A 144,179-nucleotide genomic window follows, 5' to 3' on the forward strand; every position below is an offset into this window, starting at 1 on the left:
TAGAGGATATAATATTATATGAAATAAACTTCAACAGGATATTCCTAAAGTTAAGGAAATTTATGAAAACATTAGCTTACTGAATATATAGTTGCCATACTAATTTGTGTTTTAAAAAATAGGCATTTCAAAAATACAATATAATTTGACTATCTTGAAGGTCCCTAAGTTTTCAGGACTTTGGAATTGTCCTTTTCTTTAATATCCTGATGAAATTCATTCAAATCTCCAACTTGCTTAACTACAGATGTGAATGTTCCTTTTCACATTCCCTGGTCTTAATTTACTTAGAATCCCAGAGAATAATTTCATATTCCACTGGTCAATGTTGCATGTCACTACCCATTTATTGCTTTCACTAGCTACTTTCTTTGTTGCTGGCCAATTTGGAATTCAAAGACTAATGGTGTCCCATGAAAGGACACTGCTACTGTCCTGTAAACCTCAGAAAAGGAAACAGCTACATTCATATTGAGCTCAATATTATAATTTTGTAATTTTCCCAACAAAGTTTGATCCAGGCTCCAATAATTAATAAAACAATTGAAAATTTAGGTATATAATTGCCCTTGATATCCACAGGAGATTATTTCCAGGACCCCCTGCAGATATCAAAGCCCACAGATGCTCAAGTTCATTTCATAAAATGGGTAGTATGTGCACATAACCTAGATACATCTTACCATATGCTGTAATCAATCCTAGATTACTTATACTATCTAATATGGTTAATGTTATAAAAATAGTTGTCATACAGTGTTGTTTAGGGAACAACAAGGACAAAATAAAAAGACAATATGTGTTCAATAGAGAAAGGTTTTTGCCAAATATTTTTGACCTGCAATTGGTTGAATCTGTAGATCCCACGCCTGCAAATACAGAGGACCAACTGTAAATAAAGGAATCTCAAAAAAGAAAAAAAAAATAAAGGTCTAATGTTATTAGTGTTCCTAATGATCATTTGCCATGCCTTTTTGTGAGAAGTTCTCTACTTGTCACCTCTCTTCCTTTCCATTGAACCCTTAAGTGGAGTACCAGACCTCTGCAAATCATGGTCTTTTACTCTGTCTCTTCCTGTCCCACTCTGACCCTTGTCATCTGTCCCTATCATCCAGCATCCAGAAGAAGCAAGGAGTTGGCCTAATAATCTCTCAGAATCCCCTGATTAGTCAAAGAACACTGTCTTTTTCCTGGTTAAACAGAGTAATTTTTGTCTTCTTTATGTAAATCCTTTCATCAGGCTTTCTCTGAATGTTTTACCCTTTCCTAAGCAATGATCCTATTAAGGTGATTTTCCCAAGAGGAGAGTCTCCACTTAAATCTGAATCTTACTTTCCCCATCCACCTCCCAAGACAGCATTCATAAATAGTTGTGCATTTTAAAATGGTATCTTACTGCTGTACATGAATTAAATTCCTGCAAACTATGAAAAGTGCTACTGAGACTCAATCGTTTAAGATGTGTTAATTTTTGACAAAGTACAAAGAAAGGAAAGGAGACAGGGACAGAGGAAGACAGAGAGGAAAGTAGTTCTAGAACTGGAAATAAAAAGGAAATAGCAAAGAAGGGGCATGAAGTTTGCAAAATACAACTGGGACTTTGATATCCTACATGCCATTAGGAAATTTCAGGAGTGTGTGTGCGTGTGTGTGTGTGTGTGTGTGTGTGGTTATTTTCACTGTGGTTTTGATATACCAGCTGTGCTGAATTCAGCAGAGTATAATATATCACAATAAAACCACATTTTATGTCCTTAACAACTGTAATTTTAAAGAAATGTAAGAAATGCTCATGGAGATCTACTTCTATATCTGTCCAATCATTCACTTTTTATAATGATAAGTTTATGTGTCTATCCCTTTCACTGGACTGGACTTCCTGGAATGTAATCCTATCAACTGTGATGGAATAAAAAAGTAAAAGATTCTTCTGAATTTTCATACAGTAAAATAACAAAGTACAGCAAACTTTCATCTTCTTTTCTAGGTTAGAAGCAGAGCAAAGGCCAGAACAAAGAATCTCCAACCTGATATTCTCCAGGTGCTTGGCCCAGCTCCCTCACATTAGTGTGTAACTCCAAGGCCATTTCGCCAGCTTAACCCTATATCATTCTGTTGCCAGTCGACAAGGAGGATCAGGTCCAAAGTGCCAGAACAGAAGCAAAGCAAGTCTACCTGTGTGTGTCCTAATTATCCAGTCAGTAAACCTAGAAAAAAAGTGAGCACAAAAATGGCAGTTTTGTATTTCAATGAGCTTGGTGTAAAAGGAATAGACCTTCTTTATGACTGAGTCTCCCTCTCCTCTTCCAACTCCATCTTTTGTCCCAACTGTCTAAATGTTTGCCAGTTAGGAAGAGATGGGATAAATCTTCATGGCAGCTGTGTTCTTGTCACAATTGCAAGGATCCTCCCCCATGAACCACACCTGTGACCATTAGCAGCAGAAATTCCCATAAGAGATGGGTACCTGAGGGTTTGGGGTGTTCAGATGAAGAAATTAGGAACTTACATTTGCTTTCAATAAAACAGCACTTCAGTAAAGGATTCCTTTTATTTGACAGAACCAGACATAAATACAAACATGATTAAAAGATTTATTTGGAGGAAAGTTTCTTCTTCGTGTTGCTATGTCACATTTATAATCATGTAAATCACAGATTCCTAGAACTCAAATCACAAATCCTAAAACTCAGAGAGAATAAGTGATTGGTCCAAGGCCACATAAATGCTTAGTGTCAGGACTAACAATCAGACCTCCTGATTCCCAAGTGAGAAATCTTTTATGTGTAACAGCAATCTTCCAAATGTGGCTATATGTTCTAAATGATTAGAAAGACTTAAAATTTCCTTCACCAGTGCTCTTTTTTAAAAAAATAAAAAAATAAATAAATATAAATATATATATATATTTATATTTACTTTTTAAGTTTTAGGTGCACACAATACCTTTATTTGTTTTTATGTGATACTGAGGATCGAACCCAGTGCCTCCCTCACACATGCTAGGGAAGCACTCTACCCCTAAGCCACAACCCCAGCCTGTCCAACAGTGCTCTTTTAAAGTGCAAGCTCCTCTGTCTCACCGAGCCAGAATTCAGTTTGTTAGATCAAGAGTAGAATCTGGAAATCTATTGCTGCTGGGCTCCCACAGGAATTCAGATGCACTTGAACTACACTCAGAGATTCGAATGCAAGCATACCACACCATCTGGTTGCTGACAAGAACACCAAATTTTCCTCACAGTATTTATACACACTTTCATTCTTTCCTTGCTTAACTTCTCACATTTCTCCTTCTACGAACAGGCTCAAGTTTAAGACTAATTTGTCCACAAGAGGAAAGCATGTTTGAACCCTCAGGTGCATTATAAATGTAATGCAGTATATTGTAAGGACGGTGGCATAGAATAGATGGTTCCTCACATGAGGTGATGCTAAATCTTTTAAAGAGCTGCTTGATGTATGCCTGAATATAAGCTCGTTGAAAAATTTAAACAGTGCAGAAGAAGATGGATTAAAACATGAGACAGGTCCCTGACTCACTCTTCCTTAGAGTTGCTCACTGCTAACTGTTGGGTTCATCATCTTCAGATTTTCAATAAAATAACAAACAGAGATGTGAGTGTTGCTGTGTGTGTGATTTTCGTCCTTTGTTTTTGAAAAGTTCTGCTCACTAAAGGATTGGGGCATTCTTCCCCCATCATGCAGGTGACAGAGGATGCTGTTACCAGCATAGAAGCAATCAAATTTAAATCAAGACACCTCAGGCTGTGTAATTACCGCATCCTCTTCTGACCTTTTTAGAAATGCCGACTTCCTGGACCTCATTCACCTCCTTATTTTGGTCAATAAGTGATGTTCTGCAGTCACATTAAAAAAAAGAAGAAGAAGAGGAAGAAGCATGTGTGAGGATGCTGAAGGAAGAGGGAAAGACTGACAGTCACATCGTGCAAACTCGTGAACTCTATTACAGGGTCCTTGCTCTAACACAAGGTGCTTAATTAACTCTCATTGTCTTGCACGTGGCATGACTGAGAAGCTGATCCCCGAGAAGCTGGGGCTGAGGGTACCGTGGGGGATGCTGTGAAGCACTCACGTAAAGGAGCAGCACTCAGTCTGCTGTCTCACCATAGAAGCCCTGCATTCCAGCTTTCATCCTCAGCACCCCATCAAAATGGCTCTTGTGCTGGTCATCCCAGACTCCTAATGGCTGAACCGCATCTTCTTGACCTTGACAACATTTGTTAAGTTGGCCATTTCTTTCTTCTACAAAGATTCCTCATCTTTCCCCCCTTTTCTGTAGTGAGGAACTATTTATTTTGTTTTTACCAATTTCTCTTTAATATTCTTATCCTGGATGCTTTTTTGCTGGCCCTATATTCTCCATCAATTCAGATGGAGCTGAATAAAATTCCAGTCTCAGAAATGACACCCAAATCTGCTTCTACAGCCCTATAGGACATTGAGCCCAAGGTCCACCTTCTGCATAGCCTCTGGCAACTCAAACGGGGTATGTCTAACACCACACCTGCGCTCTCCATCCCATGCATCACTGGTACCAGTTAAGTATCAACGTTAGTTCCCTGCATTAGAAACTGTTGTCATTCCTCATGTCTTTCTTCCTCCTATTCCGTACATCAACCAATTGTCAATGTCTATGAAGTTCATGCTGGAAATATTCACCTATTCTGTGGCCTCTTCTGTTCCCATTACTATTACCATCTCATCCTCTCCACTGGGACCAAAGTAATGACCCTTTAGCCCCTATCTCTATAAGAAATCTCTTTGCTCCTTCAATTCCAAATATCCTTCACCAAAAAATGCTTATACTTCTCAAACATTTGATGCATTATATCACCCCTGATGAATAACCTTAATTATCCATAACTTCTAGTTTAGAAATTTAAAATCATTGATATTTTCCAATTCTGCCCTACAGTATATTTCTGACCTCATTTCTTGTCACAAATAAGAAATTCCACAAGACACAGGGATCTTGCTCTGCTCTGTTTTTGACTGCTCAATTTCCTCAGCCTTGGAGTTTCCTCTGCTGTTGATTCCTTTAGAGTGTAAGACAAATGCTTTCTCCTGTCCATCCATGCCTGGCCACAGCTCTCTACAGCCTCCTCAAAGGCAGGACTTCCTCTTTCTGTGTTCCACTGTGCAGCTACCCCTGTCAGGACACTTCCTCTTTCATTCACACATTCCTTAAGCCATCACGTTAGCAAGCACCCATGACAACATATTGTAACAACACACATCAATTCTGAACCCTGCTCACCCTAGTAGACCTACTAAGCTGGGAACTCTGCTTGGGCCTCCAACTTGTAGTGTATAATGCCCAGTACACCAAAAGTTCTCAACAATCATTTGATGTTAAATTAATGAAAATTATAATTCCAATTAACAGTATACCAGTGTCAAAATTATCTTTATTTCTCTTCTTATTAAATTCATTGCTAAAAGTCACAGTTTTGAACCCCATTACCAACTTTGAATTCTATCTTATTGATTTCATTAGTTTGTTCTTGTATTTGTTTAAGTATTCAATAACGATTAAATACCTACTGTGTGCCAGATATGGCTCTAGGTGTTAGGGACAGGAAAGTGAAACAGGACAAATAAAAACCTTAACCTCCTATTTATATTCCAGTGGTAAAAACAGACACAATAGACAAATAGATCAGGGTTAAGGGTTCTGAACAAGAAATAAAATGGGCAGTAAGGTTGGGCAGAGTATCTTAAAATTAATAGTTTATTTAAAAAAATATACCCTTATAAAAAGGAGACTAAGTCTTGATCCAGGCATTAGTGAGTGTTAGGGAATAAAATAAAGCAAAATCAGGGATAAAAATATTGGGAGTATGGTTGATGATGGTAGTTACAGTAGTTTCCATGTAGAGCAGCTAAAAAAATAGTTTAGGTAGCATAATTCTTTTTTATACTAGAGACATCTTCCAACAGAATCCAGGGAAAATAGGGTGCCCAATCTACCAAACGTCTTCTTAGAAACGAATATACAGGGAGAGTAAATTGTATGTACTGGTTTAGAATCCAGAGTGGCCTGCATCTCTCTACTACGTGCTCTGGATTCCTAAGGAATATGAATGGAAAGGAATGTTATGGGCCAGGGGATTCAGTTATTGATTCACATTTCTCTTGGGAAAGCCTCAGAACTTTATAAGAAAAAAAAAAAACTTTAAAGCTCTGGGCTCTTGTGGGAAACTGTTGAGAAGAGGCCCAAGTAAATCATCAGGGACAGGCGGAGGCCTGGACACTCCAATTAGGCTGAGGAAGCTTGGCAGCATGCAAAAGCAGTAGGCCAGGGCCAAGGGTTCTGGAAATGGACAGTAAGCTTGGGCAGGATGCCTTTAAATTAATGATTTTAATTTTTATTTATTTATATCCTTTTACAACAAACAAGAGACACAGAACCCAATTATAAACTGTTCTAATTCTATGAATTCCAATGTTTTTGCATAATAATTTTGTAATAAACACATTAAATTGCATCAATAATTTTTTATAGTGTTAAGATTGAAATGCATCTTTAGTAACCTCTATTTCCAGAATTAGAGACATACTGAGATTTAGTTACAGCAAACAAAAATCATTTGAGAGGAAAGAGGATATTTTAATAAAGAACTTTTTGTTTCATTCTGTAATAAAATCTGGGGTCATTAAATGTCAAACGTAATTATTTTATTGTCTTCCTGCAGGGCTTCCCTGGGCTTCTCTTACCTAGTAAATAATTGACAGAAATTATTAATAGAAGTACCACTTTTTAAATTACTCAGTCTGTATCCAAAGGCCAGACTTACAAAGGAGTTGGCATCCTAAGAACAGCTATTTTGGAAGAATTTATTAACTGATGAAAACTATAATCATCATGCCATTCTGAAATTCTTTTCACTACTATTGAGGACACAAATTTCTTTTGGAAATAAGATGATATAAAATAAGAGGCATATATTATATACAGATTTAAACACTGACCTCCTATATACTCGACTGTGAACTAAAGAATATTCATGTAATAGAGTATTTGTGAATGATGTCACTTGGAATTGAAAGGTCTCTTCATGTAACACAGAATATTTATAAGAGAGAGGATGGGTGGAGGGAGAGAGGGAAAGAGAGATTGAGATTTGTGCAGATTATTCCATTCCTGAAGCTAATTAGAAGCAGGCAATTGACTACCCATGCTTGAAGAAGTGCTATCTGTGACTACCTTTAGCTATACCTGTCAAGCTGTGGGTTTCAGAATACATGCTGATCAAAGAAAGGAGCCAAGCCCCTGCTAATGGACCAGAACCCCAGATTTACTCAGGAGAAAGATGACATATAATGCTTCTTAAACCCCCTTGCTTACACGCTGACACATATTCTAACTTGCCTCTGTCTCTGACTTATCTCCACAGAGATTAGTTCAAGATTTTAACAGAAGGGACAGATAGAGGCCAGGGGTCAAATGATTTTCAGTAATATCCTGGGTTTCTTCCATCTTTCCTTCCTACCTTTCTCTCTCTCTCTCTCTCTCTCTCTCTCTTAATTATTTGTTTTTGAACAGAAGACAATGGACTTGCACATGCTAGACAAGTACTCTGCCACTGAACTACAGCTCCAGCCTTGCTGCCTTTTTCTTGCTGAGTCCCCATGTCCCCCGCATTCTTTGCCTGGATTCAGACAACTTCTCCCTCACTCTCTTTTCTAAATCCCTAATACGCAGTCCATTGTCCCTGCCTATATGAAGCTCTGTGAGTATACTAGCTGCAGGCTAAGGCTGGCTCATTCTGGCCCACAAGAATGGTTTCAAAAATGTTGTGAGTTTTTTCTTTTTTTCTTTTTTTTTTTTTTTTCACTTGGGTAGCTTGAAATTGGTCCTGGTAGAAGTACTCACACCAGGGAAACTGGCAACATTACAAATCAAGGTTTTTCTTCTCTCATCCTGCTACTCCCCAACTTCCCCCCCTCACCAAGACAGCAATTGTTAAATACTACCAGTGCATCAGTGCTCTCTAACCCACTTCCTGGCTCAACTTGGAGAATTCACATGCTGATAATTTCTCGTTTCCACAAATACGTGCACATACCTCAGAATCCCTTATCTGGAAGGTTTTGGTCCTGCGCTTTTTAACTTGCCTTTTCCTGCAGCTGTCCACATCTTAACATGGGAGTATCCTTTGCTAAAACAAGCTCCATGGTGTTACACTTAGCTTTCATGTCTAGAGTAGATCTGGGTTTAGAGTATTTGTGCACCTTTGAGTCTACCAAGTGGATTGTACATTCCACAGCTCTTTAACGACCTCATTTCATTTTTAACAAATCCCTGTTCTTCCTTGGCATCCCTAGTAGAGAAAACATGCTATCTGCTTAATAAAGTTTTCTTATAGCAGTGTAGGTGACCATTTCAGGAGAAAAATTCTTTGGAATAAACACACACACACACACACAATTTACCTATTTAAAAAATTTTAAAAAGACTCAATCAAGGGACTCACCTTGGGCCTGAGTTATATCCGTTGTGGAAATTTAGTTCCATGTGTGCACATTTTTTGAGCTAGTGGGGTGATCTGCTAGAAGCTTCTTCACAAGAAATCCTACAGAGCCTACTGGGAGACACTGGCTCTCAGGGAAGAGAAAACTAGGCACTATGGGCTTCCCTTGTACCAAACCTGCTTTACTTTAAATGAAGGTTATCCCAGATGAATTCAGACAAGGCGTGAGGCAGAGTCTAGGAATTAGAGAAGAATGTCTGAGCATATCAATTTCATAAATTTAAAGTTTTCAAGTTTTCTGGAAAAAGAATTATATATATATCTCTGTTTCAATGATTTCACACAAGATTTTGTGCTATTGCTCTCATCAAATAGTTCAGTTTGCAGGTAACTGTACATCATTATGTAGTTGTTCCTATCCTTCATACTGTCATTACAATAACCAGTTTCAATTTGTTTCCTTAATCCCACATTCCAGGAGGGGCACGAGAAGCAATAAAAACGGAGACAGTTTTGATTGTAGAAGACTTTACTAGTGAGATGCTAGGATTCGTTACAGAGGAACCTACTATGATCTGAACATTTCTGTCTCCCAAAATTCATATGTTGAAAACCTGATCATTTTGTGGTGGTATCAGGAGGTGGAGCCCTTGGGAGGTGATTAGGTCATGAGAGCAGAGGATTAGTTCCCTGTGAAGAGAACCTCAGAGAGCTTCCTTGCCCCTTCCATTATACAAGGAAGTGGCTGGAAGTCACCACCTATGAACCAGAAAGAAGGCCCTTGCCTGACATCAGGTCTGCCATTATCTTGATCGGGTACTTTCCAGCCTCCAGAACCGTGAGAAATAAAATTTTAATGTATATAAGCTACCTAGTCTATGACAGTTTTTTTTTTATAGTAACCCAAACAGACAAAGACAGAACCCAAGACAATCAAATTTCTTTAAAAAAAAAATTTAGACATTATCAAGTAGGACCAAAGTAGTAGAGCTTCCCTTTTATATTTGTTCTCTCCACTCCTCCCATTTCCTCTCATCTATAGATATGTTCTAACAATTGAAGGATTTATAACAAAACACCACTCAACCTTAACACTGAAAGCACCATAGAGGCCCATGTATGGCAGGAGGCAGCCGAGTTTAGTGAGAGAGCATGGTATCCACAAAGAGAAAAATTGTGTTAGCTCTTTATCATTGTGACTAAAATACCTGAAAAGAACAACTTAGTGAAAGTTTATTTTGGCTCACGGTTTTAGAGATTTAGTCACGGTGGCCCTAGTCCATTGCTTTGGGCACAAGGTAAGGCAGAGAACATCATGGTGGAAGGGCATGGAAGAATGCTACTTACCTCATGGTGATAGAGAAGGGGGAAGGGCCCACAGTGCAGATGAACCCTTCAGGGCATGCACCCAATGACCTACCTCCTTCAGCCATGCCCCACCTGCCTTTTGTTACCATCCAGTCAATCCATTCAAAGTAGAATAGATTGATTCAGTTGTAGCTCTCACAATCCAACCTTTTACCTTTGAGTATTTTTGTATCAACAGAGCTTTTGGGGACACTTCATGTCCCAACCATAACATCAAGGTATCACAGTGATGTGATAAGTCATCAGAAGAACCAGTCCTATTTTCTGATTAACATTAAAGGAGAAGCAGCTGATACAAGAAGCAATAGTGCTCAGCACAGGTGGCAATGTCTAATAAACACCAGAGTTACTGGTAAAGGGACCTAGAACTAAAGAGCCAAGAAAAAGTAAATGCTCTTAATAATCGATGAATAAAGCTGGTACACATGTGAGATTCCTCCTGAGTTTCCACAGAATTCTAGAAAGGAATTCGTAGCTTTTTAAATTCTTTGTCTATAAGAAGGTGTGGAGAGAGGAACAAAATGTAGAATATCGGTGGAAAATAAACTAGAAGAAATTAATTATTATTTTTAACTTTTCAGAGTTAAAAAGTTGCAAGTCTGATTTAAAAAAAAACAGCTAAAAATTATCCAAGCAAATATTTATTAATTTTAGAGATATTTTTCACTAGCAGGGCTCAGAATTTGTTAATATGGTACTGATCTTTCCTTTCGTAGATTCTATAGGCTGTAAGGAATGCCAAATGTGAAAAGTAAAACTCTGCTTATAAAAATTTTTGCAGATATGAGTAAAATATTGAGCATATTAAATTATTTGCAAATATCCTTAAGTCCAAAAAAATCCACAAATTACCTAACAGGCAAGAACAATAATGTTGCACCATAAAAATATTATGTCTGATAATAATAAGAAGAGCAAAGAGACAGTATTGAAGGTTACATTCCAGTGTCTGTTCTGGCAGTGGGTGAAACCCATACACTATTTTTAAAAGTTTAATACATGGCTTTATTTTACATTAGTCATCATTTTTAGTGACAGCAAGTGGAATTATTACCATAGAACCCCATACAAAACCCAGTGCATTCCTTTATGATCATAAGTGCTGTGGTGGTTATTTTTATATGTCCAGATTAAACATGATCTCCAGGTGTGTTTCTGCATGGTCCTCTAGGTGGAGTTAGTATTTGAATCAGTGCTCTCAGTAAGACAGTCTGTGCTCTCCAGTGTGAGCAAATGTCATCCAATCCATTGATTAGTATTGCATTAGTCAGGGTTCCCTAGAGGAACAGAAATAACAGGAGGTATGATTATAAAAAAAAGGGATTTATAAGATTGGCTTACACAACCAGAAGCTAATAGTCCACAATGGCTGTCTGAAGGCCAGAAAGCCGGAGAAACCAGTAGCTGTGCAGTCCTGGACTGAAGCCTCAGAACAAGAGGCATCAAGGATGCTACCTACTCTGAGATCAAAGGCTTCTGAAAACTCTCTGGAGAATCACTAGCAGAGTCAGCTTTGGAAGAGTGAAGGAGTGAGAGTCTGATGTCCTCAAGAGATAGCAGCAGCTGGGGCTGGGGATGTGGCTCAAGCGGTAGCGCGCTTGCCTGGCATGCGTGCGGCCCAGGTTCGATCCTCAGCACCACATACAGACAAAGATGTTGTGTCCGCCAAATACTAACAAATAAAAATATTAAAATTCTCTCTATCTCTCCCTCTCTTTCATTCTCTCTCACTCTTTCTTTAAAAAAAAAAAAGGAGATAGCAGCAGCAATCAAAAACCCATTCAAGAATGGAGCTTGCATCTGCTGCTCCTTCCTTGTTCTTTCAACTTTTATTCCATCTAAGACTCTAACCTACTGGTCAGTGCTTCCAAGAGGGTGTCCACTTCAGCTTGCTGTCCCACATGCTGATCATTCCTAGGCACACCCTCACTGACACATCCAGAAGCCCCTTAATCTTCATCATTTCTTAATCCAATCAAGTTGACAATTCAGGTTAATCATTACAAGTTTGAAGAGAAGAAAAAACAAAAGGAGGATTCTTTCCTTCCTTTCTGCCTACTTGAGCGGAGTCATCAGTCTTCTTCTGCCCTTAGACTGGAATTTACACCACCAGATCCCTTGGCTCTCAATCCTTTCAACTTGGAAGAGAATTACATCATAGGCTTTTTTGAACCTTAAGCTTACAGATAAGAGATCATAGGACTTGGGCTGGGGATGTGGCTCAAGCGGTAGCGCGCTCGTCTGGCATGCGTGCGGCCCAGGTTCTATCCTCAGCACCACATACAAACAAAGATATTGTGTCCACTGAGAACTAAAAAATAAATATTAAAAAAAAGAGATCATAAGACTTAGCCTCTATAATCACCGGAGCCAATTTCTCATAATATATATGTATGTATGTATTTACGTATGTATGTATGTATCTATCTGTCATCTATACATGTATCTTTCTTTCTGTCTCCTGATGGTCCAGTTTCTCTGGGGAATCCTGATTAATAAATGAATGCTCCCAGCTGAGATATAGAGAATAGTTAAGTAAATTACTGTACATAAGTAACTTAAGCACAGAAGAATATTAAGCATTGATTGAGCCAGAGAAGCAAGACTTTTGAGTGATAGGCCTCTAAGAAGATATTTTAGAACATACCAAGTGACAATTTAGGATTGATTCTTCATAATTCATTATTATACATCTATGATCTTGATCATCTCTGATCCACTCCAAGTAGTTTCAAAATAAACCTAAACTAACTACAAATAATTCCTCACTTTAAACTGCATGTGGATAAGGCAGAGAATGCTCCAAGTAATGATGCTCCATCCAATTCGTGACAAAGGAAAAGAACTGCATTGTTAGAAGGAAGTCATCCTTGGTCTTGCATTCCATACTGAGTAGTTTCCTAGTTTTGTGCATATTAACCCTTTACTATTTTTCACAATCATCCTCACTGTTTCAGTGTTGCCAAGTTTATGTCTTCATTATTTCTTATCTGAAACTAGTAAAAGATATTTCTACCTCCTGATGCTCTTTCCTTCAATTTCTCTTATGCTCTGTTATCAGAATTATTTTCCTGAAATGCAGATCTTATAATGACATAAATATACTTAACACCTTTGATGATTCCATATAGTTTGCCAACTCAGGTCTAACCTCATCAGAACAATGTTTGGATTCTAACAGAATTCCAATTTGCCTTTTTGACTCCGATCCAGGTACCAGCCTTCACACAGTAACATTCAAACTGGCCTAACTAGTCAAATTGTTCTACAGAGATCTGGCATTTTTAGCCATCTTTGTTTTTGTACACACAGTTCCCTTCATTTGGAATGTTCTTTCTTCACATCGTATCCTTCCATTCAAATTCTGTCTTCCCTTCAAAGTTATCTCAAACTTTTACCTTCAAACTCAATGGTCTTCCTTCAATACAAGTGATTTGTAGGATTGCAGTACATATCCAAAGAAGTGACTACTTGCTTTGGGTTTTTTTTTCTAAGTAACTTTCTGAAGGAATTTAATAATTTCTGTTATAGCTACTTGCATTTTAATACCTTTACCTGACTTCAATTTTTCTGATTCTTACTTATTATTGCACCATCTATAACTTACATCATAGTGTTGGGTCAAATGTGAATCTGAATCTGAGTCAGGCATAGTGGTATATGCCTGTAATCCTAGCAACTCAGCTGATTGAAGCAGAAGGATTGCAAGTTTGAGGTCACTCTCAGCAATTTAGCAAGACCTTTTATCAAAATAAAAAATAAAAAAGTTTGGGGTTATAGTTCAGTGTAAGCAGTTCAATTCCCAGTACCACCAAAATAAAAATTTTAAAAAATGTTTGAATCTGAGTTACTGGCAGTGAATCAGATTAGAAAAACCACAATCTTTAGCAAGAGAGAAAACTGAATAATTCTGTAGTGGTAACAATATTGTGTATCTACCTGGAATTTAAAATATTATTATGATCAAATTGCATATTATTACATATCATAAGAACAGATTCATATTTGTTATCCAAATATTTTTATCCTTAAACTAATGTAAAATCAGTGTAAAAATTATTTAAATATATGATTATAAAATTTGAAATGGTTATATGAGGATATACCGTAGAGGCATAAATATTCTGCTTAGAATTTAATAAAATGCTTCACAGATTATCATATACATTATGTGTGTGTATATATATAATACATACACACATGTATGCACACACACACACACATGTATATAAATTTTGGTACCAAGGATTGAACCCAGGGGTGCTTAACCACTGAGCCACATCCCCATTCCTTTTAATGTATTTATTTATTTTGAAATTTTTATACTGGATCTCACTAAGTTGCTGAGACTGGCTTTGAACTTTCAATTCTCCTGCCTCAGCCTCTTGATCTGCTGGGAGCCAGACATTTTTTTGAAGTCTTAAAAATTTCTTTGCAATATCTTATGCATAGTTTTTGTTGTTTTAAAAGGTTTTTATGTGATTTTCAAAAATGTTTTGAAGCAAAATGAGTATCAATTCATGTGGATACTCATAAACCCTCCAGCCTAATCAAGATGATTAACATTTAGTGCACTGAAATTTTCTCATATGCTTTTTAATTATGCATTGTCAAAGTATAATTGCATACATTTATGGGGAACAACATGCTGTTGTGACTTATAAACACAATATGGAATATTAAATTAAGCAGATTAGCACACCTTTCACCTCAAATATTTCACCTTTTTTGTTGCTTTTTGGTGAACATTTCAAAATGTACTCTTAACAATTTTAAAATGCACAATACTCTATTATTAACTACACTCATCATGCGTATACTTTTGTCTATGTTCACAGACAACCAGTGATCTGGTTTTTTAATATTATAGATTAATTAATATATGCTACAATGGACTTATATATTGCATACTCTTTTCACTCCATATAATTATTTTTAGATTGATCCATATTTTTTATTACTAGCTGGTGTCTGTTGATTATTGAGTAGAATTACATTGTATAATATATACAATGACTTATCCATCTACCTGTTAAAAAATTTGGGTTGTTTTCATTATTTGGCTATGATAAATAAAAAGGCTGTTGACATTTGTGTATAAGCTTTGTATAAATATCTACCTTCATTTCTCTTGGGAAAATACTGACAAATGGAATGTTGGACTCATATAGAAATTAGGTTTATCTTTCAAAAACTTTTTGATGGAACTATATAAATTATAAGGATTTTTACAATTGTATCTAATATATCTTTGTGAAAAAAAATTAGGGCTACACAACCATACACAAAATAATATAAAACTTATTTGGAATCCAAAACTGCAAAATCTGAGGATTATTCACTCTTTTGAAGTATTAATATCTTTTTCTCATTAATGATGAATTATGAAGTTAGCAAATTTCTACTTTGTTTGAAATATTCATGTATTAAAGAATTGCATAATAGGAAATTATGCCAAAACTTCCTTGACCATAGAAATCATATCAGATTTTTGTTGAAAATGAATGAAAGAATGAATGAATGAGGCACCTCAGTCCCTCCTCAACCTACAGATTTAAGATGTCTACTGGAAGGAATTTAAGAACCTATAACAAGTATCTTGGGAAGTTTTGTGGTCACACTGTTTGAAAAATATAATTTGATATAACCACTGCTTTTTATTAATAAATGAGGAAATTGGTCTAGGAGCAAAATACAGATGGTTAATAACAGAAAGGCTGAGATTATAAATAATCCTTTCACTGTACAGTGTTATGTTGGTTTAAGCTACAGTTTAGGACAATAGATAGAAAAATTTAAGATTGACAATACATCAGCTCCAGAATTTAAACAGGTGGCTATTCTTTACAGAATAACAAATAGATAAATAGACACATTACATGAGAATATCGATATTTCTTTCATAAGCCATTTTCAAGACATTAAAATTTTGAACCATGTATAGCAAAAAGATCAAACATGTTTATAGTATATAACTAAACATAGTCAACTAATCAAAATAAAAATAACCATAAAAATACTTTTCATTCTCCAGGTATATCTTTAAAATCCTGCAATACAATAGTGTAATAAGACTATAGGATAAGGTTAATTATTATAACTTTATTATACATGTTTTAGTTCTCAAATGGTTATACTGATTCCCACACCAATTACCTAGTATGAATAAACTAAGAAATACATCATATGAAACATCTTTTATTTTCCTCAATTAGTTTACTCCTTGTTCAAATTATTTCTATCTACTAAAATCAGCTACCATTCTTAGATTTTTTTCATACTGATTCTACTAGCCCAGCTTCATAACTCTGATCTAGTTCCATGATCTTTTCTGTCCTCTTTTTCAGAATAACTAAGTCTACTTCTACTCTAAAATATTTAGAAGAAAAAAAAAGGCAAACAAACAATAAGCCTCACCTAAATAGTTGCAGGGCTTACTGAGAAGCAGTGAGAGACCAGGTTATTCAAGAGAAAATTGCATTTGCAGATCAAGATCTCTGGGAAGTCCCATAGCAAAACACAAAGGTGAGGCCATGATCTTGCCTGCTTTTAATATTTAAAATAAATAAAGAAAGTAAATGAGTTAAGAATTTAGCCTTTAAAAATAAAGATAATATGTGATTAAGGTAAGTAAAAAGGAATAGAAAATAAACAAAATAAATGTTTGATAATTTTAAAATAAAAAATTAAGATTAAGTTACTTAATTGAGAAAGGATAAAACAGGCAAACTTTCAGAAAATAAAAGCACAGATAAAATTGAGAAAGGGGCAAAATAACAGTAATTACACATATATATATGTATATGGAATACTGAAATTTTATAAGCAGTAAGATGGATGAAATTGAAGGACATTGTGTTAATAGGAGTTAACGTGCATAGTTTTATTTATTTACTTATTAAGACATAATAACCTATAAAGTTACCACATAGCCTATATCAATTAAAACAGTTGTAAAGTGTGTGGAAACACCCAAATGCTCATTAGCTTATGAATGAGTGAATGAAGAAATTGTTGTATATCCATATGATAGATACTACTGTCACAGTTGGTTTGGGCTATTATAATTACTTACCATCAGCTAGGTGGCTTAGGAACTATAGGAATTTATTTCTAACAGTTCCAGACACAAGAGTTCTAAAATCAGGATCACACATCATGGTCAGGTGTCCATGAGAATCCTCTGCCTGGTTGCAGACTGTCTTCTTGGTACATGCTCACATGGTGAAAAGAAAGTTCATAACTGTCTACTCTTATTTACTTACCTCCTAATACCATCATATTGGGGGTTAGAATTTTAATATATGAATTTTGAGGGGGGTATGAACACTCACTACATTGCAACTACTTGAAAATTAAATTTTTTTTTAATTCATGAAACAAACTAATCTTGAAACATGTAGAATTAAAGAAATGAGATGCAAAGACTATAGAATATAAATCAGTTTACAAAAATTCTAGATAAGGTAAAGTTATAATGATAGAAAACTGATCATTATTTGACAGGGATGCATAGGGACACAGAAAATTTGGGGGGGGCAAAGAAAAAGTTTTAGGTCAGAATTGTGGTGGTGGCTAACTTACACATTTTAAAAAATTCATTACACCATACACTTCAAGTTGGTTAAATTTTTGTATTTAAATTATGCTTTAGTAAATTTGAGTGGGTCTGTGTATGTAAGTATAAGAAAAAATGTTAGGAAAAGTAGGAAAATTGAGCAGGAACACAATTTAGGGGAAAGTTTAAACATACCACTTTCATACTCAATAGATTTCACAAATTTATTTACTTATTACATGGATACATGTTGTACATCTACTGTGTACCCCTCTGGGTACTAAAGATATGTCACAGGACAAGCAAAATTCCTGAGCTTTACATGTTATCAACAGAAAAACATGTACAGTCACATATCACTTAGTGACAAGGATACGTTCTGAGAGATGCATCATGAGGTGGTTTATCATTATGAAAACATTACAGAGAATGCTTAACTAAGGCAGCTCTAGCAGCACTAGGCAACAGGGGACCATTATTGTATATGTGGCCCATTATTGTCAGAAACATTGCTACGTGGCGTATTACTGTAAATCACTAATGCATACAGTTAAATTAATAATAGTAAGATGTTGAAGAAAAGTGAGAAGGTACAGGAATATAAAGAGGAGTTTTCAATTCTTTAGGATAAATACACAGAAGTGAGATGTTTAAGTCATATTATATGACTTAAACATCTCACTAGTGTTTGCTCAAACAACTGGGTCCTATAGCATAGCCAACTTGATACAGAAGGTTAAGCATCACGTTAGACCCTTAGGAAATTAAACTAAAATCATATTGAGATACTGTTTGTTATGGTTTGGATCTTAAATGGTTCTCTAAAGGACATGTGTTGAAGGCTTGGTCTCCAGATAATGGCTCCATTGGGAAGTGGTAGAAACTTTAGGACAGAGGGCCCAGTTGGAAGAAGTAAGTTATTGGGTTGTGCCTTTGAAGGGTGGTGTATCTTGTCCTTACCTCCCCCGTCTCTTTTTCCTCTCTTAGTACTCCCTGACCTCCATGAGATGAGCAGCTTTCATGTGCCATACATTTCCTGCCTCACTACAGGCCCAAAAGCTACCAGGTCAAGTGAACATGGACTGAAATCTCTATAACTTTTAAGTTATTCATCTTTTCTCCTTTTAAGTTGTTTATCTTGTTTTTGTTTTGTTTTGTTTTGTTTTGTTTTGTCACAGTAATGAAAAGCTGACTAACATACTTTTTATAATGGCTAAAAGAAAAATAAAATACCAACCATAAGGTAAAGTAAAGATGTAGAGCAACAGAAACTCCCATAAATTGCTGGTCAAAATGCACAGCTCTTAATAACTCATGTATAGGGGCAGGGCTTGTAGCTAAGTGGTGGAGCACTTGCCTAGCACATGTGAGACACTGTGTTTGAACCTCAGCACTACATAAAAAATTTAGGGGAAATCACATAAAAAAATAAATAAAATAAAAGTATTGTGTCAAACACACACACATACACACACACACACACACAACTCACATAAAGAAAAAGAATTCACAAAGGAAGATATAACAAATTTTAATTAAATATTTATTTAATTAAATAAATATGAAAACATAGCATATTAAAATATATGGGATATAGTGAAAACATCACTTAGGAAAAAATTTGTACCATCAAATGTTCACATTAAAAAAGAAGAACTACCTCAAATTAATTTCTTAAATTTCTACCTTAAGAAACAATTTAAGAAAACTAGCCCTAAAACAAACAAAAAGAAGTTAATAATGCAGAGTAGAAACTAAGAGAAAATAAAGTCAAAAGCTGGATTCATTGAAATGATCAATAACATTGATTAACTATTAGCCAGAGTCACCAAGAAGAAAAGAGAAGACAACAAATTACTAACATCAGAAATGAGGAAGTAATATCTCTACAGATCCTGTAACTATCCATACAGTACTGAGAGACTATTGGGTGGAAAGCTTATTCCATGAATTCTACCATTTAGGTGAAATGGGAAAATTTCTTAAAAAACACAAACTCTCAAACCTTATTCAAAAAAAAAAAAACCCTACATAACCTGAATTGTCCTATATCGACCAAGAAGCTGAATTTACAGTTAAAACACTTTCCCAGAAAGAAAATTCTAGAAGCAGAGAGTAGACAGATTCTATCATACATTTAAAGAAAACCACCATTTGCCATTTATAGATGGTTTATATAGTCAAGAGTTCAGGAGCAGTTCCATTGGGTGATTCTGGTTGATAGTCTCTACATGGTTGCAGGTGACTGAGGCTGGGATCACCTTATTGCCTTCTCTTTTCATATATCTGGACTTTGGCCTAGAAAAGCAAACAACTAAAAGCTAGGCCAACTGAGGTTCCTTGAGAATCTCTCTCTGCATCACTTCTCCATGTAGTCTCTACAGTATTGTGGCAACATGCTAGCCAGAGTGCCAACATGGTTGCTCAGGATTCCAGAATGAAGAGCGGATGGCAGGGGCAAAATTCAGGTGGCATTCTATGACCTCTTCTACTTAGAAGTACCATAGGATTAGTTGTGCTGCATTCTATACATTGAGTCATTTACAAAGACTCCTCAAGTTTTAAAGGGGTATGTGCAAGAGGAGGGAGACATAGATTTCACCACTTGTCAGGGAAGTTCTGAGGGTCTGCAGGACTGGAAATATTCTTGCAGCCATTTTTGGAAAATACAATCCACAGCAGTAGGGCTCTTGCTGAATATAACTGAGATGGCAATTTTAACTCACGGTTCTGCTGCAATTAAGTTAATCTATTTAAATGGATCTAAAAATCCATATTGAATGTATAAATGAAATGGTAGATTAATTTAGAAGGGAAACTTAGTCATGTACACTTTAAAAAAGAAAACATTTAGGGTTGGGGTTATAGCTCAGTGGTAGATGCTTGCTTAGCACGTGTGAGGCGCTGGGTTCGATCCTCAGTACCATGTAAAGATAAATAAATAAAATAAAGATATTGTGTCCATTCTACAAATGAGGCTATTGGTGAGGGGGTCTTATCCAATCTGACTAGTGTCCTTATAAGATGAGGAAATCTGAGAACATAGAGACGCCAGAGGTGTGTATGCACAGTGTGACAAGGCAGCAAGAGGACAAGTGAAGAAGAGAGGGTTTCAAAAGAACTGGCAGCAATTTGATCTTGAATTGTCAGCCTCCAAAACTGTGAGAAAATTAATTTATTTTGTGTAAGTCATCCAGTCTGTGGTATTTGTTATGGCAGCCTTAGCAAACTAATACAGTCACTCAGGCTACTATTTACGTAGATGAGCGAAAGTATATATTTCTAATATCTTCTAATTATTGTATTAAGAATTTTCTATACCAAAGGCTAAGTGAAGTCTGTTCTTTTTAGAGTCTTATTTTCCTGAGTCTTCTACCTACATTTGTGCCCCTCATGGGCTCATGCCTAAAATCTCTGGCCTTGTGTGTATGAGATACTTTTATGAAATATAGTTCTAAGTTTAAGTAATATTTCTTATTACATAAGTGTCCTTGGAAAAGCACAAGTATGATCTAAGAATAGATGTTTTATTATGAAGTCTACCTGAAGTTTAAATATCATTTTGGTTATAATTAATCTTAAAGAAAAAATAAATAAACAGAACAAGGCTATGGTGTCAGTGATAGAGCATGTGAGATTGAGTTAGTAGCCATGAAGATCTTTCACACTCATGATTGTGGATGCATTGCCCTTTCTGCCCAATGTCAATGCTACTGTCACATAATCAATATTTAGATGTAAAGTGGTAGGAGAAACAATAGTAAACATTTTATTTCAATTAAAGAAGGTAAAGTATATTTATACAATGTTTTTGTAAAAATCTGAAAATATTTGTGTTTGGATATTTGTAAATGCATGCTGACTTTGGTTGGTATGTCGATTAAGCAAATTGATCAAACCATTTATTATTAACTGTGTGACCGTGGGTAAATTCCTTAATCTAAGCCACTGTTCCCTCATCTATAAACTAAGCTAATAAAATACTAACTTCAAAGGACTTGAAGGAAGCGATTAAATAAGAAAACGTGTGTAAAACTGTTAGCAGAGTAACACAAGCTCAATAAAAGTTAGCAACTATAAGCAGTTTTTACCATAAAGCTCATACGTTGGATCCCTCACAGAGAGACTGTGGTTACCTCAGGACCATGTCATATCTGGCAGTGTAGGCTCTGAGTGAGTTCTCTGGTCTGAATCGAGTTATACTGAACTAAATTGATTAATCGAGTTATACTGAACTTTGCTCAATGCTGCATTTTTCATCACTTTTTAAAAATATTTTAATATCACCAACAAAATATTTATAAACAGATATTGAAGTATTTAACCAGGGAAAAATTAATATATTAATGAATCAAAGTCCACTCAAGCTTATTCTTATATGGTAAACACAATGTTTTGTTTTGTTTCATTTGAATTTTATTTTTACATCTAATAACATGTATTTAAAACTTTAGTGCTTTTTTATTCTAATTTGTTATGTATGACAGCAGAATGCATTACAATTCATATTACACATATAGAACACAATTTTTCATATCTCTGGTTGTGCACAAAGTATATTCACACAATTCATATCTTCATACATGTACTTGGGGTAATGATGTCCATCTCATTTCACTGTCTTTTCTACCCTCTTGCTCCCTCCCTTCCCTTTCCACCCCTGTCCTGTCTAGAGTTTGCCTAATCTTCCCATGCTCCCCCCAACCCCATTATGAATCAGCATCCTTTATCAGAGAAAACATTCGCCATTTGGGTTTTGAGGATTGGCTAACTTCACTTAGCACTGTATTCTCTAACTCCATCTATTTATCTTCAAATGCCATGATTTTATTCTCTTTTGATGATGAATAATATCCCATTGTGTATGTGTGTGTGTATATATATATATATATATATATATATATATATATATATATATATCACATTTTCTTTATCTATTCATCAAATGAAGGGCATCTAGGTTGGTTCCACAGTTTAGCTGTATGCTGTTTTTAAGTCTATTGGGTATAGACTGAGGAGTGAAACTCAAATGTTTTTTAACAACATGTTATCGGTAATCATTTTCTCTTCTAAATAGACATCTTTCAAAGAAAATTTAATATTTTTTAAAATTCCAGTTTACTTTGTTGACCAAAATATTTATTGTTTTTCCTTAGTTATCTAGAGTATATTCATTTTATTGTGATCTTTTACTTCTGAGAATAGCAGAATAATTTGCTAATTTTCAGCTCCAAAGATCTGAAATCAACTCAAAGCTCAAAGCTGATAGTGGTACAAATACTTTCAATTTAGCACAACGGTGTTCTCTCTGTTCTTCTCCAAATGTTACAGAAAATTCATCTTTTTTTAACATTTAAAAACCTGAAACAATAAGCCAAGGATATCAGCCCATCATAAATTCATAATAGGAAAGCCCATTTTGATTGTTTCTTGTTCCTCCAGGTTCATCCAAAGGATCGATATAAAGAGATGCCACAATCATAGAACAGCAAGAATGTTGTGTAATGGGGACAAAATTTAGGGATTCAAAATCTCCACTGCTTAAAATCGTTTTTGATAAATACCCTAAGTTTTTCTAGATCTCAGCTTCTTTTATCTGGAAAATGGGACGTATGAGATACATAATGTATGTTTGTCCTTCCTGATGAGGGTATGATTATGCTTTGTAAAAATGAAAACAATCAAATATGGGATATTAGTGCTACATGTTATGTCTACTGTGGCATATGTTTTTCTCGATAAAAATAACTGTTATCAAATACTATCAATAAATCCTACAAGGATTTAATAATGTAATTCTAATATTTACTGCATGCCTATTATGTACCATTTATTGCCTAACTGAAAAAAAAATCTAGAGATCTTAAATACATTACAGCTTAATCTTTAAAATGCCACTACTTACTGGGTGCAGTGGCACCCTTGTGTAATCTGAGTGACTTGGGAAGCTGAGACAGAGAATTACAAGATCAAGGCCTGCCTGGGCAACTTAAGGAGAACATGTCTGAAAACTTAAAAAAAAAAAAAAAAAAAAAGTTTCTGAAAAAGGGACTGGAGTTGTAGCCCAGTGGTCAAGAGCCCCTGGGTTTAACCCCAGTACCACAAATAAAATGGAATAAAATGCCACTATTAGATAGAGATTATTAACCTCATTGAGAGAACAGAATTACTAACAGCATCAATCCTATATGTTTTGTCCCTATGGGCAGTAAAAAGTTTTCAGGCTACAGCCAGGAAATTTTATTATTTCCAGTTTATAGATGGTGCTTCTGAGGCTTAGACCTTGAGTTGCCCAAAGTCAGAGGGCTAGTAGCAGACAAAGGCAGACAATAACACTGCCCTGAGAAAGTTACTTGGAGTTCCATTCAACCTATGGAGAAACCCAGACTCAAGAAGGTTAAAGATGCTCTTCTAAAGGTCCCAAGCAGGAAGTGGTGGTAGCCAGGATTTAAACCCAGGTCTGCTGAATGCAAAGCTGATGTTCTTTCTACTACAACTGTATAAAAGAATCTAGGTTAGATAAGTGAGCCGCACCTCCTCCTTTCGTTTAATAAACAGTTGTAAAATAAATCATTTTGTGTTTTACAACTTCCTGGTTCACTCCCCCACTCTCCACCCCCACACACCTAGCTAAGAAGCCCTTTCTCTGTTCTTCTATCTAATCCAACTGGTCTCCAAAAGTCAAACCTGTTCTATTTTGTTTCCACAGGGGAAGGCATGTGTAGCATTACTTTCTTTTTCTTTTCTTTTTACCAGCTCTCCTTAGGTTGCTGAGTTCAAGGATTATCTTCCTTAACAATGCTAGATCTTTGATGTATTAGATTTAGGAGGACATCTTTGGCATAAGGATGAACTGACAAAAACTCTTTAGTGTGAAGTTCAAATAGAAAAACTTTGTGCCACTGCAAATAATCAAGTTTTTAGCCAATACTCTTTGTTCACAGTGTCCCAGGGTGCAGGCTGTTCTATAGTGAACCTTCTCCCTAGGAATCCTTCCTTCTTCAAATACTGTCTTTGGGTTCACTGTAGGTGCTTTCATATCTTATTTCTGTTCAATGCAAACTTTTTACTTTCTCTTTTTCTAGTGAGCACCCTTGGAAACCAGATGAAGGCAGCTTCTCACTTTGCACTGATAGTTGATCAAGATAAACCGACAAACACAAAGGTTACAGAGATGATATTGTACAACCTATACTAAGGTCGGTAACCAGAAACCCAATAACAGGGATTAAGGGGAAAAACAGCTCAGATAATTTTCCGCTTCCAGTGTTTGCCCCAAAAAAGCTCAGTGCTAGCCTAACTATTTCCTTTGCTCTACATAAAAGAACCTTGTTCTGCTTTAGGAGCCCTTCATTGTCATGAAATCAGCCATTTGAATCAAAGTCCTTAAGGACATTTTCCACGCTGAGCATACTGCTTTGAAAGGTGTCTAATTATCCTGTAGCCCTGGGAGCTACCCAGCATGCTCTAGCACTTGACAAGTTGCTTTTTTACCTTTCAACCACATGAGAAAACCCTGCAATGTAAATACTGTAGTATCAGAGATACTTTACTCATTTCTCAGCCCATGAATGTGTCTATTGAACTGCAAAGAATTATTAAAGGATACAGTGAAACATCATGATTTAAAAGGGTGGGCTTTTAGAGTCACTGAAACATAGGTCAAATCCCAAATTGACCAAGCCTAGCTTTGTGACATGAGCCATCATTTACTAACCTATGGCTCGGTTTCCTCATCTGTAAAATAAGGTAACTGTACCCACCTCACAGATGGATTTGACTATCCTACTTTTCTTTCTCTAAATAATGACCACACTACACACAAATGACTTACCACAACCAAACACAGAATAGCAGGAGCGTTGTAAGTATTAATGTATAGAATATAGTAGATATTAAATAATATACATAAGCTACTTAGCACTTGGTCAGCAAAACAATTATGAAATGACCTCAAGCCCATTTTGTATGCACATCTCTTAGGCTCTTCATGGTTATGTGGCCCTGGATCACATGGAAAGTAAATTACACATCAAGTTTTGCCACATACATAGACATTACTAATAATACACTGACATGTATACACAAATCAGGCCATAGAAAGTATTCTTTAAAGCTTAAGTTCCACTCTTGATATGATGAGATGCTACCATTAACTTTTTGCATGAAATATTCACTCACAACACATCATTAGAAACCTGCCTGAATCAATAGCTGGAACCTGTCTGTTTAGTACTGAAGTCCCTAGTATTATTTCCAGTGTTAAAATATTTGGGCCTCCTTCAATTCTTATACCATTCTCATGTTTATGTTTCCAAAATAATATTAGCTAATCCATATATTCCGAAGAGCTTTAATTTTACCAATGAGACTTCTCTTCTTATGTTGATGAAGATCAATAAGCCAGTATCTTCACCACCAAAAAAAAAAAACACCCTATTTTCCTGTATAGTATGCTCTTTATGAATAAGAACAAACATTCTTATTGCTAATGTAGTTCCAACATTCATGTATAAGCTAGATATGGGTGATATAGATTTTAATATCATAAGTGCTTCCATTAGTACCCTCTAGGGCATGAAACTTCTAGTTAAAGACACTTGCTGTCTACCTTTAGACTGAAATTCTTAAATGCTTACAACACTTGGGAAATAGCCTCATTCAAATAGCACAAGCAGAATTCCACTGCATATATTAAGGGAAACAAAAGGTATGATAATAGCTTTAATCAATCTAATATAAGCATGAATTCTTTATAATTAAAAAAAAACCCTACATATTTAAAAAGCCAATGGTTGTGACAGTGTTACAGTATGACAACTGTCTCACCTTGGGTGTAGTTCTGAGATGGTATTTGAGATGACCATGGGGGCCTCCATAATACGGAGTGAACAGCCTAGGATGGAAACAGAATAAAGAAAAGAAAGATGAGTAAGGGTGAGGGGTGTGTAGGGCTCATGACAACAATCTCAGAGGTTGACTAGCCACTCAAAGTTTGGATCTCTAAATTCCAAAAGCCCTCAAGGCTTCTGGAGAATAGGTTGAAAACTGGTCAAGATCCCCATAACCTCTAAAGATGGGGTCACTGCAAACAGACAGTTTCTAGCTGAGAGAAAACACAAACAATGAGGAACATTGTTAACAAATGTCTTTTATCCAAACCTGATAAGTGGTCTGATGACGCTGAAGGGAGACATGAAAAATCTGCTACTTGTATAAGCAAGTTGCACATCCACTACAAAAAATAAATAAATAAATAAATAAATAAAGTATCTGCAGTGACTATTTCAACTGCAGAACCCACAATAATAAAACTTATCTATTTCCTATCTGCCTCAATGACAGGCCTATTCCATACCCCCCCCCATCATTCCTGTTTATAATCTTTATAGGAAGAGATAACAAGGGGAGTTGTATTACATGTTGTGATAGAACTTTCCAAAATACTACATTTTTCTATACTCATGCACTCTTTATTAACTTTGCCATTTCAAGAGTCGTACAGAACAAATGTGTCTAATGGGAAAAAATAAGCCATGCTCTAGAAACTTCTCATTTAAATGATTCATTAGGGGACACACATTTCAAAAGCAGAATATAAAAAAGAACATTACCACAGTTGGAGCCACAAATCTCCCTTAAAAGCAAATAACTGAAAGGGATAACATCATCGCCAAAAACACTGACCTAAATTAATTTATCTAATACACATAAAATTTATGAGACATATATGAAAGTCGTAATCTAAAATTATGCAAAAATGTGCATCATATGATATGTTTTAAATGGTTATGGAGAAGAGGGGCATGTGGTAAAATATATAAAAGTTTTAGTACTATGAAGTATTTAAGCATCTAAAATACATGTATTCAAACCTCTTCCATTCTGAGAATACAGAATATGGAAAAGTAAATTCCCAGCATATAGATATTATTGAGAAAAATCAATTTCACCTTTTCCTCTTCTCTAGAAATTCTTCTCTGAATTGTCTTAAAATCATTGTTGCATTAAGAATAAATCACTTGTAGCTGAGTGTGGTGGTACACCTTTTTTTCTCAGCTACTTGTGAGACTGATCACTTAAACAGAAGAGGTTAAGCACCACACTGGGCAATGTAGGAAGACCCCATCTCAAACAAGAAAACAAAAATTCTCTTTACCTCCTTCAGAATTAATATATATTTTTACTTTTTGATCTTGCTGCTTTTGCAGTACTGCTTCTGGACTATCTGGAACATTTTTCATAAGTTAAGTGTGGAAATAGGGATTCGATCCCACATACTACTATCAACCCGGGACCTCAATATTTTAATCAGCAGATTGGTTGTGTAACCACATTTTAACCCAAATTCTCTTTCAGTTTTAAAACTCATGTTCATAAAATGTTAAAATTTCTGAAATATCTGAGGATTAGGGAAAGACAAATGAAAATGCTTATATAAGTTAAATAAAATGATCATTTCTTTTATCCAAAAATAAATTTTAAGTAAAAAATAGTTATATTAATTAATTAATCAATTAATTAATTTGATTTTTGGAGTACTAGGAATTGAACCCAGGACCTCACACTCTGCGCAATATTCCCAGCACCATTTTACTTTATTTTGAGACAGAGTATTCATAGATTGCTTGAGCAGACCTCAAGTTTGCTATACTCCTGCTTCAACCTCCCAAGTAGCTAGGATTATAGGCATGCATCTCTATGCCCAGCTTACCTTAAACTTTAATAATAAAAATTAAATGAAAGCATAGCTAACTTTTATCAAGTCCTGGCTGCATATTGTTGTTCTCATCAGATTTCCAGGACTCATTTTATTTAACTCAGTACATTTTGAGCAACATCCTTCTCTCCTTCACTGAAAGGAGGCTTGTGTTTTACAAATTAATTTTCCCATTAACAGTAAACCTAATTAAGGTTGTAAGGAATGAGCAACTACTCTGCTTCAAAGAGGAAGTGATATTTGAAACGGGCTTTCAATAATGAAAAGGAGATTTCAGGCAGAAAATAGAAGAAAAACTATTCCATGCTAAAGGAACAATGTAAGCACAGGAACAAAGGTATCAAAGAGGAAATGTTGAGATGTCCAATACAGGCATTTGGAAGGAGGTGGATAGTAAAATGGATGAGCTTGGTAGCTATAAATATTGTGGCAAAATTACAAGGATTCTTAGATTCTATTCCCTAGGTTCCAAGATTAAAAATATATTTATAGGCAGTGAAGTGGTATGATGAAATTTTTCTGTGTGCAACTCTAATTTGGCAGCAAGTTTGAAGTGAACCAAAAGACAAGAAGACCACTTGTCTGAGAATAGTTAAGGTGATATTCATAAAACTCTGAAGTAGGACAGTGATAACAGGAATGAATGACATGCTTTGAAAGAAATTATTAAACATGTTAAAAATAATGTTTTGGAGGGAATTAGTTATTAACAAATTATTAATAAATTTCTTGGAGGACATAATGTGTTTTAGAGAAAATGTTAATTTTAGAGAAAGTCACTAGCATGATCTGGAGGTATTCAAAAATTTGCCAAGCAAATGGATTTATGAATAAATAACAGGAATTATTTCTGCAAAGTTGAATTAGTAGTTTTGAAATGTACCAGAAAATTCTCCAAGATACACTGGGCTGGGAGCTGACCAGGCTGAGTGGCTCTGAGCTCCTGCCACTCCTACCATCCACAGCAGGTTGTCCTTGCACTTCCACTTGTTGGACATCCATGAGTTTCACCAGAACAAATTCATGGACAAGCTGGAAAGAACAGCAGGAGAGCGTTTGAGAAATTCACAGAAAATAGCAAGGCAGTGTTACTTGTGTGGCATGAGGAGGCCTTAGCTATAAGAGGCTCCATTATAAGAGTTCTTACAGCAAGAAAGACTGTTAAAAAAAAAAAAAAAGACTTATGTTACTTGAGAAGAATTTTGGATGGCGAGGAAGGTAAAGAAGGGGGTTGATAATGAATCTTCTTCCTACAAGCTCCCAATTAAGTATTTCAACACACAAATCCACTGAGATGTATTAAATTTTAGAGGTAAGGGAGAAATCATCGTTTCCTAAATGCTTTGCAGGATATGAAAGCCTGAAGATCCTGCCTTTATCTACCAAATAATGCAGAACTGACATTTGAGGGTCCACAAAGTGGCTGACCAGTGCTGGTCAGGTGTACTCACGTTGCTACCTGTTTAAAATGGTGGAGGGATGATTTGACCAGGTACAGATCCAGTGGCTACCGCAAAAAAGGTGAGTTTTGTTGTTGTTTTGTTTTTAAAGTTGGAAAAGCCAAGAGAGTTTGTACATACATCCTGCCTTTCCAAAGAAGGCGGCAGATGCAGACTCTCTTGAGTTCATTGCTAAGTGCTTGCTGCATCATTGAAGCTCTTGGCTTATTAATATCTACATTGTGGTGTGTTTCCTGTATGTGAAAATGTGGTGAAGAGTGGAATGGTAATAAATGAGAGTTCTACTGCTCAGGAAACTCGCTGTGGAAGGGGTGGACATACGACCTTCTCTAGCCATCCTTGGAGAGCGAGGATGGAAATCTAAGGCCTCTTGCCCCAGCAGTATGGAGAGCCTTGGCTACCTTGCTTCTGGGTGTTTTGGAGAGGCGTTTTGCCAAGTATCTATTTATTGTTTCTTATTCCTTTGATTTGTATGTAATTTGGAGCTTCATTATTTTAATGTAGTGCCAAACATTTAATAATTTTTTGAAAAGATGCATCATGTTTATTTCCCCTCACATTTCTACTAGAATATTTAAGTGTCACAGTGAATTCTCATTGGCCTACCAGGAATGACTTTCCTATCCTTTAACCAATCAGTGGATTGAATAGATCTGCTTCTAAATCGGCCCCAACAGGGAGCTGAGAGGAGTCAGAAAACACTTGGTGAATGACGGGCCCTACCGAAAGATACAGCATATAGTAATTCTCAAAATGAAAACAGGGATGCTCATAATGAAAGAAGAGTGATAGGAATTCTTTTAGGCAGAGAAAAATAATCTTAACCATTGTCCATTTGTCTGGGTTAGATATTGTTTGTTCTACTTACCAGTTGAAAGATGTTGAGCAAAACACTTTACTTTGTTGATCTTCAGTTTCCCTATTTATAGAGTATAAAAGTGATCTCCCTCACAATATTGTTGTGTGAAGTTAGTGACATAGTATAAACTAGGGGCTTATCCCAATTCCTGGCAAAGCTGTAGCATCAACAACTAATCAGACCAATATTTAAGAGACTCATTGTTTTCTGCAAAGCGTTCTAGCTATTGAAGATAAAATAATGAGCAAAGACAGACATAATCAATGACTTTAACCAAATAACCACTCAACTAAATATAAAACTGCACTGTTTTGTATAAGAGAGGGAATGCATGCTTGAGTTTCTGATGAGTTGACCAAAGCCTCCCTGAGGAAGAAAATATAGGGCATATTGATGGAGTTGAGCTCTAAATGATGAGCAGATGTTTACTAGGCAAAGTGATTCAAGGAAAGGCAGAAGGAAATGCTCTGTGATGGAAGGAAGTTATGAAAAACATAGAGAAAAGTCTTCTCCTCTGCACAAGGAGCTTAGAAGGAGTTGAATTTGAAGTTGCAGGGAGGGCCAAATCCAAGAAGCTCTAAAGCTTAGTCAAGGTGCTGACTTCTTACCCCAAGAACAATAACAAGCCATAATGGAGTTATCAGCAGAGAAAGTGACATAATTAAAGAGTGATTCTTATCTTTTTTAAAAAAATCTTCCTTAGTCATCCAAAATCAGAAGTGGATGCCATCCTTCTAATCTATTTTGGTGACACAATACCAGTTTCAGTTTAGGGTGACATTATTTCAAAAGAAGGATAATGAAAACAATTTATGTCTAAAAGAGGAATGCTGCAAGTGGTGAATGAAACAAGATGTTTCACATGCACAAAGCAAGACCTAGGAAGATGTATTTACTAAATCAGTCATGCTTCTTACAACAACAAAAACAATAAAGCTCAAAAAGAATTTTAAAGTTTTCCAACAACTAATCAAAAAAAGCATGAATGACTAACCAGCGCAAAAAGTATGCAAGTAAAGACTGGATTATCATGAGAAGACTTTCTGCACAAGGTTTTAAATGCTAAACTCCCTGACCTGTATAATAGGACTATACTGCTTCCGTGAGAAAACATCCCCATGCCTTCTGTCTCCTGGGGACATAGCCCTGCCTCATGTTAACTTTTAAGTAGCTCCCTGGTCCTCTTCGGCTAAGGAACTGAATGCTAGCTTGTGTCTTCTCTCAAAAGCAAGCTTTAAAGTCTGTTTTTTTCTGACCCACTTTTAACCTCTGGATGAATTTATCTACAATCTTTGATTTGCATACCAGCTCTTTTTAATCCCTTTGATATCTTCTTTAAATTCCTTTGACTTAATTTCAAATAACCTGATTATGCAACAAAACTGTAAAGCGGCAGTACAAAGGAAACAAAATATCAGAGTTGCTATGGGGTGAGTATGTCCCTTGGAATTCATGGCTGGAAACTTGGTATTCAGTCCAGCTGTGCTGAAGGGGTACTTTTGCAGGGTGATTGGGTCATGAGTGCTTTGCAATCAAGACTGGATGAATCCTATGGGATATCATGGGAGTGACTGTGTTATCAAAGTGAACTCTCTGGCATGCTGTTATTGAACCATGTGATACCTTCCACTATGTTATGATGTAGCAAGAAGGCCCTGATGTAGCAAGAAGGCCCTCACTGGATGCCAAGCAAATGACAGGGCCATTCTCTTAGCTCTAGCTAAGAAATGATGACTTAAATAAACGTCTGTTCTTCATAAATTAACTCAGTGTGTGTTGTTTTGTTCTAGAAAAAGAAAAGGGGCTAAGACAAGAATTATGGAAGGGGAAAGTAGCAATGGTATTAATATGGCTAGAGCTTCGGAGTGGTATAGATGGGAAGAGAAACAGGTAAATGAGAGGTAAAAGAAGGGAAGGAGAAAGGAGAGTAAGTGCATTGTGTAAGATGAATGGAACATGCCAATAAAAAGAAATTGAACTGAATTTCCAATAGATCCACTGTCTGGTTTCTTTACCTAGCCCAATTATTAGGTCATTCTTTCCTATTGGTCTCATAAAATTAGTATGATTTATGCTTCCTAAACTTCATTAAGTGTCATCATGATTTTTGTCATATTCATTTTCCTTTACTACTATTTATTATTTACTTAATGTCACACATTAAATTCAGTTTAAATTGAAACTTTTTTTTTCTAAGAGGAATAAGGATATGTTGGTATGGTACAAAGCTTCAGATGAATAAGTTCTGGAGACTTATTGTACAGCATGTTAACTATAGTTAATATTAATGGAAAGTATACTTGAAAACTTCTTTTAAAAGTAGATTCTAAGTGTTCTCATTCCCACAAATAAGTATACCAAGTGATAAATGTTAATCATCATTATTTAAAATTTCCCAATGTACAATCAGACATTACACTGCACATGGCAAAAATATGTATTTTTATTTGTCAATTATATCTTAATAAAACAGGGGAAAATAAAATACTTGATTTCAAAAAAACCCCAGCTTAATAAAGAAACAAATATTTGCTAAACTTCAATTATTAAAATTAAGCAACCATTTTAAATTTGATATATAATGTATTTATACTATTTTTTTTTTTGTAGCAGTTATTGAACCCAGGGGCACTTAACCACTGAGCCACACCCCCAGCCCCTTTTGTATTTTATTTAGATTCAGAGTCTCATTGAGTAGAAACTTCCCTAAACTGCTGAGGCTGGCCTGGAACTTGAATCCTCTGGCCTCAGCCTCCTGCCGAGATTATAGGGCTATACCATCATGCTGGCCTAATTTTTGATAAAGGACACACACACACACACACACACACACACACACACACACACACACAAATTTAAGCTATTACCAACTTTGAATCATGTTTTATATGTTATCTAAATATATTTTAAAATAGACATTTTAATATATATCAACTTTATACACAAACAAGTTCATCTGTGTACCACCTAAAGTCATCTAGGGAACATTTATAGTTATGGATGTTTCACTGCTAAATCTTTGAGGCAAAGTCTTCTGGCCTGCAGTAGATCTGAAGCAGAACCAACCTTCCCAAAACCATTTCCCTTTTCATGAGACATAACAGGGTAAGTTTCAGGAACACAGCTTCTTTGTACCTGGTAGATAGGCAGCTGTTTGGAAGACTCTTAAAGCAAAATGATACAGAAGGCTGGTTATTTAAAATTAGGATTATCAGGGAAAAATCATTCAGTAAAATGATTTTCTAATATAATATTTGTTGTCTTCCATCTTCTTTCCACCCCTTTTCAAAATGGTTTATAGTGCCTTTCTGATTGAAAATAAAAGCAATTATTTAATGCTTTCAACTTTTGTGGTTCTTTTCTCAAAAATTTGTTTTTGTTGCTATGGAGGAGGAAACTCTTCTAGCTGGGTGTGCCCACAGGGTGAAGCAATTGAGGAGGGATGCAGTGATGTACTGAACTCATATCTGTTTCTGTTCTCCCTGAACTTGTTTGTTGTTAAGTACAGTAGACTAATAGTCCCCCAAAGAGATCTATGTCATTATCCCCAGAAGCTGTGAATGCCATGTTACATGGCAGTTCCATGACAAGGGATAATTAGGCCATAGATAGGATTAAGTTTGGTAAACAATTGACCTTAAAATGGGGAGATTATCCTGGATTATCCAGGTAGGTTCAATGTAATCACAAGGGTCCTTAGAAGTGTAATAGGGAACAGGAGAGAGAGAGAGAGAGAGAGAGAGAGAGAGAGAGAGAGAGAGAGAGAGAGAGAGAGAGAGAGGGGGAGGAGGTGAGAATTGTTTGAAGTGAGGAGTCAATGTAGCATTGCTGGCAGTTTTGAGCTGAGGAATGTGGACAAACTCTAGAAACTCCAAAAGGCAGGGAAACTCTCTCATAGTCTCCAGAAAGGAATGCAATCCTGCCAACAGCTTGATTTTAGCCCAAAGAGACCATTTTGGACTTTTGACCTCCAACTCTAAGATGAATTTGTGAGCTTTAAGCCATTTCATTTATGGTGTTTTTTTTTTTTTTTTTTTTTTACAGCAGCAAAAGAAAACTAATATGGTGAACTTCAAACTTTATCTAGATTTTCCTCTCACTACAGATTTGGCATATTTATTTTTAACAAAGGCAAGTGAACTAATTAAGGCAAATTTGGAATCTTACAGTCTTAAGAAAATAACTAATTCCCGAATTCATATATAATGCTTGCTCCAAAAGACTATTGAGGTTAATATCTAACATTTTCATTATCAAGCTAACAAAATGCTTTTTAATGTTCTTCAGTTTTAAGAATAAATATTGAAGCCTTTTGGATATTCAAACAGATATCTGCTCAAAGTATTTTTAGAAGGCAGTACAGCCAAGGCTCTAGATTTATTTTTATTTTTTTGTGTGTGTCCTGGGATTGAAAGGGCTCGAGATTTAAATTAGCACTCTGCCATTTACTAGGTTGTTTAGGAAAATCATCTGGCCGTGTTTCACCATCCGTAAAATGGAAATTTAAAATAAAGGATCAATCTATACAATCGGTTTGTGGGAAAGATTTAATGAGAGAATTTATGTTAAAGTTCTTAGCCTGGTACACAGGAAATCGGGGCATCGCATACTGATGTTAGCTATTACTATTACTGTTGCATTATCTTTCTGAATCCAAAAACTTCTCTAACAAAAAGCAGAGCTTTCAAAACCTGTGTTGTGTTAACGATCTGCACGTTTAATAATCTACCGTTTTTCTTTCAATTTTGGTTTCTAAAGACACTACAGTAAATCATTCTGAAAATAGCATCTCTCTTAGCAATACTTAACCCTGCATGAATAATTCCTTTAATATTAAATATTCATTCACTAAAGTAATTGTTTTTTAAAAAAAATCAAGGGGGTAAGACATTGGCATAACTACGGATCCTAATTAAACTTTTTTTTTTTAATTTCCCTAAGGCGAGGTGTGGTGAAGCGAACTCCTCTCGCGCACTGCTTTCAGCGTCCTCTCGCGTTCTGCCTCCAAGTAAAAGACCAAGCTCCCAGCTCTCTCCAACCGCGAGGAATTTCGTCTGTCCTCAGGCGGTGCCAGGTGAGTCCCGGCGAAGCCCGGAGGCCAAGCTGGGACTCGCAGCGCCCTGCATACGGCTGAGCGCGGCGGCCGCAGGTTGCTAAGCTTCTCCCAAAGCGCCCCCACACCCTCGTGGCAGCTCGCTGGTGCGCGCCTAGGCCCCTAGGCTGGGTACGCGCTTGGCCTAACCCGTCCAACTTCTGGGGCATTCACCGCACTCTGGCCGCCCTCCCGGGTCTCCGCCTTGCCCTTGCCCGCGTCTCTCCTCCCCGGGGCTCCGGAAGGGAAGGAGGCGTGTCCAGAGCAGGCGGGAGGGATCTATATAAAAGCGCTGGCGGCGCGGTGGCCCGGGCTTCACTCGCCGTCTCGCGCTGGGACCGGGAGCGCTGCGGGAAGCACGGGCTGTAGAGAGGGCGCTGCGCTCGGGCTGCCCAATGCTTGGACTATCTGCCGCCGCTGCTCGTGCAATATGCTGGAGCCCCAGAACAGCTAAACGGAGTCGCCACATCGCTGCCTGGGCTGGATCGCAGCGCTGCCTTTCCTTATGAAGAAGACACAAGTGAGTAGGGCATGCCCGGGAGCTCACTGGCTTTCCAAGAAAATCGTGCCCCAAAGCCCCGAGGAGGCCGGCACTCCTTGGGACCGGTAACCGGTATATGCAGGGTTGCGCCTGCCGGGAGAGCCTAGAGGGTGCGGGGGAGACTGGTGTGGTGTGCAAGCCAGAGCCACCCAGCCTGGAGGATCGGAGAGGAGTGGGAGTGATGAGAGGGAGTCGGTGTCAAGTTTGGAGCCGCGGCAGTTAAGTTTGCAGCTGTCAGTCGGAAACTGCATCCGATGGAAGGGTCGGTTCTTTGGCCTGGGAGTTTCAGTTATCACGGGAAAGCATGTCTTTGCACGGGAGCCGTTTTCCCGTGGATTCCGGGAGATTATGAAACAGCTCTCCACGTGCCGTCCTTGCTCGCTGGAACCCAGATTTATTTGTGCAGTCCTAGGTGGGCGCGGGTCGAGCCGCGGACGCGGGTGCAGCGGCGGGAATGAACCCAACACAGAGCACCAAAGTGGCCGCGCTCCCCGGGGCGGGGAACCTGCCCGGCCGCGTGCGGAAACTTGGCTTCATGTGGCGTTTGCCTAGTTTGCAGCTCTGGGTGGGCCCTCCAGAGAGCTAGAGATGAAGTAACGCCTCCACAGTGCATGCACCTTCTTCCATTACAAAAGAGAAAAAGTTCTTCTTTTTTTTAAATGGGCACATCTAATGATAGTTATTGAGATAATATCCAGTGTTGCTAAATTGTGCTTTGTACATGAAACACTGTGGGTAAAAGCACTGCCCGGAGGTACAATTAGAGACCTCCCCGCCCGCCTTGAAACAAATATCTGCCTGGACGTCTAGAAAGGGACGCCACTGTACCCCCACCCACAGTTCTTTGAACCACTGACGGTTCCTACCTTTTCTTACTTCTTCCTTTCAGAATTGTTCTAGTATTTGCGGAGGGTTGGGTAAGGCTGCCCTTTCACCCCCCAGAGGTTCTATAGGAGATTGCATTTTTGAAATGTGTGGAGGGATGGAAGTGGTGGGGGAAAAGGGAAATTGAGGATTTATGCAAATCGGTAGTTTAGAATGAAGGCGACAGTGTGTTGAAAATGCTTGATTAAACAACCCGCTTAACATCATGCTTTAAATAGATGCCTCGTCTTGGAGATGTACACATAAGGACGGAAGTAGCAAGAATAAAGCCCCTTCCACCTGTGTGGAAAAGGGCAGGACGGAGAGACAGTGCCTGGTGAAAAAGAAGTAGTCACCAGAACATTCTCCCAGAGTCTCTAAAATGAGGAAGAGAAGTGGAGTGCCTATCTCCTCTTTTGCAAGCTGGTTGTTTTAGGCTTTGCACTGGACACCACACCTGGAATCACCATAGTGTGCTGTTGAAATGCAAATATTAAGGATTCTTGCAACAAGAAAAGTTTTATTGTAATCTCTTGATGTATCCGTGTTTTCTGCTTTGTAGAATAATAAGCAAGGGTGGGGAACCTATTGTTTTTGTTGCTTTTTATAGTAGCATCTGCTGGCATGAATGGTGATGGTGAGATGTGGGTGGAGAAGCAGCTAGCTTCTAGTTCAGGAAGAGCCAAACCTTCCTATTTAAACAAGAAAACAGGAGACAGATCAGGTTAATGTCCAACACTCCAAAGACAGGCGATGCACTATCAAGTCACTTTGAGAGTTCCAAGGATGGATGATCCTTGCACCCTTGCTTTGCAAAACAAATGTGAGCTCTGTAATCTCCTTTCTCGCTTTGATTAAATGGCTGTGTCAATAGGATTACATGGAATAATTCCATTGAAAACTAGAAAGAGGTCAGTCTAGCCTGAACACTGTGCCTGTGGCCTCAGTGACTCAGTGCTGCCGACCAGAGACATTTGAGACAGCTAAGTATTTTAGAAATGTGACCTGTTCAGACCAAGTTAAAGTGCAGGCCCTTTGGGGGGGACTTGCTGATGTTAAAGGGCTTGCAGGCAAAAGAGGGCAGTGCTCTTGTTGAATGAAGGCATTCATTGCCTAGGATCTTATGACCTTCAAGGTTTCCTTTAAGGATACTTTTAACAATTCTACATTTCTGTCACTGAAAAAGGGGTCCCTGGAGATAGTGCAGAATCAATAAAATAATCCATGGCATTAAAGGAGGGGATTAGATCCAGCTTCATGTCAAATTTTCTAACCCAAAAGTTAGAAGTTTTCAGTGTAGCTCTGCGTAGATGAAGAATAACATAAGGAAATTGGACACTAACATTAATCTAATGTTATCTTTGTATCTATTAGTATACAGTTGTTTAAATAGTCACTTATAAACATGGCAGAGTTCCAGTATAGGCCAACTGGTTCTACACTCTCTCATTAACCACAAATGAAAAGATAATTTAGTATTATTTTTTACATATGTTAATTTGAATTACACAGTTCTCCAAGAATCATGGGGACACCAGGCATTTTGGCCTTTCAGTCAAGCTAAATAAGTGTGAAAATTCCATCAACAACCACTTGGGGTTTGATGAATGATTCTTTCATTTACCTAGCACCTGTGATATGCTTCATATTTGGAAAATAATTATAAGGCAATAATCATGTGTAATAGTGACAATAAATTTAATTATAAGTCTGAAGAAATGTAGTGTTTTTTCATTTTTCAGATTTTTGTTTGCTTGGTTTTTTATCCATGCTGTGTGATTTTTACAGTTCCCAAAGGAAACTGTGACTCTGGCTAAGAAAGAGCATCTCTTTCAATATATAACCATTTTCTTAAACATTTTAGTCTGATATATTAAATAACAATTGGGAAGCCATATTTCACAGCACCAGTGAAAATCTGGTTAAAAGTGCTGTCAGTTTAATGTGCTTAGTGCCACGTTTATTGATGTTACACTTGCATTTTAGTTTCTTTACAGGTTTTGAGAGTTGTCATGACTGCTGTCAGTTTCAGTAATACTGAGATAGGAAAAAATTGTCTTGCAAATGGTGTAGAAAAAGCCGTTTTAGATACACTAAAGCTCTCAGGGAAGAGGCAAATATAATGTTAGCGTTCACTAGAAAAAAAATATCCTTTTCTTTATTTTTTCCCTTTTTTTTTCTATATGAAGTTTGCCATGTGAGTAACAATGCAAGTTTACTTTATAGAAAAAAAAATTTGTGAAAAGAGCATTTTTACATCTTGTCCTTATGATCACTCGACTTGGAATGTGTGCTTTGAATAATCCTAATTTATGTAGTTTTTAATTGACACATTCTGCCAAGAGTTTAAAACTCAAGTGCTAAGTCTATTACATTTAACATAAAACAGGGAAAATAACCATATGGAAATCTGAAGTTTTGTGCCAAACCAATTAAAATTGCTAAATTTTATTTAACTGCTGATTTGAAGATAGCAAATTGAGAGTCAGATTTGTTCTTTAATGATAGGTGATACAACTTGTACCACACCTTTAATAACATTAAAAAAAATTCCCTGCCCAGGTATCTATGAGTTTTGGAGGTTTCTTGCAAGGGGTGGGAATCCCACTACATGTGCCCCTGGTTTTTCCCTGTCTGGGAGCACCTATAATGTTGTGGGAGCTTTGTAGGCTTCAGCCTCTGAGGACTTAGATTCCAATTCCTGTTTTACCACTAGAAACAGATGACCTTAGGCAAATGAAATGGTTAAGCTTCTTGGGATTTCCGTTTTGTAATCTGTCTGATTATAAAATAGTTATAAAGATTCTTCTCAGATGGTAGCTGTACAGACTGAAGGAGATTGCATAGATGTCTGTATCCCAGCACCGTGGCTGACTGTAGTTCCAGTCTGAAGTTGTTGTTTCTGAGAAGAGAATTGCCTGCCTGCTAACTTTTATAGGCCAGAGGAAAAACTGGTCATTGCAAGTAGATGATGTTTAACCAACAAAGCAGAGACCCAAGTTTGCCGAAGTAAGGATCCTTCAATTCAGTGTCTCCCATTGTAGGCTGTTATCTAACTGTGGACTGTAATTAACACATGACAAACCAGGAATGTGTGAAAACGAAGGTGATATATGGACATGAGTCATGTGAAGTTCTTAGGTTTTTCTTTAAAAGTAAATATGAATGAGAGAATCATAACACAACATAGAAACAGAAATGGAAATACTGTCTCTGATTCAGTTCCTTATTGTCAATACTCTTGCTTTCTGAATTTTCCTTGTGTGATTTGGACGGTTTATTTTATTTTAGACTAAAGAACTTAGTCAGCTTCCTACCCCTGGTCTTGCACTTGATCTGCTGAGTGAGGCCATGCATTCATTTCTGCAGGGTGTCTTTGTAGTCCTTACCAGGCAACATGCAGTGACATTTTTTTTTTTTCTCATTATCCAAGTTTGGGACTCTTCCCGCCCCCCAACCCCCTTTTCTCCATTACCTTAAAGTAAATTAGGGTAAGGCATTTGGATATAAATCTCTGAGCAGGGATCTTTTATCTTTCTTTTCTAGTACATGAATCATGAGCAGCTGCGGGAACTCTGTTTTTGGTCTTAGTCACCTGTGTAGTCAGAACAATTTATAAAACAAATTGAGAGAACACCAAGATACTTTTATAATATATGCTGCTTTCAGAGCTGTTTTGTATAGACTTTGTTTCATGGAAACCATTGACTGTAGTCTTACTGATTTATGGATGCAGCAAAATGTTTTTTGCCTTTTCACTTAATTATGGGCACACTAAAACTATTTACAGGGCTGGTAATTTGAGAGAATTATCATTATCCTATCCCTATCTATTTCTGTCTATCCAGAAAAAAAAAAGAAGGGGTGGGGGTGATTTTCTTATAATTAGGCCTCATGGTTCTTTTTTTAAAATCACAATGTGTGTCATCTACAGGAAAGCTGTTCTTTATGTAGCTCTCTTTGTCCTTTGCTACATTTTACTGTTTTTTCTAGGCTGCCATATTGGCTTGGGTATTAGGAGACTGTTCTTTTATTAACCTGAATAGTGAGTTGTATGACTTTGACAAATCATTTGAACCTCTCCAAATCTGTTCACCCAATTGAAAAATGAGAAAGTAGGACTAGGTGATTTCTAAGTGCCTTCCAGTTCTAAAATTCTCTATTTCTAAAATACTAATAAAATAAAAATTTGAACCAGATGTCATTTAAGCTTCCTTTAATTCTGAGGTTTATGTAGCCATTGCTTCAATATAAAATAAATGATAGCCATTGTTTTAATATAAAATAAATGATAGCCATTGTTTTAGGATTATAAACCATCCCATAGGAAGAAATTAAGGAGATTTAAATTTAGGCTGTTCTACTTTTAGCCATTTCACCTGCTACTTGACATTTCTCTGTAACAAGAGCAGCGTTTATACTTTCCTATTTTAGCAAAACCCATGGTTGAAGAGGACCTTTGGTTTCTCTCTTCTAGTCTTTTTAAGTTCTATGAGTGAGGAAGAATCCTGAGACAAAATCAGCCCAAGGAGATAAATTAACAAGGTAATACTTTCCTGTATTTGCCTGTCTTTTCTGCCCCTGAAGTCTCCAATGTCTGTGTGCATGGAGTTGGAATGGAGAGAACAAACCAAGGAGGAATCTGATGACATAATAGAAAAACTTTAGTTGGGAGAATTAGAGGAAATGGCTCTGCATTTGGCTTTGCCTTCAGGTTTGTGACCTTGGGCAAATCACCAGTCCTAGTATCTCTGAATTATATCCAGAAGTTAATCCTGAGAGGATGGTGAAGATGAGACACTGCAGCTGGGGACACAGAGAGGGAAAGAGGAGGGGACCTTGGGAGAGGGTTCCTGTGAATGATTCTTTGCCAAGTCCCCAGTTGCTTTGGCTTTTGCTAGAGTCCAGTACCATCCTGGAACTTCTCTTACCCACGTCCATCCTTTCCTTAGCTGAGAGCAAGTCCAGTATCCACAGCAGCTTTTTCTTAGAATCAGAAGCCATAGCTGTCCTTTTCTTTTTGTTGACATGCGAATATTCAAAGAGACCAGCTGGATCTTCCTCCAGCCAAGAGATCACAGGGTTCTTCTGAAAATAGGGTTGTGACTGTGAGGGTGATGCTCTGCTTTGAGCCTGGTGAAGTCTAGTGAAGTACTGGTTAAAACTAAGTTCAGCTTTAGGCAATCCTCCCATCAATTAAGCAAACATACAAACAACAACAACAGAAGAAAAACACGTTATCTGAATGCAGGAATTCAGCACTTGACTGTTCATCTGTAGCTGTTAGCCTTGACCTTAGGGCCCTTGAGGGCAGATTAGAGCATGGTCATAATGGGAGGGGGCAATTGGGTTGCCCTTTCTGTATTCCCAGTACACCGGCAGCAGATCAAAAGCCCCCTAGTTGTCTTGCAAAGAATGTCTTTGCTCTTTAGGGTGACCACACAAAAGGGTGTGAAAAGATGACAGCAAACCCATCCATCCAATGCCTGCTTTAGGGCCTCAGTCACCTTTGCAGAAAAGGCAATTCCACTGCATAATTGTTTCCCTGTGCAAACCCCTAGGGATGTGTTGCATTTGTCTTGTATACACATTATTGTGTTTTCTTCCAGGGGCTGAAGTTCATCCTGGGAACAAAAGCCCCGTGGGTGCTTAGAACTTTTGTCTCTTTTTCACCTTGACATAAAATCCCTGAAGCAAATGACCTTGCCATTTCTGGGTCTTCCCTAAACTCCACGGCTGAATTGCATCTCGTTAATTACCGGCTCCTTTCCTCTAAAGGTGTATGTTCCAGGGGTCATGACTATTGTTGCCTCTAATAATCACCACGGAATAGTGGTTGACTATTGTGAAGAAACCTCTTGGGACTCTGCTGAGCTAGCGCACTGCTGTGTCCTGGGGGTTCCTTTTTCTAGACTGCCTTAGAGCTACAGAGAGAGTGTGCTTTGTTATAAAGGGCTTTCAGGGCTCCTGGGATGTATTGTCCGAGTGGATGTACTGCCTGTTAAAATTCATATTCCGGGCAGAACATTAGATGGAAGAGCTGGGGGAAGGGAGCATAGAGATGTTTCCATATAAAATAGTTTATAACACGTTCTAGAAAACCTGAGGATTACAAAACAAACCTCAGTCGTCACACGTAGAGCCATTATTTATGCTTCATTGTGAATCCACAATTTAACACTTCCAAAATAGTAAGCACGTTAGGTCTTTCCATTTTTGATGATAACCACCTAAGACGCCAGTGGTTGCTTTGGCCTGGGTCTCTGGTGGTTTTAGAAAGCTTCTGTATTTGCTGGGCCCTACCCAGAGATCTTTGGTGTGTTCTCTTAGACAGAAGAATGACCCTAACACATAAGTCATTCTGCTATTTATTTGTTGGAAAGATAAATTATCACCATACAGGGGAATGGATGCTACTTTCTGCTTCCAGGTGTTCCACACTGAGAACTGAAATGCAGGGATGATAAAGGGGTTAGGGAACAATCAATGAGGTAATTGGCAGGGATGATAAAGGGGTTAGGGAATAATTAAAGAGGTAATTAGCATAGTGTTTTAAATATTTGGATGAAATTAATTCTATGAGAATAGGACAGAACTACAAAACAGGGTATACATAATTATTCCCTTGTTTTTATAACAAATTATGTTGTCTTTTTTTTAATTTTAAGATTTTTAAGTCCTGCTCAAGAAAAGTGTTTTTCAAACTTTAGTACACTTTGTTTATAATGAATGCACCAAAGCCATAGTACTCTGTGCCTTATTAATATTTAGAAAACAGTGGAACTCTTTTCTATTTGAATGTTGAGTCTTTCTTTCTTTCTTTTACATCTTTTATTAAATTTGGTTGTTTTTATTTCATGTACATTTATATTTCACTGTAGACATAATAGCAAGTTTTTTTTAATCTAATGCTCACAATGAGAACTTGTTATAAGACCCTTGCAGTTTTATATTTATTTACTTCTTACAATTTTAAACAGTTAGATAGACTTTTTAAATCCAAAGCTGACTTGACCATTTGTTGTTTACACTTCTGTACAAATGTCACATGTAATTGATTCAGCTTGAAGGAATGAATTTACTATTATACAGATGAAGTGTTTGACATTTGAATAGGTAGTTATTTAAAATAGTTTCAACCATTGTTTTATCAAATTAAACCATCCTGACAGTAGAGCATGCCAGAATGGCACTTGGTAGAAAACACTTCCAAGGTTAATTAATTCATTGAACTTCTCTCCTGGGAGGTAGGTATTATTATTTTTTAAGACTCCCATTTCACAGATGAGGAAACCAAGATAAAGACTTGTTGCCCCTGCCAACTCTAGGTATTTGTCACAAAGATTGTCACCCAAGAGATTGGGCTGGTGCAGTGTGTATCGACCTGGCTTATTCAGTACTTCAGAGATCTGGCTGCAAGAACATTAAACCAAAACCAAATGCAATTCAGATAGTCACAACAGCTGCCTGTATTAGAATCTGGATAACAAAAATTTCACAATTGCTATTGCTTAGTGGAGTAACTCATCCTAGATGCTCAGTAAATATGCATGGAATGTTATGGAACAAATGTATGCTTGATTCACGTCATTAGCTGCTGATCCATTTTTTTCCCCCACAATATTATCTATACAGATGAGTTCAGTTGATTAGACAGGCTACTTTTTTCACCATATACAGCTTTCATTTTCATTTATTACTAAGTGAAACTAAAGATGATGTGGGTGAAGAGAAAGTATTAGAGTTACAAATGAATAACAGTACAGGTTCTGCCACTTACAAGCTCTATGTGACCTCAGTAAGCTTTTCTTACTGACCTTCATTTTCCTAATCTTTAAAATGGGCACAGAAATACCTAGTGACAGTGCTGGTGTTGATTAGATGAGATACGCTAATATCACAGCAACTGGCACTTGATAGATAATTATTTCCTCCTCTGCCAGAATAGCAAATCACAGAACATTTTAGTAGCACTCATATGCTATAAGAAGTCAATTCACTGTTAGTAATTCCTGGCTTTGGCTATAAGGCTTACATGCACAGATGAATTAAAATTATCCTTAGAGACTAATACATCATTTATCTTCTTTAACTTTCCTAAACAATCTTAGTAGATTAAAAAATGTTGCCCCCAAATTGATTTCCTTTATCTTTCTCCCCTTTCTGTGAAAGGGATCAATTACACAAACTGGGCCCCAAAGCAAGTTAGAAGTAAGAGAGCAGCTTACAGCTTATTGAATAAGAAAACAATAAGACTAGTTATCAAGTGAGTATCCATTGATTATATACCATGAAAGAGGAGGAGCTATACTACAAACTGTGCAGCTTTATCTTATTTGATTCTAGCAAAAATGTGATAAAGTACATACTATAATGACATGATACCTCCTTTTTTTCTTCCCCCCTCTTTTTCTTAAACAAATAGGGGAACTAAAGTTCAGAGACATTAGGAAAATTTGCCCAAGATTAAAAGAAAAAGAGCAAACAAGGAGCAGATCTTGGGTTTGAAGCCTGGTCTGTTGAATTCCAAAGCCTAGATTCCTCTTAATCATTGCCGTTCAGGGCATCCCTATTCAACTTGTGCTATTTTGGGGGATCTGAACCATCCCCTGAAGACCCACATATTGAGGGGGCTTGGTCCCCAACCTGTGGTGTCATTGGGAGATGGTGAAACCTTGAGGAAGTGGAGGTTAGTGGAAAGAAGTTGGGTCACTAGGTGTGGGCTTTCAAATGGAGATACTGGGACCCTGGCCTCTGCTTTTTTCTTTTGGCTTCCTGGCTTCTATGAGGTGAAAAAGTGTTCTCTATCACACTCTTGCCATGATGCACTGCGCCACTGCAGGCCCAAACTGATGGGGCCAAGTGACCCCAGACTGCAACCTCTGAAACCACGTGCTAAAAATAACCCTTAGTTTCCTATAAAATGATTGTCTCAGGATTTTTGTCACAGTATTGGAAAACTGAGTAAGATTAAAATTAAAATTACTTTTTTTAAAAAAATTTGTATTTAGAGGTGATCATGGGTTTTGCTCATATACCAGGGAAACCTGAAAGCAAGCCAAGCTTAGGCTTCCAGTTGAGTGACAGGTTGCTTCAGATCCTTAACACTTCAGTGTTGCCAGAAGCATAAGTGGTTGTGGAAGAGCATCACTCTAGCAAGTCAGGAAGCCTGACCTGCATCAGCAGCCCCTCCCACTTCAGTCTCCTGAGCCTTCAAATGGAAACTTCATTCCAGATGCATCTGACTGTTGTGAACTGTAAAAATGCCGTTTTTCTAGATGGAAATAAGAGTTACTGCCAGAACCCTTGGTATCTTTCAAATAAAGTGGTCCTTGGTTGGCAGAGGGCCAATTTTAATTTTTATTTAAATTTTAATTTTAATATTTTTTGCAGTGTTGGGGATTGGACCCTAGGTCTCGCACTTGCTAAGAAATCACTCTGCTACTGAGCTGCATCTCCAGTCCTAAAATATTTAAAAATTGTATTTCAAAATAATTTCATGTAAAAAGAAAGATGCATTAGAAATTACTTTTATCATTTTTTTTGGACCTTATTTGTATGCTGTTGTTTAGAAAACTATTTAATATTGTCTTTGATTATGTCTGGGATTTAACGTCTCCCAGTCATTTGTGTTGCAGTCTTTCCTTTGTAATTCCACATCACTGCAACTGAATTCATAATACGAAATTATCTTCTGCATTAAAATTAAGATTTTTTTAAACAAATGACTATTGGAGCACCCATAGCAAAAGCATTCCCTTGGAAATGACCCATCAGCATTTTAGGGAAAGGTGAACAGAAGCTTACTGGACTTGGTGCTGCAGACTGATCCTCTTCTTTGGATGGCTAAGCAGGCAAACATCTGAGCCTCAGTTTCCCCATCCACCAAACAGTGAAGAATTGTACATTTCTTATAGGTGGTTTCTCCTATAAGGTTGCTAAATGAAGTGATCCACAAAAAGCATTTAGTCCAGTGCCTGACACAAAGGAAGGACTAAATAAATATTTTAGGTTGTTACTAATATGGCAAAAACTGGAATATAATGCTCATCCGTAGTGAGTACTGCTTTCTTAAGGGAAATGACAATAAATGCCGAGTCATCACTGCCACAGTGAAAGGGAAAGTTGGAGCAATTTATCCAAATAATGTAGAGCTCTGATTAATTTTAGTCTAGAGTAATTTAATTGTTTTTATTTCTTTAGTAGAAATTGGACAAAAAAAAAAAAGAAGCCTAAAATATTTAGCATTATAATCTCAAGAGAGTTTACCTAGAGCAAAGTTACTTCTTTCTGCCCTGTGTCCAAGGTCACAGAGTTAATCCATGGTGGTGCTGGCTCATGAACTAGAAATTCTGGGTCTGAAGACTGCATTCCTAAGCTCAGTGCAATAACCGGAATTGGGGAGACAGGACATAAATTCTTCCCTTTTTGATACAGTGTGTGATTCCCTACATTTTTCCATCTGGGAGCATCCAAAGAAATATAGTCAGTTGTCAGGAAGAAGGAAAAGAGCATTGCTTTCATGTCAAAAGCACTTAGGCTGAGGGTGGAGCTCAGTTTAGGACACTTGCCTAGCATATGTAAGGCCCTGGGTTCAGTCTCCAGTACTGGGGGAAACACACACACACACACACACACACACACACACACACACACACACACACAAACACACACACCCCTAGGTTTTACCTCTGACTCCTGAGTCTAGTTTGCAGTGGGATCTTAGGCAATTTATTTAACTTTGCTTAACCTTTTCTTAACCTTCTATAAAATGGAGAAGTAATCCTTTGCAGGTTTTCTCTTTCCATCCTTTGTTCTTTTTAAACCCTTCTTTCCTTTTTTTTTTACCCTAGAAATGATATGTTGTGTGTTTAATGTGACAGACACAGAATTGTGTTATCATATGAAGTATTTTTCAGATTTAATTCATATTTTCCTATCATACCATTAACTACTAAATTATATCTGTGCAAAGTATTTGACTCATTGTCCTCATGTAGAGTAGAAGGAACATGCATGTTGCAGTAAGATAGAATGAGGCTTAAATCCCAATACTGGCTTAATTCCTAGTGTTGTTCACTAAGATCATAGTTATGTTATTTACTTTCTTTCTTTCTCTAGGCCTTAATATCTTAATTTTGATCAGGGCAATAGGGGTGATAGTACATAGTTTGGAGAATACAAAGATTAAAATGAGATAATATAGCAAAATTTCCTGACCCAGAAGTGATGCTCAATAAGTGGTATCTCTAAATCCTTAGGGAAAGGTTTATGCCAGCAAACAGATCAGTATGCATTAGCCTGTGGACTCTGTGTCAGTTTATTCCATTTGTAGGATGCTATAAGAATTTAAAACATATTGTCATTAAGAACCAAAGCAAGATATGGGCAGTTATAGGAAATGGGATTGTGTAACTGTGAACTGAGATCCATGAAGGATCTGGACCTGTGTAACTAAGGATGCTTATACAAATCTTGGCTACCTCCTAAGTCCTAAGAGTCAAGAGAGGCAGCAAATAACAGTGCAGACCCAAAGACTGTCCTATTCTGTTCAGAAGCCTAGGGTCATATTATTCTAAACCTACAGTGATGAGAAATTTAAACTTTCCAAATACCCGAAAACTTGACATTAATTAATGTCTTCTAGTATGAACCTCAAACTACTTTTAATAGTATGATTGTTAATAGCTATGGAGACTCAGATATGGAGGCACCTCTTGTATGGTTTTGAGTCATTTAATTCTTATCCTTGGATTTTCTCTTTTGTAAAATAAGGTTTATAATAGAGTCTAATTCCTAAGGTAGTTCTGAGGATTAAATGAGCGAATGCATGAAAAGGGCTAGCACCAAGACAGATACCAGAAAACCTGGGAAAAGGTTAGTTGCTTTCAAGTAAAATGAATTTTGCATTCAAAGGTTGTGGTTTTATTACTTTTTAAACATTTATTTAATAGGTGTAGAATTAACAATTTGGAAAAGTTTCCATTATGAATTTGGGTACTATTTTCTTTTCAGTGATTTTTTTTTAAGTTTTTTTTTTTTTTTTTTTTTTTGCTAGGAATGGAACCAAGCATGCTAAGCACATGCTCTACCATTGAGCCACCCCCTTGTCAGTAATTTTGTTTAGAGTTTAAGAGCTTAATTGTCCAGGTTAATCTTCCAGTAAGTTTTGTATCAGTCAAGACAGACGCGAGTTACTTTTATCAGTGCATTTCTTCAGGTAAATAAGCATTCTGTTCTTTGACGGAACATTAAACTGTTATATTCCTTTGATGGAGTGCTGACTTGTTCAAGGCACTTCAGAAAAAGAGAAAACAGCTCCCATTTTCTAATATTCTATAATCCAAAGTTGTTTCTAAAGGATTCTTGTCTAAATCTGATTTTTTATTTTTATTTTTTGGTACTGAGGATTGCACCTAAGGGCACTCAACCCATTGAGTCACATTCCCACCTCTATTTTATTTGGAGACAGGGTCTCACTAAGTTGCTAAGTGCCTCGCTAAGTTGCTGAGACAAAGTGAACTCGTGATCCTCCTGCCTCAGCCTCCTGAGCCGCTGGGATTACAGGTGTGCACCACTGCACCTGGCTTCTTGCTAAATCTTTGCATATGGATACCTCAGTGATTAATTTACCAAACTGGAAATGTATGAAGTAAATTTGAGTTCAGTTCAGAGGAGGATCTAACAAAAAAACTTAACCAAGACAAAACTGATGTAGAATCTTTTAGGTATGGAAAAAGAAAAAAAAAAAAAAAGCAAACGTCTATTCTTTTAAGGTCCAAAGGAGGAGAAAGAGGGCGGAAGCATTGACGTGTATTATGTTTGCACATTGCTTAGGAGCAGAGTTAGATTTCAAAAGAGTTTAGTTTTGTAGCTTTTCCTGAAGATTTGTTTGGTCCTAGTATTTGAGGGATAAAGCAGGAAAATCAGAACAAGTACTTGGTGACGGCGCAAGAGATCCATGTTCTAAATTCAGGTATCTTGTGTTGGTCTATGGTTTTATGCCTGTGAGGATGTCCAATTCATCTCCTTCTCTACGACTTTAAAGATTTCCTACTAGTGCACACAATGCAGAATGAAGGGAAGTCAGACCATGCCACTAGGCTGGCTCACATTCTCCACTAACTGTATTACCTGTAGGATAAAGTCCAAATTCTCAGCATACCATACGGCCTACTCTGTGGCTTAGATGTTGCTTATCTCCCTGAGTGGTAGATTTCATTTGGTGTCATCTCACTATGTCCAGAGACATGCCCACCACACTGCACTTGGTCTCTAAGGCCCTGATACCTGACAGGCCCTTCCTTTGCCTAGCTCAGATGGTTCCTACTTCAGGAAGCCTTCTCCCTATTTCCTGTTTGCCTTGTTCCTCAGCTGCACTCCTAATCTCACCCTGAACTCCTACAGCAGTTAAAAAAAAAATATATCACTGCTTATGTTATACTGAAATTATATTTACTATTTTTTACTTACCTTGTTAAATTACCTCATGTTCCTATCCCTAGCTCGTGATACTATGCCAAAATCTTGGCAAAGATTTTGAGTTTAATGAATCATACTAGATGTATCTTTGAGGGAAAACATCCAACTATCAACATTTTAAGCATGGATCTGGCTTTCAATGGTTTTATGCCTGCTGATCTCCATTGACACCAAGGAGAGTGGGGAGGAAATTTAAACATCACTGTTAGGCATTGGAGTCAGTTGGAGACACAACTGTGTACACGGCAGCACTTTGCATAAATGTACATACATAATTCTCTTTAGAGAAAAAAAGTGATAAATGAGCCACTTGGGATGGTAGAAGATAGTGGGTAGAGTGAATTAAAAAGAAGAGGGTGAGGCAATTGCTTCACCTTTTTAAAGAAAATAATACAATAGCTTACATGGCAAGTACCTATTGAAACTTGCTAATTCAAGATACATAGAGGGATTACAAGCCAGAAAGGATTTCAAGACAGAAAATATTCATTTCATGTGCCAGGTCTTGAACTATGAGCTAAGCATATTACTTACTTTATCTCCCCTAATCCTCCCCATCTGTGAGGGTGATAGTGGGATTATTCTATTTTATGGAAGATAAATGTGGGCTCAGAAAAGTTGAGCAAGTTTCTCAGCATTTCACAAGTGTCAGTCACCAAACCTGATCTGCTCCTAATCTCTTGCTTGCTATTAGTTAGATCATCTTCTCTTGCTTAAATAAAATGTCAAACAAAAATATTTTTCTTGATACAGAATTATTATAAGTGCAGTAAATGGGATTCTTCCTCCCCAGATTACCAACATTGAGAATGCTTCCTTTAATAAGTTCCTCCTCACTCTCCTTGGTGTCAACTGAGAGCAGCAGGCATAAAATCATAGATTGTGCTGGTTAATAGGTAGCCAGTGCAGTAGGCAGGCACAGGATGTTGTGTAGTTTCGGATACCGATGCATGTAATTTCTGTCTAGAAGGTGCTAAAGGACAGAATTTATGACTATGTGACAAGTTTTAGTGGTTCCATTTGAATTATATTGCATTTGTAGATTGAAGACAGAGTTAATAAGTTTGGCAAAAATAATGTTTCACTACTTACAATCATTTATTTAAGTGTGGAGAAAGAAACTTGGAGAAGGTATTAACCAGGGGTGATATTTTTCAGATTTCATGTGTAATTAGAAGACACCACCTGAGTGACTCAAGACAAAAATACTATTTCCTGATATCATGCTTTAAAATAATATTGCCCATATTTTGTGTACTTTGAAAGTTCATTTTGGGGGAATACTATCTTATTTGCCAAGTTTTCAAAATTCTAAAGAGATGAAATTATGCAACCTTGTAATATGGACTATGTTCCTCTTTTTTTCTTCCTTTTTTTTTTTTCTTTCTAGTCAGGTAAGCAAAGTTCTTCAGCAAAGAACTTAAAAGTTAACATTTCTAAAACCAATAAAACTTTTCAAGTTTCATGATAGTTGTATCACAAAGATCAAAGTATACCTCCTGCATCAATTTGCAAACAAAAGCTCCAAAAAAGACCATAAATGAGAAGAAAATATACAAAAATTGAGCAATGAAGGAGATGGGCAAAAAAGGTTTGTGCAGATCTGGCAATTTAAATATACAGCAGCTGAAGCATATCATTCCAATCTCATTTAGCTGGATGCTCTGCTCATGAGTCCCTCTCTTCATTTCCTGAGGAAGTAGATCTCTATTCTCTCCCATATGGTGAGACAGTCTCTTTGCTTTCCAAACAGTCATGTTTACATTTATTTCTCCATCCTCTTTTGATTCCTCAGCAAAACAGCTGCTTTGCAAAGAAGACCAAAGGATTATCTTGAGATGGTTACCCATTTACTGTTTCTGCTGCCCAGAAGGCAAAGTTCATTTCTTCTTTCCCCTAGTATTATTTAGAATAGGATTTGAGGCCTTGAAGTACATTTTCCATATTCCTATTTTGTGGGGTTTTTTTTTTTTTTTTTGCACTTGGAAGGTGAGTTGATAGCCTTCCTAAAGCCATCCATGAGGACAAATTTCAGAACAAAGAAAAAAAATGTATTTACAAGATTAACTCAAAACCTTTAAAATAACAACTAATGCTAGTGCTCCTATCCTGATACATTCCTATCCTGATACATTGTAAAAAAAAAATCATCTCCATTTTAAAAATTTCTAATGTACCTCTTCTTTTTGTTAATGAATTTAGAGACTCTTAAAGAATCTTGTTATAGAGAATACTAAGCATAACTTCATAGATCTTGTTTAAAAATCAGAATAAAAATCTTGCCACTTAGTTGTGCTTCTTAGAGCAATGAAAAGCAATAAGGTAGCCTATTTATATATTATCTACTTATTTGGTGTGGAGATGTGAGATGTCATTGAGTATGCACATGTGTAGTCCCACGGCTTTCTGTTTCTGGCACACAAGTCACAGGAGAGGACAGCATCATCACTATACTAGAGTCACTTTGAAGGAAGGGTAGCTGGTTTTGTTTCGGAAGTAGGAATGGATCTGTCAAGCTGACATAAAAAGGCTTCAGTTCTCTAAGCCCTTTTATGGGGGGATAACAGACAGATAAGGGTCAACCAATGCTTTGGCAAGAGATAAGATTAGCATTTAAAAGCTTAGCCTATGTCATCACTTCTGGATGTGTCTGATCCTAAGTGAAAACATATTCTACATGTTCATTCCCAGCACAGAATTCACCGTGCATTATTTTTATGAATGGCTGGTTTAGAAATTTTGATCAGTCGCAGTTCATTGAGGGTGATTGGGGGAAATTTATAATTGCATGGAATTGTAGACTTCTAGGAGATCTGCATACACAGTGTCTACGATCTACCCCTGTGAGGTATTTTTAGTCTTTTTGATGTTGTTTCCCCCCCCCTTTTTTCTTTTTAATATGCCTCCATAAGGCTAATAAAAGAAAATAACTCCACTTTATTATACTTATCTAGCTCCATCAGAAAGGGAGCTCTGGAGACTTTACTGCCAGGTCAGCACTTTAATTTATCACACTTTGGCACCATCTACCAGGAGAGGCATTTTCCAGTGGTTGCTTATTCATTAAAAATTATTTAGTATTTATTATAATCAAGGAGGCTATGTGCTAGAGGCCAGAGATACAATGATAAGCAAAACAGTTACATTGTCCCTGATCTTCATAGAGTTTATAGTTTAACCTAGGTTTTAGATCCTATTTTTCCATTTACATGGACCTAAAAAAAGTATTCAAAGTAACAAGAAAATTAGAAATTCAAACTGAGAACCATTTAGTTAATTGATTAGCTGACTGTTAGGATTTGACAGTTACTCCTTCCAAGAGCAAGGAATTTGACAATGGTTTATACCCAGTTGCTTAAGTAAACCCTTCTGTTTATCTTTCTTCATTCATTCATTCTAAAAATATTTACAAGGGGCTTCTCCAAACCCAGCACTACTCTAACCACTAGGGACTCAACCGAGGGGGACTGAAAGTCCCTCCCTTTATGGTGCTTACACTTAAGTGCAGGAGACAGATAAGCAAAGCTGGTTGGTGATGTTGTAATTCCATTGTGTAAATATGAACACCATCTGCTGAGGATCGAACTGTACATTATCCAGACTTCCTCTCTGCCTCATTTTATATACCTGAGTTTATTCTCAAGACAAGTGATTTAGATATTGCCACCACCAATGGTCTGTACTATTTAGAAGAGAATTTGATTGTTGTAGAATTCTTATGAGTCATTTAGTCACCCTGAGCTATGCATACAATCCACAGTGTGTATATACCATGAATAAAGATGGGGTCAAGGTGTGAGAGATAATAATAGTGGGTAATAATAATACAATCCTCATTTTCACGCCATTCACATTCCTATCAGGAGGAACAAACAATTAGTAAGTTAGTTGGGTTATCGAGGTAATTTTTGAGAATAAAAAATTGAGTTGATGGAGGGCTGGGGCTGTAGCTTAGTGGCAGAGCTCTTGCCTAGCATGCATGGGTGAGGCACTGGGTTCCATCCTCAGTACCACATAAAAATGAACAAATAACATAAAGGTGTTCTGTTCATCTGCAACTACAAAATTTTTTTAAAAATTCATTTTGATGGAAATAAAACTGATATGATATGATATAACAAGAACAGCTCTGTCAGGCAGGTTACCTGGAGATGTTCCAGATGAGTCCTGAATGATAAGAAGCACATGGTGCTGGCAGTAAGTACCAAGAGTTTGAGGCAGCAACTTATTTAGGGGGATTCAGGAAAACAAGGGAGGCCTGCATGGCTACAGCATCAGCATTGTGCAGAGAGAGGCCTTGGCAAGGGGTTGGTGTAGAGATGGTCCAGTCTGTTCTGTAGGCCTTGGTCCATAGTTCAAGCCTTACAGTAAGTGTAATGGAAATGGAGAGTTCAAGCAGGCAATGATGTTTTACATTCCCAGACACATTATTGTACCTATCAAGCTTAGAAGCAAAAAAAAGGCTATTTTCAGGTCTTCATAGTCCTTCAGTGATGAAGCCTGGAAGAAGCTTTAGTTGTACAAGATGAAATGGCAAGAAGTGCATGTTTTGAGCTTTATACTGCTGGTAGAGAATATGGTAGGACTTGACAGACCAGATGTGGAAAAATAATCAAGGTTGATGCCCATATTTTTGGCTTGAATTGTCATCTTTCAAATTTGGAAATGACATTATTGGAGGTGCTTATTCTACATATGGTTGAAAAGACAGAATTGAAAAGATCTATAACACTTATAAGACATTTGCCAGGTAATATATTAGGTTCTTACGTCCATCATTTCTTTTAATCCTTAACAAATGTATTAAGCAGATTCTTTTATTATGCCCATGTTATAGATGAGGAAACTGAAGCACAGAAAGATCAAATAACTTCTAAAGGCCATGAGGCTAGTCAGGGCTGAATAGAGATGAAAATTTGGGCAGTCTAACTTTAGTGAATGCCTTCCAGCCTCCTCCCCAGTCTACTCTATCTCACTTCTCTGTGCATGAGCGCCATACACTTGGTTTTCTGCAGCTGTTTTGGATGTATTACTGAAGCTAAAGTTGACTTTTAAACTCTACTATTTAGGTTAACATTCACCTATTGCCCAAACAGTTTGGCCTTGCTTTTTCACCAGGTAGAAATGAGCCTCCCTCTACTTTGAAAGAGCTGATCTGAATCCAAGCCCAGGGAGCAATTTCACAACCTCTTTTATGACCTTTCTATTTGGTCTTTAATCTATGGGAAAGGCAGAGAATAAAAAAGTGTGTCCTTCACCTTACAACTTTTAGGATTCCACCATTCAGGGATTAATACTACTGGTAAAACAACAGCTATCATTAACAGTCACCTAATGACCTCCTTTATCAGCCAGTCCACTTGTGGGTACTTTACATAACATTGTCTTAATCTTCTCAAAAACCCAAAGACATTACCACAAGAAGATTGAGATGCAGAGAAGTGACATCATTTGTTTAGGGTTTAAGAATGTAAGTGACAGAACCAAGATTTGAATCCTGGTCTTGCTTTGATAATGTTCTTTTGTTGTAAACATCAACATCAATGAATCTGCAATTGAAGTGTATCAGGGAAACACCAGGCATGTCAATGAATCTGCAGTTTAGGTGCATTGTTACCAGAAGGGCATGTCCAAGGCATGTCAAACATAGTAAATATTTTGCTTTGCTTTGGTAGAAGTGTGTTAAAACTCTTATGGATTAGCAATCAAAAATTGCTTTTTTTTTTTAAACTTAAAACAATCCTTATTTTACAAGTTGAATTTTAAACTGTAAAATTCCCAAGACCAAACTTTACGAAAAGTAAATGCTTAATAACTTTGTCCTTTTCTCTCAATTTTTTTTTTGCTTCAATGCAAACAGTACAATCCTAGTAGTTAATTTAAAAAATGAAAGGGGTACATTGGAATGTATTGGATGCCTTATGCAACCATTGGATGAATTGCAGGCAGGAGCAGAAAGCTGAAGTTACTGAATGCTCCCAGCACTCAGAACTCAATTAAGTCTACTACAGTCACTAAAGTTGTTTCGGTTGGTGCAGGAATCTGTTAGTGCTGCTGATTGCAAGTCTTGATGCCCCAATACACCCAGGCTAGCAAAATGAAGGCCCAGCATCCTGCCTCTCAAGTATTTCCCTTCCAATAGAAACCTTGCAAAGTTTTGCCTGCTTGGCAGAACCTCACTTCTGCAATCCCAGGATTGAAATGAGAAATGGAGCTTTTAGCTTTCAAGTCACTACAGTATAGGAACATAAGCTAGAACAGAAATGGAATGGGATTTGAAAGAGCAAATTCACCTTATCATCCACACCCACTATGCTTATTTCTCTTATATCAAATCAGAAGCAGCTAATAGATAGCCCTTGAACAAAATGCAACCTTGCATACCTTTTTAGACACTTTTGTTTATGTTTTTTTTTTTTCTCTAGCCACATAGCTCTGTTGAGCTACTGAAAATAGTAGGTCTCAGCCTTTAGAGTACATAAGAGCTAGTGGAGTGCTTGTTTAGAAAAAGCAATCCTGAGATGCACCCTGAGAAATTTGAATACCCTGTGGCACCCAGGAATCTGCATCTTAGATTATTTTTAAGGAAGCACTCCAAATGATTACGCTTTCCTCTAAACACAAGATGGCAACTCCCCTCTTTTCCTTTGGGGCACCTTCAGTGAGAGAGGGGAGGATTTCAGCGTTTATTCAGTTCAGCAAAAAGCAGTTGATGTGTCCAGCACACATTGCATAATCTGGAAAGCTAGCTCCGTGACCTTTGCAAATCAGGCTTGTCATCTGATGTGATGGAGAAAATGATCAAGATTGTGCATGTTCTTTGAGTTCATGCCTTTAAACTTAACCACTGGTTTTTGATATTTGGAAGCAGTTACAGCAGAATATAAAGAGTTAGTTTATTTTAATCTGGTAAAAACCCTAAATTTGGGGTTGGGGGAGGAACCCACAAATTTGTTTGAGACTGCCTGAGCTGCTGCTTCCTCAGATTACAGTTTTGTTTTTGTTTTTTTTAGAAATTGAAATGCCCTGTGAAACCATACTTGTCAGACTTTCAGGCTGATCTGATAATGCATCTGAACACTTAATTGCATCCATTAAAAATAAATAAATAAATAAATAAATAAATAAATAAGAGGTTCTAGGACGTTCAGGCACTAATTTTCAGATTTGGCATTTGGGATCAGATGGCAGACGGGAGCCTGTACTCATTTTTCGTCACTGAATTGTTTGGAGTTCAAAAGATTTTACAGATTTTGAAGAATTGTAAGGCTTTTGATTTACATGAGATCACACTTTGGGAAATGAGTTGCATATTTGGAAGAGTACAAATTGCACTTTAGCTGTTTTTGGACAGCTACAGTCCTCAGAATTTTGCATATTGTGGTGCTTCAAATTTAAAACTAACTGGCATGAAAATAACACCATTCAAAGAAAACCAGTGTCCATGAAGTTCTGGAGAGGGGTATGTAGTTTTCAGAACTGATATGAAATTTTTGATTGTTTGGTTTGGTACTGGGGATAAATTGGTACTGGGGATTGAACTCAGGGGTACTCGACCACTGAGCCACATCCCAGCCCTATTTTGTATTTTATTTAGAGACAGGTCTCACTGAGTTGCTTAATGCTTCACTTTTGCTGAGGCTGGCTTTGAACTAGCCATCCTCCTGCCTCAGCCTCCTGAGCCACTGGGATTACAGGCAAGTGCCACCGTGCCTGACTTGTCATGAAGTTTTTACTACATTTCCATAGTCTGGCCAGTATTAGACCTGTTCCTCTATTTTTTTGAATATACACATTTATAGCAAAAAGAGTCAGCATCAGATATGTAATTCTGTGTTCAAAATTTAGGTAGCATCCATCCGTTTTCTAAAGTACTTCAGTTTGTTACTTATTATCATCACCATAAAGTTGATTAGAATTAGCCATTAACAAGCTTCTTCCTTAGATAAAGTGGGTTTCACTGTGCAGAGGGAGTTGCCTACTCTGCTTTGGTATATGTTTTTGAATAGCTAATGGCCTATGTTTCTATCATTATTATTAATGAAATGATCTGTACTGATGGCATGAATGTTTCTTTTAAAAATAACAAGTCCTTTTGAGGGGTTTTCACACCGGGACCTGGCCACTCATTAGTCACAGGTGAGTCATCCCCTATGCCTAGACTGTTTGAGAAAGAGAAATGCTGAGTTTGCCACATTAGCCCAACCTGCTGCTTCCCTTCCAAGATGAAAGTGAACTTTCCTCCCTTTCCAGATACTACTCATTCTCTTTGTCCTGAAGGGTGAACTATTCTAGCAGCCCTTTGCAGGTCCCTCCCCCTGGTTCCCTGCTGTGGTCTGTCTACTGGGGTCTGATTTCAGTTCTATCACTCCAGACACTCTGTGGACATTCATATCTTCAAAGCCAGCTCTGCTAGGTGCTCTGCAGGAATGATAGGATAGTGTTGACTTCCAGTGCCAGGTATATTCATCGTATCCTCCCTTTAGATCTTTGTTTTCCATTGGCTGCAGTCAACTGGTTTGTGCCTCATGCATTCAGCATCCCATTCTCTTAGTTCCTGTGTAGCTGATTCATGAGGCAACACCTTCCTTATTTGGTGATAATCCCTTCCTCAAGTTGCATATCTGGCTCAGTGAATAATACCACTTGTAACCTAGTCACCCGAATTATAACCTGGGAGCCAGTTATTTGTGTCTCTTTTCCAGCCCACCCTCTTTCTGTCAGTCAACAGGGCTTCCCATTCTTTTTCCTACTCTTGAACTTGTCCATTTCTTTCCATTCTGACTGGCACTTAACTAACAGAGGCCCTTGTCTTGCCAACTCTGGATAACATCAGTGACCTCCTAATTGGCCTCCTGCCTCTCGGTTTGTTCCCCACCCCATCGATTGCATTTTTCATTCTGATACCTGATAAACCTTTCAAGAATAAATTAGGTCTGGACATTCCATGCTTAAATCCTGCATTGACACTTTAACCCCTCTAAGATAATCAAGGTCAATGAGCACAGTATGGGGGGCTTCTGCATGTCCCCCTAGTCTCAACCAACCATCACTGCATATTACTTGAAACCAACTCTCCAGCCATATTACAAACATGGAATTCTTGTTCCCTCACTACTGTGGACACCAGCTATTCTGCCAGCTCTTTTGGACTTGTGTTTGAAGAAGCTTCCTCTCCCAAAAGCTATCTTTGAACCTCTCCCACGAAATAATTTGTTCATATATTGAACACCTGGTTTAATTGGAGGTCCATTGCCCCCAACTCAGGACAGGTTTAGCTGTACCTCCTGGGTCTTTCCTCTCTCAGAGTGTTCTCCAGTAGCCAGAGCTTCCTGAGGATGATCACCAGACTTCTCTGTCTTTATCTTATGTACTCATCAGAACTTTAATTATGTTTTTTTGGGTAAGTGGCTTTGGGATAATCTAAAAGCACCCAATTTCCTTTTATCAAAAGGAACAATTTATCACATTCATTTGGGGTTTCTTCCCTCCCTCTAGCTGTGTAATTTTTCTTCTTCTTCTTTTTTTTTTTTTTTTTTAATTTTATGGTGTTGGGGATTGAACCCAGGACCTTGTACATTCAAGGCAGGCACTCTACCAACTGAGCTATGTCCTCAGCCCCTTGTGTCATTTTTTTTTTAAAGCTACAGTTTCATGTAATTTGATTTACCTGCACTAGTTATTTATTTCAACCTAGCAGTGACTTACTATTGTGGTTTCAGTTAGAGATTGATTCAGTGTAATGGAACTGTATGCCTTCCACGAAATAGACTTTTAAATAAAATGTAGTAGTTCTTTAAATGTAAATGAAATCAGTTATGGTGTCTTACTGGCTTAGCATTTTTCTTTCCAGCGTAATGTAGGTCTTGATTTAAACCCAACTTAGGGATTCACTAACAAAGTGGCTGTAAGGAAGTTACTTCATCTTTCAGAATCCTGTTCTATTCACCAGCAGAATAGGGTGATAATATGAAGTAATGTCTCTCAATCACTCATCCTATGTGTGATCCTTAGGAGTCAATATTTGTTGTTATTTCTGTGTGTGTGTGTGTGTTACTGGGGATTGGACCCCGGGCCTTGCGCATATGAGGGAAGCACTCTACCAATTGAGCTATATCTCCAGCCCAACTTATTTTCTTTTTAAGTAGTGTTTACATATATAACGAAGCCTGACTACCATAGGATGATTTTTCTCCCATAGATCAAATGTAATTTTTAAAGTTCCTTATTACATTAAAGACATTTTTTTCCTTTTTTTTCTTTATAAGGAGTTCCATTCTAGGATGTATTTTTTTTTTGTTATACAACTTCATTTACCACTTATTTTAGTGATCACCTATACTTCAACATTTTTTTTTTTTTTGGGTGCTGAGGGATTTGAACCCAGTGCCTCAAGTATGCCAGGCAAGCATTTGCCACTGAGCCACATCCCCAGCTCAACATATTTTTATTTTCAATACTTTTCAAAAGTATGGAAAGAGGTAGAAGAATTATCTTTCCAAGATTTTAGCACATCAATTTGGACTTCGAGCTTCATTGAGTTTCACTTGGCTATCCTATTGACATCTGCTTTACTGATAGCAGTAAATTTTAACAAACAAACAAATCTGCCAGATGTTTCCTTTGTCCCTTTGAGATTACTGGTCAACAGTTACAGAAGAAATTTGAGTCTCTGTAGGATGATTAGGTGCTTTCTTTATAATGTTAAATGGTTGTTTTTTTTTTCAGCAATAAAAAATTCTGAAAAAAGTCATAATTAAATTGTTATTCCCCAAATTAGAATTCTATTGTTGGTTTACTTCAAGAATATTTTTGAAGGGATGGAGGTTATGACTCAGTGGCAGAGTACTTTTCTAGCATGCATGAGGTACTGAGTTTCATCCTCAGCACCACACAAATTGTATTTATGGTTTTTTTCAAGGATATGGTTCATATGACCTCAAAAGACCTGAACTTAGAATGAACAGCCTTACCTGCATCTGGATAACTTACTTTGCTGGCTCCAGGTAGCTAAGCCAGTTGGCTGTCTTCCAAAGCACATTTGGGATACAAGGGAACCGCTTGCTTCCATAGCTGGAATGTGAGATTAAAGAATAAATGAATGTTTTTGGCAGCAGCTGCTGTTTTGTTCTGGGCAGTTCTAATATCACTTTGTAAGTCTCTGCATAAATAAAAATGTGCTACACTCCACTGCCTTTTTGACTTGGTGTCTGTGGACTTTGGTTATGTATATTTTAAAATTACTGCTCACATCCATAGAAAAGGGGGTTTTGTTCTGTTTTGTTTTGAAATTTAAAAAATTGGAATATTCTGGTTTCTCAGACAGCCTGTCTTCCCCTGATGTTTGTGCATGTCCATTTCTACCCCTGCAATGGAGTCTATAGTATGACTTCTTGTGTTACACAACATGTGCAGATCAGCTAAATAGTTTGCTTTAGGGGAACTTTGCAGCTCCTGCTCCTGGCATGTGGCTTTTCACTGTAAGAAAAGTGCTGTGTTCAGGAGGGGCTGGTGATTGGGTGAATATTCCACTGGAGACTGCTGAGGTTGGTTCTCAACCAAAATGAGAATTAGGTAAGGCCTTTGTCTTCCGGGCCTTGAACTTCGTCTTCCTGTGACTTTCCCCACTCTTTTAAGTGCTCTTCTAGTATTATCTGCCACTGTTAAAACCTGCTCCTAGGAAAGGACCTGATATCTGTCACTTTCAATGGAGTATGACTTTTAGACACGTTCACCTCTCTCTACCAGGCTGTTTCTGTTGCATGATTCAGTCCTAACAGTGCATACAGATTCCTGATTAGTGTTTCCCCCTCATCATCCAAGTAATTTGAAAGCAACTATTAGTAATGGAAGGATTATTGCAGTTTTCTGTTTTGTGGGGAGTATGTGGGGGGCACTTTTGATCCATGCCTCTGAATAAGAAAGAAAGTGGAGAGCTGCCATCAGTAAGATTAGTTATGTGTCTGCAATGAAAGGTTATCTTGAAATGAGAGGTTATCATACAACGAGTGTGACCTAGAGAGAACAGTTGTATGATGCTAAAACAAAGTAGCCAAAGAAAAATGTCATCTGCAGACACGGAGAATGTTACAGAAAAAAACACTGAGATGATTACCCTAACAGAAAAGATACAATTTAAGCAGAAGTCACAAAGAAGGGACATTTTGCTTCAGCACTGTATCTCCACTGGGGTGTGTGCATGCGTCTGTGGGCACACCCACGCAGTTAGGTACCCACATGCCCTTGATGGAGTTTACAGAAGTTGGAGAAAGAGGAAGAGAGAGAGAAAACAAAGATAAACATTTTGTTGATATATTAGCACACTTCACTTGTTTGGAAGTCCAGTTGTCTATTAACTGCAGCTACACTAAACACAGTTAAAAACTAAGAAGTGAATTGACAGAGGCATCAGAACCCTCTGTTTTCAGGGCCAGTGGTGACAAGTTCTCGGTGTAAATTATCCGTGTGACTGAGGGTCATGCTTTCCTTCCACAGAGTACACACACTTCAAAACAATATGTTGTGCATGGTACATGTAAGTTAATCTGTCAATTTTAAAAAATAAATTTAAAAAATAAAGGTCATATATACTCTTTGTGTGGAGGGTTCACTCTATAAAACCCTTTCTGAGGCTGTTTTACACAAGCATTTCTGAAGTCCTTTTCTCCCTGGTTTCCTAGTGAATCCAAAGCCTCATAAACCACACAACGAATCATTGCCTAGCCCCTCTGATTCTAATAGTTTTTCATTTGATTCCCACCCGAAGGTCATGAGACGGGTGAAACAAGAATTTCTTACTCTTTTTTTTTATGGGCTGATAAATGGATACTCAGGGGGATGAACGGATTGTTCGAGGGTCACTCGGTAAGAGCTCAGAGGCGTTCAGATCCATGTTCTGCCCATGGTTTCCAAAAGCATGTGTGTTGGAGGTTTTTTCCCCCTTTTGCCCTTGGAAACCTTTGTTCAAACAAAATCTTACTTGGAGGCATGAACAAATAAAACAGAACAAAAGCTGGGCTTCTTAGCTAAAACTATGGGGTTGGGGCGCAGAATTCTGGGAGGGCAGCTTACTTTCTTCACCCGGGATAGCTTGTATATCACTACACTCTGCTCTTCACTCATTCATTCATTCGGAAAGTGTGCTCATTGAGGTTTCCATTTTATTTTTCTATTGCTGCTGTAACAAATGGCCACAAATTCAATGACTTAAAACACAAATGTATTGTATTGTGGTTTTGGAGATCAGAAGTCCAAACAGGGGCGTACTAGGCTAACACCAAGGTGTCAGTGGGACCCCATCTCTTTCAAAAAGACACTAGGGGAGAATCTGTCTCTGTCCCTTTTCCAGCTTCTAGAAGCCGCCTGCATTCCTGACTCCTGGCAGCTTTCCTCTGTTTTCAGTGCCATTGGTGACAAGTTCTCATGTCCTGTTTCCTGACCCTTCTATTATAGGTCTGATTACAGCCAGGCAATTTTCTCCATTTTTAAGGACCCAGGTGAAAAGATTGGGCTCCCATAATCCAGAAGTGTCCCCATTTCTAGTTTCTTAAGGTTATCACATCTGCAAAGTGCATTTTTTTTTTCCTGTAAGGTAGACCTGGGCATCTCTAGAGCTATTATGATGCTGCCACCCCTCCCACCCCCCCAACCCCCTCACCCCTCCCCTACCCCCCACCAAAGAACCCATAATGGCTGGGCCATGTGTTATTCTCATCAAGAAAGTCTGTGGCAGGCTAGAAATAGGCATGTCAGCAATAAGAATATGCTACAAGTGATGACCTGACAGTCTGGGGGAAACAGGAAAACTACGAAACAAACAAAATCCAAAATAAAATTTTAAAAACAGTCATTCAAACAAGTACAGTAATTTGGAACAACTGAACTTGGAGGAGAACAGTCACAACGACACAACTGTGATGCTTTGCCAGTCTGCCTTTTATTTGATGAACTCACATCATCAAAGGAAAGCAGAGTTTAATATTTCTGCCCACTGTTTAAGAGATCAGGGACGTGTGTGGGCTATCTGTTATAAAGCTTTCTGTATAGGATAATTAATACTGAAACTTCCATATAAAGAAGTAAGCGCTGTGTTTCTGCCCAGTCTGGAGGACACCATGAAAGTTTTACTACTGCTCTGCAGAACCTTCAGTGTTTCTAATTTGATTTCTCCTCTCTCCTAATGTTTAGCTGTGCTAGAATGAATGGTTGAATTTTTAAAAAGGGGAATCTTTCTTAATGGTAGCAGCGTGTATGCAAAGTAAAATTACAACACGAGTTTACTTATATTGACTTTAAAATAGAGCATTTCTATAACTACCATTTTTTCAGGGATATTAGAGTATTATGAAGTTAGAATAGATTTAATTTTGGCCCTGACCAAGTGTGTTCCAAGAAAAATGACAACATCCTATCTTTATAGGTATTTGTATTTCACCGACACCAAAAAATTGAGGCTGTCCAGGTGAAATTATTTTGCAATTATTATAACAAATCTGTGTTAATATATTTCAAGAAACTATCAAAGGACATATTCTAAAAAAATATGATCATCTGGATAATGTAGAATATTCAGCTGTGCATAGAATATGGAACAAACTTGCCTCCATATGCTTGGTATTTGCAAGATTATTAAAGTTCTAGAGATAATGCTATTAAAGTCCTCACAAATGATCTAACAGATTTCTGGGAGTGCTGGGATGGTCTCCGGTAGTTAAAAGGACAGGAACTAGAATTGGACAGCCCTGAGTGTATATCCGGATTTCCTCATGCAGAAATCTTCAAATCTCTCTGTGCTTGTATTTCCTCATCTTTAAAATCAGTATATTTGAGTTTTAAATTTTGTTAGTAAATGTGAAGAATGCTTGATACATAATACATGTTCAAAAATTTTAGCTTTATTCACTCTTTTGCTTAAACAAACAAAAAGTTCAGTACAGGCACTCACTTTCCAGTGTCGTTCTGTGGACTCCTGATGAACTGCACTTGTACTTAAAGCCAGGCGCTCCACTCTGAGAACCTGATCTCACCCCTTGTCTACTCAAGGATGTGCTCCAGCAGTTCTCTCTCTTCTGATCTGCATCACCGTGGCTCTCCTGCTGGATCATCCCCAGAGGCATAGAGACATCCTTGTATTTCTACCATCACACAAATAAAAGTCTTCACCCCCACTTCCTTGATAGCTACCACCCCATTTGCTCTCCCTTGAAGGAAACTCTTCAGAAGAGCTGTCTGTGCTCACTATTTCTAGTTACTGTTTTCTTATCTTTCTTAAATCCACTTCAGACTGGCCTTTTCTCATACTGCTTCAATAAAAATGTTCTTGTTGATGTCACGTGTAACCTCCATCTCGCTGGATCCAATATCTTCCCTCCCATTCCTTTCTGGGCTTTAACACTTCTGCCAGACCTCTGAAGATTGAAGCACTGTAAGATGCTTTGTTATTTTACTTAGAGTCACTCCTCTAGTGATCTCACCCATTCTTTTGCTTAAAAATCTCATTTATATATCAAAGGCAATCATATTTATGTGTCTAGGTGAGACCTTCCTCCTAAATCCAGATTGAAATGTCCTGATCTGGTATCATCACTGGAAGAACTCAAAGACACTTAGAAACTTACATACTCAAAACTTCTGACCTATTCCACAAACCTTCTTCATCCCTAGCTTCCCCATTTCAGTTGGTGACAACAACTGACCTTCTAGTCATTTGTACTCAAATTCTTGAAGTTGTCTTTGACTCTTTTTTGGGGGGGGTGTTATTAAGGATTGAACTGAGGGGCACTCACCCACTGAGCCACATCCCCAGCCCTATTTTGTATTTGATTTAGACACAGGGTCTCACTGAATTGCCTAATGCCTTGTTTTGCTGAGGCTGGCTTTGAACCCATGATCCTCCTGCCTCCGCCTCCCAATCCTCTGAGATTATAGGCATGCACCTATAACTGGCTGTCTTTGACTTTCTTTCAGATCACACTCTAGCTGTCAGGAAACCCTCCTGGCTCAGCCTACAGAAGATGTCGGGATCTCACCATTTCCACACAATACATTGCTACAGTTCTTTCTTGATTTGATTATAGCAGTAATTCTTAACTGGTTTCTCTCCTTTTTCTACTTCTTTTTTTATCCTAAAGTATGTTTTTTACTACAATAGTAAGAACGGTCTTCTTTATTTTGAAGTCTTCCTATCCTTCCTTTGCTCAAAATCCTGTAAGAAATGCTCTTTCAATTGTAGTAGATATCAAGTCTGATTAATAGACTGCAATACCCTCTAACCTCCCCATTCTCCCTCTGACATCATCTTCAGCTCCATGGTTTACTCTTGCTGACCTGTGAATAAAGAAGATTTCCTTAAATAGATCTTACAGACCTTGGCATCAGCTTTTCTCTCTGCCTGCAGTACTGTTCCCACAGGTATCTGTGAGGATCATCTTCCTAGATCCATTCAGTCTTTAGTAAAATATTCCTTCTCATTTGAATACCCACCAATGCCTCTATTAAAAATTCCATACTGTTTTCACACATACTGTAGTCTATAGAAGGAAAGAGATAAAGGCTAGCTCTAGGCTTTCTCTTTAGATTCAAGGATGCCTGGAGATTTGATCCTTAATATAATCCTGCTTGCATCAAGAATTCAAGAAATTTATACAGTAAAACTTTTCAATCCAAGAGAATCTAGCTTGGGACTAGAGCAAGCACCAAGATGTCCTTTATTGTTGAGACTGGTCCTGGTGGTGGATAGCCACTGTGGAAAATGAAAGGTAGCTCATCACATGCCCCTGAAGGGCTACTTAACTAGCAAGATTTAAGCCAAAGGGGTGGTCCTGCAGACCTAACGATATCTGTCATTATCATCCACGCCTCCAGTGGGCAGTGATTAGTGGACATGAGAGATGGCTTGGAAGTCATGAAACATCTGTTCTGTTGGTAGCGTACATGCTGGTTTTGGGGAAGATAGTGTAGGTCAGTTCCAGACTCCCGCACTAAAGCAAATGTGGCAATAAAGTAAGTCATTTTACATTTTTTTCCATTTCCCAGTTCATATAAAAGTTGTGTTTTTACCGTACTTGCTATAGTTGAGATATGAGGTGTTTAAGACAATGCAAGAACGTTTAGAGGTGAAATGATTGGCTTATGACAGCCTTAACTAATCATTAATCTACTTGAGTGGGTTAACCAGGTGGTAACTGTAGATGGGTATAGTGTGGCTGCAGGAGGTAGGTAACTAGGGGCTTGCCTTTGGAATATGTATTTTGTCCCTGTTGAGCGAAATGCCCTCTCTGCTTCCTGATTGCCATGTCCCAAGCTGCTTTCCTCCTCCATACCTTTCTGCCCTGATGTTCTGCCTCACATTGGGCCCAGACCTGTGGAGTCAACTATCTATAAACTGAGACTTCTGAAACTGTGAGCCCCAAATAAACTTTTCTTAAAATTGTTCTCCTCTGGGTTTTTTTTTTTTTTTGTCACAGCAGTGAAAAAGCTGACCAAAACAATACTGTAGACTATTAAAGTGTGCAAAACATCATTTCAAAGTAAACAATGTTCATATCTTAATTAAAAATACTTTATTGCTAAAAAGTGCAAATAATCATCTGAGCTGTTGGAAAAGTTAGTACCAATAGATTTGATCAACCCTTCAAAATTTGTAAAAACCATAATATCTGCAAATACTGGGTGCAATGTTTGCTGTCTCATGAGTGTGACCTGAGTTCACTACTGCTAATAGATCAAAGTAGGCATTTTAATCCCAACCCCCTTTACCAGGCTCAGATTTTTTTTTTTTTTGACATACCGTATAATCTCGATATCTATGTCTGTTCATGGTTTGTCTTCCCTTACTAGAATGCCTGGCACACACCAGTTGCTCCATAAAATTTGTTGAATGAATGAGTGAACAGATTTATTTTTTGATTTCCATTCAATGCCAGACATAAGACATGATAAAGACTAGTAATGGAATTTGCACCTCTGTGTTTCCTAGAAACTAGAATATGAGTATGATTAATAGTGAAATTGGCTAGCTTCAAATCCTTAGGGCGGTTTCCCAAGTCATGTTAGGAAAGAGTGCCTTGAAGAAATATGTTTCAAGAGGAGTTACATCTTAGCAATGACAAGATGAATGGAAGTTAGAATTTAATAGGAGGTCTTTGTTATTGGGAGAAATTTTATGTTAGGATTGTCCCCAAAATGAGGTCCCCTAAACAAATTATATGCACAATTTGATCTTCTTTGTGGTCCAAGAGACATGGTACTGGGAGGAGCATAGCCTCACAGTGCTCATTGTAACCTTAAATAAAACCAAGTAGAGTTACCGATAAAATAGAATACAACGGTAAAAGAAGAAAAGGGTTTTAATTTTCTTTTTCTTTTTGTTCACATAGATAGCATTGTTGCATTGGAAATTTTAGTAAATCATCATCTTTTGGTCCAACGTAATGATTCAGTAGTGTGCAGATATTAATTGAAAATAATTATTCAGCTCCTTTTAACATATGGCTAGCTACATCAATAAGAAAGATTGTTAGCCAGGAGCATCTGGGCTTTTGTATAATTTCAAATGCCATAGATGAATGTTAGCTCATAAAAGCAATCACACATATTTTAAAATGTCTTCCCATCTCCATGGTATTTATTTTTTTCCTGGAATGGTCATTTTTTTCTTTATTGATGTATGCAAATTCCTCCTTGTCCCCCTCTCCCCAAATCCAGGCTTTCCTGGCATTGCCTTCCTGCCATGGGTTCTCCCCTTTTAGGTCAATTGATTAATTGCTTTCTTCTCTGTGTTCCCAAAGCATTTATCACAGGGTGTGGAGGTTATTTATTTACCTGCCTCTGAGTTCCATGACCATCTTCATCTTTGTTTCCCTAGTGCCTGGCACAGTCCCTGTTCTTGTCCCATGATACATGTTCATTAAATGGTAATTGAATTAGAGAATTAGAATATTGTTACCACAGCCATTGATACATCCAGCAAGTATTTATTAAGGGCTTTTTATATGCAAGGAACTATGTCATTTGTTTTAAAGAAATAAATAAGAGGCCCAAGTTCTTAAAACTGCTCGGTATAGTTTAAATAAGGAAAAAATAAATCACACATAAAAGTAAATGTGATTCATGGTAGAAAATGTTATTTTCACTGGGGTGTATATATGTGTGCGTACTTATGTGATTGCTTCCTGACAGTTTTCAAAAAGATCTTCCTATTGGCTAAGGGAATATTTTCCCTTGTTAAATGACTCAAAAATCCGAATCCACACAATAATTCTTTTGCTGTCTCAAAAATTTGGTTGACTGTAGTAGATCTAAAAGTACCCTCTTCCTCACTTTAGTTTGGTGTGCTATTTTAGACAATTGCATCAAAGCCCTGATCAGGGGTTATGCTTCTACTTGCCAAATACTGTGCATTTAAAGTCAAAAGAGAAGGTTTCTTTCAGTGCCTTAAGGTATGAATTTTATACATTCCCTGGTTTTTAGAAGTCATCCTAAGTGATAAGTCCTTCACGTGTTGCTACAAGTTCATTCCTAATTGCCATTAGGAAATTGGCTGTAGAGAGCTTTTGACAAATTAACAGTAATGTGGTTGAAAGAGTAATTCAAATAAGATTTTAACTGGGAGGTTTGTTTGTTTTTTTTTTTTGCCTTTTAGTTTGGTGAGAATAGTTTGAATGCTTAGCATTTAATTGCATTTATGCCAATAGCTTTTTAAACAAATATATATAGTAGATTGGCCTTGTCTACATCAAGGCATAATATGTAAATAGTAAATAGTTTATATGATTACAGAGTTTTAACTGATATTCACCAAGAAATGTTTCTGTTTTTGTTTAGACTTGGATTATCACTTGCATTTATCTTCAACTGCTCCTGTTTAATCCTCTGGTCAAAACTAAAGGGATCTGTGGGAATCCTGTGACTGATAATGTAAAAGACATCACAAAATTGGTAAGTAAGACATAGGGTGTGCTTTTAATTATCTGTGATTGGTGCTTGTCAATCAGAGATTTTGTTTTTCTTATCTCAGATTTTATATTTTTCTAACAAGAAAAGGAATCATTGAGTTATTCTGAAGGCCTTCTAGAGAGCAAATACGGAAATACTCAAGGAGGATTTGGTAGTTCAATTGGCCCTTGTATACCATAATGGTGATTTCTTTGCTAGTTTTGTCTCCTCAGTCAATGGCAGCAAAGGATCCTTGAGAGGTCACTATGTGCTGAGGTCCAGCCCCAGTTTGTCCGTTATCTCTTGAGTGAGCTCCTCATTGTCTGTATTTTCCATATGCCTTTCTGCTCTTCTCTAACAATAGATCTGAGGTGGCCACTCTCCCCTGTTTGGCATGAAGAAGACACTGTCACATATGGGCGATGTTCACTCCTCTTCAGTTGGACCTGGAGGAACGATGATTTATTGCCACATATGGAACAGAGTCCCTTCCTACTTTTGTCACACTAGAACTCTTCCCTCAGCAAGAGTCTTTGTGCACTGGTGCTCCTTGGGCACTGCCAGCTTCCTGCTTTGCTGCATTTAAGACTCCAGATAGAGAGAGCATAGCACATCTGGAGTGCATGCTTCCAACTCTCTTGATGGAGGGCATACTCATTTGGACTACAGTGTGTGAGTTAAGATGAACAAGGTTTGAGAAGCATTTCTGTAAATTCCTGGTTCAAAATAGCCAGTTAGGGACCAGTCTGCTATTGACTAGAGAACATAGTTAGTGTGACAATAGAGAAGAAATGAGGATTGTTGCATGGAGAAAAGAAAGAAAGTATATATACTGTGATAATAGTCTACAAAATAGAGGGGGCTTTGTTTATCCTTCTTGCTTTTGATATACATTCCTGGCTTATGTGTTTTATTTAGGGTTTATACTAAAACTTATAAACAGAAGTCTGACTTGCTTAGCCTTAATTCAGAATTAGAAAAATAACACACACACACACACACACACACACACACACACACATAATACCTAGGATGCCCAGACTGTCTAGGCTTAAAAGCATTCTTTGTCTAGCATGCATGTAGCCCTAGGTTCAATCCCCAGCACTACAAAATATATAGATACATAGATGTGTTGTTTCATGCAGCTGCTGAAGATGTATCCATATGTTTACTTGATGGACTGGCAAACAAAACAATATAACTTTTGCCTACTATATATGCAGCTAGGTATTAAGGACAGGAATGAGGGAAAGTGGGGTTTTTTGTTTGTTTGTTTGGAGATCAGTTTGTATAATTTGTTCATTTTGTACTGGGGATTGAATTTTGTACTGGGGATTGAACCCGGGGACACTTTACCACTGAACTACATCTTCAGTCCTTTTATATTTATTTTTTATTTTGACATGGGATGTCACTAAGTTACACTAGTTGGCCTCAAACTCGTGATTTTTCTGCCTCAGCCTCCCAAGTTACCAAGATTATAGTAGTACACCATCATGCCTAGCAAAGGGAAAGCGAGTTTTAAAACCATAGATGATGACCCTCTCCTTTAAGTTTCTTGTTAGTTTATCACCCAAGAAACAATACTAAACAGACAATATGTATTTATATTCTAAGTTTTTTGTCTGTTAGAAGGTGATCGTTGAATGCTTGGGAGAATGTGGATGTGATGGACTCCACCTTGAGCATCAATGGCATCTGAGTGCTTATTAAACTTACAGGCAGCTGGGCACAGTGGCACATGCCTGTAATCCCAGTGGCTTGGGAGGCTGAGGCAGGAGAATCATGAGTTCAAAGCCAGCCTTAGCAACAGCAAGGTGCTAAGCAACTCAGTGAGACTCTGTCTCTAAATAAAATATAAAATAGGGCTGGGGAAGTGCTCAGTGGTTGAGTGCCCCTGAGTTTAATTCCTGGTTACCCCTGCCAAAAAAAAAAAAATACAGGTACCTAGGCCCTACTCCAAGGAACTGAAACTGAGTCAACAAGTCTAGGAAAGATTTCAGGCATCTACATTTTTCATGACTTTTTGAAAGGAGATTTAAGAAGCATTGCTATAGATGGTCTATTCTGTCAAGTTTAGAGAACAAAATGCATCTCAACCCTAAATTAACTTGAGTTGGTATTATGGCCAGTTACTCCTGTATTGCTTAGATTCATAAGAATGTCAGGGTAATGCAAAACTCCAAAGTATGCCTAAAGTAGGTCACTGGGAAATTGCAACTTTTGTGGAGCAGCCTGTATAACCTTGGAACTGAGAATGAGCTGAGGAGAACTGCTCTGTCCTAAGGAGCAAATTTCATGAATTTAGGGTCCAGTGAGGCATAGGTGAAGATGATGCTGTATCTCACCACAGACTGAACATACCTGGGACTAACATGATACTTAAGAAAAATTGCTGTCAGGCATTATTATTTTCACAAAGTATTTCAGGAATATGACTTAATAAGCACTACTTCCTATGAAATGTCAAACTGATATTTTCAGGTAGCATAGGTAGGTATTAGAAGCATCTTGCAAGATTTTCTATTCTTGTCTTTAACCATCTGCTTATTATCAACCTGTTACCAATCAGCTGATAAAATAAGAAATGGCAAGAAACATTGATAAGATGAGAAAGGAGTGCCCAGAAAGGGATCTTAATTAACACTGACAGTAAACTATAATATTCCTTACTCCAAGGGCAAATGTCAAATCAATAAGATTAAAAAAAAATAAAGATGGGGATTTCCTCCTAGCAGTTGACTCAGGGGAAAACAATTTTAAGAGTTTCTCTAGTAAAAAATATTATGTTTTCTTGTGCAATATTTTTAAATAAGTCACTTGAAAATAAGTCAAGTTAATAAAAAATAGGGTTCAGAAGAATACTTGTCATTGACTAAAGACCTACACAATTCACAGCCTGTGTTTTGTAGAGGAGGATGTAGAAAAGTATAAAAAAAAATCCTTTGAGCTCAGAGCACTGGGAGATAAGCCTTCTCAATAAAATATGTTTAATATGTTGATCACATGTTCTCTTTGTGCCTCTGTTTCATTGTCAGTTATGATAGAGAGATTAATAATACTTAATCTTATAGAGTAATTGTGAGAATTAAGTCAGAAGAACAGTGGCTGAAACATAGTTAAGTGCCCTCCAAATCTTAGCTATTCACAATGGTAGTAATAGTGGTGGTATTTGTAAGATCACAGGATATTGGATCTGGAAGCCAATTTAGAGATAATCTAAACAATCTTCTTTATAAAGAAAGAAAGAAACTGAGACCCAAGGGTGGTGAAACTCAGCTCCTGGCCCCATTTCCAGTGCTGTCTGCAGGAAGAGTAGTTTTCAAACTGGCCACTAGAGCCATTCACTTTTTGTTTATGTATGTCAGTTTCCAAATAAGACTTGGTATGAAAAAAGATTCAATTTTAAGAATGCATGACAGTTCTTCTTTAACCAGAGTTAGTCAGATATCACTCAAGAATCATCCAATCACAGTCTCTTAGGTACTTATTTAAATACAGCTACAAGGACACTACTGCAGAAATACTGAATGTCACCTTGTGAAGACGGGCTGTAGGAACTTTGATGCTTCCAACGAGCACCCCACAAGACAATAATTTGCTCAGAAGTTAGGGCTCCCATCCTAACTCATTCATTTTACTAATTCAAACAACAACATGCATGACTGTTGAGGTATGTGGCCCCTGTCCTAGCATTTCTCTGAAGAATGGAAGGGCAAAGCATCTTGATGAAGTCAGGAATAGCAGGTTATTTGAATACTGCCTCTGCAGGATTACCTGACTGTCAGACTTCAGAAAGATAACTGACCCTCTCTAAGATTCAGTGTCCTGAGTTTTAAAATTAGGAACATGGACATGATCACTAATTCTTAATCTAGGTCTTGTAAACTTCATTATGAGGAAAGAGAGTGTCCCTTTCATCAAATCTCAGAGAAGTCCGGGACTGCAGAGAAGAGAAAAACTACTAAATTAGAGAACGCTCAGCTTTAAATAATCTCATCCTGTAATGGTATTTCTTCATAATGGTGTACTTCTTGGCATAGTTCAGTAATGCCTGGACTGAAGGAGGTTGTACAGAATAAGAGGAATTTGCTCTGCAGACATAACCTTGGTACATTTTATTTGCGGGAAAGCTTCCAGTAATGTTTTTCCTTGTGCTTACAGTAATTTCTTCAACTGTGCTCATTTCTTTGCATTCTCTACCAGTTCTGCCCTTGAATTAGGTGACAACTTGTACTATACCCCACAAACCTTAAGTTTGTTTGCTTGGGGTGATTCTCATGTCACTGAAGCACATGATTTATGACTTTACATTTTTTTTTTAATTTCTTCTTGGACACTTTGTACTGCCCCTACAGTCCCCATGGTTTTTATTTGAAATCCTTCTGGCATGTTTACTTAGCATAATAGTTCATCTATTTACAGAACATTTTGCTTTGTTTCTGAAATATGTTGCAAGACTTGTTTTAAATGGCAAACTCAGACCAACCTAAGGAAAGAGTCAAGTATCTGGGAAGAGGATGAATCAAATGTTAGAAAGTTGTGTCTATGTATAGTTAGGGTACAGCTTTTAATACTTGTCAGTGTTCACGTAGAGAGGAATCCAAATATTGAAATAGTTGAAATTAGTTTTCTCTACTCTTTCTTTTGTTTGTGATGTTTTTTTCTTCATTTGGGGGGAATTTAATTAAATGTGACTTTCTTTAAAAAAATTGTCTTTAAATATCTGTCAAATGATGTATTTGTCTTTCTCAAAATGTTCTTAAAAGTAGGTTGCTGTTCCATCACCATATTATAAAGGTGAAGTTGAATTACTGTCTTCAAGGTCAGCCTACAAGTCAGTAGCCTAGAATTGGAACAAAAGAGCCCATAGTTTTCCTGGTCTTGTGGTAGACTCTTATTTTAAGTTGATTATATCAGTACATGACTTTGGAGATTAACATAATGAGAAGTGATAATATATCCTCAGATAGCCAATTTTAACACTTTGGACTATTGTGATTAACTTTGATTTTTATTTTTCTTCAAATAGTATGTTTTTCAAATTGAATTGCCTTTGCATTCTAGTGAAGGATTTCTAGGTGAATTCTAAGCCTTTCTTCAAATGACATAAGCATGTCTTCTTTTTAAAAGTAGAGGTCTCATATATTGTGGTTTGATCTTTGAAGAGCAATAGTTTGTTAAATGAATAGTTTTTGAAGTTTATTTTTGTTGGATTGTAATATTTAACGTTTCAATTTCTGCTACTGTAGTGAGTATAAGTTTATTTAAAGCTCATTTCAAGACTTCTAATACTTTGACAAAAATATTTTTAAAAATATTGATTAAAAACTGTCTAGGTGGCTTGCTATCTTAACATTCACATAAATCTCATCACGAGAAAACAAAATTTTTATCTTCCTCCATATGATAAAACACTTGATGCTATTTCTTGCTGCTCCATGCCTTTTTAAAGTGGTAGTAATGGTGTGAGTATCTAGGTGCCAGGCAAAGGTCATTTTACTCTCCAAGGTCATATATTAATAAAATATACCATGGATTGTAGCCTTTGGTTTTCACAAACTTATCAGGTAATTTCACTCCCAGTTAGGAAGCTGAGATGTAGTGATGATTAGTAACCTGGCATCATCACCTGGGAAACAGAAAGGTGAATAGGGGCTTGAACCTGGTGTGCCTAAGACCTTCTTGTCTTTGAAGCACAAGAACTCAGTTTCTATTATAATGCAGTCCCAGTACACTGAGATGAAAGTTTAAACTGTGTTTTATGAACTACCATTATTTCCAGAGTAATAATTACCTTATTGTGATTAGGAAGCTATCATATTGTAGAAGCTCTGTTAATACGACTTAATTGTAGTCATTATCATAAGTTGTATATATTGTCTTATTTCTTCTTGTTAATAAGAAAATACCTCAGCCTTGGTAAGTTACAAAAAGATTTACTTTGGCTCACAGTTCTAGCACAAGATTGAAGGGCCACATCTGGTGATGCCTTCTTGTGGTAGAGTCCCCGGGCAACAGTGTGTCACATGACAAGAGACAGGGAGCCAGAGCCAGACCTCATCAAACTGGCTTTTATAGTAGACCCATTCTTGAGGTCACCCATTAACTCATTAATTACACAAATAAATTAATTCATTCCCTGAGAGCAGAGACCTAACCACCTTTTGAAGGTCTCCCAGATCCCACCTCTTAGTATCTCATAATGGAGATTAAATTTCAGCATAAGTTTCAGAGGGAATAAACCTTGTTTAACCCATAGCACTATGAAATAGACAAAAAATCTTCTTAAAAAGTTTTTAATCTTCTATTTGATAAGAAACTAGGCATTTCTCACTGAAACAAGTCTTTTGAAGTTGTCATTTTAATATTCTTTTAAATCACTGAGTTACCTTTCAAAAAAGGAAAAAAAAAAAAAACCCTATCCAGATACCTTTGAAAACTACAGGTGATTTGCCTAGTAAGTTAGATGCTTTCGTCAGTATTAATGGGAAATAATTTCTCAAGAGAAAAAAACAAAAAAAGCATTTTCCTGTGTTGGTTCTAAAGCCTAGACCATCAGCACTGTAGTTAGCTGCTTTACATAAGTGAACTATGTATTCAGATAGAAGTGTTAATTTTTTTTTTTTCTCTTCTACGTCCATGAATGTTGCTTGGTCTGATGAGACTGTGAAATGTGAACTAACTTCCCTAAAAGTTGAGATAACACTTAACATTTCATAAATAGTGTCAAGAGGATCATGAGTCACTACTACATTTTGATTCCTCCCTTGGGCTTATGAGTGACAACTGAGACTAGTAAAGGTCTTGCCACAGATGTCCATGTGGCTGCTGATTTCATGAGACTTAAGAACCTTAATGACATTGAAATCATGGAGATCCAAAGATTTTAGATCAGTGACCTCAAGAGAAGGAGAGGGAGTTAAACCTTCTGACTTTTGAGTTTTTTCTCTTGCGTCCAGATACCTGTAGGGTTTGATATGCAGCCAGTGCTAATTTGTCTCACAAAGAATTTTTCTTGGATGAGTTTCTAGCATTTTCTGAACTCTGCTCTTGTTTTCATTTTTTTTTTCCCCAGTATCACTGAGTATGGTCAATCCTCACAACATCCAACATCCAAAGAAGATAGCAAACGGGTCCCTTCTAATAAAGTTAGCCCATCATCAAGTAACTTGTTTCTGCAATTTTATAGATTTTATAGTCTGGCATAATACTGACATCCTTGTGCTCCAAATCAAAGCCATTTGGAATAATTTTGACCTTTGGTAAAATTTCTTATTAATTAACTTCTTCAATTAAATCACTCCCCCATTTTTAACCCTGAACTTAATTTAATAGAGTAGATTTAAATATGTAGCTTTAGTTACTTAGCTATTTAAATCTATCAACAGGGTACCTCCATGGAATGTAGGCCACGTTCTGCTTTTCTAGAGACTTCTAGTCACTGTATCAAGATTTAACACATTTCTAGCACTTTACTAGGAGTCTGTTAACTTTCTGCCTATCTCTGTTCTCTCTCGACCTTCAATCCATCCTTCCAGACTAATCTTCCTAAATATTGCTGTCATGCTTTTTCTCTGCCTGCCACATTCAGTGTGGCACTGTCCTTTTAGAACAAAGTTAAACCAGACTGAATTTTAGTAATTATCTAGTTCACTCTCTTTGTTGTACAGAAAGGAGCAGAAGGTCCACAGAGGCAATGTGATGTGCCTAAGGCTGAGGAACTTGCTCTCCAGTCCTAATATTAGAACTGTTCCTAGTGAATCTCAAAACCTCCCATTTGATCCCCTTAGGCCAGCATTCAGTAAGCCTCTCTCTAATATAGTTACGGGACTTAACTTAATATAGTTTCTTTCTTTTCTTTCTTCATTTATTTTTTACAGGGGATTGAACCCAGAAGGGTTCTGTCTCTGAGCTACATCCACAGTACCTTCCCCCTTTTTAAGACAAAGTCTTTCTAAATTGTCAAGGCTGGCCTTGAACTTGTGATCTTCCTGTCTTCCTGCCTCAGCTTCCTGAATGGCTGGGATACTAGGTGTACACTACTACTATGCCCGGCTGATTCTTTTTTTTTAAATACTAAACCCGGAGCCTTGTACATGCTAGGAAAGTACTGAGCTACATCCCCAACCCCCTCGTGTATTTCCTAGATCTTATCTAGTTGGCCCCAAACACATCATGAGCTTTTAATTCATTGCCTTTGTACATGACCTATATTTAGAATATCCTACATCATTGCATTTAATACTCATTGACACTTATATCCATTCTTTTCATGAAGGTTATTTAATCCTTATAGAACTATTGGATAGATTCTTTTATAATTTCTATTTCATACATGTGGAAAATGAGGTTAACATAGATGAAGAACTTGCCCAAGACTTCTGAGTTAGCATGTAGCAACACTAGGATCCAGTATAAGCAGTCTGTTTTCAGAACCTGTGCTGTCAGCCCCAACATCAAATAATGCTTCTAAGGAACATCTTCTAAGTGCCATGCTAAAGTCTCCCTCTACTCTATAAAACTTTGCACAGTGATCAATATACCTCAGAGAAGCTGAATTTATAGCAAGGTTATTTGTGCTTTCTGAATGCTATTTGACATACTGTAAGTGCTTAGAAAGTAATATATTAATGTGTGAAATGACCATAAATATCTACAGTTTGACTTTCTAAGTTCTCTTCCAAATATAATTGGAAACGAACCAATGAAAGCTAAGAAAGTTGTTACAGGGAAACTACTCTGTAGTTCAGTGTGCAGGGCACCAGCTCATAAAGCCAAGTTTACATCCTGTTTCTAGTAGTTACTCCTGATGCCTATGACCTTGGAGATGCCAGATAACCTCTCCGGCTCTCTGTCCTCATTTGTAATATAAACTTAGTAAGATAAGTCATGTGGGTTGCAGTAGAGACTACATATGGAAATTTATAAATAGTAAAGCACTTTTCAAAAATAGTATTTTCTAAAATCCCACTACAAATTAAATGTCAATGAATCAGCTTCATTCAGAAACATCCCCCAAATGATAACAGTGTGGAGAATTCAGCATCATGGTCAGAAAACTTCTTGTAAACTGTCTTTGGCTTCTTTGAATCAAATTTTGTATATAAATTACTCACCAAATGGAATTATCTAGCATATTCTTTATATTTTTTCCTCCTTTTAGAAATGTATGCTGAATCTAAGTTTTAGTAATATTTACTCAATTGGTTGTATATTTAGATTTTTTACATAGTGTAAATTGTGCTTTAGAACAGGCTAGGTGGTTGACAGCTCATGTTCATTCAGAATCCCTGCTCCTTCCTGCTGTGTGTGGCATGGCTTCAGTTTACATGGTTGGTTCCTAATGAAAAAGCATATTGCTGCTCAGTCTCATATTCCAGCTTTCATACCTGCAAAGGTGTCCATTGTGTCTTTGCTACCAGGGCTTATGTAAAATGACTAGGTCATTTCGCTTTTCAAAGGTGGGGATGGAGCTTCAGAAGACAAAAGGAAGTATGAAAGAATGGCAGGAAGCCGATTGATTAATAGGAAGAAAATTAAGTGTAAAGGGCAAGAAAGACAATCCCTAAAAAAAAAAAAAAAAATGCCAGGTTCTGTAGCCACCTAGATATGTTTCCAATAGGCACTAAGGATTCTACTCTTTTACTGGGGATGACATGAAGAGAGATAACGGTGGAGACTTTACAGTGGCATATACTCAGGGCAGGTGTCTAGAGAGGTGATGAAGTTGTGTAGTGAGGCAAGGGAGGCTCTGCTATTGGGCCTGGATTTTAGTCCTGACTTAATGCCTAGTGGCCATGTAACCTTATTCGAATTACTTGACCTCGTTGAACCTTCATTTCTTCATCTGTGTTAATGCAATTTAAAGTGCTTGGCACACAGGAAATATTCAATAAAGACACTTTTACTATTGTATCATTAAGTGAACTGAAGAAAGAGCCAACAACCAGGTGTATCGCTGCAACAGTAAAATGAGTGTGAGTTGGTACCACTGGCAGTTGGATGATGGGAGTACAGTGGAACCAGGTCCTATTTTGGCTCCCCTCTGACTCCTAATGCCTTTACCTGGATGGTTGTCTTACCAAGTTGTTCTCAGATTCTAGAAGCTATTGGCAAAGCCAAAATGGAGCATATGGCTTATGTTGTGAAAGACTTGTAAGAGATGACCTAGTCCTGCAAACATGTGTATGATCTCAGCTTCCTGTGGGGAAAAGACATCTTGAGAGACAGGCCAATGGGGTCGGATGTCTTCAAAATCATTTGTCTGTCTAACTCTCAGTAAAGAGCATGACTGAATATTTAAAATATTTTTGGCACATTCACCTACTAAATGATCATTTGACATAGGTAACTGGATCTCCATTTTACAATTGAGAGAAACCAAGGTACAGAGAGATTAGATTAGTTACAAATTCCCTGGTCTCAAATCCTGTTGTGTTTTCACTTATGCTAGAATGACTGATGTCAATACTACATTTGACATTATTATTTTTTTATTTTTTTAAATTTAATTTGTTATATATGACAACAGGATGCATTACAATTCATGTTACACATATAGCACAATTTTTCATATCTCTGGTTGTACACAAAGTAGAGTCACATCCTTCGTGTCTTCATACATGTACTTAGGGTAATGATGACTATCGAATTCCACCGTCTTTCCTACCCCTATGCCCCCTTCCTCTCTTTTTCCCTTTACCCTATCTAGAGTTCATTTAATCCTCCCATCCCCTCACCCCCACAGAATATTATGGATCAGCATCCTTAAATCAGAGAAATTATTTGGCATTTGGTTTTTTGGGATTGGCTAATTTCATGTAGCACATTCTTCAGTTCCATCCATTTACCTTCGAATGCCATGATTTTTAAAACCTTTGAAAGTAACTAGGCAAACATTTGTGACATCTCAAGTGTTCCACCCAAAGTAAGTATATGTAGTTATGTTTTAAAATTCATTTTTTTTTCTAAATTATTGACGTAGTTCTTCCAACTTGAGCACCCACCAGGATGAATGCAGGACCTGTTACAATTCAGTAGTCTGATATGGCCCTCAAATTTGCATTTCTAGCAGCTTCCTGTTGATGGTAAAATTTTACTTTGAGCTCTTGCTTTGAGAATCACTGACTAAAAGAGCATACTTTATTACTAATTCTATGGAGGAATAAGTTAGAAAATAATTCTAGTTGAGAATTCCAAGACTACAAATGGAAGTTGAAATTTGTATCATGTTTCTGAAACTCAGTAGGTGTAGTTACTCATAACTGAATTTGTTTTTTGGAGAGTGTGTTTGACTACAAAGGGAAATGGAGGATAAATAATACAACTAAATGATGTGTTTGAAATCTCTCTCTTTCTCTCTTTTTATCTCTGTAGGTGGCAAATCTTCCAAAAGACTATCTGATAACCCTCAACTATGTCACCGGGATGGACGTTTTGGTATGTAAGCTATACATCTCCAAGTCTCATTTTGGTAACTGAAAGAAGATATGGGATCCTTTGTGTCAGATAGGAAATCAGATAAGAAATTGCCTACTGTTTAGGGCTTTGCTAATTGTCATGACTGGAAAAAAAGTATCTTCAAAATTTGATTTTCAAAACATTTTTTTTTCCCTCAAGCAACTGCCAAACTTTATCAGTGATCATTTCAGCACACATACCTTAGACTTGTACATAGAGGAAATAAGGTCACCTTCTTTAGGTCTGGCCATATAATTCTTTTTCCCTGATCTTCTCTCAAAAAGGTTTGAGTATAAAATTATGTCATGGTTTTCTTACCTGAAGACTCATATAAATCTCTATCATTCCTATTTAATTTGAGAATATGAAACATTTTATTTCTGAACATATTAGCAGTACAGTAGATTCTTTGAATCTTAAAAGTATGTGCTTATGATTATAATACATTTTTACTGAAATTTAAAAATTTTGTTTTGTACATTAAGAAATTTTTCAAGCAGAAAGAACAGCATTACACACACACACACACACACACACACACACACACACACACACACCAGAGCTTATCAGACCTACCCATTGTGCAATATTGGCTTCAAATAGATTTCCTCTTGAGGAAACATAATCACTAAAGCCTGTGTTTGCTTTTTCCCTATACCATGACTTCCAACTTTTTCTTAGTGATAACAATTATTCTGAGCTAGAATTTTTCATTTCAGTGCATGTTTTCCTATGTTGGGCCAAGGACACCATCCCCTGGAGTTGTGTAAAAGATATAAATAAATAACCCTGCCTGCTCTTATGCTTTACTGAAAAGTATGCATCCCTACATAAGCTATAGAGCTTTTCATATATTAAGCCAATCCCGAAAAACCAAAGGTTGAATGTTGTATCTGATATGTGGAAGGTAACCCACGATAAGATTGGAGTGGGGGGAAAAATAGAAGTTCAGTGGAGTAGACAAAGGAGAATGAAAAGAAGGGAGAGCTGGTGGGAAAAGGAAAAGACAGTGGAATGAACCTGATCTAACTTTCCTATGCACATGTATGAATATGCCACAGTGAATTTTGCCATTGTGTATAAGCACAAAAAAATTAATTTCAAAAACAATAACTATGGGTAAGTGGCAGAAACATCAATAGAGAGGGAAGGGAAAGAGGGTGGGGAGAGGGAAGGGGAAGGAGAGTAAATGGGGTCTGAGTTAGAACAAGATATATTCCATGTTTTATAATTGTGTCAAAATTGATTCTTCTATCATGTATAACTAAACAAAACAACGTAAAAACAATAACAGAGAAATTCAATGTAGGGGCTAAGGATTGTAGCTTAGTGGTAGAGAGCTTGCAGGGCCCTGGTTTTAATTCGCAGTACCACATACACACATAAAGTTAACGATATTTAAAAGTTGCCACTTATATTTTTCATCATGCTTTTAACATGTTGTTTTATGTTCATTCATTTGGGTTCTTGGAGAAAATTTAAAACCATTTGGGCTACTCTCTTCTCTGCAACTCTCATCTTTCCATAATTTACCAAATACTTAATGTATATGGGCTTTGTATAAGTTGTTTTATATTTTGAGTAACTTTTGTGGACCAATCAAAATTATTTAGCAATTTAAAAACACATTACTATGTGCTTTTAAATGCCTTCAGACCCTACAGTGATATCATGTAGCCAGTGTTCATGGCTACACACACACACACACACATGATTACTAATTAAGTACTATATACATAATTTACTAATTAAAAAACATTTAATTAGTAAACATTTTAGCATGAAATGCCTGAAGTTCTTTAGAACTCTTTAGAACATGAATCTTCATGTGGAAACTTGTTACCCTTAAACCTAGCTCCAAGTCTGTTGAAGCAGGGAGAGTTCTCTGGAAGTAGAGGTGTAGAATTATGGCATTCTGAAAGTTTATTAGTTTAGACCTTTGATCACTCGCTCAGCAAGTGTTTTGTTAAGGAAAACTACAGAGCCAGCACTTTGCTGGACACTTTAAGAAACACACATACATCAATTAGGCAATGACCTTATAAGCTTGAAAAATTTGGTTATATTGGAGATGGGAGTGGGGATTACCTGTTTTTTTTTAATAACCTTTTCCATTTGCAAAATGATTTCACACATTTTCTCCCTGGATGATTAGAAAAACCCTGTGAATTAGGTAGAATCCTATTATTATTCCTATTTTATAAGTGATACACTGGGAGGTTTGTATTTTGCCTAAGGTTACACAACTAGAAAGTGACTGTCTTGGAAAGAAACCCCAGCCAGGCCTTCTGACCCTTAACCCTGGGATGCAGAAAGTGAGGATCCGAACAATTTCAAAAAATGCTGAGGAAAGTGCTGGAAGAGAAGGTTCTAGGTCACAAAGAACCATCCCTGCTCCCGACTAGAGCAGCGGGTTAAGATGGCAATTGCCAAATTTACTCAAACAATCCTGCAGTTCTTTGCAAAATAACTGTTAAACCGCAAAATAACTACATAGATTATTTTGTGCTGCTATAATCGTAGATGGTGCTAAATCATAGATTTTAGTGTTGGCTGGTGATAGCAAGAACCAGAGTTGTAAAAATAAAGCCGATTTATGGCCACATATTTTTGTGCATGTTTCTGTAATTGAGAAAAGTCCGCTATTATTTGATCTTGGCATGCTGTCCTGGAACTACTGCAGAAACATTGTTCTTGGCCACCATAGTTGGCAGGGAAAACATGCCCGTGCGTAGGGCTTTGGGCAGAAACTGGGGTCTCACCCTTTGTTTTACCTTCATTTAAAACTGTTCATTTCTGCCAAGACCAGAGGAGTTTCCCAGTGGAGAGGCCTCTGATTATTTGTCAGTGGTCAGAGTCCCAGCTGCTGCCCTATCTTTTGTCTTGAAACAATAGAGGGTGGAGTGGGAATGGGTGCCAGAAAGATTCCCTGGGGCCAAAGCAGTAAAATTTTGCCTTAGGCACTAGACAGAAGAAAAGCTCTTGAGTAGAATACAGTTAACTTTTACTTTTAAAAATCAGGTAAGTACTGCTGAAAGGGGGACTCTACTTTCCTAAGGACTTTCTTAGAAAATGACCTAGCAGATTCCCTCTGGCAAATAACAGGTTGTGATCAACCAGTTGGTATTTAAATCCAATGATAATTACCAATTCTATTTTAAAATCTTCAAAACTATAATATTACTAGGTGGTTAGGATTCCCTTTAACTTCTTAACCTTAAAAGTATCTAAACATTTCTTAGCCTTTTCATTTACCAGTAATGGTATCGTAGGAAGAACAAAAATTGAACTGCTGAATTTGTGCCACCCATCTGCATTTCATTCTGTTGTCCGTAACACAAAATAAACTATGAGTTGCTTGTTTGAGTCAAAATTCTTTTTTTTAATTAAAGTAAATTTTAAATTACTTTTTAAAATTAAAGTAAATTATATACACACAGTTTTCTTTTACCTTTCTACTTGGAAATAATTTTAAATTTACAGAAAAGTTGCAAGCATATACAAAGGGTATCATATACCCTTTAATCCAGATTCACCTGTTTTTAACATTCTGCCTCGTTTACTTTATCAGCTACTGTTTTCTGGTGTGTGCACGTGTGTTATTCTTTTCCTGAACCCCTTGAATAAGTTGTGTCCATCATGGCCATTTACCTCTTATACTCCAGTATAGATTTCCTAAGTAACGAATAATTCTCTGAGTTACAGTAGATTTGCAACTTTAGTAAGCTTAGCAATAATTATAATACTTTAGTCTGTTGACTGTTTTTCAATTTTATTTCCCTTTTATAAAAATAGGAAATTAATAGGTCATGTGGATATGCCATTGAAGTTTCTGAATGAGACAGACCTCCTTTTGGTAAAGTGTCTCCTTCAGATCTTTGATTGATGGAGCTTATGCATTCCAAGCCATGATGCTACCTGTGCTGCCTCAGATTATCACATCCAGAGGCACAAAATGTCCATCTTCCCCCTTCTGTCATCTGGTTAAAGTGTTCAACCATTTCTGTACAATTAGCCATCTTTGGGGAAAACACTTTTAAGAGCATGTAAACACACCTGTCCTCATCAGTGTTTCTCCTATAGCTGGGATGGGCCTCAGTGGTGGAGCTCTTGCCTAGCTTGTATAAGGCCCTGGCTTTTATCCTCAACACCACACATTGAAATGTTTCTCCCATAGACTGAACATTTGTGGATGATTCTTACCTGAAGCAATTCTTACTGTCAAATCTTATATCTATTTTTAATTAAGATTTTTAATTTTTTTTTCTGATACTATTTTTTAAAGATATGACTAAATGGGGAGGTGAATGGCCACATATAATACTGCTCAAACAATAAACCTTCCAGCCTTCTTCCCTCTGCTGCGTCCTTCCTCCAGTATGTACGTAAGGCTTCATTTCTGGGCTTGTCCACTTTCACTTGTCTGGCCCTCCTGCCATCCATGATCTGTTTGACATTTTGACTCGCACTAAGTAAAAAGAGTGACTTAAAAATAATAATGATACATTTCATCATTTCACACCTCTCCCTCCTTCTTGGCATGTCTCAAATGACTTCCCACCAGTCCTTAGAAACAGGGGAAGGACTCTCCTTCAGCAAGGCCTCCATGACGCACCTCTTCATATCCTTTTTCAGTCTCTGGTCCTCACATGTTCCCTCACATCTTCTTCCATTTCCATGTGTGTGGCTTTCTTTGTCCCTGGAATTCTGCGTGGTCCCATGTCTATATGACTCCTGACTCTTTCCTAGTTCAGCTTCCCCTGTTTCCCTCACCTCCTCAACAACACCAGCCCGTCCTATTAAACTCTTTTCAGGGCACTCCTTACAGTATCAGTTTCCTATCTGTTGTGGGATTATTTCATTGGTAATCTTCCACCTACCTGTAAACTTCATGGTGGGGGTTATTTTCTTTTGGCTCTGTCTTCTGTCAGTGCCTAATGGATGGTAGGCCCTTAGTAAATATTTTCTGAAAGGAAGTGAATAAAGGAAGGAAGAGGGACAGTCCCCTGATGTACAGTTACTTGTAATTTCCTTGAGATGCACATTGGAACTGAATAGAGTCCAGAAGATTGTTCTGACGAAGTGCCTAAAACTCATCCTGCAGTATCTGCACTTCAACATTATTATTGTTATCTTCTTTCAGATAAGTGGGATTTAATGGAGGCTCTTGGATATAAGTGTGGTATTATGCAATTTCAAGGAATCATGATTTTCTTGAGCTTTCTGATCTGCTATTCTTTATTGAGTCACTTCTGTATGGAAGAATCTTCCCATTGTTCCCGTTTACTGAAGACTGAAAGCCAAATTCCTGAACCTGATGATTTTGACTCCACATCATCTAGCCTCACCCTAACCATCTCATCTAGTATATGAGTATATGCTCCAATAGCATACGCCATTCCCCAACACAAACTTGCCATCTGAGCTAGATGCATCTCTGCCTCTTGAAATTACCATGCATATTACAACTCCAGGGCTTTGCTGGGGACTGCTTCCCCTTGCCAAGGATGTCCTTTATTCTCTCATCTGTTCATCCCAATTCTATCCATAAGATCATGGTATACCTTGGAGCTGAACATATCCTAGTGGCTATCTCCTCCAAGGTCATCTTAAGGTCTGTCTTTCTTATAAAGCTCTTTTCTGTTTTTCTGGAATATGCTTTCCCTCCTCTCTATATATGTTTGGCCAGGGAGATCTTGTGTCATACCTACTCTGTATGGAGCATTTTGCTTGATGTTAGAGACACCATGGTTAGCAACACTAATACTATACCCATCATAGAGACCTAACTTTATAGTTATCTTCTAATTTCTGTAGAGTTTGTTCAGAATCTATTCATTTAGGTTCAAGCTTAAATCACAGCTTAGTATTGTATATACTGTGCATCTAAAAGTTTTATTGTGAGAAATAAGATATTAAAAAACCTCAGGTATGTTATGCATATAGTAATTGCCTGATGGCATTAATATTATTTTTGTTATGTTTTCTCTTTTTTACTCTATCTTAGTTATCTAAAGAGCAGGGATGAAATTGTTTACTTCTTTCTATTTCCTCACTTGTTTGGACAACCCACTGCATATAGTAGCTACTCAGAAGCAACTTACCAATATGCATTTTAACTAGTAGAAAAAAATATCAGATCTCCAAGTATTGATGGAGCTCATCTGAGTAATTTAGACTCTGTTGTTCTTGGTAATAATAATGAACTGAAGCTAAACCCACACATGTACACACATGTGCACACACACAGTCCTATTTTTACAGGGATGGTAAGAATAGCATGCCACCCAAGTTTAGAATATGGACAGGACTGGAACCAGGATTAGAAAGCTGTCAGGTTTTGCTTTCCTCATCTTTGAGTCTTTCCAGATTTTTCTTATATCTGCACAGAAGTGTTCTTCTTTGTTCAGGTTACCCAGGAGAATGTAACAGCCCCAGAACTCCAAAATTCACCTTATAGTTTCATCTCTGCTCAGAGACTAATTGCAGTTCCTATCACTACTATCAGGGACTTTGGGCAGGGACTTTCTGATTGACCTATTGATCGTGTATCTAGTGTTATCCAATTGGCTATGCATTTTGCACTGTAAGATGCATCCTGACGGTCCATCCCTATGATAGAAAATACTTATACTTCCTATAGAAAAAGAAGCCCAGTAAGCAAATCTGCTTGTCTGCCTCCCATGTAATAATGAAGAGTCTTAAAGAAATAAGCATAAAATGAATAAAATAGGACATTAAGTACTTTTTTCAATCAGTGCTTTGTATACTCAAACTACAGTACAGGAGCCCATCTTAAAAATGATATAGTAAAACACTGTTCAGAACATCCAGGCCATTATTGTCTGATAGAAATACAAAGGGAGCCACAAACATAATCTTAAATTTTTTCAGTAGCCACATTTAAAAAGCAAAAAGGAACAGTGCAATTAAGTATGATACATTTTGGTTGGCTTAATATGCACAAATATAATCACTTAACCTTCTAGTTAATATAAAAATTATTAATGGAATTTTTTGTATATTATTCAAAGTCAACTATAGATTTTACACCTGTGTCTTATTCCAGTTCAGACACTGAATTTTCATCAGAAATATTTACTTCATATTTAGATCTTTATAAAATTCAGTGCTGAAAGATGCAGATTCACATACCTAAGTTTTTCCAAATATACTTTAAAAGGTTTCCAGTTATTGGTTTTTAAATACAAAGAAATTAAATAGATTCATGGTTTAGTAAAGTTAAAATTCTATTGCCTCAGCCTTGTTTTGAGTGACAAGTTATTGTATGTGAGTAGTAACTCCCATACTGACCTGAACAGATTAGATCAACCCCTTTATTTTATAGATGAAGAAACTGAAGCCCTAAATAGATTAAGTGACCTCCCTAAAATCACAAAGTCAGTTGACAGATTTGAGACTCAAGTCCAAGCCTCTGGTCTATTAATCATTGTTGCCCTCACCCCCATGATGTCCCTTTACTGTGCTATTTTAGGTCTGCCTCAGGGGCCATTTTCAGACCTGCCCTGGGACATAGCATGGATTTATAGTGCTTGGGTTGATTAGCATCTTAATCAGCTGGAGATTTTTAAATCACTATAATTCAAACAGGAAAATACAGTTAGCCTACTAAAAAGTGAATACAGAAAGATCCAAATAAATTGTTTAGGAAGAGAACTGAAATAAATTGTTGGTAAACCCAAAAGTCAACATTTCAGAAGGTCTCCATTAGCAATGTGAATGCACAATGTTTTGCAGAGTGCTTTTAGAGGAAGTTTTGAATTTCTCACCCATGGAAGGTTTGAGAGTGGCAGGCCACCAGGTAAAAACCAGAAGGAGAGTGAAGAAAGTCACTACTGGCAATTGGCAGTCGGCATTTCCCCTCAACGACATGGAGAAAATTGCATTTCCTTGTATGACTGGATTCATGGAAACAAGACAGAAAGAGCCATTTCCATTTTCAAGAGATTTCTTCATTGCACCTTAGAGCTAGTGTGTCTGGTTCAGATGTGGGAACCCAGTGGCGGTGAACCCAGTAGGAAACAGGTTCTAAGTGTTTGCACTGTGGCCCTTCTCACTGCTAGAAGTTCTAGGTGAGTGCATGAGAATCCTGGTTTCTAATGTTTCTGATGAAACCATGGACAAGCCACTTGACTGCTCTCAGCAGTGGATGGGATGGAACCAGATGCTCTCAGGCATTCCTTCCAGATACTGGAATTCTAATGACAAGGCTCCAGATGAGTCCGACTGCTCAGCCTGGGGTTGATACTGAAAGCATAAGTAAGAAAGGAAGGCTTCATTCCCTGGGCACATTCTTCTAATTCTGGTAAGACTGCGGTTTGACACAAGAAAACAAAAGGGATCAAGCTTTTGAGATTAGTTGGATTGGAGCCTGGGTGAATATTCCTTATGAATATCATGCAAAGGTCACAATCCAGGGCTTATTTCCCTCAGAGTCTCTGGTTAGTATTTCCCCTCAGCTCCTTCAGAGAGAACTCTCACTGGTCAATACCAACTTCAAACCCAATTGGAAATCACATAGGAATCTCTATGAACAGCTGCCAAATGGAAAGTAGTATGAAGCACACCAATAAACAAATATTACAGATATATTGTCCGCTATTAGCTTTTAATAACATAAATCTTTTAGTGACTACACTTAGACATTCTCTCTGCTTCTAACACTGATGTGGAATCCTGTGTCAAATTTCTTTCAACTAATAAATGAAATAGGGAGTGGAGAGGAGAAAGCTCACCAGTCTTGGCCAATCCCCAGGACGTTTTTTAAAGTGCATGGTTAATTTTATCCGGGGTCTCAAATTGACCAGTTCTGGGATTATAAAGGTGTTACATAACACATATTGTGGAATTCATTTAACGTATTTTTATAATTTTGGTTTAGTGTTGGAATGTGCATGGATACTTATGTGGTTTCCCTTTGGCCATATTCCTAGTTGTGTTTAGGATACTTTTAATTATATTTGATATTCATTGTATTTTTTATGTAATCATTTAGAAAAATCATCGATTCGGTGCTCATGGTATTTTAAAACCACTAAGGAAGTTAATAATTTTTAACAAAATCATCAGTGGTAGTGACTTGCCAGAAGGTCAGAGTTACTGGTTCAACATCGTGGAGTCCATTAACATTCTAGAATAATATGTATCCTAAATACATAGGAATAAAAAGCTCATGTGTTCTAGTAGTTCTAGACAGGACTACCCTAATTAACTTGAGAACAATGGTTAGAAATTATGTGGAGTTAAGGAAACGTCCAAGCAGATTTTCCATTGAAAGCAGTCTATATTTCTTCTTTCGGAAATTGTGCATCAGGGTGAATAAAATATCAAGTTCCGTGTGCTTAAGGAGATCAAAAACTCTTTTCTATGTCGTTTCATTGACACCTCATGTGATTATTAATTTTCCTAATCCCTGCCATTCTTCCAGCAAAAGACAAAACATTGTATCTTATGTTCTTATAATAAATGTGGTTAGTTAATATTTATTTAAAACTAAAGTTTAAAATGGTCTCTGAAAGAAATCATGATAATGCTATAAGGCAAACACAAAATTGCATGCGTGAATTTGACAACATTTAATCATCTATTTCATAATCACAATCTTGGAAGAATTGAGAAACAGAAAGGCTCCTTACATCTCACAAATGAAATGCCTACTTCATTGTGTTTTGTTCTCTTCACGTATCATTTGACTATATTTAATGAAAAAAAAATGAAAGCGCTTGATGTTCTAGTCAAAACTGGTTTCCTCTCTTTGAGTCAGGCAGGTCAAAACAGGCTGACATTTAATATTATTTGTTTACCTTGGTTTTATCTTTAATGCATCTGAGAATCTTAAAAAGCAAATACATAGCTGGTTAAACAAACTAAATGAAAAGATAGAACTTTGATGACACAGTCTTTTCCAAGGAAATTGTGTTGCAAGCAAGGATTAATAATGAATAAAAGGTCTTAGAAATATGTTTTTTCAGTGGTGTGGTTAAGAAGTCCACATCAATTGTCAATAAATTGTCCATATCTTTAGAAGGATAAACTTTGGGGTAGGATTAGATTCTAGGATTTCTGTGACCTAACTATACGACATCACAGGATTGGAGTTGAATATTTTACTGAAAAAAAGTTGGTTGTTCAGAATGTTGATTTAAGTATGTGAAAATGAGGAAAGGAAGGGTTATAGCTAAATGGAAAGTAGAATACAAAATATAAACATAAAGTTCAGTTGGAAATAAACATAAATAGAAGTGGCTGTAGATACTCCAGAATTTCCCAGCATGAAAATAAGAAACAAAATATTTTCTACTTTAACCACAAAGAAAGTAGCAAGAGAAAAGATGAGACACACGCATGCACACACACACACACACACACACAGAGAGAGAGAGAGAGAGAGAGAGAGAGAGAGAGAGAGAGAGAGAGAGAGAGAGAAAGGAAGGATTGTAAAAAGCGACCCATTCATTTAGAGCAATAACCATAGAATCAAAAGGAGAGTCTTAATTCAAAACAAGAGAATTTGATTTGGGCACTTATTATTCAGAAGATCAAGGAGAAAGATAGACAATGATATTTATAATGTGGAACAAAGAAAGTTTTAAGAAATGAATGCATGAAATTTATTTGTTATAGAAAAATTTTCATAGTTATAGTTGAATGATATCTGGTGAAGATATTTGTCCTACCATATAAATACTATTCAAACAGTATTATAGTATATGCAGCATTCCATACCCTGTCAGACCTTACTTGTAGGGATGACTACTAACAAGAAACTAACACCTCCTAGTAGGAGAGAAACCTGCAGAGCAATTCAGCACCCAAGGGTTGACTGACAGATTTGAAAGACTTGTTAATGACGCATGTATGAACTTGCATGTGCTTAAGATAAGTGGTTCTTTAACAAAGAATCTTTTCTGAACTTCTTTGGAAGCATAGTCCTTGGAGAACTTGGTTAGGGGTTGAATCAGCTGCTTGTCTTAATTTCCCATTGGGTTTTTTTTTCTTTTTTCTTTTTTTAATCATTCTTATCTGAAGCCAGAGCCAATAATCCTAAAACATTTTGAATAATATTTAACTTTTCTAGGATTTGGAGCTTACCTATCTATAGATAAACCAGTTTTTTTTTCTGGTTGTAATATGTAATATGTCTGCTAAATGCATATAAAAAAACTTCCTTGTGTAACTTAGAATTAAGTAAATTACTTGACTTTCCTTACACAGGTATTCTGTTGGTAAGTAAAGAAATAAGGTTTAGTGATGATTCATTTTGCATGGCTTTGTACTCTTTTCTAATGATACAGAATGCTGACTTTCAGCAAAATGTTAACCCAAAACAAAGCATTACATTTTTCTCATTGGTAGACCTATATTGCAAAGGTTTTATTATGCAAAAAATTATATTCATCTATTAATGTTATTAAATTTTGAATTTTGCAATAAAAATCTTACGGAAATGTGTGCTGGATGTATTTGTTCTCATTCACTTTTTTTTTTTTTTTTTTTACTCGTGCTTCTTTTCAAGGCATTAGGAATACCACAGGGAACAAGTTTTCTTTTAAAAATATGCTGCCCTCATGCAACTTATATTCATATTATCTACATTATCTCCTCACAACTATGCTTCATGGAAGGTTTCATTTTTCTCATTTCATACACAGGCAATGCGCAGTTCAGAGAGCTTATTACATAGCTTGCCTGGAGTTTCTCAACCAGAATTAAGCCCGAGTATGCCTGATTCCAGGTCTTGAGCATTGATCTAACCAATGGGCAAAAGTGGCTTCCCAGGCTAGGTAGGCTCCATGCTTGGTTTAATGTTCTACTATCACAATCTTGAAATTCTTAATAGTGTTTGAACAAGGTTTTGAATGCAAGCTTTTGAACAATGAATACATTTTCATTTTGCACTGCATCCCAGAAATAACATAGCTGGTCCTACCACTAGGCAAAAGTGCTTCTATTCAGATCTCAGATCACATTCCTGCCAGGGCTGGATTTTTTTTTTTTTTTTTTTTACAATCCTACACGAATATATCTACTTAGAAGCCTTGAAATCTATCAAGTTCTTTAGAATCATAAGGTATTATTAATCAAGTATTTTATATTTCAGTCAACAAAAGGACAGGGAATTCTTTGAGGGCCTAGACTCTGTCCCACATCAATATTTTGTATTTATTCTGCATCCAACACTCTTCTGAGAACACAGTCAGTAAGCCATGAAGTTCCATTAATATTTGAACTTTCCCAATGGTAAGGATTGGCTCTCTATTACCTTAATTTTCTTCCACAGCAGAGCACACATTGTTACCATCAGTGGTTTTTCTCTGGTCTTTTTGCATTTGTCAATTTTGAAACGGGATATTAGATCTGTGTTGAGCAAAATCTAAGAATTGACCTGTTCTTCTATGAGGAAATTCTTTGACTTCTGAGGAGGACTCCAAGTTCACAGCATTTATTAAAACAGATGCTTTGTCTCCCCTCTGTGTCTTCCAGCCTAGCCATTGTTGGTTACACGAGATGGTAATACAGTTGTCAGTCAGCCTGACTAATCTTCTGGACAAGTTTTCAAATATTTCTGAAGGCTTGAGTAATTATTCTATCATAGACAAACTTGGGAAAATAGTGGATGACCTTGTGGAGTGTGTGGAAGAAAACTCACCTAAGGTACTTCTGTCTTCATTGAGATTTTTTGTTGTTGTTGTTGTTGTTGTTGTTATTCTTCTCTAAAACCTATGCCAATTGATGGTTTTGAGGAAAAAGGGGCATCTTGATTTTGTGTTATTTTGAACTTATAAACTTTGTGTTTAAAAACATTTTAAGTTAAGCATAGAAAACAAATGTTTGTATTTATATTTCAGTAACAAGATGTACATTCATGCTAAATGTTGTCACCTAATATAAGAATAAGATTTCTTTATACTATAATGTAAATTCAGCTCTTCCTTTACTTTTATTTCATACGAAATTTACAAAACCTTCCTCATTAGGTTCCAAAGTTTTTTTAAATGGGAAATTTCTGTCATGAAGGCTTACACTTGCTCTTGTATCCATAATGAAACTACCTCATATGTCACAACAAAAAAGTGCACTTTGGTCCATTAGAGTCATTGGATAATGAGTCATCACCAACCTCAGGATGTGGGCATGACATTACTTTGACTTCTAAGCATCAGGGATAGGGAGTGTACCCCAAAACTTAAGAAATTGGATGTTGGTCCAAATTCCAAGTTTCTCACTGATTGACTTTGTGTACCTACCTTCTCTACGCCTTGCTTTCTGTATGCCTAAAATGTGGATAGTGGCAGAAACCTGTCCTAAAGGTTGACATTATAGGATCTGTGATATGAGCTTTAACACCATATCTGGAAAATAAATGTTAATAAATTTTGACATAATTTTTGTTAATCACACTGTTTCTATGATACACTAGGGCTTTCTAAGAAACCTTCTTTGCTGTAGAGCTCAACTGGTCAAAGTTTAACCTTCCAGATTTCTAGAAGCTTAAACCCAAAGGATTGTTTTGTTATTATTTTTGGTTTGCTTTGCAGTACTCATGGTCGAATCTAGGGACACTTTATAACTGAGCCCCTAGCCTTTTTTAGTTTTTATTTTGAAATAGGGTCTCACTAAATTGACAAGGCTGGCCTTGAACTTGTGATCCTTCTGTCTCAGCTTCCCAAGTTACTGGAATGACAGGTATAGGCCACCATGCCTAGCTAAACTCAAAGTTTTAAACATGAATCTGTTTCTTAATACCTAGATGCCCTCTCTACTCTCCCATCCAAATTCCAGCTACTCTCTAAGACCTAATGTCAGTGCCACTTAATGCTTCCAAATCTTAAAATATTTATCATACTAACAACCTAATCTTTACATTTTATTGTTTCTGTTGCCTCACTTTGTATTTTCTGAAGCCAGAATGTAACTGTCATCTTCTATCTTAGCACTAGCATCTCTTTTTTTATATTAGTGTGCTAATGGCATTCATAAGAAGCAAAGATCACAAAAGGAGGGTATATTATACAAGGTGTCAGATATATTGGAGCTTTAAAGATGAGTTAGGTGTTCAATAAATGGAAATGTTGTGAAGAGTATTACAAATAATGAAGAGAATGCATTTACCAATTGTGGCATTTTGGCTGGAACCAAGGACATTGCAGAATGGCATGGAGATTTTACATGGCATTTCTCGGTTGTTTTGGAGATTAAACTAACATGTATAAGGCACAGAGAATAGCACAGTAAGTGATGTAGAAGTGTTTGTTATTATTACCTATTTTTCTTTGCAGACAACCATCCATTTATACTTCCCTAAAATGTAGTTTTGATTTGCCTTTATGAATAAATTAATCATGCAGTTCTTATTCTTTTATGAATTGCTTTTTTTTACTTGACCATTATGTCTACAGGATGTATCAACCTTGATGCCTATAGCCATTGTTAATTTTTTTACTGCTCATAGACCATTCCATTGATTCGATATACCACAGTTTATTAAGCCACTCTTGCTTGGCATAAGGGTTACAAACATTGAAGCTAGGAACTTTCTATATAACTTTCATGTCTGATGGTGCATATGTGTAAGATGTCTGATGGTGCATATGTGTAAGAGTTTCACTAGGGAATTTACCTAGGAGTGGAATTTCTGAATCACAGAATGGTCCTATGTATCCCTATATAGCAAATGTAACAACTTATTATATATCATATAAAAGTTTTTTCATTCCATATCATACTAACAACCTAATCTTTACATTTTACATAGTTAGTATCAGACTTTTATCTTTGGATATTGGATCATGTGTTATAGAGGGGTCTTTTAAAAAATCAGTACAAGTATTTTTAATGAGCATCTATACAAAAAGTCCTGCTTGTTTCAGGATTATTTCACTGATAGTATACTGTGTTCATTGTCCCCATCCCTCTCCTTCCATTGCTGTGGTCATGAGTCAAGTCCCAAACAGGCCTGATCGTTCACTATCCTACCTTACCTAATTGAATTATGTACAAAGAACTGTTTAAAAGTGTTAGCTTTTAGAATTCATATACTTAAATCTATGAGGGACCTATTTGTAATCTATTATCTTGACCTCAGTTAAGTCTGTATACTATTTGAAAAATATAATCTTGGTTTTATTGTTTTGATTTTTTTTTCCCTCTAGAATGTAAAAGAATCATCTAAGAGGCCAGAACCCAGGCTCTTTACTCCTGAAGAATTCTTTAGGATTTTTAATAGATCCATTGATGCTTTCAAGGACTTTATGGTGGCATCTGAAACTAGTGATTGTGTGCTTTCTTCAACGTTAAGTCCTGAAAAAGGTGAGACACACTGCATCTCCAATCTAAATGTAAATAGCATGCTTGAAATTTGTATGAGTAAGAATCTACTTGTGAACCAAATATATGTGTAGCTAAAACAAATATTGATGGCATTAAAGAAATTAATGATTGTAGCTTTGTTGGTTTCTAAAGGAAAACAATATTTAGTCATTTTTAAATTAAAGAATTGTTTGTGATAATATATGAGATAATTGCTCATATTTTTTTCTTACCCAATTATTTGCTGATAGTGTACAATTATATTATTCTTCACCTTCCGTTTTCTTAATGTTCCCTTCTCAAATCTTTCCTTTAAGAATCTAAAACTCTGAGTCATGAATTGTGATCCTCACTAGTTACTCTGAATAGATACTCTTTTGATTCTACCCTTGGGTCCCTATAACAAAACCCCAATTTCATTGTTTTCCTTTTTTAAATGACAAATTACAACAACTTGTCATTCACATTGATCACGTGTGTATGCAATGTAATCAATATTTGTTCTATAATTCCTCTGGTGAATTTCTTAATAAAATAGAAGAGGAGGACTCCATAGGAAATAAATAGGATCTGAATGATCTAGATTTGGGAAGTGGACCTGGCACTGGTACTTGGTATTGTACTTCACCTTTTAGGGACTCTGTAATTTATATAAATCACCATGTAACACTGACACATTATTGCTTTCTATTTAGATTCCAGAGTCAGTGTCACAAAACCATTTATGTTACCCCCTGTTGCAGCCAGCTCCCTTAGGAATGACAGCAGTAGCAGTAATAGTAAGTACATGTATCTGACTTAATGCATGCATGGCTCCAATTAGCCTCTATAGGAGTATTGCATGGGCTTTAAAGGAAATTTATAGAATTAGTATCATTAATACCTTTCTGTTACTATTATTCCTCTTATGGTCTTCCTGAGAATTAAATATTTGGTTTGTAGAATTGGGTTTCCCTAGAGCTTGAGAAAATGTTTAGAGAACAGGGCCCATAAATTTTCTGTTAATATTATTTTAAATAAGGCATGAAGTTAATTTTAGAAATATGATTTAGACTTATCATTGTAGACTTAAAATATATTTTGTGGATAATGGGCCTGACAAAATGGAATTTTAAAATAGAAAGTACAAATGCTGGTGATATAGAATTCCAAGGATATTTTCAGTGTTGTGTTATCTGTGTATCAGTATTCACTATTGTGTGTTTGGAAATTTGGTGATTTTGTTATTTTAACATAAATGTATATGTTGGAAAATATACTTCTTTCCCCTGAAATTCTTTTCCTCTTTGGCCATGAATCCAGGTTTCTAGGAGACTATCTGCTCTTTTCAAATCCAGGCAAAGATTGTTATAAAAGTTATTGGATTTGCAAATATGCTGTAGCCCCATGGAAACTGCAGAAAGAAAATAACAGTCATCCTAAGATTTATAAATGGACCACTCACTGTCCTTTGTTCATGGACGAGGAGACCTTTATATACAAAAAGGAGTGATTTATTACAAATTCACAATAGCTTGTCTACAGTATAGAATATTTCCCATCAAAATTTGACCTGAACTGAGATGAAGTTACCTATCCTAAAAATTAACATTTATACATTTCAATACAGAAGTAATAACATGCTTGATTGTAGGATGCTGCCCAGAACTCACTGGGAGTAGTCTACAATATATAATATTTGCAGAACAGAGTCTTCTAAAATCTAAAATTCTGAATTACATATATAACACATCAGATGTGTAAAGCTTCAAAAAAGAACCGGAGATTCACATGTCTGTGTCAATGTAGGCCTTTTGTACTAATAACTATGGGTAGTCTTCAAAGAAGCAACTTTTAGCTTCTTGAATTCTGTTTATATTTCATTGATTTTTAGTCTTTATTTTTTCCTTCCTTCTACTTGGTTTGGGTTTAATTTACTCAACTTATTTTAACTTCTAAAGGTGAGAAAATGTGATCATTTTTAAACTATTTTTTTCTAATTTCTTGAAGGTATATATTTCCTTATAAGCACAGCTTTTGCCACATCCCACACATTTTTACATGTTGTGTTTTCATTTTAATTTTTTAAATACTTTTAAATTTTTGTGATTTTTTCTTTGATTTATAGGTAGTATAAAAGTGACTTTATAAAGTCTAAAATTGTAAAATTTTTCTAGATATCTTATTGTTATTGGTTTCTAAATTAATTCTGTGATTGTCAGAGAAGATATTCTGTAATACTTTGAAATTTATTGAGAATTACATGTGTTATTCAACTACTTGGTAGAACATTTTCAAATACTGCCAAAGTGGTTTGACACCTTTGTTCGTATCTTGCATTTCTTACTAAATGTTTTACTTATTTTTTATCAGTTACTGAGAAAGATGAATTAAATTTCTTTTTGATTGTGGATTTGACTGATTCTCTGGTTCTTGGTTTTTTGCTTCATATATTTTTGAAGCTATATCATTATGTGCATACACATTTATTATTGATTATCTTTCCTAATTTACTGACCCTTTGATCTTATTGAAATATTCCTCAACACATAGTGTGTATATATACATATACCCACTATCAGATATGTAGTAAAGCCAATCTTTCTTATGCTTAGGGATTTTGTAGTGAATCTTTCCCCCCCTTTTTATTGCTGAGTTGTAATTATATATAACAGTGGGATTCATTGTTACATATTCATACTCCCACACTTAGTATATTTTGTTTCTTTATTTCCAATTTGTTATCTTTAATTTTAATGTATATTTATAATAGAAAAAAAGAGCACTGTAGCTTGGCATTTTTATTTTGTCTGGTCTACATATGATTTTTAATTAAAGTGTTTCATTCATCGATATATGTAATAAATTATTGGTATGGTTGGACTTGAATATGCTCTTTGGTTAATTATTTGCTATTTGACCCATTTTTACTGATAGTCTGTTCCTTCTTTCAACCTTTTGTTGAGTTAATGCTTCTTAGCATTCCACTGAAATTATGATTTGCTTTTAAGTCACACCTCTTTTGTAGTTGTTTCAGCAGTTAAAATGTATATATTAACTTGTAATATTCTAAATTAATATTGTCCCATTTCAAAAAATATATAAAAAATTTATCCATACCCATTTTTATATCTATTTATATCTATGTGATTTCTAAATTCTATAATACAGTCTTGAAATTGTTGCACACACAATTATATGTCTTTTATAGGAAGCAAGAGAAAAAAATGTATTTCCTCTTTCATCCACATTGATTACATTTTTTACTTTTAATTCTTTCTTGGAAATTCAAGTTTCTGTCTAGTGTTAATTTCTTCCAAGCTCCCTTTACCATTAAGTACAGAAATGCTGGCAACAAATACTCTTTTTTCTTTTAATTGGAAAATATTTTCTTAATTTTGTCTTGCATGGTGCAGGTACTTTTTACTAGATATCAGGATCTGTGTTAACAGAATTTTTTTTTCCTCTCAGTTCTTTAAAAATATTATTACATTGTCTTCCTATGGCACACACACACGTGTGTGTGTGTGTGTGTATGTGTATGTGTGTGTGTATAAAAGTAGCCATCATTTATATTATATTTCTTCGTGTGTACTACATCTTTTTTTTCCTCCTTCCAAGTTTTTTTGTTTTTGATTTTTTTAGCAGTTTAACTAGTATATGCCTATGAGAAGTGTTCTACTCTGTATTTATCTTTCTTGGGATTTGTAGAGCTTTTTGAGTCCATAAGTTTATTTTCTCCCCAAACGGGAAAAATTTGGCCCTAATTTTTGCACTTATCTTCTGCTCTTTCTCTTGAACTTTTTTTTTTTTTTTTTTTTTTTTTGGTATTGGGGATTGAACCCAGCATGCTTAACCACTGAACCATACCCTGCCCTCCTTTTAAAAAATATTATATTAAAATTTATATAATATTTTATTTAGAGACAGAGTCTTAACTGAGTTTCTTAGGGCCTCACTAAGTTGCTGAGGTTGGCTTTGAATCTTCCTGCCTCAGCCTCCCAAGCTTCTGGGATTAGAGGCAGCACCACCAAACCTGGAAGTACTTCTTCTTCTGTAATACCAATCACATACATTTAGGCAGTTTGACACTGCATCATAGGTTGCAGAAGTTCTGTTCATCTTTTATCCTCTTTTCTCTCTGTTGTTCTGAGTGAGTACTTTTCACTTGTCTGTTTTCTAGTTCATTGGATTTTTCTTCTGCCATCCATAAAAGTGCTAAATTCTTCATCAAGTGAATTTTTTTCTTAATTTATAATTTGTGTTCTAGAATTTCCATTTAATTACTTTTATATTTTGCTGATATTTTCCATCTACATATTTATTATGATAATATTTTCTTTTTTTGTTCCTTAAACATTACAAGAGCTGTTATAAAGTTCCTGTCTCCAAATTTCAATGTGTAGACCATCTTAGCTTTAGTTTCTTTTGTCTTTTTCTCTCTTTAGATGATTAGTAATTTTTGAATATATGCTAAATATTATGGAAACTCTATTGTTAAGCATCTTCCTGATTTTGTAGCATTTCCTTAAAGGCCATTATGTTTTGTTCTGATAGGAGTTTCACTTACTTATATAGATGAGCTTTATCTTCCTTCCAGGCTTGTTTTTAAACTTTCTTGGAGAGAGGGAGCAGCTAGTAGTCTTATTTTAACTTGGGGGGGGGGGCGGGGAGTGGTGTTGGGAACCCAGGGCCTCACACATGCCAGGCAAGTGCTTTGCAACTAAGCTATATCCTTAGCCCTTTTGAGTCAGGGTCTCACTGAATTGCTCAGGGTCTTGCTAAGTTGCTGAGTCTAGCCTTTAACTTGCATTCTTCCTACCTCAGTCTCTTAAGTCACTGGGATTACAGGTTTGTGCCTCTGTGCCTGTTTTAGTAGCCTTATTTTTGAGGCCCTGGATTTCTGAGACATTTCTAGACTACTAAGAAAAATCTCAACAATTTTACTTGTCAGAACTCCCTTTTCCCCATTGGTTTGTGACTGTCAAGGTCTCTAGTAAGATTATAGCAATTATAGCTTCCTAGGAGTTGTGTTTTTGCCCCGTTTTATGATGTCTCTCCCTGTGCATGTACAACTTATTATCTGACAAGTAGCTGAAGGAAACTTTAGTCTAGAGATCAGTGGTGCCACTTTGCACAGCTCTCTTCTTGCAAATAACCTAGCTCTATGGCCATGGCTGTATCAACAAACCTGAACTTGAACCTCTAACTCCCTATCTTGGTGAGCTCATTGAGACTTGGGCACTATCTTGCACCTCTCAATTTGAAGGTGCCTCCCAGCTAGGAGTGCCAAAATCCAGAGAGCCAGGACTCTCATGGATCTTACTTTATATATTTTTCCTCCTAGGAATTACACTTTTGGACTTCATGTCAGCTGATTTCTGAAAAAAAAATTGCTTCATAAAATTTGTCCAGAATTATAATTACTTATGTTGGGAAGGCTAGCCCACTACCATCATGGGTGGAAGCAAAAGTCTTTCCTATTGACTTTCAAAGAAACTGAATGTAAAAATTCTATTCAATCCTGAAGGTACTTTTTTAAATTGCAAGATGAATGGATAGCCTTTTTGTTTTGTTTTGTTTTGTTTTTTAATTTGTTGTGCTTTTTTTTTTCCTTTTTAAAAAATATATGGATCTTGCATTGTCAACAGCTTTTGGGTAGGTATAATGTCACTCATAAATGTGCCACTTAGACACCAATGCACAAGTCAACATTTGTTGTGTTCACATTCTAAACAGCAGAGATGTAAATAAAATTTCTAGTAGGGTAAATGATATGTATAACAAACAAATTCTATAAATTTTTTTACTTGAAGAATAAAGGAGATGGGATTTTTTGGGGGGGGGGGATAGGGAAGGGTCAGAGAAATTTGAAAAAGGCATGATAGTTTTTAGGGAGAAGACTTAAAACCTGGCCATGAGAGAGGGTCAGAGCATATGAAAGGTGAGAGTATATAAGGGAGACTCATGGGATAAACAAGCATACTATTTATACAAAGAGAATTACATGTACAATGTAATAGTAACATCCTTTATGCCAAGTAAAAGTGTGTCTAAGAGTTGTTTAAGTTTGAGGTCCATACAAACTGTGTACATTATATGGAAAGAAATCCTTTCCTTGACATTACCCTGTACATCTTCTACAAATAGTTTTGAACCCAACCACCTGGACTCGCATGGTGCCCATAGCTCTTGGCTTGCTGTGTGACCTTAAACAAATTACTTAAACTCTCTGACTTCTCAGTCAATTGGCAGGTGATGACACCTACTTCACAGAGTTTCTGAGTTAATACACGTGTTAGAGGTATTAGAGGCATGCCTGACATCTAGTTAAGAGTTCATCAGTGATTATGAGAATGATTTGATGCAGTAAGACCTCAGATCAGTAATTATTAGAAGCACTTGGTTTGGGATCTTCATCTAGAAGGATTTGCCTGTTTCCTAAGCACCAAAAGACCCATGTTCATTGGTGTGGAGTTCCTAAGCAGGCTTACTCTAAAAAGAAGTTTAGCAAGATTGTCAAACTGGGGCCCTCTACCACTGAGCTATATCCTCAGCACTTTTTAATTTTTATCTTTGAGACAGGGTCTCACTAAGTTGCACGGGCTGGCCTCCAATATGTGATCCTCCTGTCTCAGCCTCCCAGATCGCTGGGATTAGAGGTTTTCATCAACACACCTGGCCACGGCACTATTTGTTTTGCGTGTTCTAATTTTCTAGTTTTCAATTATTATTAATCAAATTAGACAAGTCAGTTCTTAAGCAGTTTGAACAGTGGACAGTCTCAGTAATAATGAGACACAATTAATACAGTAATGACCCAGGAGTTTCGGATTACTCAAATCTTGTCCAAATGAGCTCTCCCTCTCCACAAAGTCTCTGCAACCAGTCTTTGGATAAAAGTAAATCTTTGCTACCACCATTTGGGTTTTGAATCCAAATCCCCTTCATATGGGCTTTAAGGCAAGCAATTTTAACCTCATCAATTCCTGGTGGCAAGACTGGGAGTCCTCCCTGAGGGGTAAGCAAGCCTTTTATGATAAAGTGTTTGTTTTTTTCTGTCTCTGCAAAAGGGACCTAGTATCCCTGCAGAACTGAAGCCCTATGCATTCATGACTGAAATAACAAAAGTAAGGGTAACATTGACCTCTATTGGAAATAGAAGGCACCACTCAATAGCTGTCAATTCATTCTTCTCCCTGTTTTTAGAGTCACTGTCCTTTCCCCTGTCTTCTAGGAAGACTGTTGCTGCTGTGTTAGCCCATAGCCTAGGGATGGAACTGTCAACTGATAGAAGTCACAGCACTACAGAGAGGAACGTGTGCTTTCCTTAGCAAGGACTCCCTCATGGCTGAGTTTGAAGCCTCTCCTTTAGCCCCTTCAACCTACCTGAGAAAGGCTCAAGGTAGTGAGTTCTAGAACAGCTCGCCATCTGGGAATGTCTCTTTGCCTTTTCTAGTGAGCCTAGTCTTTCTCTTGGTCTGAGTAGTAAAATCCAAGACACTGGTTTGGCCTTTGGATAGAATAGGAGGACGGGATGCTAGGCTGCCTTGATACCAACATCTAGTTAACCAAGCATTAGTCATGGAGCTCTCCTTAACAGCATCTTAACTTAGTGGAATTTTCCACTGGTTTTGGAGCAGAGTATCAATAACTTCCTTTGTTCATTCTCTGTACATTGGTTAGGGTCTCTCCAGGAAGTCACCTAATCAAATTCGTCATTATGATGCACTCAACAATCCCAATGGACAGTGGAGACCACAGCAGGCTGTTCACCAAGGAGCCAGAAACAAAGAACCAAATTATTTTTAGATATTAATATTAAAATTCCTAAAATGGTAGTAATTGCTTTAAGCCTGAATCTATTTTCTCATAGAAAACACTTTTATAAATGGTACTTACATCCCAGACTATTTTAAGGAGGGTAATCTTCCTTAAAATAACTAAATTAATGTGATAATCAGTACCAAATTGTACTTCAATTGTACCAAATCTCATTTTATCATTCAAGTTTATTTTGGTGAGAAAATGTGTATTGAGGTCTAATTTGAGGTGCCTGAAACAGCATTTGTGGGACTGTAAGATCTGTGGGACAAATCTGGAGTAGGCTAGAAGAACTATTAGTTCAATCTCAAGGAGGGGATTCTTGATTAGGTAAATGAGGACCCCACTTGCTATACATCCCTACCCAGCCCCAGGTACTTAATACTACATGCATATTCCTCACCATCCTCTCCCCTCCAACAACCACACATGCATGTGAACACACATGCAAACATCTTATCAACAGGGTCTCTTTGGAAACAGGAGTCATGTGATCAGGAAATTTTCTGCTCCCAGCTCACAGATGCTAGGGAGTGGGAGGTGGGAGGAAATGGGCAATTCCTGTTCTCACTACAGTAGATAACACCTATATGCTACCTCTTAGATAAAATCCATGAGTTTATCTTTCTCCCCTTGTAGACACTGAGTAGCACACACAGTAAATTCGTTCTTTCTATTAGGTGTTTTAGGTGCGCTCGATGCTGACCCAAATACTGGTGAAAAATCAACTAGAAAGAGTTACTTTACCTTGAGTTAGTTTACATTTTGATCATATAATGATTGGGAAATTTATAATTTCTAAATTCTTTGAAAGAAAATGTCAAATTTACCTCTTACAAACCAACAAATATGTGTGTTTCCAAACAATTTGATCTCTGTGAGCAGGCATCCAGAAAAAATCTGTCAAAATTTTATTTATGTTTTATTTAATTCATGAATCACTCTGCCTATCACAGAAAAGGGAGGCAGGATCATGAAAGTTGTCCCAAGCCAATCCTGTGTGTCTTCTTTGTCACTAAGTTACTTATTTTGACATACTTAGTATAAGGTGACCCTGGTGGCTTCAACCATTCTCTGTTATATTGTTTTAAGCTTTTCCATGTAAAAAGTGAAAAATTCAACCAGTAGACCGTCCATAGTAGTTGGCATTCAGTAAGTGTGTGTTGAAGGTATGAATGAGCAAATAACCATAATTATAAGCATGAAGTACCCAAATTACTACAACTACAGGATACATTTAATGACTTTAAGATTTTCAGCCAGGTAGACTTCACTGAGTGTATACAGAGCCTAGTCCAGCTTTTAAAATGTTATCTTTAAAATCTGGGAATAAGATGGCAAGAATGAGAAAGTGAAAAGACATTAGAAGATAAAGACATAGATAGAATTGTTTGATAGAGAACCCTTTCACCCCTGGAAGTATGCCAAGGCTGTGTTCCATGTGCATGAACATTAACCAACTTAAATCTCCTTCTCTCTGTGTGGTTTCTTTCTTTTTAAAATGCATTCATCTTTTGGAGATTAATGGACTTACATTGTCTTGCAAAAATAAAACTCAAGAGAAAAAAAAAATCAGACTTTTGAATACTTTAAGCAGATATAGGTCAAGAGTACATATGGAAACACTTGGGAACAACCACAGGATAAGAGGAAAACCTGTAGGATGGATCCTCTGGATTCACGACTGTGTTCTTTAAATCACAGGGAAAGCAGCAAATTCCATCGAAGACCCCAGCCTGCAATGGGCAGCCATGGCTTTGCCAGCATTCTTTTCTCTTGTAATTGGCTTTGCTTTTGGAGCCTTATACTGGAAGGTAAGTTTGCTATTTTCCTCTTATCGAGCAATTTCACATATTTATTGTTCATACTTTATATACATATCACTAGCAGTCTTCCCTTTTCCAAAAAAAGATCCTATTGAGAAAACAATGCATCTTACCTTAACTTATAGTCTCAACAAAATTTAAATTTTAGAGAAGTTTTCACTGTTGCTCATGCTTTGGAGATAATCCCTCTGGCTAAGAACACCCATAGTCTACAGCACAATGCTTAAAGAACAGGATCAGGATGGGGCTTAAGAGTTGAACTAAATATAAAAAGGAAGAAAATATGATGGGAATCATACAATATGCGTAATAACCAAATAAATGCCATTTGCATTAGTGCTCTTTTGTTCTCTTATTGAAGCCTGTCTGAAATTATAAAATGTGCTAAATCATTATGACTCCGCTTTTAGAAATGTCTTTTGAATTTGATTACTGCTCAAATCTGACAGCTTCTTTTTTTACTCTTTCACCCCAACATCCTAAAAATGTTGAGTTGATATCACATGCACTTTTCATAACTTTTTGCTGCAAAAATATTTTGCATGCTGAAAAAACTGTTACAGAACTATTGATATTAAGATAAATGACCACCTACCTCTTAACTTCATTTTTATAATATATGTCTTTGGTCTTTTTCCAGAAGAGACAACCAAATCTTACAAGGGCAGGTGAAAATATACAGATTAACGAAGAGGATAATGAGATAAGGTATTGTGTTTTGTTAAATGTGTTCACAAGCAGGCTCGACATTGTCATTACTAGGTATTGTGCATGCACATGCTCATTACATCTTTGAGAAGTTGTTAATCTTATGATGAAGGTTCGTGATGTGTCCCAAATCCTCTTCTATGACTCTGACCTTTCACTGTCTCTTCAGCCTTACATTATTTACCTGTATAACAGCTTCTCATAATTATCTCTTAGGTACCTTTGCTTATTCTTTCTTTTCTACACTATCACAAAGAAATACAGTTCTTTGGCCAAGTCATCTCTGTCACTCTGTATTATTTGTTGTCTAAATTGCTGCCACAGAATCTCTAGCCCTTCTAAATTCAGTCTTTGTTATATTCTTCCTTAAATCCTTGTCTGAAATGTCACTTCCTCTTCAAAATGTTTTCATTGACTTTCTCTTGCTTACTTTATATGTTTTATGTCACTCTGATTTTCAGAGCCTTTAACATTTCTCAACATGCATTATTATAGCTGACCTTGATAACTCTTGTACCATACCCCATATCTCCCAGGAATAATATTTCATTTTTATTTACCTGTGGTTGTAATTTTCGAAATGGATTTTTGTGTGTATGTTGTACTGTGGGTCAAACCCAAGGCCTTGCCATGCTAGTCAAATGTTCTACCAGCTACGTCCCAACCCTTTTTATATTTTATTTTGACACAAGGTCTCACTAAATTGTACGGGCTGGCCTTGAACTTGAGATCCTCCTCCCTCCACCTCCCAAATAGTTGATATGAAAGCCAGTGTGCCCAGCAGTTTCAACATGTTACTTTCTCTCATTGTGTCTGTGTCTATGTACACACATATTAAGTGCATATAAGCATCTTTAGTATGTACTTAAAAGAGTTTTTTTTTTTTTAATCTTTTTGGGAAGACTATTGAGACAGATAAAGTTATCTTCTTTCCTGTAGTTGTATTTCTGAAGTTAAGGTTCCCCACTCAATTTTGCAGTGTTTTGCTACTTTATTTACAGATAAATAGCCTTTTACAATGCCCAGATTATACCATACTTCAGAATCTCTGACTGAAAGCACATAAAGCATTTTTCTTGTATTTCAGTATGTTGCAAGAAAAAGAGAGAGTTTCCCCACCCAATTTTGCAGTGTTTTGCTACTTTATTTACAGATAAATAGCCTTTTACAATGCCCAAATTATACCATATTTCAGAATCTTTGACTGAAAGCACATAAAGCATTTTTCTTGTTTTTCAGTATGTTGCAAGAAAAAGAGAGAGAGTTTCAAGAAGTGTAATTGTGGCTTGTATCAACACTGTTACCTTCATACATTGGTAAGTTTGTACAATTCAGGCTGAAATATTTAGTAAGAACTATATAACATTTTAGAGGCCAAAATTTAGAAACAAACTGTTATATCCTCTATCAAGCAGATGTCAGTATTTTAACGGAAGTTGTAACATAATTGAGTTGTGCATATCTTACTCTTTGTGTATTCTCAAGTTTTCAGAGATAAAGCAGGGTTAGTCCTGATTCATCTTATATGGGAGATATACAAAAAAATTAACAGCTGACATTTACTTGGAGTATATTTGAGGTTAAAAAAACTAGACAAAAGAAATAGAGCAAATTAGGAGTAAAATAAAATATGATTAGTAGAGGAAAAATAAATAAAACCAATTTCATTTAGGTGGAACCACCATAAGATGACAGTGTCAACATTTGTTAGGTGCTGAAGAAGAGAAAACCAAAAATGTTTCTCTGCCACTTTAAGGAAGAGGAGAAAAAGTAAAAATATTGTACAATCAGCAGAGTAAAACTATCAAAAGAAAGAGCCACTTGTCACATGACTGGTAATAAGTATGGCTCATTGCAATCCAGAGAGCAGGATGCACCGAGGATAAACCAGTGACAGATACCTGCTATGCATGTGTGGTATGGAGTGGGACTGTGCAAGGAAGGAGAGTAAGGCTTGGCCCAAAGAACCTAATGCTCATCATCTCCTGACCTGTCTACTTTCCCTGCTCCCAAGCTGTAGATGTAGTTAGGGGACACCCCAATGGCATTAGCTTGATCCAGTATCAATTCATGCCCTCCCCACCTTCCATTTCTGCTGCCTGGCTCTAAGTGTGCTCTTGCTCCTTGAATCCTGAGCACATCTACCACAGTGGTATACGAAGGACCTTGATTCCTCCCTGCACTGTCTTGTCTCAGAGGACCGTGCACTCTTGGAGCTTGTTCTCAATGCTGTCTGTGCTGAGCCTTCCTCTTCCTTACTGACCTTCCAGCTTTCACTTCTATCCCAGACTCAGACATTTCTCTCCAGATTGAGTCTTCCCCCCAGGGAGCTGGGCTAAAGTCTCTTGCTTCCTCTAGGAACTCACTTTTATTGTTTTAAAAGATCATTCTTCAGCTACTCAACATAATATGATATTGTAATTAGTGAGCCTATTTCTTTGAACACTTAATCCTGTTGCTGCAAACACTTCTTTATTTTCCTTCAATCATAGTGTCAATCCCTGTGTCCAAAGCATCCAAAGCATGGATAGCACTTTCTCTTTTCTATTCCCATCTTAGCTTCTTTCTTGGCTCATTTTTTTTTTTTCTATTCTTTACTGGACCCTTTCTATTTTCTAGAGCAATATTAACCAACCAGAAATCATTGTTTTTCTTGGCAGCCCTTTTCTCTGTCCTTTAATCCCAACTCAAGCCTCATTATTTCTTTCCTGCCCTTTCAGTTCTCTTAAGCAAGATATCCACAAACCACACATTAAATGGCTCATTGGTTCATAAAAGCTCAATTACTGACCTCTGTTGTTTGGTTTTGGATGGCATTGTGGGGATTCTGTTCGGGCACACAGATTTTCAGTCATGTGACTTTAATTGTGGCATTTGTCCTGTGACATTTGGAGAATGAGTTACGACGGGGAAACCCAGGCCACCTGTTTAGGAGGCAGAAAGAAGGCATTTTTTTAAAATTTATTTTTTAGTTGTAGTTGGATTCAATACTTTTATTTTATGTATTTATTTTTATGTGATGCTGAGGATCCAACCCAGGGCCTCGCACGCGCTAGGTGAGCGCTATACCGCTGAGCCACAACCCCAGCCCAGAAAGAAGGCATTTTAAAACAACATAGTCAAAAAACTTATGCATATTTCTACTAGTCAGATAGCATGCAGGGACAGGAGCTGGATCTGCCTGGCTCTTGCTATATCCTCAGCAAAAATTTGTTTTTTGTGCATTGTGGACACTCGATAAATGTTTGCTAAATGAGAGACTGAATGAATGAGTGAATGAATGAGGCCTATATAAAAATTTAACTGAGTGGTAAGGTAGATAGTTCTGAATTAGGGCTTGTTTCTATCTTGTGTCTGTGTATATATGTGTGTGTTTACTGGTTTTGGTCAATGGGACAGTAAGATGTGCACAGCAAGGAGGAATGTAATCATATGAGAAATCTACTGTTAATTTTATTTTCCTTAAAAGTATGAAATATTACTTGTAGATATAATAAATCAAATTAGACAAGTAAAAGAACTCAAATTGTTCAGAAATAAACTTGTCACACCTACTGAGCAGTTAATGTAAAATGGATGGTGGTTGTAATAAGTCAGTGACTGGATTCTCCTTCATAGAGTCCTTTACTCCATCTCTTCAAAGCCCTCTCAAGGCCCAGTGTGGATACCCCCACCCCCAAAACTGCCACTATAAGGAATCTCTATTGTGACTCAGGTTACATTTCACATGACTCATGGTAGGGCATCATGGTTACTTAGACATTTTGTGTCTTCTTGAAACCATAAGTTCTCAGAGAGCAGTATTTGTTTCTTTTAATTTTGGAATTCCACTGAATCATATTACTTATACTTTGTACATACAAGTAGTGAATAAATACTTGTTGAATAAATGAATGAAGAGATGAATGAATATCTCAAAGAATGGTAATAATAATGTGAGCATAACACTTATGGAAACAAAAAGACAAACTTGAGTATTTATGTGGTTAAATAAGAATTCAAGTGCTGAGGGAAAAGTAGGGTATAGTTAGGGCAGGAAAGCATCTCGTCACCACGAACCTACAAATCCCAAAGTCAAAATGTGTGTATATCATTTTTAAGAACTTATTGACTACCCATGGTATACAGTAAAGTCTGCACCGTGGCCTTGTGCCAGTTCAGGTGAAAAACACTCCAGGGGTCTGTAAGTCTACTTAGGTAAGTTTGTGATACAGGGAAATGCTCAAGAGAGCAAAATATGATGTGGCAGAACCGGAAATCATCCAGTAATAATAAACATAGTAAAAAGTATCAAGATAGAAAAATGTAGAATTGTAATTATTTATTTTAAAAAATTAGTTGTAATTTAGATTTTAAATTGCTCTCTTAGTTAACGAGAAAAGGGAAACACAGGGAATGGCTCAAGTTTATGATAAGGATTTCTCCTTGAAATAGAAGTTTCACTAACTAAAAGCAAATCAAGACAAACATTGAACACTAGAATATAAATCATATGGAATAGTTAATTCTCCAAAGGAAATAACCCATAATTTGGAAACAAAAGGTTAGAAGGATCTAATATTGAAATATAAGGAAAGAAAATGGAAGGAACTAAGTAATGAACTAGAAAAAAAATAGTAGCTTCTAAGAAAAAGTATACTGAAATTGTGTTTATTTGACATCAAACATGAAAACATTTACACGAGAAATTAAGGATCTACTTTTTTCACCTGGCTAATGCCAATATCCATATGTGGCTGTGTACAAGAACTCTTCATGTATTCGGTTGTATGTAGCACAATTTAAAAGAAAGAAAATCTAAATAACTTAACATTAAAAGCTGCATTTATATTAGTATGCTCTGGGAAAGTTTCGCTCTTTATTCTTCCACAAATGTGATTATAACAAACTTTCATATGCGTATTGGTGGACACAAAGCTTAATGGGATCCAGTTATGTCAAATTGTATAGCCTACAAAAGGCAATAAGACATATGTATATTAACCAGTTCTAAAAGTAAACTATAAGATTATGAAATTTAGAAGATAACTAAGGAAGTTGACAAAATGCCACCAGAGATCAGCGTTGGGACTTCTGCCTATGGTTGTACACGGTGTGAACTCAACTCTAGATGTTGGTGTGGATGGCATCCCTTAGAATTGTGCCACACACAAGCATATATGGCTCACCTTATTGAAAGGGACAGAGAAATCACGTGGAACAAAAGGACTTTGTTTTGTCAGTGATGGAGGTGGCATTCGGTCTTGGATGATTGGTAAGATTTTATTGGTTTTAAGAAAGGGTTCACCTAGATACTGCAAATGGCATAAACTAAGTCAGGAAGGCCCCAAAGTACAAACTGTGTTTAAAGGTCACTTTGTACAGCTGGTCACACATAAAAGATTAAAATGCTGAGAAGAAAAGGTGGGCATCATTTTGAAAGATGGCTTTAATTCTAGTGCTATAGCTTATGTTCCGTCAGACAATCTAAAGAGTTGTTTGAGGGGTTAGAAAAGAGGTAGGTGACGAAGTCACAGCAAAGGCTTAGCAAAAGTAATTGAGAGGTGTAGCCAGGATGGGAATATTTAAGTGGAGGATAGAAGACTATCTAAGAGGCCCTGTCTTCCAGTTGGATGTAAGAAAATGACTACCTGAGTGGACATAAGAAAGTATAGACAGTTTTGGAGATATTGCAATAAATGATTCATCAACAAATCCGAGCTTCAAATGGTATTTGAAGTTTAACAGGATCCAACAATGATCTGTCCTAGCAGCTAGCAGTGTTATTAAAAGAAAAAGGGAGGTCAGGAGAAGGTGTTGATACATATAGTTGAAACTGACCAGTGGCCAAATGTGTCAGTTGAGATTTGGGATTTGGGAATCATCTACAAAATGTCTTGAGGCCTTGAGAGTAGGACTCAGGTCTCTGTAACTCAGGTTACAGAAAAGGTCCAGTCCAGTTTATAATAAATGCAGCATGTACTCAGTTAGCAGTTTCTTGACTTACACAGCCTGGTAAGTGGAGAAATACATTCTCATTGTAGGTAAGGCATGTGGAGAGATTCATAAAAAAAAAAAAGAAAAAAGCAAGCTAACATGAGAAAGTAGATCTTAGAAATGGAATAAGGACAAGCTCAAGTTAAGTCTGGACCTTTAGGTCACATGACTTGGGAATGGAAGATTCCCAGTTATCAAGATCTCTGACTCTTTACCAGAGATTTTCTAAAAGTTTCTTGAGCTTTGGGAATGTTGTTTTTGAGCTTTCTTTCACAGCCACATTAAAGAGTATTACAACAGTCATTAATATGGTATTATGTAAAAATGTGGATGTGTAACTGATGTGATTCTGCAACTTGTATTTGGGGTAAAAAATGGGAGTTCATAACCCACTTGAAACAAATGTATGGAAGATGATATGTCATGAGCTTTGTAATGTTTTGAACAACCAATAAAAACAAAAAAGTAGAGTATTAGAAAGGGTTAGACCTGAGTCCAAGTCTTGGATCTGTAACTTAACTAATTATAGGATCTTAGGTAAGCCAGTCAGTGTCTTTTAACCCTTGGTTTCTCATATACTAAAAATGGCATAAACTAAATCAGAAAAAAAAAAACCCCACAAACTGCAGTCAGAGATCACTTTGATATTTGGTCAACAATGTACCACATATTTGATGGTGGTCCCATAAGATTATAATAAGCCTAGGTGTGCAGCAGGCTATGCCATCTTGGTTGATACAAGTATGCTCAATGATATTTGCACAACTACAAAACCACCTAATGACTCATTTCTCGGAACACATCCCCATCATTAAGCGACACATCACTATATCATGAGAGGATAATAATACTCATCCTGCTTATTGCATGAGGTTGTTATAAAAAAATTCAGGGTATCATTACAAAAATTGTAGTTTAGTTCTATGTGAAAGCAGTTTTCAGCCTTAAAGTTTGTTTTCTTTACTAGGGGACCCAGGGACAAAATCAAAAATAGATTTTCAATCTTACTTCTTTACATTTAATTAACTCTAGAATCTAAAATTTTTTAGACCTTTAAAAAATAGTCTTTTGATTTTTTAGATTCCCTTTTGCTTTTCTAACATGCTTTATCTTTAAAATATCTTCTATATTTTGATTTTCTGAAGTTTTAAAGTCTCTTAATTTTTCTTTTTGGATTGAATTCTGCTTTCTTACATACCACTTCTCTAGTTTCTAGACCTCTCTGGTAAATTAATATGAAATAATATAGCTTTTTAGATGTATGCCAAAAATACTAAAAGTACTGCAATTATTATTCTTCACACTATGAAATTTTGTATATATTTTGTGTAATGATCGCAATATTTTGAAACCAGTGGTCATTGGGTTTAGAATTGCTTAATAAGCACAAAAGTAAGAAAAGAGAGTATGTAGGGCAGAAGAGAAATGCAAAACAATTTATTTAGCAGATGTGATTGAAGATAAAAATGAAGGCACTCTAAATTTTTTAAAAAGTAGATAAGGATGTACAAAAACTTTACTGGAAAATTGAAAATCCTGGAAGCTCAGTGGTTTCCCGCCACTGAACAGATAAAACACAGTATGTCATTTTGTGCTTCCCTAAATATAATAGGTTGTAGTGATGCCAAAATGAAACTCTCCCGGGCCATTGTCAGTGTGTAGTGCCAGGATTTCTTTCTTTTTTTTTTTTTGCGTGGAAATATTAAAGGAGATATTGGTGCTGATATTTCCTCTGTTGGGAGAAGTGATTTGTAGAACCTAACTAGATGGTCAGGATACTGAAGCTGCTTAGTGGCTATGAAGCTGTTAGTTGTTGGTGGCCTCTGACCTGCTTCTCTACCTGTCCCAGGTATCTGTTTCATGCTATTCCCTCTATCTAGACTTCTCCATTCTTCATTCTCCAGACTTTGCTTAGTTCTTCACTGCTTCTCCCCACATCATTGGTCTGTTACCTTTTGTAGCCTTGCTAGAGAAACTCCGACCTAAAGAGACTGATAAATCTCTCATCACAAACTGAGATAACTGGTGCTGTCCCTGAGATAAATTGGTGGTAAGAAAGCCAAAGGGAACTCATGGATCCATTTTTATGTTCAACAAATATTTACTGAGTGTATACTATGTATCAGGCCACTGTTAATAGAAGTTGAGACAAAACAGTAAAAAAAGATAAGACAGTTCCCTGCCCTTATGGAGTTTATATTCTAATGGAAGGATGTAGGCAATAAATAAGATCATTTCAGATAATGTTAAGTGTTCCCAGGGAGATCAGAGAGGGTAGGCTGATCACTACAGCTAAGAAAACAATTTATCCATTTCTTTAAGGTGAAGTGTAACCGATTATAAATCTGTTATTCATTCTGGGGCTCTGTATGAATTTAGCTATTGAAAAAAGAAAGCAGAAAGAAAACACACCGTAATCTCTCTCTTTTTTATTCCCTTTCCCTCTAGGCTGGTAACAGTTCATGTTTGCTTCATTAATGAAGCAGCTTTAAACAAATTCCTATTCTGTCTGAAGTGACAGACCTCATCTTTATCTGTTCTTGCTACCCATGACTTTATATGGATGATTCAGAAATTGGAACAGAGTGTTTTACTGTGAAACTGGCACTGCATTAATCATCTATAAAGAAGAACTTGCATGGAACAGGACTCTATTTCAGGACCTGGGGGTCTTGGGGTCTCATTCAGAACTTGCAAGTGATGATGGGCGAGAAAGCATGTGTCCCAGTCTGCAGGCACCATGTTCGCGGCTCCAGAAATGCTGAGAAACCACACAGCTTTACTCTACAGTTACCACCTGAAGCCTGTAGTCGTTCTGGTCTCTGCAAGTAGATGTCAGCCGGGATAGTAGGGGGAATACTTTTTTTTTTTTTTTTTTAAAAAAAAGGGATCTAGAAAACTATCTTAAAAAAAAAAAGTAAAATCTCAGTAGTATCAGCTACAGTCAGGTGTGGGAAGCCGTGGGAACAGAGGGGTTGGAACAGGTGTTATCAGTCTTGTAGTTCCTGATGAAAAAGAAGGGTCTGGTCCTGATCTCTTCTGACACAGACATGCACACCCCTATCCCACTAGATTCATGGACATGGTGGCTGGCTGGTTCTGTCGATGCTGGGGAGCCAGTGCTGAATTAGAACCGTAATGCCTTGGCATAAGGAAGACTCTCAGCATCGCCCCAGGAAGAATCTACAAACACTGCCCAGCAGAAGAATGTTCCCAGGAGGATCTTTGGCACCCCTCATGAAGTCGGCCTTTTCTCTTGACCATTCTATAGCATGTAAATTGTGTTTGCAAAATATACTATGACAGGCTTATGTTCTAAAACTATCAACACAGTCGTGTAAATGGACTTGAGAGAAAATGCTGAATGTACGAAGGTCCCGTTTTCAATTTCCACCATGGGAGAGAGTAAAAAGTAAATTATGATATTTAGCATCTAAGGTTAGAAAACCATACCCACATGCTAAATGGGTATTGAAAAACTAGGTTACTTGGCTTTTACAAGAATGCAAGGAATCAGGAAACTTTATTTATAGTATAATCACCATTCTCTGTTTAAAGGAACCATTTATTTAAGATCAGGCACTCTATATTCATTAAGGTTTATGGATTAAAAATAAACAAAGAGAGAGCTTTATGTAGTTATGCATGTCAGTTTGCTATTTAAAATGTGTGATGGCGTTTGTCATGTTAAGAGTGAAATCGGCAGAATTCCCAATATGTAAATTGTACTTTTAAGCCAGAATTTGTAAGACATTATGTTAATTCTCCTGGTCAATTTTTTAATAGTTGAAAGAACTTCTGACTAAAGTCAAAGAGTGATTTTTCTTAGAGTTTTTACTTTGATAAGGTTCTTCTAGCAGATCATGAACAAATACATAAAAGAATCCAAAGCTTTTCATTTTAAATCCTTGTGATAACACCAGTGCCATGTACTATAACCATAAGCTGACCATTTTCAATGTAGTTATACAAAAGGGCATGAAAAATTAACTGCTAGCTTTCCTTTGATTTCAAAGGTCCAAGAATTTCTAGTGTAGTTGGATTTTAGCTCGTCTTCACAGCTAATCTACATCCAGTTTCAGTACGTGGCCTTTGCTCTTTTTTTATACCAAAGAGCTCAGCTGATTTCTAGGGTCCCTTTCTTGTCCAACGCGCTGTGCTTCCTCAAGTGCAGGCCATTTCTTCAAGATACAATCCAAGTGCATTGGGAAGCTGCATTCACTTGTTCAGGCCCTCAGATACCCCGTGGTACAAATGATTAGTGATAAAATTAGAGATCAGTTTAATTGCTGAAAGGACCTAGCTCAGTGTGTGGCATTGATTGTTTTGAGGAAAATAAGCATAGGTTAACATGAGTTTTAGGTGTAGGTGGTATATAGATGGAAAAGATTGATACTTCTCAGTCTAATAGCTTGATTTATTTATCCAGTGGTTTCAGTTTCCTTGGGCATGTGAAAATGCTATTTCCTAGCTTGAGAGTTTCCTTAAATCTAGTTTTGTTCTCAAAGCTAGTAGTTGGATTTTAAAACACTGAAGGACATGGTAGTAATCAATAGAGCTAAGTGCACAAACTTAGCAGGTTATGAAATCTGACATGGTAAAGAGGGAAGAGTGTATCCTGTCTATTAAATGTATTGGTTCATTGAGAGTTACATGGATTGCCAATTTTTGAAACACTAAAGTATAATAAAACGCATGAATAATAGAAAAATGCTCAACATTATTTTGGATGCTAGGTGCTTGGACATTAACTATGTCATATCTGCTTTGAGATTAAAAATTACATATATGTAGATATATAAATATATATATCTTTGCTTATTTTATCCCATATGTGTTCAAATATCCTTTATTATAAATTATGGAAAACTTACACTGAGATGATAAACCATGAAATCACCTTTGAAATTGGTGCCATGTATCTAATAGTTCTCTCTTGTAATATTTCAAAATTGTCTTTTAATTAAAATGATCTCATATGTCTGCAGATTCTCAATTATACTGAAAGCTCTGCACCTCTTTGGTAGAAACCACGTCTGTAGTAAAACAGGCTCTGTGATAAATGGGGCCTGCCTGCCCAGTGCTAGTGAAGTGATCTTCTTAGATATGGTTTTATAATCTAATGTGCTTGCCACACTGCCACTTTTAATGAGTCAGAGGCAAATTGATTTTTTATTACAATAATAGAACAAGTATACTAGCTCTTTAAAAAGGATTACTTTTGTGAAAAAAATGAAAATATGAACAAGTATATGTCCACAATGAAGTATTTGCTTTTAGTAAGAACTAGACAGACACATTTCACTGAGCATTAAGGTATCTAGAGAAACTTTGTGGCATATTTTGCTATTCTAATTCTAATTGGGGTTAGAAATGAACAGAAAAATCTATTCTGAAATAAATGGATATTTCCTAATGTCCTTCTGCAGCTAGGTTTTGGTTTCAAGATCTAATTCTAATATGGAGCTTCTAGTCATTCCGTATCTATTCTTCATTCAGAAATGGATTCTTCATAAAGGCAGTTTGGTATAATGGTATGGATGTTGGAAAAGATTTTCAGGAGCCTCCACTCTGCCTTTGTGGCAAATGACCTTCCTTCTTGGAGGTTGCTTCTCTTCTCTGAGGGTGAGTCCTTATTGCTTATGATGGACAAAGCAGAAAATAGAACAGAAACTCTCCCATACAAAACATCCAACTCTAATCTCTGAATAAGCATCTTGACCTTAAAAAGTCATTGCTGTTTTTTTTCTAATGTAAATAGGGTCCATTAGTAAAAGTGAAATTCAGTCTCAAGTAGGGTGAATTGGGTAAGCATTTACATGAGAGATGGCTTTTATCTTTGCTTAAATAAATATTTTGGATCACCTCTGAGGAATGAAAACAAGTAGTACATTTTAGTAAGGAAGAGATAAAAGGAGATGCCTATGACTTTTGGAAATACACCAAATTAAGCCTTTAAATGTCCTTATTTTACTGAAAGCTCACAGTAGAAGATGTAAGATGCTCATAAAGTTTATACATGCCAAAAGATATTTTAGGACCAATATATAAAAGGATAATTCATAAATTACATTTTAGATTTGGACGGTGGGACAAGAATTTTAAAGTGACCCAGCTTATCTTTGAAATAACATTATTTTGAAATTGGCTTTAAAATGCTTTATTTGTGGAGTTTGATCACACAATTCATAGGGTTGCTGCTTTCCATTAACGAATCTTGAAATGCCTTTTTAAAGACAAATAATGGTACTTTCATTTTATAGCAAGGTGTTTCAGAAATAATCCATATTAAAATGGATGCTTATGATCCTAAAATGTTTGCTAAGCATTGTAAAAATGTAAAACTGCCATCTCCAACTACATTTTATAATATTATTTTTTAATAAAATTAAGATAATAATTGTTGAAAATAAAAACCATGGTGTTTTCATTTACTTGATTTCTGACCTGTAAGACTTAATGTAATTTTCCAATCGAAATAGCCTATTTCCTGTACTCTAAGGATCAATGTGTGATTATATTGTCCACTTGCCACTGTTTTCTAAATCATTGGACTTGAAAAGTATTCAGATATTTAGATGGATGCACAGATGTATCTCTAGTTCAGTCATAGATTGGAGTTTGCATATTGTAATGTAAATGTATGTCAACACTATTCTAAATAGTTTTATTATGACTGAAGTCTAATTAAATAAAAAAGGTTGTAAAATGTGATGTGTATGTGTATATACTGTATGTGTACTTTTTAAAATAGGTATGTGTCCTGACCCTTTTTTATACAGGTTTGACTTTGAAATTACATTATATATACATATACTTTATTGTTCTAAATAAAGAATTTTATGCACTATGGTAAATTTGCCCTGTCATTTAATATCTTAAGGAGATCACACATGTTCACAATGTGGCTGGGTATCTCGCTTATATTCAGCTTACAAACTGAATTCCATATTTTCTGTGTAAATCTTTGTCGTCAATCTACATCTTGTAGAAATATGGATAAGAAATTGTAATTCAATAAAGTCATTAAAGTAAACAAAAGTAATCCAGGAAGATAAAGGTGTTTTAACACTTGATCTCAAGAGTTTTATAACAATTGGGGAAAATATGTGAAAATCAATGTAATACAAATGAGGTCACACTGAAGTGACCACTTACATGCAAAACTGAGACCCAGTTTATGTGCCGGGGGACACAAAAGAAAGAAAAAGGATGCAGAATTGGGGAGACATGTGACAAAGTTGGTGTTCAGGCTCAGTCTTATGAGGATAACTCTAACTATAAATTTTGATAGAAAATGAAAATTAACGCTAGTCTTAGTAGCATTTTCCAAAGCAAAACTTGTAAAATTTCTCACCTTATTCCATCAACTCAAACAGCCCTGTCTTGAGCATATACTGTATAAGGAGATAAGAGCAGACCCTTGGATGCCACAAAAAGAAATGCAGACACTATCTTAGGGTTCAAAAGAATGTGAGTTACTGAGAAAAGGAATGGCAAGACCAAAACCCATTATGACTTCTGTGGTTTAGGCAGTAAACATCCTGCTTAGCCCCTAGTTGGTATATGACTCTGAAGACCACATCCTGCATCTTTATGACACCTTACTTACTTTTTTTCATAGTATTATTGAAGTAAAGTTGAAGTACAATAAAATGCACATATTTGAAGTATAGAATCCAATCAGTTTTGACATCTCTGTAACCAACACAATCAAGATTAAAAAAAAAAATTTCCATTACTTTTTTGAATTTGAAATCATGTGGCCTTTGTTTCCTGCATGATTTATTACACTAGAAATCATCACCTTCAATAAATGGGATGGATTCAAAACAAAAATCTTCCTGGCAAAGGAAACAATAGCATGGAGAGAGAGTCTACAGAATGGGAGGAAACCTTTACCTCATGCACCTCAGATAGAGCATTCATCTCCAGGATACAAAAAGAACTCAAAAATAATCAATAATAAGTATTCACCAAAAAGAATTCATGAGAAAGTGATTAAGAATTATGAAATAGCCATATAAGTGTTTCCTGCAGGCTGTGCCATAAAAGTTATATCTCACTTTCTTTGATTTGACATCAATATATATATGGATGTGGGCATACATGTATAATTTGTACACATATGTATATATAAAGAAAAAGAAGATTATAAATGAATCCATGAAACTGTTTTCCTGATGATTATCATTCCCCCTGGATGGTGGAATGATATTTTTCATGTTTTATACAACCATCTTTTATGATAGGTACTTCTTTCAACTGTAGTAAGAAGACAAAGCAAGAGAGGTATCAGCTGGTGATACTCAGTGCAGAGGGTTATTATACAATAAAATAAGTTTTTAAAGGGGAAGAACTGCCTCTTCTGCCCTTGACTGGAGAGTGCAAATATAGGATAGTTATGAGTGGAAAAAGAAAAAGATATGATTTGCTAAAGTACATGACTCTCTTCCCAATATCACCTGCTAATGTTTTTGTTTTGAAGTTTCCAGTGTTGAGAGACTGGGCCTTTGAGTCCTTGGACTCCACGGAAGACTCATCCTCCAGCACCAACTTCCCTGACATGGAGCAATGCATTTCAGAATCCAAATCCAACCAGAGCCTCTCTGTAGTCTGTTTCCCCTATGAGGACAGCATTGACTGTGAGGATACTATACCCTGTGAAGATGTGACTTCTGAGGGTTCTTCCTACCACTTCCTCCCTCCTGTCCAAGGGGTCAGGGGAACCAAAAGTGTAAGGAGACCCCTGGGGAGACGAAATCAAATTCAGGACCACCCAGAGAAGCTTGGCAGAGAAGCCATCAAGGTCTTGGATGCCTATCTGTCTGGCACCATGAAGACTCAGTAGCTAATTGGGCTCCAAAGGAAGAGTACTAGAAGGTGGACAAGTGGCCCCAAAAGAGGATAAACCAGACCCTCTGGGACCTGGATGATCTAATAAAAAATCTTAAGCATTCTGGACAATCAGAAAGATGACCAAGGCAATGACGATCCTGTGCTCTCTGGTGCCCCTCAGGAGGAGGATCTCCAGCCGTCTAGCAGTGTCTCTCCTCATATATGTGAGGTCAGTCATCAGGAACTTGAAGCTTGTTAGAACTTGCCCAAGTGTAAACCACCAGAAAATGGAGACATGGACCAGTTCCTAGAAATGCCTCCTGGGCTTGAAGACGATGAAATTGTTGAGGTGAGCACAGAGCTGTCTCACCGCAGAGCAAGGGTTAGACCTGGTGGGGGTGCCAGACTGGACAGCATGGAGTCACTGTACCTGCTCTGAGACAGAGATGGACCCCAGCGTCTGAGCAGATGAGCAGTGGGAGAGGACAGCAGCAGTGTGGGGGAAATGCCAAGGAGCACTGCGAGAGAAAAGAGAGGGGAGCCACAAAGAGGAGGACTAATGATAACACAAACATGTGTGAGTGTGTGTGTGTGTGTGTGTTTAATGATTAATGAGTATTGAAACTTTGCATTTACAGTTGGCTCTTTTGTTAAAAATATAAATCAGATATCCATAAATGAATTAATATTGATTCCATTGCTGTTGTCACTGTAAGTCCCTAACTCATTCTCTTTGTCTTGGCAGATGGAAAGCCAGGTAACCAGCACTGCACAGACTTCCTCAGTCTCATCAGAGCCTTCAAAGCGGGGGCGGGGGGGGGGACGTGCCTTCAGACGAAGAAAACATGCTGTCTGAATTTCGGGTTTGGCTCCCACTGGCTCAAGAAGCAAGTGGTCTCCTCCCTACCAGGGAGAAAGCACTCCCATTCTGCTGACACTAAAGAGAAGACATTTATTTGGAGGCCATAAAGTCCAATCTCAAGAATCTCTATAGTTAGGAAACCCTATATACTCAGAATTTTAATCCTTTTGATAGCCCCTACTGTACCATTACCATGGTTTTATGATTTCCCAATAAACACAACAAATGTTCTTGTTATTCCTTTCTTCCTCCTCTTCTAGCATAACATCTGGGCCCAGGTTGAAAGTAGGTATGTTGTCTAGAAGACCGAAATTCATTCTCAGGACATTTTAGGTAGTATTATTCTTCCTAAACCGAAGGCAAGATTTTTTCTTTCTCCCTGTACCCCTTCTTACTGTATTTGCCCCCATTTGGTCTATTATTTTATGCATTTAACCTCTTTTATCATTAACTCATACCTACACTGCCAGAAGGGAGCAGGACACCTATGACTCCCCCATGGCAGAATGGTATTGGTGGAACTTCTGGGCCTTGAGCAAGTGGCGGCAGGTAGTGAGTCCCTGGGAAGTTCACTTGAAGCAATGGTGTTCAGACTCTCAGAAAGCAGTTCTGATGACCCTGGGGAATCAGACTGGTTCTAGCATGTTATTCTAAAATGTTCTGGCATGTTGATTGGCTCTAGCCAGTTGGCTGGCATAAGTGGCCCATGGAGGAGGAAGGTAAGGGCTGTGGATGCTATTGCACCACCCTAGGCCTGGCTTTCTTCATTCCCAAGATGAGGGAGATGGTACCCCAGACCTCAGAGGGTTGTTGGGAGAAGGAATGAGATCAAGGAAGCCCTTGATAAATACTGTGGTTTCTGGCTGTGGTGGTGGTGTTCCTGAGGATCTCCCAGGAAGACCTGATCCAAGATGTAGCCAACAGAAAGATTTGGAGTCAACTCTCATGGAGCGATTTCCTGCACTAAAGCCATTTGACCAAAACTTAAGGTTGTCAGCAGATCTTGATTTATCGAAGTCTTCTCTCAACCTATTGCACTGTGCTCTCTGAAATTCCTTTGCAAATATCATTAAAATTGTCCCCACAGGTTAACTTCTTTGAAGAAGCTTGGACTCATCCTTTTTGCTGACTCTTCCTGTGTTGCCAATTCATGCCCCTCCCATGGCCACCATCATCTTCCTCACTAACCCACATTTTCCCTTAAAGGTGCTCCTCTTCCAGCTTGTACTATACCCTGGTGACCTTCATTGTTCATATTGTGAAAAGCCTGAGTATTTAGTCTTAAAGATCTTCCTTTCCTCAGTTTCACTCTCCTTATCTCCTTCCTGCCTTCCACAGACATTGAGCACATAGAAACCTCACTAGCTGAACATACCAAAAAAGATATCTGGATCTTTGGGCTCTAAGGGTTCCTTATTAAGAGTTAAAGCCATGTAAACATGACTGAAATATGTTGTGGGTGAGAGTAGTCTGTAGCAAGTATAGGAAGGTCAAGAATAATTCAACATGAGAGGGTTGATTTTGAAAGTTTTCATCTAAAGCATCACATAAAATCCATTATATTGGTATTTTTTCCCTGCATTTTTTTTATTGTCGAAATACATATAAAGTCTACCACATCAATCGTTTTTTTGTGTGTGCAATTCAGATGTATTGTTTATATCCCTACGTCCATATGTTTTATCCCCAAAGCAAAGCAATATATTAATATAATAGCATTAAAGCATGCATAAAGTAAACATTAAGTTGATAATAATGCTTGTGAGAGATGTGGGACACAAAGGGAATAGCAAAGAGGAAAAACATAGGCCTAGGTTTTATCTATAATGTACTCTTATTAAAAAATAGTGAATTAAATATGGCAAAATGTTAGGGCCTGACAATCTCAATTTTTATTATATCATTTTCCATTTTTAATGTATTTTTCTTATACCTTTTTTATCTTGACTCAGTTTAAACTTCCAGAGAATTTGGAAGTTATACACGTGGAATCCAGCTCCAATGTTGGCATCTTACACAACTAGCACAATAAGCAGACCAGGATGTGAACTTTGGTGCAATACCATTAACTAAGACAAGGGCAATACTGGAATTGCCCCAATTCTTCCACTAATGTCCTCTTCCTACTCTCTGATCTCATAATTCTACATCATGCACAACCAGAAGAATGAGAAGTTATACTTCTTCTATGTATCATGTGTCAAAATGCATTCTCTCATGTATAACAATAACAAAAAGATTTTTTAAAAAATTTTGCTTTTGGCAAGTCAGGTGACTACAGATTTTTTTTAAAAAAAAAAGCAGGACAAAACAATTTCTTGCTACTAATTTCATCATGATGAATACTTTTAGCTTTTCACAGCACAAATATACAATATAAATCTTCAAAAGAAGTTTCTCACCTCATTAAATAAATATAGGATGCCACTAGAAATTTATTTACCAATCATGCTTGGACTCCTTGAAAAATTTGGTTTGCACATGTTCTGCCAATCAAACTTATATTGGTGAATGCCTCTTTTCACACACCTCTGTACCATCACAGAACCCCAGGGACCTTACATCTCCATCTGCATTTGTTGCACCCACTCTGTCCCTTCAAAAGCACTGAAATTTCAAGGTCTTAGTAATCCATCCTTCTATGAAGACCTGCTAGTAGAATAAATTCAGGAGCCGGCCATTACATTTCCCCTAAATTCAGCTATGAGTGAATTTAAATCAATTTTTTTCCTCTTTCAGGCATGTTTACATATAAAGCTTCCAGCTGAGATTTAAAGCTCCAGGTTTTTAAAATTTATGGTTATATAAAACACAGATTATTTCCCTTAAACTTTTGTAATTGTACAGTCCTATACTGTTAAGTATATTTGTGTTATTATGCAGCAGAGCTCCATAGCTCTTTTATCTTGCAAAACTAAAACTAAAACTCTATACACACTGAACAACAACTCATCCTTTCCCCCTATCTCTACCCCTAAGTGACCACCATCCAACCTTTTGATTCTGTGGATTTGATTACTTTAGTTGCCTGATCTAAGAGGAATCATGGAGTATCTCTCTTTGTGGCTAGCTTATTTCATTTGACATAGTATCCTCAAGGTTCATTGTGTTGTAGCATGGGACAGGGTTTTCTTATTTTTCAAGGTGGAATAATATTCCACGTGTATACACCATATTTTCTTCATCCATTCATCTACCAGAGGACAGTTAGTTTGCTCCCACTTTGGGGCTATTATGACTAGTGCTACAATTAGCACTTTGAGAGCTTGCTTTCCATTCTTCAAAATATATAACTAGAAGTGGGATAACTGGATCCATACAGTAATTCTATTAATAGATTTTTGAGTTATCTTCATTCTGTTTTCCATAGTGCTCTATACCATTTTACATCCCCACCAACTAGAATGTTTCTTACTTATTCATATTTTTACATGTCCTAGATAATATTCATTTCTATATAATATATTATAAATATTTTCTTTTCAAATTTGTCCCTGTTTTTTTAGCTGTCATTATGATGCCTTTTTCCATATGATAGTTTTGTGTTTTGACATAGTTTAATACACCATTTTTCTATTTTCATTTTTCTTCTAAGTCTAAGGACATAAAACTATTGTATTTTTTAAACAAATCTAAAAACATTTAGGTATTTATTTGTAATTTATTTTTTAGTATTATTTTCCTTATAAGTAATTAGTTTTCTTCTCTGGTTTGGAAATATCATATCTGTCATAAAAAATTCTCACATAGAGCAGACATTTCCAGCACAGTGGCCATGGTTTCTGCCTTCTGACTCTGAGAAGAAATAAAAAGGTTGTTTTTTTTTCTTTCTTTCTTTCTTTTGTTAATTCATGCAGCAAGTATATAACTAAATATATTAAGTGGGCAAAGACCATCATAGTCTCAGTTACAACCAAGAAGGGATTGTAAAATAAATGAAGAACACAGAGCCTTGCTTGGAAGAGATTATCATCTACTTAGCAAATACAGAATACATGGTAGTAACAGATACCAAGATAATACCAGTAGTAAGAAAGAATACCAAGGACAACAACATATTTGTATATAAAGTACAGATTCCAGTGCTGTGGAATCCCCTGTGAACCATTGGTGACTCCTTGGGGGAGGAGGATGAATCTTGAGTGATTTTTAGGGTGTAGAGAAAACCATTGCTTGGTTGGAAAGTACAAGTCTAGGTTGGAAAGTACTAGTCTAGGAGGTGGTTAAGGATGAATACAAATAGAGGGGGAACTTTTACATCTATCCATGCAGAGGTGATAACAAATAAGAAAAGTGTCAAAATTAATATATTAGTAAATTTAGTAGACTAATAAACTAGAATAGCTAGCAGGCTAGTAAAAGGCAGTGTTGTACAATGGTTAAACATGAAGACTATAAACCAAAACTCCCTCAGTTTGAGTATTGATTCTGCCACTTACTGCCTTTCTAACCTCAGAAAACTTTCTGAATGATCTATGCCTCAACTTCCACATCAAATTTAGGGTTAAAAGCATTTGCAAGTTATTTGGTATAAAGTACTCAGCATGCTCAAAAAATACTTAATTGTATCATTAATTCTCCTCTTGCTTGGCCCATGGGGCATGAAGTTCTTCCAAGGGGAGTATCTTCCAAGGAACCAGCAAATGGGTTTAATTGTGGACTGGGTTAGCTCTCTCAGCAGTCCTCAGTAAGGAGGTGGTTGCTCAGTTCCCCAGAGATGGAGATGTGTGGAGGTTAGGTGTTGGGGCAATGAAGCTAAATTGCCTCTGAATCCAGGTTCCTGAGGTTATGGTGTGGGAATGTAAGCCAGTTATCTGACTGCACATGTTACATGTTCTTCTCTAAAATGAGTCAAACAATGAGACTTAGCTGACAGGTTCCTTGAGGATAAAAGAAACTAACACATGGAATGTGGGAATGTGGAAATCAGCACCAGACCCTGCGTATACCTAGGGAGGCTGTGATCACTCATGGCAGCTGGGGAAGCCTGTGGGCACTTGCCAGGCTGCATCTCTTAGTAGGTGTTTCTCCCCAACCATCTCTGCCTATTTCTTACATCATGCCATGAAAACTCTGAAACAGAGCCAACTATAACAATCTTTTTGAACAGAATCTAGAAATTTAAGACCAGTCAATAGTGAAAAATGTAAGAAAGTCATGACAAACTTTAAGTACTATCTTAAAGCCTGTCTGCTTCTTGGTTTCACTCTATGGAGTAGCCAGGAAAGCAACCTTCTCTATTCTGCCATCTTATATTCCGCCATCTTGAAAACCCTTTATGACACAATACTTATTTATCCACTATTTCTTTTTAGAGCTATTTGCAGATTCTTCCTCTTTCCCTGCTTCATATTGCAAGCTTTCACCAATATAAACCCAGATGAGTACTGCAATAGCCTCCTACTTGATTATACTCCTTTGCCTTAGTTCTTTTTCATGTGTGGTGAATAATATGAAGAAATCCAATGACAGTTTTCTCAAGTTAAAAGACTTAAATGGCTTCCATTTTCAGGATAAAATGCAAATTCCTCAACATGCCTTAAAAAGGTCCTCCTTGGTCCATCTCATAATTTCTTTTTGGCTTGTTTTTGGACTGCTGTTTGTCTTTTAAGCCATAAGCAAAATTAGGTCTGGGTCCATAAATACTTATTAGTGCAAACAATTTGTGGAATTGAATTGAAACAAGCTAACTAAATAGCAATCACTGATTATACTGCCTGATAAATTAAAAGTTATTTCTTAAAACTTTATTATGGACAATTTGAAATATATGCAGAAATAGAAAAGACCATATAAAAATTCACTTGTAAACCTCATTATGCTTCAGCTTTTCCCTGCTCCTGGATAATATTTTTTTAATCTAAATTTTGCATCTCTACCTCTTTACCACTTCCCTTTCATATTATTTTTAGGCAAATATCTAAAATTATTTGATCTAATACAATGTAAATGCCCCTTGAAGCGTTGTTAAACTATATTGTCTAGGGAATAACAAAGAAAAAAATTCAACACATGGTCAGTACAGATACAATTTTCCCCCCCTAATATTTTACGTTCACAGTTTGTTGAATCCACCAATGTGGAACCTGCTGATAAGGGCTAACAGTATTTTAGTTGTTTCATGTTATACACTGCAACACTGCTCTAAAGCTGGTATAAAGTACAGGAAAATTCTCCCTTCAACATTAAATTTAACTACTGCCATAGGCACATAGGCATCACTGATAACTGTATCTTGCTATCTTCTAGAAGTTTTTTTTTTATCAAAAAACCCGATATATACATATATATGCACTGTTAAGTCTCTACTTTGTGTTTTCCAATTTTTAGAAGAATATGGAACATTGGTCCAGATAAACCTTTATCCATTACAACATAGCAACTAGGAAATTATAGATGGTATGAAAGTTGTAATACGATGTGTGCCTTTTGACATTCCAGTCCATAATCAGCAAAATCCATCATACTAAGAACTTCTTCTTCATCATCTTCACAAAATGACTCTAAGGACATAGGAGCCTCTTATCCCTCTCATTTGTTGGCCATGTTCCCCTACAGGGCTATCGCTGGGTCTGAAGATGGAGTCTCCATTCCTCATTGCCATTCAGGGGGTTATCTTTTCTGGTCTTCAGACCCTTGTAGATTTGAATCTCCTATTATCAGATTCCATATCCAATGTCACTTCTTGTTCCTTGCATGTACTAATTCCCAGGTTTTCCTGTCTGGTTTCTTATTGGTTTTGGCATCTAGATCACTGCCTCTTGATTCATTTTACTCTGTCTTAATTCCTGGGAATTTTAATACATACATAAACGACCTTTTCAAAATCTTGCCCTTTTTAGGTCTTTGAACATTTCCTTTTCCTTTTCCTCAACCCTATTTTAGCCAGTCTGTTTTGTGGCTATCCTTTCGACATCACTGCCATGAACTGCAACCGATTCACATCTCAATTGCACATATTCCATCTCTGACCACCAAATATCTTTTCATTTTGCCCCTTCAAACATTTTCTACCCCAACAATTCATTGACCTACTGGGCCTGTCAATCGATTGATTCTACCATTTCACACTAGTTGTCAACCTTTGATGTCCTCTTTTTTCTCCTTAGATAGCTGTTAAAAAATCCATGATACAGCATTATGATAATTCCCCTGGATACATCTTCTACTCCCTTGATACCTCTCCTTTCCTAATTTTTGCTTGTCAAATAACCGTACCCCCTACTCAAATTCAACTTGCCATTTATCTTTGCCTACACTTGGAGCACAATACATCATCATGCCTACTGATTTCTTTATAAGTTACTTCCTATGAATTTTAAGGAATACTGTTGCCACTAAGCAACTATATTGTATTTCCCTAGCTCATTTGTTTCTTCTCAAAGCTATTTCATACATTATTTCCTCTTCCAAAATATTAACCTCATTCCCCATTCTTACTCTGAGATAATAATCTTGATGGCTATTTTACATCAAAAATTGAAATAATAAAAGAGTTTTCCTAAGCTTCTAGAAATTTTGAAGGAGTGGCAGCACTGGGGATTAAAACCAGGGCCCTGTGCATGTTAAGTACACACTCTACCACTGAGCTATACCCTCAAGCCCAGAAGTTCCCAGGGCTTGTTCTGATTGCCATGTGCTGAGTGCTTTCCTTTGCCATTTCCTTTGCCATGATGGTCTGCCTCATCTAGGGCCCAGAGCAATGGAGTCAGCCATCTACAGACGGGGACCTCTGAAACCCTGAGCCTCAGAAAAAGTTTTCCTCCTCTAATTATTCTTGTCAGAATTTTTTTTTTTTTGGGGGGACACAGCAATGAAAAAACTTACTAAAACAAGGGCCCATTATGTACACTTACAAACAAACTATACTTTTTTTTCTGTTAATGGTGAAGAAAAAAAATTTAATGAAATTGCTTTGTTTGTAGAGCCAGAAACTCTGTATCTGAGCTTATATGTTTTATGCTTCTTAATGTCCTAGCTTGACAAATTAATGAAGTTTATCTATCATTGTAGCATTCTATAGACTTGTTTAATTGCCCTAAAAATCTTTTGTTCATATACTCAATGATCTTATTTCCCCCAAACTTCTGGAAATCACTGGGGTTTTTTGTTGTTGTTGTTGTTGTTTGTTTGTTTTTGTTTTGGGGTTTTTTGTTGTTGTTGTTGCTGTTGTTTCACTTTTTTCTCTTTATAGCTTTAACTTTTTTCAGAATATTATATAAATGAAATCATAGAATATATAACCTTTTCAAGGAGGTTTATTTCATTTTACAATATGTATGTAAGATTCATCTGTCTTTTATGACTGGGTAGCTCATTTCTGAACGTATATCACAGTTTGTTCATACAGTCACCTATGTGAAGGACATGTTGGTTAGCTCCAATTTTTGATGAATATTCACAAAACTGCTTTAAGCATTACTGTGCAGGTTTTTGTGTGGACATGTTTCCAAATCAAGCATAATTGCTGGATTACATGGTAAGACTATGTTTAAGTTTGATAGAGACTGCCAGTCTTCCCCAGTGGCTGTGCCATTTTGTAATCCAGCAGCTGTAAATGAGAGTTCCTGCTGCTCCTCATCTTTGCCAGCAATTGTTATTGTCGATTTTTTGGATTTTAGCCATTCTAATAGGTGGGTAATAGTATATCATTATTGTTTCAATTCCTTAGTGACAAATGATGTTGAGCACCTTTTCATATGCTTATTTGCCATCTGTATATCTTTGGTAAGGTTTCTGTTCAAATCTTTTGTCCACTTTTAAATTTGCTAGTTTGTTTTCTCATGGTTGAGTTTTAAGAGTTCTTTGTATATTTTGAATACAAGCTCATTGTTAGATATGTGTTTTGCACATATTTTATCCCAGTCTGTGGCTTGTCTTTTCATTCTCCTAACAATGTTTTCACAGAGCAGCTGCAAGCATTAAGGAAAAAAAAAAAAAAAAACTTCATGTAAGAACAGAGTACATCTCTTATCAATTCATTCCATAATCTCATTGAAGAAAAGTTTCCACAGTACCTGAACTTGATTATTGTATTTTGCACCTGCCCCATTTTCCTCTTTGTTTTTCCTTGTTGATAGAGTATTTCAAACACTTGCAAAGTTGGATTTTCAAGTTTTTGTGTGATGAGATGCTTTGTGCTCTTAAAGCCCAGCAATCTAATGACATTTTCAGTTTCTAAAATACATTTTTAAAGATACAAAACAAAAAAAACCAAAACACATGAGAAGTAAAAGTTGGCAAAAGTCATATGCATTTAACTACAATTTGGAAAGCTATTTTGAAATGTTTCATAAAAATAATTAAAAAATTACAAAAACTCCTGATTCTAACTTATAAAATGAATATAAAGGATAAATCTATGTCATCTTTATATTTATTTATTAAAGGGCCAAGATAATATTTAGATAAAAAATAAGTAGATATGAAAAAAATCAGTAAAAAATAATTGAGGAAATTAAATTATTCTTACACTGAGAATCAAACAGTAACAAAAAAATATATCACATCAAAAGCTATAATTTGCCAACAGGAAAAGAGAACTTTCCAGTTGGAGTTATGAGCAGACATTTAAATTGATTTACAATCAAATTAATGAAAAATTGGATCACTAGAACACAATGGCAAATATCTTAAATTTTTTACTAACATGATACAAAATATTATATTGAAGAAAAACAACATAAACTCATAATACATCTCCACAACAAGAGTATCAGCTCTAAACTGGTTAAGAAGTGTCATCAATACAACACATATTTGAAATTAATCACAATAAAAGAATAAATTCCTAAAATCTTACAACTTACATGTGGAGGAAAGACAAAACTTTACAGAGGTTTCCACCAATCTGACAATTCTATAAATTCTTATAACAGTGACAAAATGAACTGTGAAGATGAAACTTTCTACATTACTAATAGTTAAAAAAAAAAAAGTTGATCAGTGTTATGCAGATGCTAACACACAACAGCAGGGAGGCAGGAATAGAAGTTCATTGGAATAAACAAAGGGGAAAGAAGGAAAGGGAGGAGGATGGGAATAGAAAAGACAATAGAATGAATTAGACATAACTTTTCTATGTTCATAGTTGGTACATAACCAGTGTAACTCCACATCCTGTACAACCACAAGAATGGGAAGTTATACTCTATGTGTCTATATTATGTCAAAATATACTCTTCTGTAATGTATATCTAAAAAGAACAGATAATTTTTAAAAAACTTGATCAGTGCTAGTGGTGCAATGATGGGAATATTGAATTATATTTCTATATAAGATATAAAGTAATTTTCATATTTAGATATAATAAAAGAGTATGCAGGCACAAAGAAGAAAATGATTGTTATAGAGATGTGTTGACAGCAACATTTTATCCAGAGGGTTGACACAATTTATCTATTGGGATTTTTAGAACTGAAATCCTCTGCACCTCAAATCCTTTATTAAACCCAATCAGTTTTCATTTCCATTATTCTTGAAACTGTTCATCAAGATCTCCATGTAATTAATTCCAGTAGGCAATTCTGTGTGTTCAGTTCCTGTGCTTTCCATAATACACTTTCCTATTCTTGCTTTATCTTACTTAGTAATTTCAGGCTGTCCCTTGTTTCCTTCCTTATCCTCAGTTATCTGTGTTGGAGCGCTTGGTACTTAGTTATTGACTTTCTTCAGCTTTCAGCATACATGTTTCCTGGTGATATTCAGTCTGTTGTGTTGGAATGAAACAGATATGATGAGTACACCCAATCTAGCCTAGACCTTCTCCTCTTGAACATGAGTGTTACCTCAAACTCAGCATCCAAAACAGACGGAAGTGTGAAAGAACCAAAAGTGAACCAAGAAAGCACAAAACCCCTATTTGATTCAATTTCTTAGAGTCAATTGATGCTAATTATCCAAATGACATCCTTGAAATATTAAGAATTATAGCCTAGATATACACTTCTCCTAATTGAAAAATACTATTGCTTGTATTAATTGCTATAGTTAAAAATTATTTATGGGGAGATAAGGAAAACTCAATTAATGAGTATTAAGCTACAATTACTTAGGAGCTAAAAGTTTCAGTGTACAGAACAGTAGGTTAACTGTAAGTAATAATGCAGTATAAATTTCAACACTCTAGGAGAAAGGATTTTGAATGTTTTTTTCTATAAAGAAATAAGTTTAAAGAAATAGGTGTTTAACCTGATTTAAGTTTTACACAAGATATATATGTATCAAAATATCACATGGTATATTTTTATTACATGTACAATTTTTATGTTTTTATGTATCAGTTAAAGTGCATCTCATATAAACTTTAAAAAATATTTATTCAACAGTAAAATATTTATACAAATAATCAATATTTGTGCTGTGACTTAAGTGTATCTAAAGGTATAATGATCTTTTCAGAAAATAGTTAATTTAGTACTTGTATATCTACAAAGATTCTAATTTTCATTCTGAAAAGCACTCAAGGTACCATGCTTATGTGAAATCAGGAATATTCTATAGGATTTTAATGTCAAGGAAAAGGAAATTACATATGCAATTAGCAACTTCATATAATTTTATATAATGTAAAATACTTGTCATACAAAATCTTTTAAAATATATTCATATCATATTCCTCCTAAATGCTTTTAGAAAATAATATAGCCTTAAATATCTCTGTTTAAGAATAACTCACTCACTATAATATTTCAGATATTTGCTGGTGAAAACTACTGTGAAATAAAATTGTCTTCCTCTACTCTTTATGCACAACTGTTTTTTAATTTAAGGTTGAGCTAACCTACAGGAAGTGCTTCTTTTGAAGGGACAGAAAGAGGGCAATGAAGCTTTCATTTGTAGCCTATAATACTCTGAAGGAGCACTTTGTCCTAATGAAATCATTAAATGATGCACTTCAAAGGTAGAAGGTTAAGTATTCTAAAACAAACACAATCATTTATATAAAAAGTACATTTTGAAATATATACAATAGTACTTCAGACTTTCTATATTTTAAGTCCATAAGGTATCAAATTCATTGAATTATCTGAATATTAAAATGTCAGTGGTTTTTAACTAAATATCCATTCATTTCAGACTTTGATGCACTAAAAAATACTATTTTAAAATATGACTGTATTTTGCTCAGACCAAAAGCCAAAGTTCTTTGATGACCTGTCTGACTTCACCTTCTTCCACTTTCTCTTTGACTCACTGCTCTAGCTATGTTGGTCTCCTTGGGGGTCGTAATATGCTCCCATCTTGGGGTATTTGCACCAACTGCTCTCAGCTGGGAACATTCTCCCTCCAGCTACCTACACGACTCGCTCTCCCACTTCTCTAAATCTTGTCATCTTCTTAGTGAAGACCAACCTATATACCTAATTTAAAATAGCAAAACAACCCCTATCCGACCAATTTACTGTGTTCTAGTTTGGGTTTTCTTTTCTTTTTTTTTTTTTTGGTCACAATATTCATCATCTTCCTGAAGGGATGATCTCAAATTTTATCATGCTGCCACTTTTCTTTCAATTTTTTCACATTACTTCTGGCTTAAAGAAATATCTAACTATCCTATTTATTAAATAATTAGGTCTATACAAATTTAGAATCATTTTTGTCCTAACAACTTAATAGTCATTTGAAGAAACAATACACATATTTGAAAGAAAATAATATCTATACTTTATTCTGAAATGATGACAATTGCTTACTAATAGGATGTATGTGCCTGCTAGGCACTGAATAGCTTTTCAATGCTTAGAATCAAAATAGACAATACCACTCTTCATTTCCTAATGCACATTGATTTTTGTGTGGTACTTCCTTGTTATCATAAGCACTAAAACACAGGCTTTGAAAAGATGTTGCTGAAAAAAATTCAGCACAATCAAATGTTGAAAGTATGAGCCACCTCAACTAGAAATGAATGGGTATTTTAGTTAAGTTAGTTTAGTTAGTTTTATGTTTGTCTGAGAGACAAATATACCATATACTATATATATATATATATATATATATATACATATATATATGTATATATATATATACATATATATATGTATATATATATATATATATACCTTAGTCTAGATAATTTATCAATAACAGAAATTTCTTGCTCACAGTTGTACAGAGTAGGAAGTTCAAGGACAAGGAACTGGCAGATTTGGTATCTGGTGACAGCCCATTCTTCTCAGATGGTACCTGCTAGCTGTGTCTTTACATGGAGGAAAGAACAAAAAGGACAAACACACTGATTTACATTTATAAGGGCACTGACCCCATTTGTGAGGGTTGGCTTCTTAAGACTTAACAATTTCTCAAAAGACCCCAAATATGAATTGGGGGAGGGCACCAACATTCAGACCACTGAAAATTTAAATAAAATTTAAATAATCTTGTAATTTTGCTGCAATATATTAGGATGTCTTGGCATATAGTTTGGGAACCAAGGCTCAACATATTATGTTACTTACTTACTAGGTGAATTTATCAGGTACTTTCTCCATCACCATCCCTCATAATAGAATGTGTCCTAGCACAGGGGTTTTAAACTATTTTTTTCCTTTGCATATCCCAAACTCCTTGAGAAGTCATGGCATATGCAGGAACTTAGCAATGATTTGTGAAATAGATGATTATTGATATTACAGTTTATTAGCTAAAAATGTCCACCCAAGAGGATGTATGTTAGGCAATATGACATTGTTCAGAGGTGAAAAGATTGGTTTCTAAAAGGTATAACCTCATCACTGGATGAGTCCACTTGATGGGTTAATAATGTGAATGGACTACTGGATGTTAACAATAGGCAGGTGGGATATGACTGGAAGAAGTAGGTCACTGGGGATGTGCCCTTGTACCATATCCATCTCTGTACCTTTCTTCCCTCTCTCTCTCTTTCCCCTTCCTGGATGCCATAAGCTAAGCATTTTTCCTGAGTCATAACCTTCCACCACGATGTTTTGTCTGGAACAATGGAGTTGGGCAAACATGGATGAGACCTCTGAAACTGTGAGCCAAAATAAACTTTTCCTTCTCATGTATTTTGGTCACAATTACAAAAAGCTAACACAATTGGTCATTTATATTTCTTTTTCTGTTAATTCTCTGTTTACAGTTTTGTTAATTTTTCTTTCAGATGTTTTTGAGAATATTTTTTGCTTATCTAGGAAATTAATCCTTTTTAATAAAATGTTCAGCAAATATTTTTCCCAGTTTATCTTTCTTCTTTGGATATTTTTATGGTAATTTTTTTGTATGCTCAATTCTGTCATTTCTTTCTCTTTATATTTCATAGGTGATATTTTACGTTTAAACAGACTTTGCCTATTTCATGATAATAAAGAAAAAGAAGGTACCCAGTTTTTAAAATGTTTAATAGTTTCTTTTATTATTGTTGCCATGATGATGATGATGATGATGATTTTGATTGTTTTGTTATTAGCAGGAATTTATTTGGACTCTAAGTTATGGATCCAACTTAATTTGCATCCAAATGGCTAGCCAGCTGTCTCACCATTACCTATTGAATAATTGATCTTTCCCCACAGATTTGAAATAACAGCTTTGCTGCACACCAAATTCCCATGTGTATTTTGGATTTATTTCTAAAACTGTCAATTCTGTTTTATCTGTCAATTTGTGCCTTCTTGATCATCAACCTATTTGACTCACTATGGTCCTGAAAATTTTAGGTTAGCTTCACAAACTAATAAACCTCTAAATTGAGCGGTGAGGAGTATAACATATTACCCTCTAAAACTATCCTTAAAAAGTTAATGCTAACAAACAACTTGGCAAGAATTAGAAATCAGAATTCAAACTGGATCTAAACAACCGTTCTCCGGAAGACTTCTTTTTTTATCCTTTTATCTCAGTTCCGGGCACACTGTGGGCACAGAGAATTTCAATGAATCAAATAACTTCTAAGATTGGAAACAGGGTGGGATGAATGAACGTCTTATAATTGAAGTATAGAAAAGACTAGCAATGACTACAGTTTTTTGTCCATAACCCCCTACCTGGTTAGTCATTGTTTTCAGCGAATAGCCCCAAACCTTACAATACGCAATTAGAAATACAAAGCAAAATATTAATAATTTATCTTTAATTAATATTTCTAAATGAATATGTACTTTGCTCATGTTGTTATACTTGAACAGCATAAATTATCACAGCTAAAGAGCACCATATCCTCTAAGTACAGCCTATAAAGATTCAAGAACATTGTATGCATCTATAAGAATTCAAAGAAGATGCATAAACATATGCAAATAATTTAAGGTGGCTTTTGGCAAGCAGATATATACACATATACACACATTCATTTTCAAAAAATTTCAGCACCCTATCTACATGTTCTCATGAGTAATTATATTTCCTTAATGCCTGTTTCCCTGTACAAGTCCATGAGGCCAAAGGGGTCTAACAATGTGGATCACACATTTCTGGCCCTTCTATCTCTACCTTTAGATATATGTGAGACTTGGGCTCTTGGCCAACAACAAATACAAGGACAATTTTCTTTACCCTTGGCAATGCAATGTGCTTCCTTAAGCTGATGAAAATATATTCATTGGAAAATAACCACAACAACCCTTCTTATTTAGAACTAGTAGCACAAATTAAACATACAAAAGGGCAAATGGACCAATTAAGGTAAAGAGCACTGAAACAGAAAGGTGCTACGTGAGGCTTTTATCAAATTGAAATAACTATAACCCAAACACCAATTTTTGGTCACCGATTTTTGAGGAGTCTTATTTGTAATCACTCATACTGTGTCATGAGGCTAAGACTAAGCAGTGGTATTATATGTATTATTTTTGTTCCCAAAGTTGTCATTGAAATGTCTGGGGCATTCATACCATTGAAAATATAATTCTGTCAGCATAGTCAGGTAGAAGCGTTTCCAGCTTCTATAGAAAATGGACAAAGCTGAGATGTTTCCTGTGCCAATTAGTAATTTTGCTGAGCAAGAAGGAAGTGTGTCTAAAGATGCCTGAATAAGAACCCAGCAAGCCCAGTATTTGAATGAGAACAACCCAGCAAGCTCTTGGGCTTTTGGCTCCCATACAGACCACAATAAAGAGTTCTCAGGAAGGTCATCCAAATCCAATGAACCATACGGATTATGTGGGAGGGAAGTAGTTGTGTGGCTTATTCCCTTCAGCAAATGTCCAGGGGAGGACATTTGCCAAAGCCTGGCACTATAGAGCTTATAAATATTTTCCAGCTGAACTTATGAATACAGCTTTTCAAACATCGGACAATTGGTGCAAAGAATAAGTTGAGTGAAACCTATGAATTGTCTGAAAATTCAATGAAGTTGCAAATTTGTACTTGGAAGTAACATACATACTTTAAACACATAATTTGATTTAGATTCAGGATACAAGTGGGACACTTAACTGGTGATTTGTCTATGCTGCGGTTCAATACAACCATTTGAGAAATGGCTCACTTTTAAGGATTTCAGCAACACTTAATTTTAAATAACACAAACTGGATTACAATACACTTCATATGATTTCTTATGTTTAATTGATCTAATAATTTTGCTAGAATTCTGTATTTTTTTAGGCCCTAACTTGTTCTGAACTCTAAGAACACTGTTTTATTTTTTATTTTTAAACTATATTTTTTACTAATATGCAAGTTTATTCAATTTTCTTCTCGTTTTCCATCTTATTTTCTACTGACATTATCAATTTAGTTTTCCTGCTCTATGAAATGAAGTTCAATTTAATCTTCAGATTGCATTTAATATATACACATCTCTTATGCCTGATGGAGAAATGGAAGTCGACAAATATGTGATGCCTAGCTGACTGTCGTAGATTATACCTGTAATCCTAGATATTTAGAAGCTTAGGAAGATGATCACAAGTTTGATGCCAGCTGGCAACTTAGTGAGACCCTGTCTCAAAGTAAAAAATGAAAAAGGATTGAGGAAGTAGCTCTGCCAAACACTTGCAAGTCATAGGTATATTAAGATAAACAAAATTCAAGTTTGTATTTAATTCTCTTCTCAAAGTCTGTTCTCAACCCAGCACGCAGAGTGAACCTTTTAAAATAAAAGTCAGATCTTGTCATTCTCTGTCCAAACTCTGAATTCAGAGTTTGCTCACTTGCTCTTCAATGACACACTAATATTGAGCATCACAAATACACTCTTGTCTCGTTTCCTCCCAGATACCTGCTTACTTTCTTACATTTTAAAAATCTTTGCTCAAAATATCATCTTCTTAGTGAGATCTTCCCTGACAATCCCACTTTATTTTACAGGGAGAAAAGAGAAATGACAGAGACAGAGAGACTAATTATAGCAACTAACTTGCAAGGTTATGGAGCCAAGTCCCATGGTCTTCCATTAGTAGGCTAGGGAGCCAGGAATGTTGGTAGTGATTGAAGACCTGGAGCAGCCATGACAAAAGGCAGGGAAAAGTGGATGTTGCAGCTCAGAGAACAAATGTGCTTTCTCTGCCTTTTTGTTTGATTTAGTCCTTCAACAAATTAGAAAATATTCTGCCACTTAGGTGAGGACATATTTTCTTTACTTAGTCTACCAACTCGAATGATAATCTTTTCTGGAAACAGCTCCCAGACATCCCCAGAAATAATGTTTTATGAGTCATCTGGGCATCCTTTAATCCAGTCAAGGTGATTCATAAGATTAATCATCATTAAAAAAAAAATGCCATGAAGGAATATGAAGTTAAGTGAATCTTGCTTGTGGGAGAAGGGAGGCTTTATGAAGGATGTGACAACTTGGTTTGGCTTTAAAGGGAAGTAGATTTTTTTGAATTATATAAAGGTGAGAGGGGGACATCCTAATCATGGACAATAGTGCATCAGAATGACTTCAATAAGCTAGTAGTAGAAAAAGTGACTAAAAGTGATTCAGTTGATGATGAAATGCATTGACTCATACAGTTGGAGACCTGAAGTCAGGGAAGCTTCATGGTTGTCATTATTCAATGGCTTTTGCCCTCTTTCCACATAATACCTCATCTTTGGAGTGGCATTTTCTTCAGGCTGGCTGTACTCATCTGAGCTAAATAAACTGTAATAGTTCCAACATTCTAACCCTTACTCTGTGACATTCAGAGGAAAAGAGAAAGCTCTCAGAAGAGTAAGTACTCTTCCCCCACCCCCAGGTACCAAGTCTATTCCTAAATTAATCACTGTGCATATACAATAGACCAGGTATGCATACACAACATACAGTAGACCACTATCAGGCTAATAGTGTTAGCCTGATATAAATAAATATCAATCATTCTGAAGTGGAAGTGGATTGCTATGTTTGGATGGAAATAATCATAGTCCCTCTTGGATCTGAGGGTAGGGCCATTTCCCTCTCAATCCATGTTTACTAACCAATGGGTAGGAGGGTTGTTGAGAAAGTCATCATAATATCCTTAACAGTAGATTATGTGTTTCCAGAAAGAGGCTTAAAAAAAAAATGAAAGGAATTGGTTATGTAGAGTGAAATCAGAGTTTGAGATGAAACTTGATTCTCTACTTCTGTTGATGGGTGGGGCCTGTGTAAACTGCAGGCCTCTGTAGCCTAGAAAGTCTATTTTAACTTTAGCAGCTAATCACAGCAAGGGATGACTACCTTCATCACCAGGCTGGATTCTCCTCCACTATTATCCAATGGCTTGTTGTAGCTTGGGTGTTGCAGCTCCCTCCTGTGTTGCAATAGACCCCAGCAGCTCACCAACCTATTTCCAGGTTCTTATCTCACAAATCTAAGGAATGAGACTCAAGGGGAAAAAGAAGGCAAGAGTGAAAGGAGAAGATTTTATTCAAGTGCAAAGAATAGAAACAGAACTCTTGCAGAAACAAGAGGGGACCCTGATAGGGCTTGTCATCTAAGTGTGCCCGTCTAAGGGTTTATGTAGCACTTGGACCAAAGCAATTGGTCCAAATTTATGCTAATAAAGTTCTGGAAAAGTACTAATCTATTGACTAACCCTTGAGTCAGAACTTCCACTCAGACTGGCCACACTTTCATTTTCTTGCCACTTCCCTGCAATTCCAGATTCCCAGGAGTTTGAGGTCTGGGATTATGGATTCCAGGGTGGGGGATTTGGAGCTACGGAACTGTGTGGAGTGGGCATCAGCACTGGGCCCCCGGGCCCTGGCTTGCAGCCTGTTCTAGCCCATTTAGGCCACTGTTCTGCAGCTCTGGGACAAGGACTTCGCTTTGAAAAGGTCAGTTGAGGCCAGATTAGGTAGGGACTTGTATAACTAGATAAAAAGATTGAACTTTATTAAGGGACCTGTCAAAAAAGCCTTAAAAGTTATTTTAAGCAAGAAAGTAATAACATAAAACTCTGGGACAATATGAAAACTATGTTGGAAAAGTTCTGGGGAAGAAAATCATCTATGATTCTTATTGCGATAGTACCAGCTTGCAGGGGGTAAAGAGAATGGAGATTAAATGGGCCAATATTTTTCACACAATATCAACAAAAATTTGAAATCAATCAGATAGACTATGGTTGATAAACAAAGAAAAAATAAAGTGATTTTGAGGTTTATATGTTGGAGATACAAAGAAGAATGAGAGTTTTCAATAAGAAAGAGAACTAGAGAACTTGAGATTAGAAAGAGTATATTAGAGAGTGTTATGGGGAAAAAAATTCTATGAGAAAATGAGTCAAAAAGATGGTGAGAAAATTGAAAAACTTTTGGGAAGGAGTAGGATGAATTCTTTCTCAAAGACAGGATGTTGTGTCTGTTTTGATCATATGACATTCATTTTTCCTTCTGCATGACACCAAATTACCTCTTGGGGATACTACTTCTCCATCAGGTACAGTTCAGTGCGTCAGTCCTTGGAGGTCTTTCTTCTCCTTAGCCAACAAGCAACTTCTATAACCCAAGTTAAATCACTTGGGTTCTTTCTCCGTAGATATGGAATAGTAGAGAGAGTGACAAGAGACTAGAAATGGATTCATCATCAAAAATGTCAGGCCTGGAATGCCAAGCTGTTTTTGCCATCAAACAAATCATTTTTAAATTCCCTCTGGGATTTCCTTGGTTCCCATGAAATTTCAAATCTGCTTCAGGCTTTCTTGGTACCATGATCTAACTATATCCTTCAGATAAATTTTATTTTTCTCTGGAAAAGTTTATTTGTGTTACCCTAGCCAAAAAACTTTGGTTGGAGAGGTGGGGGGAGGGAGGGAGGGAGGGAGGAAGAGGGAGAGAGAGAGGATCTTTGAAAGAGAAATATGTTCGAACGAGTAAATATTGATGATTCTCTTATAAGGTAAACAACTCTAAGGTGCATATAAAATAGTTATCACTTTTGGGATTCAGGGGCTTGAGAAGAGCCTTAGAAGAGCCAGAGAATCTTTTCTTTGTTTTTGTTTTTGGTCTTGTAACTGCCACCAAAAAGAATGGGTTAGAAACCAATAAGGATGATGAAGAGAATAAGATATTTCATTGAATCTGAAAAACATAAGATTTTGATGGCTCCCCCAAAAAAACATAATCTGCAAATTTAGTAGCATCTAGAAATCATGGAAAGGTATTAGAGAATAAAATCTGTAGGGATTAGAGAAGAAAAATCAGAATCAGATTCAGGGATTAATGGAGTATATCCTACACTAAACAGTCAAGAGAGTAAAAGAAAGAAAAGGATTAGTAAATATATATACTTGACATGATGAGCTCTAGGATTCTAGTTCAGGTGGCTTTCTAGATCCTACCTTTGAGGGCAAGTAGAATCAATAACATCCAAACCTAAAAGGTTGTAGAAAGATAGAATTCAGGATTAAGCAATTCTGAATATTTATACAGATGTCTATAGGCAGCAAAGACTAAAAGAAAACTCAGCCAATGACCTAAGAGGGAAAAATAAGTTTATAACCTTAAATGAAGTGCTGAGCTTCAATCCCAGGATCACCAAGTGCCACAAATGTGAAAAATGTGTTATAAATTTAGAAATTTGGGATATATAGACCAGCCCAAGATTTGCTGTGATCCAAGT

General features: G+C 36.6%; 1 protein-coding gene across 2 annotated transcripts; it reads left to right on the plus strand.

Annotated features, from left to right (window-relative positions):
- Positions 1–35,472: 35,472 nt before the first annotated feature.
- On the plus strand, positions 35,473–120,340 carry Kitlg (KIT ligand). 2 transcript variants are annotated; one of them, XM_078053039.1, is made up of 9 exons: positions 35,473–36,075; positions 70,267–70,380; positions 81,757–81,819; positions 94,345–94,515; positions 97,014–97,170; positions 97,866–97,949; positions 106,678–106,787; positions 107,440–107,507; positions 108,747–120,340. In XM_078053039.1, the coding sequence occupies exons 1-9, from the start codon at positions 36,061–36,063 to the stop codon at positions 108,784–108,786; spliced, it is 822 nt and encodes a 273-aa protein (XP_077909165.1). In that variant the 5' UTR covers positions 35,473–36,060; the 3' UTR covers positions 108,787–120,340. The 2 variants fall into 2 exon arrangements, with proteins under 2 accessions (XP_077909165.1, XP_077909166.1); XM_078053040.1 differs by lacking the exons at positions 35,473–36,075; positions 70,267–70,380 and adding an exon at positions 93,513–93,644 and having other exon boundaries at positions 81,776–81,819; positions 108,747–120,197.
- The last annotated feature ends 23,839 nt before the right edge of the window (positions 120,341–144,179 follow it).

Source organism: Ictidomys tridecemlineatus, chromosome 6, assembly GCF_052094955.1.
Source record: "Ictidomys tridecemlineatus isolate mIctTri1 chromosome 6, mIctTri1.hap1, whole genome shotgun sequence".
Classification (NCBI taxonomy): domain Eukaryota; kingdom Metazoa; phylum Chordata; class Mammalia; order Rodentia; family Sciuridae; genus Ictidomys; species Ictidomys tridecemlineatus.

Excerpts from the sequence above, each read along its gene's own strand:
- Kitlg (XM_078053039.1), top strand. Across the intron at positions 94,516-97,013 it reads TGGAAGAAAACTCACCTAAG|AATGTAAAAGAATCATCTAA; the intron begins GTACTTCTGTCT and ends TTTTCCCTCTAG. Across the intron at positions 97,171-97,865 it reads AACGTTAAGTCCTGAAAAAG|ATTCCAGAGTCAGTGTCACA; the intron begins GTGAGACACACT and ends CTTTCTATTTAG.